The 127,232-nt window shown below is 52.3% G+C and overlaps 5 protein-coding genes and 1 long non-coding RNA gene across 10 annotated transcripts; 5 read left to right on the top strand and 1 right to left on the bottom strand.

The window, feature by feature from the left end:
* Positions 1-13,690: 13,690 nt before the first annotated feature.
* CDC42EP2 (CDC42 effector protein 2) lies at positions 13,691-19,805 on the top strand. Its single transcript, XM_060104114.1, has 2 exons — positions 13,691-13,782; positions 18,326-19,805. The coding sequence occupies exon 2, from the start codon at positions 18,658-18,660 to the stop codon at positions 19,300-19,302; it is 645 nt and encodes a 214-aa protein (XP_059960097.1). The 5' UTR covers positions 13,691-13,782; positions 18,326-18,657; the 3' UTR covers positions 19,303-19,805.
* Positions 19,806-29,678: 9,873 nt separating this feature from the next.
* On the top strand, positions 29,679-43,513 carry DPF2 (double PHD fingers 2). Of its 5 annotated transcripts, none has more exons than XM_060104040.1 (13): positions 29,721-29,786; positions 30,622-30,690; positions 34,272-34,432; positions 34,811-34,918; positions 35,245-35,408; positions 36,467-36,559; positions 36,736-36,814; positions 37,297-37,338; positions 38,356-38,493; positions 38,621-38,749; positions 38,902-39,014; positions 39,864-39,945; positions 42,221-43,513. In XM_060104040.1, the coding sequence occupies exons 2-13, from the start codon at positions 30,632-30,634 to the stop codon at positions 42,295-42,297; spliced, it is 1,245 nt and encodes a 414-aa protein (XP_059960023.1). In that variant the 5' UTR covers positions 29,721-29,786; positions 30,622-30,631; the 3' UTR covers positions 42,298-43,513. The 5 variants fall into 5 exon arrangements, with proteins under 5 accessions (XP_059960025.1, XP_059960028.1, XP_059960023.1 ...); XM_060104041.1 differs by having other exon boundaries at positions 29,743-29,786; positions 30,608-30,690; XM_060104042.1 differs by lacking the exon at positions 30,622-30,690 and having other exon boundaries at positions 29,679-29,786.
* Positions 43,514-45,435: 1,922 nt separating this feature from the next.
* Positions 45,436-48,158, top strand: TIGD3 (tigger transposable element derived 3). The gene is made up of 2 exons (XM_060104575.1): positions 45,436-45,543; positions 46,405-48,158. The coding sequence occupies exon 2, from the start codon at positions 46,421-46,423 to the stop codon at positions 47,834-47,836; it is 1,416 nt and encodes a 471-aa protein (XP_059960558.1). The 5' UTR covers positions 45,436-45,543; positions 46,405-46,420; the 3' UTR covers positions 47,837-48,158.
* Positions 48,159-58,753: 10,595 nt separating this feature from the next.
* SLC25A45 (solute carrier family 25 member 45) lies at positions 58,754-62,478 on the bottom strand. The gene is given in 6 exon segments (XM_060105310.1): positions 58,754-58,813; positions 58,815-59,023; positions 59,173-59,431; positions 61,697-61,882; positions 62,176-62,247; positions 62,437-62,478. Coding segments are annotated over 5 exon segments (741 nt in total). The 5' UTR covers positions 62,203-62,247; positions 62,437-62,478.
* Positions 62,479-71,418: 8,940 nt separating this feature from the next.
* On the top strand, positions 71,419-95,077 carry FRMD8 (FERM domain containing 8). The gene is made up of 11 exons (XM_060103470.1): positions 71,419-71,568; positions 71,873-71,957; positions 73,626-73,793; positions 76,452-76,553; positions 76,899-76,957; positions 77,087-77,253; positions 79,734-79,958; positions 82,353-82,476; positions 83,402-83,545; positions 90,254-90,458; positions 93,329-95,077. Exons 2-11 carry the CDS (start codon positions 71,873-71,875, stop codon positions 93,445-93,447), a joined length of 1,398 nt encoding a protein of 465 aa, XP_059959453.1. The 5' UTR covers positions 71,419-71,568; the 3' UTR covers positions 93,448-95,077.
* Positions 95,078-107,762: 12,685 nt separating this feature from the next.
* Positions 107,763-111,272, top strand: LOC132493573 (uncharacterized). The gene is made up of 2 exons (XR_009533005.1): positions 107,763-108,744; positions 108,963-111,272. It is a non-coding gene; the product is annotated as an uncharacterized LOC132493573 (long non-coding RNA).
* Positions 111,273-127,232: the final 15,960 nt, after the last annotated feature.

Here is a 127,232-nt window from a genome sequence, read left to right as displayed (position 1 = left end):
GCGACTGGACTACCAGCTGACTGCTCCTCGGCCCCTCTTCACCTGGGTCACCAGTTTCCTGAAGCCTCGTCCCACTTGCTCATGGGGGGATCTCTTCCCCCCTCCCCTCACTGGGGCTCAGGACTCTGAAATAAGGCTCTGGGAGGGGGCATTGGTGACGGGGGTGAAGGAAGTGGAGGAACCTGGCTGGGCCTGGACTCCTGGGATCCACCTCCTTCAGAATCCCCTTTGATGACATCTTCCCTCATCCTGGTCGTGCCCTGGGCCTTCAAGACACAAGCCCAAGGATGAAGCAGATGGTTCTGAAGAAGCAAAGTCCTGCCCTCTTACCACGTTTGCCTCCCAGGCCTCGATGCCCCAGCCCTGCCCAGCCCTGGCCTCGGTGTTTCCTTTCCCTTCACTCAGCGTCACCTAGCCCGGCTCAGCCCAGCCTTGTGGCTTCCCCTAGTGCTGGGCGTAGCCATTTGGGCTGATTTTTCTCTTCTCTATTTGATACATGCTTCCTTTCCCCCGATCCTGGGGCTCCTGGCTGAGCCACCTGAGAGCCAATTCTGGTTGGACACACGTGGCCTCTCCCTCCAGACGGCCCTCTAAGTAGATGTGAAAGGTCCTGACTGACTCGGGTGGGGGTGAGGTAGGGGTTGTTTTTTTTTTTTACATTAAAAAAAAATGTTACTGAGATATAATAATAACACGAATTTCACCTTTTTTTTTTTTTTTTTTTTTTTTTTGCCGGCGAGGTCTGTGGGATCTTAGTTCCCAGACCAGGGATTGAACCCGGGCCCCCAGCAGTGGAAATGCGGAGTCCTAAACACTGGACCGCCAGGAAATTCCCAAATTTCACCATTTTAATGTGTATAGATTGTTCAGTGGCTTTTAGTACATTCACAATGTTGTGCAAACATCACTATTTCTAGAATATTTTCATCACCTCAGAAACAAGCCCCATACCCACTGGCACTCAGTCACCATCTCCACCCCACTCCCAGCCCCTGTCAGACGCTAAACTACTTTCTGGCTCTATAGATTTACCTATTCTGGGCATATCGTATAAATGGAATCATACAGTACGTAGTCTTTTGTGTCTGGCTTCTTTCACTTAGCATAATGTTTTCAGGGTTTGCCCATGTTGTAGCATTGTCAGTGCTTCGTTCCTTTTTATGACTGAATACTATTCCACGGTACAGATAGACCATATTTTGTTTATCCATTCATCAGTTGATGGACATTAGTGTTGTTTCCACTTGGGGGCTATTGCGAGTAGTGCTGCTATAAACACTCTGTACAAGTTTCTGTGTGAACATGTTCTCAATGCTCTTGGGTATATTATATACCCAGGTATGGTAGGGGAAGGGGCTTTAGATTTATGGAAGAAGGGAATGCAAGGGAAGGGAGGGAGAAGAGAAGAAAGAAAAGAAGGAAAGAAAGAAGTGATGGGCCTGGAACTGTGCTTAGGAGCCAGATGACTCAAGGAGTCTAGACTGCCTTGCTAAGAAGTTTGGATCGATTCTTGTGCCTTGGGGAATCTTTGAAGGCTTCTGAGTAGTGGAAGGACAACATCCAATCTGTGTCTTAGGAAAGGGCTGGCAGTGCCACAAAGGGCAAAGTGAAGCTGGGAGAGGTGGGAGACGGGAGACACTTTCAGAGCCATCAGAGGACAGAGCCCCCCCCAGCAGTCTCTCCCTGTTCCTATGGAAACAGTACCCCAGTTCCCCTGTGGAGGAACTGCCTGTCCTCCCCCCACCTCCCTTGCCCAAACCAAACCGCACGTTGCAGTTCTCTGGCCTCAGTGATTGGCCAGGTATAGGCACAACCTAAGACATGCCAAACACAATGACTCTAAGGCTTCTGCTGGAGGTGGGAGAAAAGACACCATAACGGTGGAGCTGCTGCAGTCATCTTGCCACCATGAGGGGAAACGCCTCCTGAGTATGGATCAAACCAGAGGTCAGAGAGCCAGAAGCTGGGGAGAGAGGTCAGCACCAGGCTACAGTGTCCGAGCTCTGGCGAAGTGAGCCTCCTGCTCCCAAACCTAAAGCACAAATACCAACCCCCCTTTGCAACAATGTCTGTGAACCTAGAGAATATTACGCTTAGTGAAATAAGTCAGAGAAAGACAAATACGCTATGTTAGCACCTATATGTGGAATCTAAACAATAAAACAAATGTATATAGCAAAACAGAAACAGACTCAGATACTGAGAACAAACTAGTGCTTACCAGTGGGAGGAGGAAGGAGGAGAAGCAAGATAGGGGTATGGGATTAAGAGATGAAACTACTATATATACAATAGATAAGCAACAAGGATGTAGTGTGCAGCAAAGGGAAATGTAGCCATTGTTTTGTAACCACTTTAAATGGAGTATAATCTATAAAAGTACTGAATGACTATGTTGTACACTTGAAACTAATATTGTAAATCAACTATACTTCCATTTAGAAAACAAAAAGAGAAAGAGCAAATACCACCACCACCATCCGGGTTTTGTTTGTTTGTTTTGGCCATGCTGCCCGGCTTTCGCTTTCGGGATCTTAGTTCCCTGCCCAGGGATTTAACCTAGGCCACGTGGTGAAAGTGCCAAGTCCTAAGCCCTAACCACTGGACCACAAGGGAATTCCCCCCCACACCCCCTTTTTTTTTTCTTAAGTTTAAGTTGAGGAGGAGAAAACACAGCTTGGGTAGGAAGGAAAGGGAATTACCATTTCTGAGGACCCACTGTGTGTACTTTGACATAGAGATCACATCTAACCCTCTGGCAGGCTCTAAGAGGTTCAGGATCACCGGCTGAAGTAAGCAATGGGACTGGGATTTGAACTCCAATCCCTTGTCTCTCCTCTGTGCCATACTGACCAGCTTGGCCACCCAGCAAGGACAGACTTCAGAGGAGTCCCAGGGAGCAACCCAGGTGCCTGGGAGCATGTGGGAGGAGGGGGTGCCTGGGTCTGTTGGGGCAGGTTGGGATGAAGGGGGCACCCAGGTGGGCCCAGCCTCCCAGGACATCAGGGATGACAGATCCTGGCTCTGGTGAGGCGTGAGGATTGGAGGGGTTGATCCAGGGGTCGGCTCGCCTGCGTAGAACTCATTACGCTCAAGAGAACCCGGAGCACTGGGAGTCTGGCCGAGGAGAGGGGAGACCAGAGGGGGAGCTTACACGCCTGGCCTCAAAGTCCGGAGGTTGCTGGGGTGGGACTTAATCACCCGCGCTCAGGCATTTGGGCCCCTCTGTCACCCTGGCCTCATCATTCTAGATCTTCTTTCCCTGAGCGGCCAGGCCTATCTATCTCTGCTCCCTCTGGGTCTGCCCTGGAAATGCCAGGGCCCCATGGGCCTCAGGGCTGGTCTGCTCTAGGACCCACTGGGCCCACGGCCAGCTCCAGACTCCCCACCCAGACCCACCCTCCTTCTCCTGTCAGCACGGAGCCCGCCTAACAGCTGAGAGCCATGCAGCTGCCGGGGCCCAGGGCCCCTCGGGGGTCTCGGGGACAGCTGCTGGTCCGTGACCCTGCTGACCCCTGTCCCTGTGCACTGCTCCCTGAGAGCCTGGGCATCTGCCCCGAGCCTGGCGAGGCCCCGCAGAGCCCCATCTCTCCTGCTGGCTCCCGTGGCTCCCAGATCTTCCCAGGGTCTGAGCATTTCTCACTGAGAAAGAGAACTGAAGGCCTGCGGGGCCGAGTCAGCAGGCCCTACCCCCAGGAAAGGGAAGGGGAAGAGCAGGGCGGGAAGAGGCAGTCCCGTAGCAGCCCCTTCCGGCTTCGCTGCTCCAGGAGCTGGAGGAGCCCTGGGCCAGTGTCTGGAAGGCTCAGCCATGCCTGAGTCCTGGGAGGCTGCCCCCGAGGCCCACTTTCCCTTGAGATCTGGAGTCCTCTTCAAATGTTCTTCTTCTTAGCTTAACTTCCAAAATATACAAATAGCTCAAACAACTCAATAACAAAGAAACAAACAACCCAATCAAGAAATGGGCAGGGCCTCCCTGGTGGCGCAAGTGGTTGAGAGTCCGCCTGCCGATGCAGGGGATACGGGTTCGTGCCCCGGTCTGGGAGGATCCCATATGCCGCGGAGCGGCTGGGCCCGTGAGCCATGGCCGCTGAGCCTGCGCGTCCGGAGCCTGCGCGTCCGGAGCCTGTGCTCCGCAACGGGGGAGGCCACAACAGTGAGAGGCCCGCATACCGCAAAAAAAAAAAAAAAAAAAAGAAATGGGCAGAAGACCTAAATAGACATTTCTCCAAAGAAGACATACAGGTGGCCAACAGGCACATGAAAAGATGCTCCACATCGCTAATTATTAGAGTAATGCAAATCAAAACTACAATAAGGTATCACCTCACACAGGTCAGAATGGCCATCATTAAAAAGTCTACAAATAACACATGCTGGAGAGGGTGTGGAAAAAAGGAAACCCTCTTACACTGTTGGTGGGAATGTAAGTTGGTGCAGCCACTATGGAGAACAGTATGGAGGTTACTAAAAACAGAACTACCATATGACCCAGCAATCCCACTCCCGGGCATATATTTGGACAAAATGATAATTCAAAAAGATACATGCACCCTTATGTTCATAGCAGCACTATTTACAATAGCCAAGATATGGAAACAACCTAAAGGTCCATCGAAAGATGAATGGATGAAGAAGATGTGGTATATATGTGTATATATATATATATATATATATATATATATATATGATGGAATACTACTCAGCCATAAAAAAGAATGAAATAATGCCATTTGCAGCAACATGGATGGACCTAGAGATTATCACACTAAGTGAAGTAAGTCAGACAGAGAAAGATAAATACCATATGATATCACTTATATGTGGAATCTAAAACATGACGCAAATGAACTTATCTACGAAACAGAAACAGACTCACAGACAGTAGACTTGTGGTTGCCAAGGGGAAGGGAGGTGGGGGAGGGATGGATTAGGAGTTTGAGATTAGCAGATGCAAACCATTATATATATATATGTATAACTGAATTGCTTTGCTGTACACCAGAAAGTAACACAACATTGTAAATTAACTATACTTCAGTAAAATAAATTAAAAACAAAATAAATGAACAAAGAAACCCCAAATGTTCTGACCTTAGAATATTTCCAGTCACGGTGGTTTACCTCTGGGGATGGGTGTTGGAGAACCAGGGGTCAGGGCTCGGAGAATTATTTGTCGTGTCCATTCTCACATCCTGTTTGACATCTTTTGCCATGTGCATGGATTATTTTAAAAGAAAGAAAAAATGATGTGTGTGTGTGTGTGTGTGTGTGTGTGTATACGCACAACTCTCTTGCCCCTCTGCTCCGCAATGCTGCTCCCTGAGGGCAGGGACCCTGTCCCGTCCCTGTAGAGTGCCTGGCGCACAGTAGGCCCACAAGAGATACCTGCTGAAGGGATGCCTTGTCATGAAACATCCACCTGGGCCCCAGCCCATCAGTTCCCACGCCTGTTCCCACGCCTGCTCCTGTTCGCAGACACTTGCAGTGGTACCGGCTCTGTGTGGGGATCTCTTCTCAGCATCGGGATGCAGACGTGTACCACCAAATGGACAGAATTCCTGCTCCGCCTAGAGGGGGCGCCAGGGAAACACCGAGAGCCACTGTGCCTCCAACAGAGGTAGCCCACTCCAGGGTCTTTTTTTTTTTAGCTGCATTGGGTCTTTGTTGCTGCATGCAGGCTTTCTCTTGTTGCGGAGCACGGGCTCTAGGCGCACAGGCTTCAGTAGTTGCAACACGTGGGCTCAGTAGTTGTGGCTCTCGCTCTCTAGAGCGCAGGCTCAGTAGTTGTGGCGGCCGGGCTTAGTTGCTCCACGGCATGTGGGATCTTCCCAGACCAGGGTTGGAACCCTTGTCCCCTGCACTGGCAGGTGGATTCTTAATCACTGCACCACCAGGGAAGTCTCAACTCCAGGCTCTTTTACTTCCTAAACCCTCGTCTCCTATTTGCCCCCTGTTTGCTACCCATGGTACCCTGCCCTTCATTCATTCATTTGTTCATTCATTCACATTCATTGGCATCCACTCTGGGGAGGCAACAGTGGTTACAGTCCAGTGGGGGATGGACATGAATCAGATGACGATGGCTCAGAGAGGACCGTGGTCTGGAGTTTCTCTGAGTGAACTCGACATCGATTGGGGTCCGGAATGCTTCCCCGAGGGGAGATACCATGGCTGAGACCTGCAGGAATCACAGGAGGCGGCCAGTGAAGGGAAGAGCCGTGTAAGGAGCCCGTCCTGGAGGCTGAGTGTGCTCAAGGCCGGACAAGAGGGAGCCGAGAGGTGGCTTGAGGCTGGAGGCCAGCAGGGTCCCTGACCAGGGTTTGTGGCCACTGAAGCATGTGAGCAGGGGCATGTGGCCATCAGGTTGGTGTTTTGCATCAGTCACGATGTGGGGTGGAGAGTGAGCAGGGCCCCTGCTGGGATCCTCCATCTCCCTTGGTGGCCCCACTGTCCTCCCTTTCCTCCCTGCCCCCGCTCATCACCCAAGTCACCACGCTGGACCGGCCTGACCCCGGTCCTTCTTCCCTGGCCACTGTGGCCCATCTGTCACCAAATTCCAATCTTTCGACCTCATCATCTCCAGCGCCGTCTTTCACACCACAGCTCAGAGCCAAGTTCCGTCTCTCTCCTGATCCATCCACCCCAAAGCCTCCAATCAGGCTTCCCTCCACGTCCCCTTCTCTGAATCAACCCTCTTAAGCATAATTCTCTAATTCCTTTTCCAGTTCATGGAAAAGGAAATAGAAATGGCTCTGAAGCCTATGAAAAATGGTCAAACTCACTTATAAGAGAAACACAGATTAAAGCCACACTGAGGCTCCTTTGTCTTTAGTTAGTGTTTACCTACCAGAGAGACACAAATCAAAAAGGCTGAGAACCAGTTGCCAGTGAGGCTGAAGAGAAATGGGCCCTGTGGTCCCTACGGGGGCCTGGACCTGGCACATCACCTGAGAAAGACAAGTGGACAGAGCTGACCAAATGACAACAGCGAGTGTCCTGTGACCACCAAGTCCCTATGAACTTATTCTTCAGCTGTGCTCACACGAGTGTGAAACAGCATCTGTGCAAGATGACACATGGCAGTACTGCTTGTCACAGGAAAGGGCTGGGGTCAACCTAAACGTCCGTCAACTGAGGCCATGGGGGTGGCTGCTGGGCTGAAAGGCCCTTGTCCGGAACAGAGGGAGTGGAGAGGGGGCTTGAGGCTAGAGAGGCCATAATTTGCATAAATTATGGTACACCCCACGTGAAATACTACGCAGCTGTGAGAAAATGAAACTGACAATATACTCTAAACTGACGTGAAGTGGTCATAGATATAATGTCAACTGAAGAAAGGAAGGTGCCGGACAATGTGAATAGCAGAGGCTCAATAAAATGTGGCTTCCCATGGCTCCTGCAGAGTCACCCCCATCGCCCCCGGCAGGGGGGCCTGTCCTCCCCCCACTCCCACCAAGGTCTGCCGTACTTCATGGCTCTCTACTTGTCTAAATATTGCCATTTGTGTAAAAAAGATGGGTGGGGCTTTGCTTGCGTGTGCAAAGAGTATCTCTAGAAGTGTTTACAAGAAACATAACACTGGTTGTTTGTGGAGAGGAGAACTGGTGCCTGGGGAACAGGGTTAAGAGGGAGATGTTTTGTCTCTTGTGATTTCTTCTTTTATATTTTTATTTATTTATTTATTTATTTGGCAGCTTCGGGTCCTTAGTTGCAGCACACGGGATCTTCGTCGCAACACGCAGGATCTTTAGATGTGGCGCGCGGGCTCTTCGGCCTGCTGTGATTTCTAAATTGTGAACCACACGAAAGCATTACCATGTCAAAAAGATAATTTAAATGAAAAAAATGCAATTCCAGTCATGTCGCACTTCTGCACAGATCCTTGATTCCCTCCCACAGCATTCGGCAGCTATCGTGAGCTATTGTCTGCTTTTAATTATTCTTTAATGGGCAAGTAACAGAAACCCAATTCCAACAGGACTAAACAAAAATTGTAAGTTGTTGGTTCATATAATGGATGTCTGATTCAGGCATGGCTGGATCCAGAAGCACAAGCAATGTTATTGAGAGTCATTCTCTTGGCTCTGCTTTTCTCTGTGCTGGCTTTATTCTCGGACAAGCTCTTCCGTGAGTTGACAGCCCTGAGTTGACATCTTGGCATCTGTCACCCTAATAGTCAACGCAAGTTCCCAGGCTGAAGCCCACTGTTGACATGCCCATCCCTAAACCATCCCGATGACTCAGATTGGGTAGGCTGGGGCCTCAGACCCACTTTTAGAGCTTGGAGGCAAGGTCAATCATACTGGAGACTCTGGAAAATTGAGGGGTGGTAGGAAGAATAAGAGGAATGGGAGCTGGGCAAGGAAAATGGTGCTCGTCCACTACCCTCTTGGTCTTTCCCCCTCTCCTACGCCATGGTCTGCTGGACATATGTATCTTGTTTCCCGCTCACACCATGCATCTACTTGCACTCCTTCTGGGCTTTGCCTCTGCCTCTGCCTGCTCCCCCTGAAATATCCCTTCCTTTCTCTGCCTGGAAAATTCCTACTCATCCATTAATACCCTGCTCAAATATTACCTCCTCCTGAAGCCTTCCTAACTCTTCCATCTGTTTCCCCACCTCTAACAGAACAAATCCTTCTTACTGCTGTTCTTTTTGGTTCTTCACTCAATCCATAGTCGTTCATTGAGCCTCATCTGTGCTGCCTGGGATAGAAAGAGGAAAATCAGAATTGGCCTCTGCTTTCAAGGACCTTCATTATGGCACAGAATATGCTGTTTTAGAATTGGTTATTTGTTTTACTCAGGGTATCTGTTCTCTGAGGGCTGGGCCCAGCCTTGACCATCTGTGTCTTCTCCAGTCAGCACAGCTCTAGGCACAAGGTAGATGCAAATGAGTTTTCAAAATGAATAATGACAAGGTGCCTTGAAGGGGTGGGAAGTGTTGAAAACAATCCCTGCTAACTCTGTGTTCCCCAGGCCAAAAGACAGCCATGTGGCTTGGATGCTCCCAGAGGCCTCTGGGAGGAAATGCCTCAGTCCCTGCTAGGACAGGGCTGTCACCACTCTGGAAACCCCCATGGCCCTGGGCCTGGGGCCAAAAATCCAGACCCAAAGGAAAGTCCCCCAGTAAGGCCCTGCCACCCAACTACCAAGGAGGGGTCCAAGGCAGAGGCAGAAAAGCTGGGGGTAGCTTCCAAGGGACTCTCATCTCGAATCCCAGCCTCTGCCGGGTCAGAGTTCTATGAAGGCAAGTGAAAAGCGAGGAGGGCAGGGCTGGAGTTGGCAGGAGCCCAGGGGAGGAAGGAAACAAGAAACAATCAAGGAAAAATCCAAACCAGGCCTGGGGTTGGCTCAGGCCACGGAGCCCTGCAGGCTGATCTCAGGCTGGGGCGGAGGAGGCTTCCTAGGGGTGGACGGAGCTCCTGCCCTGCTCCCTGTCTCCCTGTGGCAGGGGATCGGGGTGGAGGGGGCTGAGGCCCTTCCAGAGACCTTGTCTCCTCGCACTGCCCCCTAGACGCCCCCAAGAGTATCACCACCCTTCCCTTGTGACTCCCTGCTCTCAGATCTGTCCCCAGACTCCTGGTCCCCCTCATCCCATCTGCCTCCCTAGGTCCCCGGGTGGGTGGGGCCGAGGAGAGCTGGCTCTGGCCTGGGAGTCCTACCCCTCCGACTCAGTTCCTCCGTTCTTCCAGGCTAACCTCGGAGAAGGGGGCCTTGGACTCTATCTCCCAGGGCCTTTGGGGGCTGGGGCTGTTGACGTGAGTGATTTTCAGGAAGAAGAGGCTGGGCGGGGAAGGAAGGGCTGAGTCAGTCCCTGTGTGGTGATTACAGGTCCTGTGTGGGGGGGGAGTAGCTGTGGGACTGGGGGGCAGAGGGGTGGGGACTAGGCCTATCTCAGGATCAAGGCGAGGCTCCAGGCTGAGAAGGAATTTGCATACCGCATTCGGGGCTTTTTAAAAAAAATTTTTGGCTGTGCCGCACAGCATGTGGGATCTTAGTTCCCCGACCAGGGATCGAACCCATGCTCCCTGCATTGCAGGCACAGAGTCTTAACCCCTGGACCTCCAGGGAAGCCCCTTGGGGCATTGCTCCACCCAGGCTTCCTTGCCTCTAACCTGTCCTGAATGTCCCTCAGGGTCCTACCCCCTCAGACACCAGGGTGTCCAGGAGTCCTTCCAGCAAGAATAGTCCAGGCCCTGGCTGGGGCAGCAGACCCTCAGTGAGGCTGGGCAGCGGGCACTTGGCCTGAGTGTCTACTGGGTCAGAAATGCAGGACACCCTGGCCCTCCCATGGTTCAGGATCCCAGCTTCACCGTCCATACTTGGGCCTTTACACACTGCCTGAGAAGTTGCATAAAAAAGCCAGTTTCAGTCAATGAAATCCTGTTTTATAAATGCTCATTAATTGCAGGGCTGCCATGGGAACACTGGGCGTATCTGCAAAGATCCTGTCCATTCAGCAGAGCTGAGAGCTGCCAGCAGCTGGATCCCCAGGGATTCCTCAGGCCCCAGCCAAGTGACATGACCGCATCTGTGAATGGGGGGAATGAACCACCTACCTGAGTGCTTGTAAAGCACAGAATCCAGTGCCCGGCACAAAGTGGGCCTTGAATGTAGCTTTGTGGGGGCCGGATCTCTGGCTGATGGCAGGAGAGCAGCACAGGGAGCCGGCACTGGGCGGAACCACGTCACAGCCAAGTGGGCTTAAAACAGTCCCCAGAGCGCGGTTCCTGTGGCTTTGGGTCCTGGTTGGGAGGATGGCTAGTCGCTGAGGGAGGGGCCCGGGGGTTGGGTCAGGCTTGGGGGCCAAACCTGCTGCTCTCTATCCATCCCCCAATGCTCCCCAACTGCACACACACACACACACACACACACACACACACCAGAACCTCTCCAAAGTGCTCTGGAGTTCGTTCCTGGCTTTGAGTGACCTTGGATGAGGGTCTTTGCCTCTGCAAGCTTTCATCCCTGTAACTTTGTTTTGCCACCAGCCCTGAATGGAGCTCCTGACCTTCCCCGAGCCCCTTCCTCCAATGGAGGACGCTCAGCTGATGGGCAGGGCTGCGCCTCAGCCTCACTCTTGCAGGCTCAAGGGAGTCATTATTAGAGTCATCTATGCATCATTAGACTCATTCCAGGTCAGGTGGCAAGGCCAGTTGCCACCCCCCAAAGCTCCTGTTATGTTTCCATGAAACTCCTGCCTGCGGGGACTGTGTGTTCCCATCAACAATACACGCGCAAGTCCCTTATCTTGCTTGGGACTCATGTAACTCCCATTTTACAGGCAAGAAGGTTCAGAAAGGGACTGTCCTTTCTTCGTCTGTGGCCACAGAGCAAGTCAGCAGCACAGCCAGCTCAGAACCTGGGTCTGTGGCTCAGAAGCAGTGCTCAGGGCCTGGCACCTAGCTGTCCCCCTACCTGGCTGTGTGTGGGAAGGAAGGCAGGGTGGGGGGGTGACAATGGCTGGGTGAGAAGACTGAGTGGGGACGAGGGCCCAGAGCCAGCATGTCTTGCCACTTTCAGGCTAAGTAGATCACTGTCACGGCCCGAGCTTCGGTTTCCATTTCTGTAAAGGGGGATAGTGATGCTGACTCTGCCCACCTTGCTGGGCTCTCAGAGGATTTGAGGAGCTCAGGGGCAAGAGGCACTTGGTAAAGGGCACAGGCAAGCCTGGGTGGGTGGATGCTTGGCAGAGCCTGGGTGGCAGGAAGGGAGAGAGGTACAATACTTATCCACTCACACGACAATTTGGCCCAGGGCCCCATTCCTCCACTGTCCAGGCCTCAGTTTTCCTCCGAGCCACCAGGCCAGTCCTGGCAGAATCCACCTGACTGATGCTCCCCCGGGAGTTAAAGGAGGGGCCTGGAAGGCTCAAGGTGAAAACCTGAAACTTCCCTGTATTAGTTTTCTATTGCTGCTGTAACAAATCACCACAAACTTGGGGGCTTAAAACAACACAAATTTATTAACTTACGGTTCTGTTGATTTGAAGTCCAACATGGGTCTAAAATCAAGCGGTCAGCTGGGCCATGTTCCTTCTGGAGGTTCTGGAGGAGAATCTGTTTCCTTGACTTTTCCAGCTTCTAGAGGCCACCCACATGTCTTGGTTTGTGGCCCCTTCCTCCATCTTCAAAAGCAGCAACACAGCATTTCTGTGTCATCACATCTCTTTCTCTGACTCTCCTGTCTCCCTCTTCCACTTTGTGTGTGTGTGTGTGTGTGTGTGTGTGTGTGTGTGTGTGTGTTACGCGGGCCTCTCACTGTTGTGGCCTCTCCCGTTGCGGAGCACAGGCTCCGGACGCACAGGCTCAGCGGCCATGCCTCATGGGCCCAACTGCTCCGCGGCATGTGGGATCCTCCCGGACCGGAGCACGAACCCGCGTCCCCTGCATCGGCAGGCGGACTCCCAACTAACCACTGTGCCACCAGGGAAGCCCCATCCCTCTTCCACTTTTAAGGACCATCATGATTACATTGGGCCCACCCAGATAATTCAGGATAATCTCTCTATTTTAAACTCAGTTGATTAGTAACTGTAATTCCATTGGCAACCTTAATTATTCTTTGCTGTGTAACAAAATATATTCACAGGTTCCAGAGCCTGGGACATGGACATCTTTAGGAAGGGGCCATTTGCCTACTCCACTCCCCTTCTCCCCATCTTTCCCTCCCTTCTGACTTGACTGATCCCCACCTCCACCCCCAGCATCCTTCCCTCCTTCAGGATGCCTTCCTGACCCCCTCTCCCTAAGAGTCCCTCCCACATTTACAGTATGGAAGTTTTCATCATCCTGGTCACATTGTACGGTCACAGCTGTCACCCTCCAGAAAGCAAGGTCCCCTCACCTCATTACCATCCCCCCTTCCTTCGCCCCACTCTTCTTAGCACTTTCTCCCTCAGAAGGGTATCACAGTCTACTTGGGGACTTGGGTTTCCTCCATTTCCCTTCATTGGACAGTAGGTCTCAGTCCGGAGGGGGCTGCATCCCCAGCGACAAGAACAGCTCCTGGCACCTATAGATGCGCAAGTATCTGCTGAATCACTGAAAGGAGCAAGGGCAGAGTTTCCTTCAGTCTATCTCCAGCTCCTGTGTAGGGTCTGCCCTTCAGTAAATGTTGCTCGTACTGAATGAATGAAAGAATGAATGAACCAACCAGCCAGCCAATCAACTAATGTTGGAATGAGTCTAAGTACGGGTCCCACCCCAGCCCCGGAAGCCACTTAGCCTGACAGCAAATACGGGCATGGCCCGGCCACTCCACCCGCACACACCCTCAATGCCCTCTTTTCTAAGGGGCGGCAAACTCCTGAAAGCTCTCGAAAGTCTGTAATATTTTAACATAGGCGCCTCTAAGGCCTCATTCATTTCCTTAGTAGTCACTGAATACACTTGTGCGGGCGCCTCCCCGGACCTGGCCCTCCTAGAACCGAGAGTTTTGGGTCCGACGGGCACAGCCAGAGTCCGCGGAGTCCAGCCCGGGCACCCGACGCCGCCTGGCCCGCAGCCGCCCGAGCTTGGACTGGACCCCCGGGCCAGCACGGCTGCTGGACCCCCGCGCTGCGCCTCCAAAGGGGGAGCCCAGGCGGCCCAGGGAGTAGGGCGAGGCTGTGGGCGGGGCCTGGTTGGGGCGGCCCCGGCATTGGCTCCGCGGCAGGGGGCGGGGCTTTAGGGGCCACTGTCAGCACTGTAAGTTCACAGCCCAGGTCTGTCCCATCGCCGCGCGGTCCAGCTCCTGAGCTTTCGGCGCCCGCCGGTCAGTCGCTTGAACGCGCTCAAGGTGAGTTCAGGCCGGGACTCTGCGGCCCGACCGCGGCTCCTAGGAAGGCCCATCCTTGAGGCGCCCCATCCCAGCTCGCGCCCCAGCCCCCGACTCACCTCCACGTAGATCCTTTCCCGGGTGCCTCGGGCTGCACCATGTTTCCCGCCCGCGCCTTGGTCCCGGCGGCCACGCCCGCTTCCCCCTCGGCCTGCGGGGCGCCGCGCATCCCGAACCTGAACTCCCGGTCCAGCCCTCCACACTGCGCCAGAGCCCCCGCCCCCCACCCCGGGACCCGGGAGTGCCCTCCCGCCGCCATCCCCGCCCGGGCTCAGGGTCGTATTTTTAGTCGATGGTGAGGTGTCCTCCTATCTTTAGCCGTGGCCGCGAGTGTCCTGAAACGGATCCGGACTGCGCTGGGCTGCACTCGGGCAGAGGGCTGGGAGGGGTCGGCGCCGGAACCCGAGCTGGGGCTGAGGAGCCGGACCCACGGGAGCCAGGGGCGGGGGCTGCACGCCAGAGCTCTGGCCCTGAGCCGAGCGGACACTCGGACATCGCCCAGGCCGGAAAGCACGGGGGAGGCTCCTCCCTGAGTTTGGATACCCGGGCAGGGTCCCGGATCTCTCCCTTTTCCCCGCTTTGTCGGGTTGTGAGACCAGAACCCCCCAAGAGAAGAAGATCCTGCAGACAATCCTCACCTGGTCCGTCAACGTGCGGCTCCTTGGGGGACGCTCGCCTGGAGCAGGAGACGCTCTGGAGACCCGGGTGCGCGCCGGGAACCTCTCCGGGACGAGGGGCAGTAGAGGGAGAGCGCGCGCCACCTAGTGGCCGCGGAGCCGAGCGCCGCTCCGCACAGCGACGCTGGGAGACCCCGCTGCCAGCGAGGGGGACTCTACGCAGGCAGGCTAAGTCCTGGCCGGCAGGCGGAGGCGGACCCCTCCGCTCGGGGGCTGTTCATTTTTGGTCTTGTTTGAAGCACTGTCCCCGGAGAACCAAAATGCTTGAGGAAGGCCCTACAGCTATTTGCTGAATAAATATCGGGGCTGACAGTGACCCGCTAACCCTGTCTTTGTACATCGGCGCTCTCTCTCACTTGCGGTATGGCAGTAGGGTCTCCAGTAGCCCCCTGGTAATGGCTTTATTGTCATCCCATTTCATAGACGAGGAAGGTGAGGCCCAGAGAGGAAAGGTGTCTTCCCAAGGTTAGGGTGAGTTCCAGGTAGAGATGGGTTCAAGGTCAGAGGCCTGCTTTTTGAACACTCCTGGTGGAGAGTGGCCTAGTATTCCTTGTGACAGGAGGGGTTCTGCATCCAGGAAGTCATTTTCTCTAAAGGAGGCCCCAGGCTCCTTCCAGAGCAAGCCCACAGAGCTGGGATGTCTCCCATCTGCTCCTCCCAAAGCTGCAGGAAGCCCCCTGTCCCAGGCCCCCAGAGCCCTGTCCTAATAGAGAACTCATTCTCATATGTCTGGACGCTTGCAAATTGAGAGAGGGGGCCAACCAAGAGGTAGGACTTAAATGGAGGAGGCCTGGGGACCCGGTGGCCCCAGCCCAGGTGGGAGCCTATTTCTCTCCTGCTCCCCAAGCAGTTCACAGAGGTTGACATGGTCCACTGCATCGGAGCCACTGGGACCCAGCTACGTACTAGTGCCCACTCTTCCTCTTACTAGCTGGGTGACCTCAGCAAAGTTGCTTAACGTCTCTGAGTTTCAGCTTCTGCCTCTGTAAAGGCCAGTAATGACACCCACCGTGCTGTGCCTGGGACGTTAAAATGGAAACCATGCAAGGGTAGCTGGAGCCTGGGGTCTTGTAGTTGCCAAATCTGAATACTTGGGGCTTGACGGTTGCAATTCCCAGCTCTCCCCTGGTGGTTGAGGCTGGCCCAACCCTTCCCCCCAGCCTCAGTTCTCCCCACATCTGGAATTGGGTGGGTACATCTGGCTCAGAGCAAGAGAGCTGTCAGGGACGCTGGATTTGTTGTGGAAACATTCAGGCTGTCTTGGCACCCCTGAATGATGGGAGGGAACTGGCCCAAGTTCTGGGCAGATCCCATCAGTTAGCCCCCCACTCCGTGAGTGAAAAAGAAGGAAAAGCTACCCCAAGACTTCTCCTGCCAAGGGGACAGATAGGATGTGTGTCAGCATGCCCCCAGGCCTGGCATGGTGGGCACAGATAAATGTTTGTTAGATAAAGGAGTGATGGGAGTCCAAGACTTCAACTTCAGAGCACTCCCTGCCTCCCTCTCCCTCTCTCCAGCTCCTTCCAAGCTTAGCTGGAATTCTGCCACGGGAGAGTCATTCCTTTGTTTCCTATTAAGCTGCAGGTGCTCTGGGAGGGGCAAGATGTCGGTCTCTGTGGCTCAGCTCGACTGACCCAGGGTGTCCGGTCCTGGGGTGGGGTTTCCTGAGTAAGGGCCTGGTCTGGGGGTGGGTGTGGCTGGGACTCAGCCTCTCCTGCATCCTCTTTCCTCCTTCCTGCTCCCTCCTGCCAGTTCCCTCACACTTCCCTCGCCCTGCCCGGCCTGGCCCTGGGTGAAGAATGGGGCAGAGGAACTGGCAGAGGCCTCCCTGCTGCTGCTCGGTGCTTCCCCAGTGATTTCCCACCTGCTCAGCCCCTGTTGGCCTGGGGAGAGTGGGCTCATCTAGTTACCTGCTGGGTGACCTTGGACAAGTTTCTTTGCCTTCCCTGCTCTGATTCTACACATCAGGCCAATCCCCCACTGTGGGAACTAGAGGAAGTGCTTGCTCCGCTTCCTTTTTCTGTCAAACCTGCACGACACCTTTCCAGAGTGTAGTTACTTTTTCCACATTTAAAAGATCTTTATTTTTTCTGACTACATGAATAATACGTGCTCATAAATAATACATGCTTCTTATTAAGAATTTGAGCTTATAGGGCTTCCCTGGTGGTGCAGTGGTTGAGAATCTGCCTGCCAATGCAGGGGACACCGGTTCGAGCCCTGGTCTGGGAAGTTCCCACATGCCGTGGAGCGGCTGGGCCCGTGAGCCATGGCCGATGAGCCTGCGCGTCTGGAGCCTGTGCTCCGCACCAAGAGGGGCCGTGATAGTGAGAAGCCCGCGCATCGCAGTGAAGAGTGGCCCCCACTTGCCTCAACTAGAGAAAGCCCTCGTGCAGAGAAACGAAGACCCAACACAGCCAAAAATAAATAAACAAACAAACAAACAAATAAATAAAGGAGTTCCTTTAAAAAAAAGAATTTGAGCTTATAAAAAGTATGAACAAGAAAGAGAGGGAAGTCACTTGAAATTCTACCACTTTGAGAGAACCACCATCAACATTTTGGTGACCTTCCTTTCATATTTGGCTTACATATATCGTTTCTTAGTAATGGGCCCCCGATATTAATTTTTTCTGAGGACAACTTTCCTCCCATGTCACAAGCCCCACACCCCATCCCTGCCCTCTACCCCAGTCTAGGTAGCCCATATGACAACCTAGTGCCAGCCTTCTATATTCTTCTCTGTTCCTATATCGAATATAATCCTATGCAGACCTGTATATGTAGGTACACATACATGCATGTTCAGGGAGTGGGGAGGAGAGCTGGTCAATGTTTTCACAAAATGGAATCTTCTAGACTGCATTTTTTCATTTTTCTTCTCTCTCTCTGCAATGCCTTATGGGAATCCCTCCAAAATGTCCGATAGCTCTAATTTTATTTATTTATTTATTTATTTGTTTGTTTATTTATTTATTTGGTGGCTTGTGGGATCTTAGTTCCCCGACCGGAGATTGAACCCCGGCCACAGCAGTGAAAGCGCCGAGTCCTAACCACTGAACTACCAGGGAGTTCCCTGATAGCTCTAATTTTAAAATGGGAATGATAGGAGGGTGGTTGTGATGATTAAATGAGATGTGTGTGCAAAGAACTCAACGAAATTCCAGGCACAGAGCAGAGCTGCCACCCCCTAAATATTTGTATCCCCCATTCCATCTTCCCCTTAGGCGCTGGGGCAGGGAGGAGGGGCAGAAACTACATTAAGCTTAGGCCCTGCCCATAAGGAACTCCTAACGGAGAGGAGGAGAAAACGAAAGCTCTGAGCAGGTGACCTCACTTCCAGTAGGATGTGATTGGGCCAAATGGGAGGTGTGGGTTGTTAGGCACTGTTGGCTGAACTCCTGCTGTGCCAGGCCTGGGAGGAGGAGACAGAGGTTACAAGATCTCAATCCTCCGTCAGGTCGGGAGCTGAGACAAATCTGTGAGACCCCCAGACAATTTGGCACTGGTCATGTCTTGGGCACAGTTGAGTGCAGACCACAGTAATGAGCAGAGCTGGGGATTCAGGGCAAGAGACCAGAGCCAGGGCTTCGTATGTGACTCCAGTCCTGTCGCTTCGGTTCCCCACTTATGGAGGGAGGGGCTTGGCGCTTCTGATCCAGGCCTTGAGGTGCAACAAGCCCGTGAGTGAACACAGGCTTCGGCCAGGAGGGCTCCCCACGGGAGTGCAGCCCCACGTGGGCTCCCAGGGCTGATGAAAGAGACCCAGAAACGAGACGGATGCCTCTGCCTTTGTCCGTCCCTGACTTGTACCCTTGATGTTTCAGCTCCTCAGCCCTGGACCAGAGAGAAGCTGGCGAGGACGAGCCCAGAGAGCACCACTGCCTACGAGCTCTGAGCCTTCCTGCTTCCAGTTTTCAGACGAGTTTTCAACCCTCTTGGGAGAAAGTGATTTTTGTTATCTCGATCCTCTGACTTCATTGATCGTTTATCTTTCTTTTCCAAATTCCTTGGGCCAACTTTGGTCACACCACACGCACTTGGCAAGTGTTTGGTGTCTGGAAACCTCCCTCTAGGTGTTTCTTGAGGGTGGTGAGAGGAGGCAGCGGAGGCCGCGGTCCTGCGAGCAGACTCTCCCGGCCTGGGTGGTGAGGTCGCGATGTCCACCAAGGTGCCCATCTATCTGAAGCGCGGCAGCCGCAAAGGCAAGAAGGAGAAGCTGCGGGACCTGCTGTCCGCAGACATGATCAGCCCGCCACTGGGGGACTTCCGCCACACCATTCACATCGGCAGTGGTGGCGGCAGTGACATGTTCGGTGACATCTCCTTCCTGCAAGGCAAGTTCCACCTCCTGCCGGGGACGGCGGTCGAGGAGGCCGAGGAGGATGGTGGCTTTGAGCTGCCCTTCCAGTTCACGCGCACGGCCACCCTGTATGGGCGGGAGCTCCCTGACGGGCCGTCCCCTCTGCTCAAGAACGCCATCTCCCTCCCGGTCATCGGCGGGCCCCAGGCGCTCACCTTGCCTGCCGCCCAAGCCCCACCCAAACCCCCTCGCCTGCACCTGGAGACCCCTCAGCCTTCCCCAGAGCCCTCCCCGCAGGAGGCAGGGAGTGTGGACATCTGGCGGATTCCAGAGGCTGCCTCGGCCCACAGTGGGCTGAGCCCCGAGTCTGGGGCTGAGGAGCCCTTCCTGTCCCACGCCAGCTCCCTGCTCTCCCTGCACGTAGACCTGGGGCCTTCCATCCTGGACGACGTTCTCCAGATCATGGACCAGGACCTGGGCCACCTGCAGATCCCCACATAGGACCCAAGAATGGCCAGGCTGGGGTGAATGCCAGAGGCAGTTGGTGGACACGGCCCTGATCTAGAAGTTGGGGTCCCAAGGTCCCACCTGCGTGGTTGCTGGCCAGTGATTTCTCACTTTGAGCCTTTGTCTCCCTCCCTCCCACCCTCTCCCCGTGGACAGAGTGGCCTCTTTGCTTTCCCCTAAGCCCCACGAGGATATGTGTAGACGTCAGCCCAAAGTGCCCTGTGCCTCTTGGGCCACCCGGACCCCCACCGCCAACGGCTCCTCAGACCCCTTGGACTAAGGCTCTGCTGAAATGGACTCTGCTTTTCACCTCCCTCTGCCTCAGCCCCATCAACGCCCTGCTAGGAGGCGGAGGGTGAGGGAAGACGTGGGGCACAGCCAGCTGGATCTTTGGCTCTGTGTCCTTAACTGGGAATATGGCATCAGTGACCCATGTCCCTCCATCCCACCCCTCCCACATGACCAGGGGATTCTGGTTGCAATAAAACTTGCTGCTGCTGGTACTTGTGCTTGCCGTAGGCTCCTCTTGAAGTCAGGCTAGGCTCTGGGAGCTGTGGGCTGACCTTGGGGGAGACCCCAGCCCCAGAGGGCCTTGAACAGGGCGGGGCCTGCCTTCTGGAAGATGGTACCTCATTCCTAGCCCATAGTGAGAATGAAGCAGGAACGAACCAAGTGCCAATTGGGGATATTCTGACATTAATTCGGGTGTTTGACAAGAGGCGGCCAAGCACCGGAGTAGGCCAGGAGCTGGCCCTGGGGGCTGGGCTTTGTCAGGGAGGCCCAAGAACCAAGGAATAACCACAGGCCTGGTGCAGTGGAACCAACAGCTTCTCAGGCGTCAGAGGACTGAGGGAGCACACAGGAGGGCGGGCTGGGCCTGGGGCTGAGAGGGATCAGCCTTGCTCATCAGCAGACCCATCTCATCAGCGCTGCTTATTGAGCACCTGCAGTGCATCAGACATGCTCCAAGTGCTGGGGCACCAGACAGATGCAACCTCTGCTCTCCCAGAGCTCACAGTCTAGTGGGGGGAAGGATATCAAATCTGTAAGCAAGTAAATTTCCAATAGTGTTGAACACTATGAAGAAAACACCAAGATCGGTAATGTCTGGGGCAAAGGTGCAGCGGTGTCGTGATTCTGAGCCAAACCTGAGGGCTGACGGACTTATGCTCATGCACAAGCAAAGGCACTGAGGCACCAGAGTGAATGACAGAGAGGATCTGACACGTGGCAAAAAGAGCAAAGGTCTCTGAGTCCAACCTAGCCTTGTGAGGCTCAGTTTCCCCGTCTCTAAAATGCAGTCAGTGATACCTACCTAACAGCCTTGCAGGGTTGTTAAGCAAATCAGGGATAACGTTTATTAGCTTGCACACGGAAGGTATTCAAACATGGTCATGGTGTGAGACATAAAGGAACCCGGGGCTCGGGAAAGGCAGGACTGTGAAGCTGGAAAACTGGGTCGGAGTCGGCTTAGAACAGTTCTGCTTGCAAGGCTGAAGCTGAGGCCATGGGAGCTGCTGAAAGAGTTAAAGCAGGAGAGACGTGGGGTCAGACCCAGGTTTTAGAAGGGTCACCAGCCAGGCTGAGTGGGAGACGGGCCAAAGATCAAAGAGGAAGGAGCCGTTGCAGGAAGAGGGCTGGCTCCGCGTGGGGACAGTGGGGACCGAGAGGAGGGGAAAGTGCTGGGGTGGGGCTTGGTGTCTGACTGGTACAGACCACGTGGGCAGCTGGAGGCCAATGCCGCCCTCGGTGATCCCCTCTTCCATTCTCTGCTGGTTCTTTTCCATCCTTTTGACCCTACAAATCTCAGACTCCCACCTCACCCCCCGCCTTTTCTACCTCTAGGCAGAGATTTCATACCAGAGGCAGAGGCAGAATTAGACCAGGAGGCATTTTTCTTGACTACACTGATTTTTTTTTTAAAAGGTGATGCGTTTTTTTTTATTCTGGTAAAACATATATAACACGAAATTTACCATTTTAAAAATTTATTTATTTATTTATTTATTTTTGGCTGTGTTGGGTCTCTGTTGCCACATGCAGGCTTTCTCTAGTTGCGGCGAAGCACGGGCTCTAGAGCGCACAGGCTTAGTTGCTCTGCAGCAGGTGGGATCTTCCCGATCAGGGCTCGAACCCATGTGCCCTGCATTGGCAGGCGGGTTCTTAACCACTGCGCCACCAGACAAGCCCCATTTCAACCATTTTTAAGCATATGGTTCAGTGGCATTAAGTACATTCACATTATTCTGCAACCATCACCACCATCCATTTCCAGAACTTTTTTCATCTTCCCGAAGTGAAACTCTGTACCCATTAAACACTAACTCCACATTTCCCCACACCCCCTGCCCCGGCCCCTGGCAACCACCCTTCTACTTTATGTGTCTATGCATTTGACTACTCTAGGGAACTGATACAAGTGGAATCATACGGTATTGAGTTTGGGGGTTTGTTTTATTCTTTTGCCTGAGCCTCACGGCTTATGGGAATTGACCAATCCCAGACCAGGAATTGAACCAGGGCAGTGAAAGCACCGAGTCCTGACCACTGGACCACAGGGAATTCCCTATTTGTCTTTTTGTGACTGCCTTATTTCACTTAGCGTGACGTCTTCAAGGTTTATCTGTGCTGTAGCATGTGTTGAAATTTCATTCTTTTTAAAAGCTGAGGACTTCCCTGGTGGCGCAGTGATTAAGCATCCACCTGCCAAAGCAGGGGACACGAGTTTGATCCCTGGTCGAAGATTCCACATGCTGCGGAGCAGCTAAGCCCGTGCGCCACAGCTACTGAGCCTGTGCTCTAGAGCCTGCAAGCCACAACTACTGAAGCCCACGCGCCTAGAGCCCGTGCTCCGCAACAAGAGAAGCCACTGCAATGAGAAGCCCACGCACCATAGCGAAGAGTAGCCCCCGCTCACCACACCTAGAGAAAGCCCGCGCACAGCAACAAAGACCCAACGCAGCCAAAAATAAATAAATAAAAAATATTTTTTAAAAAGCTGAATAATATTCCATTGTTTGTATATTCCACATTTTGTTTATCCATCCATCCATCAATGGACACCTGGGTTGCTTCTGTCTTTGGCAATTGTGAACAATGCTGCTCTGAACGTGGGTGTACCCATATCTGTTTGAGTCCCTGCTTTCATTTCTTTTGGGTGTGTACACTGAAGTGGGATTGCTGGATCACATGATCATTCTATATTTAATTTCTTAAGGAACTGCCGTTTTCCATAGGAGCTGCACCATTTTACGTTTCCACCAAAATTTTTGTTTTTAATCTGAAATTTTTGCCATCATTTAGAGATTTAGAACCCACTGTGAGACCCCAAAGCCTGTACTCAACTGCAACCCTCTCCCCCAACAGGGGTTCAGTTTCAGACCCTGGTAAAGTGTGAAGGCAAAGGGTGGGGAGCTGAAGGCCAGCACCGTCTTACCTGCAGGTTCCCCCTCAGTGCTTGAGTGGCTTGTCCCCATCTGCCCAGGAGGGGAAGACAAGAAAAAGGACACCTTCCTTATAGCTTCACCCAGCTGGAAGAAGGCACCTCAGCTTGGACCTGAGGTGAGGACAGAGTGGCCATGAAAGAGGGACATTCTTGTCCCGGGTCCCCTGAAAGTGCTCCCCACCTACCTTGCATCAGGCATCAGACCAAGGACCCTGGGAAACCACTCAGGGTTGCCATGTCTGGGTGGAGAAAGGGGACTAGATGGCGAAACTGAAGCATCAGACTAAACTCGGGATACCTGCTTCACCAAGGCAGCCAGAGGCGGAGTGAAGGACTTTCCCTCTTCAACTTGGATAGTGTTATACATATCCTACAGGTACCACCTCCCACAAATAGGAGGACAAGTTGTCGCTGGACAGCCAAAAAAACGACAAATATGCCACGGGAATTCCCTGGTGGTCCAGTGGTTAGGACTCTGCTCTTTCGCTGCTGTGGGCTCAGGTTCAATCTCTGGTCAGAGAACTAAGATCCCGCAAGCCTCACGGCACAGCCAAAAAAAAAAAAAAAAAAGACAAATATCCCTACAGTCCACTGTTTTAGATGTCCAACATCCAGTATTTACTCTTAAAAATATCATAGGTATTATTTTATATATATATATATATATATATATATATATATATATATATATATATATATATATATATATAATCCCTGGTATAATACATCTATGCCTCTTTCTGTCCAAAATACATTCACTCATTTCCCAAAGGGAGACAACTCACAATCTTGTCAATGATCACATCCACTTCCAAGTCCAGGATTTTGAGATGATGTCCATTCCCCCTGCAATTCCTTTACCAGCCCATCTCAATATTTTGCAAACTATAAACTACACTGTAAAGTTAATTACCACCAATATACCCTATACACAAGAGTGGAGAGAAAGAGAGAAGAATGGGAGAATTAAAATATATAAAAAATACACTTGACACAACAAGAAAAGAAATATATGTAGACTTTTCTACAACAAAGCTTTGTCTGGTATGAATAACCTCCCTTCTTCACTACCCAGTTCTTGATACCTTTGCCTTCAACCTGCATCTTGCCTGTTCAGGCTTCTTTACCAGGTGACATGTCCTAAACCTTCTTTTTTAAAGAATTTGAGTTCTTGGAGGATCTCCCTGTATAGACATTTCCCCAAAACTTTTTATTTTGGAGCATTTCCAACCCATAGAAGTATTAGAAGGATAGTACAGTGTACACCCGTACACCTTCATCTAGATCTGCCAGTTATTACCATTTTCCCTCATTTGCTCTATCTCTTTAATATAAAAACTTTTTTTCTGACCTTCTGAAAGTAAGTTGCAGACATCATGACACTTCAGTATTTATTTCCATTGTCTTTCTTTAGCTTGCTTGGGCTTTATTTGGCTTCTGCAACGTGTGAATTTGTGTATTTCATTATTTTTGGAAAATTATTGATCACTTTCTCTTTAAATATTGCCTCTACCCCCTTTCTTTCTCCTTACCCTCTGGGACTCCAATTAAATGTATCTTAGATCTCTCTATATATCCTCTATGTTTCTAGTCTAATTCTGTATTTTCTTTTCTTTTGTCTTCCATGCTGTATTAAGGACAAGACAATGTCTTCCTATGTATCCTGTAGTACACTCATTCTCTCTTCAGCAGTGCCTAATTCGCTTTTTCACCAATTTATTGTGTTCTTAATTTTGGTGTTGGTATTTTTCAGTTGGAGGAGTTCTATGTGGTTCTTTAAAAATTCTGTTGTGACACTTCTTAATGGAAATTTGTGGCCTGCAGATATTTTTACACTTGTCTTTATCTTCTTTAAACACAATAAGCAGTGTTATGTTATGGTTGGTATCAGATAATTCCAGCATCTTAAATCTGTGTGGGTCAATCTGTGCTTTATATTGTTTGCAGTTAGTTTTTTTTCTTTCTTAATTTTATTTATTTTTAGCTGTGTTGGGTCTTCGTTGCTGCGTGCGGGCTTTCTCTAGTTGCTGTTAACAGGGGCTACTCTTTGTTGCGGTGCGTGGGCTTCTCATTGTGGTGGCTTCTCTTGTTGCGGAGCCCGGGCTCTAGAGTGCAGGCTCAGTAGCTGTGGCACATGGGCTTATTTGCTCTGCCGCACGTGGGATCTTCCTGGACTGGGGTTCAAACCCGTGTCCCTTGCGTTGGCTGGCAGATTCTTAACCACTGCACTATCAGGGAAGGCCTGCAGTCAGTTCTTGTGCAAGGTTTCTTGTTTCTTTGTGTGCCTGATTATCTTTGACTAAGAGCTGGATATTGTATCTGAAAAAGTATTTTTAGAAATAATTTGAGGCCTTGGATGACAGTACATTCTTTCAGAAAGGATATTGCTTGGTCCCAAATATGCTTCTTTCTGCTAGGTGACTAGGGGCATTATAAGGATGGGTCCACTTAATCCAAGTTCAAGGCTTGAGCTTCCCTGGACCACCTGGATAATATGATTCTGGACCTACTAGTCCACAGAAGTTAGGATCCCATCTTAAAGTGTTAATGTATTGGTAGTAGGGTATCTGACTTCTACCTTGGGCAGGCTCTGGGTTTTGATTTTGACCTTCCCCACCAAAGACCACCAAACAACAGCTTAGCTTCACAGTTATATCTTCCAGATCAGTAAATGTCCCCAGGACAAAAATTGCCTTGAATTCTGGGCTTATAGCTCTGGGCTTCAACCTCTTAAATTTTAGCTCAGGAATTCGTCACTATATTACTAGTTTGTCAATGCTTTTAAGTTTTTTTTTCACTTCCTCTGTTTTTTTAGTTTGTATTCAGTGGGAAGGTTGGAATTAAATAACAAATCAGGTGGGCAAAAAAAAAAAAATCAGGTGAGCTTCCCTGGTGGTGCAGTGGTTAAGAATCCGCCTGCCAATGCGGGGACACAGGTTTGAGCCCTGGTCTGGGAAGACCCCACATGCCGCGGAGCAACTAAGTCCATGAACCACAGCTACTGAGGCTGTGCTCTACAGCCCCCGAGCCACAACTACTGAGCCCGTGAGCCACAACTACTGAAGCCCACGTGCCTAGAGCCCGCGCACCGCAACGAAGAGTAGTCCCCGCTCTCTGCAACTAGAGAAAGCCCGCGCGCAGCAACGAAGACCCAGCGCAGCCAAAAATAAAGAAAGAAAGAAAATAATTTTTTTTTTTTTTTTTTTTTTTTTTTTGCAGTCCGCTGGCCTCTCACTATTGTGGCCTCTCCCGTTGCGGAGCATAGGCTCCGGACGCGCAGGCTCAGCGGCCATGGCTCACGGGCCCAGCCGCTCCGCGGCATGTGGGATCCTCCTGGACCGGGGCACAAACATGTGTCCCCTGCATCGCCAGGCGGACTGTCAACAACTGCGCCACCAGGGAAGCCCCAGAAAATAATTTTTTGAAAAATACCCAATCAGGAGCCTGTCTCCCTGAATGTAATTTTTTTTTTTTTTTTTTTGCCACGCAGCTTGCAGGATCCTAGGGATCGAACCCGGGCCCTCACAGTGAAAGCGCCGAGTCCTAACCACTGGATCGTCAGGGTATTCCCATCCCTGAACATAATATTAAGCAGATCCCCTGGGTTTTGTTTATATTTCTCCATGCCCCCACTGGGTAACGGCAATCCTATTTACCCTAGAGAATTAAAATCAGTCACCCCAGACAACAATGGTACCCACTTTTTACTTTGCCCAGTGGCAGGTGGAACTCAAAATAGCCCACTGGCAGTCTCAGATCCTAATTCAGAGAAAACATTTTTGCGCCCCCTGGTGGAAGCATTCCTTCATTGGGTCCTAAAGGCTCTAGGTCAGCCAGAGCCCTGAGCGGCAGAAACAGAAAACAAACATTTTGCAAAAGAGTCATTAGTTGAGATTGCAAGAGGCTGCATCCCGACTTCCACTCCTTGGTTCCTGTCTGTAAGAGTAACACTATATGTATATCAGTCACTGGTTCAGAGCATAGGGAGTATCTGTTGTTCAGTGATGGAGTATTTCTTAAAAGAATCCTAAAAGAATCGAAAGCCATTTGTGCTGGGCTTATAAACTGCCTTTCCAATAATAGAGAACTAGCCTACTTATCATTTCTAATATTTTTTATTTAAAAATTTTTATTGAGACATACCTACAGAGAAGTGCACAAATCTTGTGTAGGTCAATGAATTTTTACAAAGTGAATAAACCTGTGTAACCCAGATGAAGAAAAGGAACATTACTAGCCACAGTGCCCCCCCCTCCTTGTTATTATCTTCCACAGGGAACCACTTTCCTGACTTCTATCCCCATAGGTTAGTGTGTCTGTTTACATAACTTGATATAAATGGAATCATACGATATGTCCTCTTTCAAAATTGGTTTCTTTTATTCAAATATTAAATTTTTTGAGATTCATTCGTGTTGTTGTGTAGCAATAGTTTGTTCTTTTCAATGTTGTTTAATACACTCTAGTGCTGTGGGCATTTGGGATGCTCCAGTTTGAGGTTATTACAATTAATGCGTTGTGAGCATTCTCATACAGGCTTTCCCATATATGTATCCACGGACAGAATTGCTCAGTCATGAGGTATGTGTGTGCTCAGCTTCAGGGCTCGCACACTGTCTTAGACAGTTCAGGCTGCTGTAACAAAGTACCACAGACAACAGACATTTACTTCTCACAGTTCTGGAGGCTGGGAAGTCCAAGATCAAGGTGTCAGCAGATTTGATTCCTGGTGGAAGTCCACTTCCTGGTTTGTAGACATCTGCCTTCTTGCTGTGTCCTTACATGGCCTTTCCTCATGGAGAGAGATATTTCTGGATTCCTTTTCTAATTAGGGCACTAATCTCATCATGAGGGCCCCACCCTCAGACCTCCTCTAAATCTAATAACCTCCCAAAGACCCCACCTCCAAATACTATCACACTGGGGGTAGGGCTTTAATATATGCATTTGGGGGTCACAAACATTCAGGCTGTAATGCATACTTTTGACTCCTGCTTTGGAGTCACCTGTGATACCCACAATCATTTGGGGGTACAAGAGTGCACCAGGATTGTTGCTGGGTGTCCTTCCAAGCCGCTGATGCCTGTTCTGCAAGTTTGGTGCAGGGTAGGCAATGAAAATACCTCTCAACTCTTATCTGCCAAACACCATTTTAAGGCACAGTGATGGTAAGATGTGTCCTAATTCTGAAATATTAAAATGGGGGCGGGGGGGCTTCCGTGGTGGCGCAGTGGTTGAGACTCCGCCTGCCGATGCAGGGGACATGGGTTCGAGCCCCGGTCTGGGAAGATCCCACATGCCGCGGAGTGGCTGGGCCCGTGAGCCATGGCCACTGAGCCTGCGCGTCCGGAGCCTGTGCTCCGCAATGGGAGAGGCCACTACAGTGAGAGGCCCGCATACCGCCAAAAAAAAAAAAAAAATGGGGGCGGGGTGGGGAATAGGTGCATCTTAGAATTGCTGAAATAAGATATATTACCAGGACCAAAGACCAAGCCCTGGGGGCTCTGACAGTTACAGGTGGAAGAGAGGATGGAGAGCCAGCAAAAGAGGCTGAAGGTGAGCCTCTGTGATAGGATAGGATAGCCTCTTTGTGAAGGTGTGCCCGTGTGATAGGGGGACAGCCAGAAGAGTGTGTGTCTCAGAGACCTGGAGAAGAGTTTGAAAAAGAAGGGAACGGTCACTGGTGTCATGGGGGTTGATAGGTTGATAAGGACAGAGAGGAAATCTCTAAATCTGTTGAAATGGAGGTCGTGGTGTCTTTGTTAGATGTTTCAATGAACTGGGGGAACAAAATCCCCATTAAACTGGGCAGAAGGAGACTTGGAAATAAGTCAACAGAGATATGGAGTATAAACAGAATATGTGTTTTTATAGGGTGAAAAGAAATGGGGTGACAATCAAAAGCAGAATGGGCTTAAGGAAGGGCTCTGATTTTTTTCAAAGATGATACTAAGCCATATTGGTTGATGAACCTGCGTGATTCAATAGTGAAGGAGAAATGAATCGTACAGAAGATAGTTGCAGGAGGGAAGTTCTTTTTTTAAAAAATAAATTTATTTATTTATTTTTGGCTGTGTTGGGTCTTCATTACTGTGCGAGGGCTTTCTCTAGCTGCTTCGAGCGGGGGCCACTCTTCATCGCAGTGTGCGGGCCTCTCACTATCGCGGCCTCTCTTGTTACAGAGCACAGGCTCCGGTCGTGCAGGCTCAGTAGCTGTGGCTCACGGGCCTAGTTGCTCCGCGGCATGTGGAACCTTCCCAGACCGGGGCTCAAACCCGTGTCCCCTGCACTGGCAGGCAGATTCTCAACCACTGCACCAACAGGGAAGCCCAGGAGGGAAGTTCTTCATGGAGGGAACGAGCTTGGAAGTAGGAAGCAAGGGAGAAGAGGCAGGCATCAATTAAGTTGGTGGCTTGATATGGTGGCAGGAAGGTGGGGGAACTTCTGTCAGACCCCCAATATTCAGGCCAAAGATCTGCCAGGTTCTGAGAGTTAAATTCGCCCTCCCTAAAATGGGCACATGTTTGGCAGCCCAAGTGGACTGTTCACTCCTCTTATCTTCGAGTACCCACCAACCCCTGGCCTGTAAGTGAGGGTAAAGGGTTAACCACGAGGTTAAAGAAAGGTCGGCGAGGTAGCAGGACGCATGAACTCTATCTAGGCCACCTCTGGGCCTGCCAGTTCTCACCAACCTCTCACCTTCTCATTTTTGGACGGGCCCAGACCCTCCCTCTCTCCTCCCACTCCACCAGGTGGAAGAGGGAGAGCTGGAACCGGAGTCTCGGGACGCGCGCCCGTTTCCGTCGCGCCTGCGCATTCGTCCCTCGTCTCCCTGGCCCGGGAGAACCCGCAAGCTGCTTGTTCTCCGTCGCTCGCTCTCGGGCGCGCGCGCCCGGGCGGCGCCTGCGCAGAAGGACGAGGAAACTGGTTCCCCGTGCGGCCCCTACGCCTGCGCGCTGCGGGCTCCGAGCCTCCAGGCCTGAGGGAGAGGAGCCGGGAAGATGGCGGCTGTGGTGGAAAATGTAGTGAAGCTGTGAGTGGCCGTTTCGATCTCTCCTAGGCCGGGAGGTCTTGTAAGGGGCCTGGGAGCAGGGGGCGGTATGGGAAGGGACGAGGCGGAGAGAGGGACGTGCCCGGGAAGGCATTGTTGCGACTCCTAGTGGGGAGGGCAACAGGAGACTCCAGAGAAGACGTTGCGCTTCTTTGGAAACTTGTGGAGGCCCTGAGGGTGGCCCACGGGAGCCCCTAACGGCCAGCCTCCCTGTGGGGCTATGCGGTCTGGGCGCTGCCTTCATGCTGAGGGTTTCCAGAGTATGGCGCCCCTGTTACGTACGAGAGACGGTCCCGGGTTCGCTCCCGAGGCGCCTCAGTCCGGGGGAGCCGGGCAGAGGGCGGACCCGGGAGTGGCCCGGCCGCCGACCCCTTCTCATCGGCTGCACGCAACCGGCCCTGGAGGAGCAGGCTCGGCAGCCCTGGCGCTGTTAAGCACTCTGGGCTGTTTTATTCTAAACAGCCCCGTGATGTTCCGGGGAGCGGGTGGTCCTTGAGTATCAGGTACCCGAGACCAAAAATATTCTTGGGAAGAATTTGTTGAGGAGCAGATACAGAGGGAAAGAACTTCAGGGAATAGGGCCTTTGCGCCGCCCAATCCCAGCCATCCAAAAGCGGGCATTGGACGGACGCGGTCCAGGCCGCCCTGCCGCCCAGAGGGGCCTCTAGGCCGGCCGTCTTCGCTCTGCAGTACTCTTGGGCTAGGCAGATTTCGAGCAAGGTTAAAGTTAATGGTTGTTGGGTAAATGGAGAATGGCCTGTTCGCTGTGAGTTAAAGATGCCTTGGGACTTGATGTAACCCAGCCTCCTCCCTGCAGAAGAATCTGAATGAATTTTGCAATGGGTTCCTGCCCCCCGTGGGCGAATACCGCAAGCTCCTTTAATGGGTAAGTTTGGCTGGCTGCAGAGGTAGGAAAATTGAGAGCTGTCTAGGTGTCTAGTTTTGGATTTTGACTGAATGACAAGGTAAAGGTTTGGGAACTCTTCTAAAGGACTCACAGCTTCTCATCTGTCTTTGTGGTGGGCTGAGCCCCACTCTTGCCAAGAGCCCTTTTTAAGGGTACATTTGCTTCTCTCCCTCCCCCTGCCTGGAGCCTTTTCTTTGAGAATGCTTTCCCACTTCCATTAAGCTAAGTGCCTTCTCCCTCTCCTCTTGTGGGTTGTTTTTTTTTTTTTTTAACTTGCTTTCAGCTCCATCCTGCCGCCTCTTTCAGCCACCCCTCCTCCCAGCACTATTATCTTTCTCTCTGATCTGCCCACTCCAGTTTCCCCAGCTCTCTCTTCAAGCTGACATTTCCCTCAATTTAGGAATGATGCTGTTGATCCTTATATAGTTATCCTTCCTGACTCAGATGTTCTTTCTTTGTTTCCCTACCTTTCTCTTTGTTGACTCCCCCCGTCCCATTGTAAGGGGAGGTTTCACACAGGTTTCATGCTTCTCGAAAAAGAATCAAAGCTTCTACCTTGGAAACCTTACTGTACTGGGGCAATGTCAGATTAGCCTAGGTTTAACAGTTACACGTAATGAGATTCTTTATGTTGGAAGACTTTCATCTGGGACATAGGGTTAGCAACCCTTTTGTGTGATGTTAGAAATGAGGGTTTGGCCATTTAAATAGAGCATGACTTCTTACTTCTCTTTAAAGAACTGTAGAGATCGTGAGGGTCACCAGCCACTGGTTCCTGAATACCAGTAATGAGAAACCAACTTTCTCCTCCTCAGTTCTAGTTGTAGAGAGCTGTGGACCACAGTTAATACGTTTCCCTACAGAACTTGCCCTTTAAGAAGGGACTTGCAGTCTTCCTGTACCATTCTCATCCTGGAAAGAGGAGCTTTTCTGGCGCTTCTCTTGGTGGTGGTGTGCCTAGTCCTCTGACACGTGAGGTTATACATCGAGGTCAGGACTACCAGCTCATCCTTTCTGACTTGCATCTTGTTCTGGGAGAAGAATTTCCCTGTTTATAAATTTTCTGTCCCTCCCAAATGCGGTGTCAGAATTGAAACAATCTTTAAGGGGTCTTACTAGGGCAAAATAATAGTATAAAATAGCTATGGTTGCTGACTGGTTTTGAAATCCTCTGAGTTAGGTAACGAGATCTGGAGAATGATGTTACCTTGAAATTTCTTGAAATAGGAGCCTTAGATTCTTAAGGATCTCCCTCCTTCCCTCTCGCTCTATCCTCATCAGATGCTTTCTTCCTCCAACCGGTGTTTCATTCTCAGCTCTCTTCCTCACGACACAGTTTGCCCCACCTTTCGAAATCCCACTTAACTCACAAGAGCTTTGATAGAACATCTCTCATCCATCCCCGCCAGCTGTTTCCAGCTTCCTTGTTCTGACTTTGCAACTCTCAGCCTGTCTAGCCCTTCCTTCCATTTGACTTACAGTGTCAGTGTCAATTCCCATCAGTGGAAACAAAGGAGCTGCTGCACTCAGCCTTGCTTATCCAGTTTTCCTCTGTTTAGTGAGGACATGGCTGCCTCCTAAAGGCGAGCAAATATGAGCCTGTTCCCTTCGCTCTACTCTTCAATACAGGATTCATGCCTACCTCAAATTACAGTCATTACGGTGCATTGAATCAAGCCAGGCTGTCTTGTGGTGTCACAAGATGTGTGTGCAGTGTGTGTCTTTTTCAGTTGCTGGGAATATGCTAAGCTGTGCCTAAGTGGTCTATTGTGGCTGCCTAGTGAAAGCCCCCCTCAGATTCCAGAGATGGGTTTGTTGCTGTAGCATGAGTTATGGACATAAACAGCAGAGGACCTCGGTTCAGCTTCTCTTGCTAGGAGTCTCCCTCTTGTAGAATATGTCAGAGCTTATCTAGTTCAGCCTCCCCAATCAATAGCATAGGAACCTGAGGTCCATGTAGGTTGATTAAATGTCCACGTTTATGTGGTGCCTTGCAGCCAAGCCAGGTCTTTTTACTCCTTAGTCAAGATGTTTCAGACACCATCGTGGGTACTGAGGATATTGTGGGAAAGAAATCATCTCTGCCCTCATTTTGTTTATTTTGAGATTGATTGGATATATAAATGTGAATATAGTTAAGGTTCCCATACTAAAGTACTTCTTAAACCCTGAAGCATGAGAACAAGATTGGTTCTATATACATGCTTCTTAATTTATTTACTTTTATTTTTGGCTGCATTGGATCTTCGTTGCTGTGCGCGGGCTTTTCTCTAGTTGCGGCAAGTGGGGGCTACTCTTTGTTGCAGTGCGCAGGCTTCTCATTGCGGTGGCTTCTCTTGTTGCAGAGCACGGGCTCTAGGTGCACGGGCTTCAGTAGTTGTGGCTCGCGGGCTCTAGAGTGCAGGCTCAGTAGTTGTGGCGCATGGGCTTAGTTGCTCTGCAGCATGTGGGATCTTCCCGGACCAGGGATCAAACCCATGTCCCCTGCATTGGCAGGTGGATTCTTAACCACTGCGCCACCAGGGAAGCCCATACATGCTTCTTAGAACCAGATAACTCCTGGCACTGTGCAGCTTTGCAGCTTTTTAAAGCACTTTAAAAAATCAGATTTCAAATTGAATCTTTTGAGTCCAGGAAGTTTCTTTCCTAAAAAATTTGGTGGTGTGAGAATGGAGAAGGGCCTAGGATAGGCCTTTGAGCAAACAGGTTTTGTATCAGTGTAATGGTACTCAGTAGAAAGTAGGCTTCGAGAGTGTTCAAGTATTTTCTGATGTTTTCCGTTGATTGTAAAATTAGTATATAGAATTAGTTAGTTGGCTAAACACCTAGTTTAAAATTCAGAAGATATAAAATGGCACATAGGAGAAAGTCCCCTAGTCACCTGGTTTTTCTCCTTGGAGGCCTACAGTTTCTTTTCCTCCAATTGGCTACATAAATGGTGGCATCCTATAACACTCCTCAGCCCTGTACTTTTTTTTTTTTTTTCTAGTTATCTTGGAGATTGTTTAATGTTAGTACACGAAGAGCTTCCTTCTTTTTTTTTTATGGCTAAGTAGAATTTCATTGTATAGATAGTTTGTATAGATAGAGTTTGTATAGAGTTTGCTAAATATAGTTTCATTAAGTCCCTCAGACCTTTTTGAATTCTTTTCTCATTTGTAAAAAGGAGCTAACCTCTGCTTCTCAGAATCCTGAGGGTTAAGAGAAATAGCATCCTAGCTAGCACAGGGTTATACTCTTGAGAGGCACAGAATGAACATTATTTTCTTCCCCTCTTTGTGGGTTAGACTTAGGTCCAATTAGACACATGATGAAATCCTGTGTTCCTGATGGTAATTTATTTGTAAAGTACCTTTCCTCATAATGGCTTAGTGAAGGGGCTTGGTGTCCCATGAGGCAGAAATGGTAGCAAATAAAAGCAGAGCGACACTCTCCAAGTCCCTTGAGCCTTCTAGAGAAGCAGATGGCAAGTGAAAGGGATAGCTCAGCACCAGCCCAACACATACACACACACACACACACACACACACACACACACCTGATCTTTGTCTTTCCTGCAGCCTTGGGGAGCAGTATTACAAAGATGCAATGGAGCAGTGCCACAATTACAACGCCCGCCTCTGTGCTGAGCGCAGCGTGCGCCTGCCTTTCTTGGACTCACAGACTGGAGTAGCACAGAGCAACTGTTATATCTGGATGGAAAAGCGACACCGGGGTCCAGGTGAGGGTCCACTCAGGAGCACAAGGAGGAAGAAGCTGGCTCATCTTAGGTGATGAGCCAGCTGAAAGGGTTTTCCTTACTGCTTTCCACCCATGGATGATTATAGTCTTCCCATGATTAGAAGCCCAGGGAGGATGAAGCATCTTTGTTTCCTGCCGGGCTGCACTGCTGAAGCTCTTGTTGGGCTTCTGGAGAGCTATGTGTTAGCCAAGGCCTCTGAGCTTACATCTGTTTTTCTTGTCCCCACCCTGTCCCCAGGCCCTCACTGTCCATATTCCTCCCTTGCTCTAGAACTCAGTCAGGGCCTACTCATGCAGAAAGTGTTTGGTATTATTTTCTAGGGTTAGGTCTTGACTTCTCTCTTTTTCCCTTCCACAGGATTGGCCTCTGGGCAGCTGTACTCCTACCCTGCCCGGCGCTGGCGGAAAAAGCGGCGAGCCCACCCTCCTGAGGATCCAAGACTTTCTTTCCCAACTATTAAACCAGGTAAAGCACACTCCTCCCTGAGCAGGGGCATAGCCTGCTGTGTAGTAGGAGGCCTGCCAATCACCTGTTATGTACCAGGCCCAATGCTAGATCCTAAAGATACTAAAATGAATGAGATGTGATTCCTTCTGTAAAGAACTCAGTCGAATAGAAGAGACAGGTAAACAGATAAGTTATGGTGCCAAGTGAACCACGGTATCTTGGTTCCTGGGCAGCTAGAGACCAGAAGACAGTGACTGGCTAGTGGCTGGTCTAGCACTGTATACACCCAGAGAGGTCTGCTTTCAGCCCTTCTGAGCCTCACCTCCTCCTGGCCTTGCCTGCAGACACAGACCAGACCCTGAAGAAGGAGGGGCTGATCTCTCAGGACGGCAGTAGTTTAGAGGCTCTGTTGCGCACCGACCCCCTGGAGAAGCGAGGTGCCCCAGATCCCCGAGTTGATGATGACAGCCTGGGCGAGTTTCCTGTGACGAACAGTCGAGCACGGAAGGTACAAGATTAACACTGTGGTTAAGGGAACTTTGATGGAAATCAGTCTCCTCTTCATCAGAGGCCACCCAGTAATCAGAATAGAAGTAGAAGCTGTGGGCCTGGAGGCAGCCACCTGGAGTTCTGTTCCTGCTCCATTCCTTAATGAGAACTTCACTGTTACCTTCCAGTCTTTCCTGCTCCTTTCCTTCTAACTACAGACTCTCATTCATCTTCTGTTGCCACCAAAGTTTTTTGGTGCCTGGGGTTACATGGGTGATGCAGACCTGGTCTCTGCCAACAAGGAAAATAAAACTACATAAAAATAATAAGAGCTAAAAAATAGGGCCTCCCTGGTGGCGCAGTGGTTGAGAGTCCGCCTGCCGATGCAGGGGATACGGGTTCGTGCCCCGGTCTGGGAGGATCCCATATGCCGCGGAGCGGCTGGGCCCGTGAGCCATGGCCGCTGAGCCTGCGCATCCGGAGCCTGTGCTCCGCAACGGGAGAGGCCACAACAGTGAGAGGCCCGCGTACGGCAAAAAAAAAAAAAAAAAAAAAAAAAATACCAGGCACTGTGCTAAGTGCTTTTCCATTATCATCTCCAGTCTCTACAACCTTACGAAATAGGTATTGTTGCCCATTTCACATATAGGGAAGCTGCAGCAGATCAGTGGGAAAAAAAAAAAACTTCCCACCAGGCCACCCACGTAAGCAGGAAGGCTCTAAGTTAAATCTGGGAAGTGAGGTGTCAGAAGGGAACCACCACTAACATGCACCTAAGGTGGCAGATCAGAGGCAGGAGAGGCCACAGCTACTTGGGGTATCAGGGAAAGTTTTATGAAAACATGGGGAGATGGCCACTTGGAGGTGATGGGAAAGGCATTCGAGGCTAGGGGAGCAACATGAAGAGAAGTGCAGAGGAAGGAGAGCCCAAAGCACTGAAAGAACAGCACTGAGGAGTGAGGCTGGAGTGGAGGGGCCAGGTCACAGGAGGTTCTGGGCGGCCTTGGCCAGTCCCATCACGGGGGAGCTTTTGGATGTTCCTTATTTCTGCCCATCCTAATCTTCCTGTCCACTCAGCGGATCCTAGAACCGGATGACTTCCTGGATGACCTCGATGATGAGGACTATGAAGAAGACACTCCCAAGCGTCGGGGCAAGGGGAAGTCCAAGGTGAGGGGCCTCGTGCTACCTGCAGCCTGGGGGCTCAGGTAACCTGCAGAGTCCCACTGTTTTATTGCTTGTTGCCATTTTCCCTCTTGAGTGAGATGAGCAGCCAGCTTCCAGGAGAGTCTAACTCCTCAGGCCTAGACACCTTATTAAGGGCATCTTTTTGCTCTTCTTCACAGGGTAAAGGTGTGGGCAGTGCCCGTAAGAAGCTGGACGCTTCCATCCTGGAGGATCGAGATAAACCCTATGCCTGTGACAGTGAGTGCCTCACGAGTGGGTGGGTAATCCTTGCCTTGGACCCAGCTCCTCAGGATATGAGAGGAGGGAAGGTTGTGTCCTTGTTCAAAGTGGTAAAACAAGCCTGGACTCTTGTCCTGCCTGCTGACTGGTTCCCCTCTGCTACACGTTGGGTGAGCCCTGCATGCTCTGGGGGAGATTGCTCTCCTCGGGGTGGGGGTACCCGTGAGGGGCACACACAGCAGGCAGGGTTGGCCTCAAATAGGTGGCATCCAGGTCTGCTGGCCCCAGTCAAGTCAGGGCCCCAGGAGTCCACCACCGATGTCCTCAATGTCTGTGCTCTCTCCGCCTTTTCCCTCTCTTGCCCCACTTCTGTCCCTCCACCCTGGGAGCACCATCACCGCTGGGGTTTCTCTCTCGTTTGCTCCGCTTTCCTGCTGCTGCTGCACCTGTCTCAAGTGTATCAAGGCCTTCTTCTCATGACTTTTCTTTCTGTCTTTCAGATAGTTTCAAACAAAAGCATACCTCGAAAGCGCCCCAGAGAGGTAGCTCTCTCAACTTTTCAGACTTTTGGTTTTCCTATCCCTTTTTCCCTCCTCCCTTGTTCCTGCCTTTCTCATCTGTGATGCTAGTTTTAAAGTCTCTGGAATGGCATGGGGACAGGAGCAATGGGCCTTCTATTGTGCTCCACTCCTCACGGTCCTGGAAGCTGCCTTTACCACTGCTTGTCTCCCACAAAGTTGCTCCTAGGGCGGCTCAGGCCCACTGCATGGGGTGGCTTCAAGAGCATTATAAGGAACCCGTTACAAACAGATCCCTCCGCTCCCCTTCCCCAAAACAGACACACAGTGGTCAGCTAACGTTCCCCACCATCCCGCCACCCGCTCCTCCCATCCCTTCCCTGTTCCTTTCCTGCTGCCCCTGCTCTTCTTGGTATCACTGCTCAAAACTGCGAGACGCCTCATGGGGATCTGTTTTCCTTGCTGGGTGGGGGGTGGGGGGTTGGGCAGGGCACTGATGTGGGAGTGTCTTTGAGTTTCTCTGGGAGACAGCCACCCCAGCAGGCTCAGTTGGTAGGTTACCCCCAAGAGATCCACCCCCTAGCTCCTTTATTTGGGCAGAGATGGGCTGTGTTATATATGGAGTAGCATAAGCCTCCTTCATTTACTGAGAGGTAAAAAAGTTTGGAGTCTCTGCTACCTTTCATCCTTCCTGCCATATTGCAAGACTATAGAGATTTCCTCTCCCTCCTGACCTGGAGCTCCCCAGACTATTCCCAGGGCAGGCGGTGATGGAGCAAGGGCTCAGCCTCCCAGACAGCCTACGCAGAGGAGTAGAGGTGGCCATGGGCTGGGGTTTAGTAGGGAAGAGCCATGGAAGCTGGAGAGCCCCAGGCCTGATGTTCCTGGCCATGGGGAGGCGGCTGTCACTAAAGGCCTGTCCCTGAGCAGAGCTGATGGGGGTGATTACCTCTGCCTCAGGTGGAGCCCACAGCTTAGAGGGGCAGGGATGGGGCACTCTGGGATCCTGACACCTTTCTCTGCAATCTTCTCCGCGCTTAGTTTGTGGAAAACGTTACAAGAACCGACCAGGCCTCAGTTACCACTATGCCCACTCCCACTTGGCTGAGGAGGAGGGCGAGGACAAGGAAGACTCGCAGCCACCCACCCCGGTTTCCCAGAGGTCCGAGGAGCAGAAATGTAAGCTGGTGTCAGAGGTGGGGCAAACAGGAGTTGGCCTGGTTATGAAAAGCCCTCCCTGCAGGGATGTTGAGAGACCCAGAGGCCCACATGGGTATCATGAAAGTTCTTCCCTTTCTCCCTGTAGCCAAGAAGGGTCCCGATGGATTGGCCCTGCCCAACAACTACTGTGACTTCTGCCTGGGGGACTCCAAGATCAACAAGAAGACAGGACAGCCCGAGGAGCTGGTGTCCTGTTCTGACTGTGGCCGCTCAGGTACCTCCAACCCCGGGCCGGGGCAGCCCTAGCCGGCACCCAGTCCCCGAGGGGCTCGTGGCTTGCCGGCATCCAGTGGCTGTCACGGTCAACCAGGTCACCTCGCTTCTCCCCGTTCTCCGGCCGCCTGTTTCACTCGCTCCCCCCCACAGGGCATCCGTCCTGCCTCCAGTTCACCCCCGTGATGATGGCAGCAGTGAAGACCTACCGCTGGCAGTGCATCGAGTGCAAGTGCTGCAACATCTGTGGCACCTCCGAGAACGATGTGCGTGTGTCGTCCCGTCCCCCCGCCCCGCCCCCAGCACGCTCCTGCTCAGCTTGTCCTGTACTTGCCACCCGTGGGAACTTTGATTTGTTTGGCAGGTGTTCACTGAGTACCGACTTGGTGTCAGACACTGTTTTAGGCAATAAGCACGCTAAAGACAAGCAAGGTCCCTGCTTTCACGGGGTTTACAGTCTTGCGGGAACAAGCAATAAGCAAGGAAGTGGGTGACGTTTTTATACTACTCCATGAAGAAAATGAAACCAGTAATGTGGAGAGAGTAACTGGATAACTGATTTAGATAGAGAGGCCTTTTCTGAGGAGGCGATGTTGGTGTTGAGGCTTGGATGATACAAAGAAGACAGTTCAAGAAGATTTGGAGAGAAAGTATTCCCAGGAAAGCGTAGCCAGCACAAGGCCTAAAGGTGGGCACACTGGGTGGACTGAGGCCACTGTGGCCGGCTGGAGCCCTCCTGCAGTGGGAGAGCAAGTAAAGGATGAGACTGGAAGGCAGGTGCCATCAGGTCAGAGTTTAATCAGGAGTGATGTGGTTTGTCTTACATTTTAAAAAGGTAGCTTTGGCTGCTCTGTGGAGAACAGATGGGGAGGGAACCATGTGGAGGCCATGAGATCCGTTAGGTGGCTGGTGGCGTCCAGGTGGGGTGACAGTAGTGACTGGGTGACTTTCTGTCCAGAGGGTCCCATGTCTGTTCTTACTGCCGTCTCTCCTGCCCCTCCTGGAATTAGCAGCCGTGTCTGCAGAAGCCCTCCTTCCTGCCTGTCCTCAGCGGCCCAACTGAGGCCCATTAGTCATTCACCTCCCCCCTTCCTCTTCCATCTTGCCTTCTCTAGGACCAGCTGCTCTTCTGTGATGACTGCGATCGTGGCTACCACATGTATTGTCTCACCCCGTCTATGTCTGAGCCTCCTGAAGGTAGGTTTCCCTGATCTCTTACTCAGAACAAGTATTTTATTAGTAACTTGGAAAATCACCTGTATGGTAAGTGAGTTCTCATATCAGTGATACATTCTTTCAGATTAGGGAGTAGGTGCATTGCCTTCACTCAGTTCAGAGTGCTTTCCTAGCATTGCAGCTTTGAGGCTTTAATGTTTGTACATTATCACCAGATAACATTTACAAACACAGAAAATCGACAGCCTGAGAGAAAACAGATGCTGAGCAGAGAATAATTACCAGAAGGAGAGATTTGTTTTCCTCCAACAAGTCTAAGAAACTCAGTGCGTAGTTTGTCTGACGCGAGACTAGTTTTAGCACTCCATTCTCGACAGATGTGAGCGTTTGTTTCTGCCAGTGTGGGGGAGGGAGTTGAACCTGGAGCCTGAGTGGGTCGCTCTGGCTCTCCAGCAGTGCTTAACGATGCTTCAGGTTTATGGAGGGTCTTCAACAAAACCAGGGATGACACCAAAAAGTGGCTGCCTCGCTGCAAGTCCTCTTCCAGCCAGGTGTCTGTGCCGAAGCCCCTCCTTTATAGAAATTCAGAAGCTGACTCAGGAGGACACAAATGCCTAGTAGCTGTTACTGTGACAAAGGATGTGGGCCAGCACTCCAGGCGAGAGAAAGTAGCTCACTGTGTGACGTGGGCTGACTTGTAGTGTAGGTCAGACCGCTGTCACCCCCTAGAGAAGGAGGCCACTAACAAAGTCTGAGGGTCCTTTAGCAGCTGCAGGGGAGCACTCAGCTTTTTCATCTGTCATACCGCGTTTATAAGTTTCACCTGTCATGCCATGTTTGAGGAGAAGCAGTGTGTTTTTTGGGGTTTTCTAACCATAAAATATCAGTTCACAGGCACAATTCTACATTAACTGTAGAAAGGCTTTCCTGTTGAAGTGCTCTCAGACACTGAGGTAGTGGAGAGTTGCAGGCAGCTCGCGGGGGGGCCCCGTAGAACCGTCAGATGGTCTAGGCTCTAGCTCAGGGGTTTGCAAACTATGACCCTCTGGCCAAACCTAGCTGCAGCTAGTATATATAGCTCACAAGCTAAAAACGACTTACATTTTTAAAGAGAGGTGGTTTTTTAAAAAAAAAAGATATGGCTGAGACTGTATGTGGCTCACAGAGCCTCAAGTAGTTAACGCTCTCCGGCTACTTGCAGAAAAGCTTATCAGCTGCTGCATATTTACCTTTGGGTCAGAAAGGATCTTACCTTTTTGAGAGTCACATGTCTCTGAAGAGCTGATAAAAGCTGTGGATTCTTTCCCCCAGAATAATGTTCGAATACACATATGTACAATTATGCTTATAACTTCAAGGCATTAAGGGCTAATTTTGTTTCTCAAAAAAAAAAAAGCATAGAAGAATCCAACCATAGCAAATATTAATAAACAAGGTATGCGCTAGTTATTTTTCTGTGTGTGTGTGTGTGTGTGTGTGTGTGTGTGTGCATGCATGTGGTACGTGGGCCTCTCACTGTTGTGGCCTCTCCCATTGCGGAGCACAGGCTCTGAACGCGCAGGCGGCCATGGCTCACGGGCCCAGCCACTCTGTGGCATGTGGGATCTTCCCAGACCGGGGCACGAACCCGTGGCCCCTGCATCGGCAGGCGGACTCTCAACCACTGAGCCACCAGGGAAGCCCTAGTTATTTTTCTTATAACGGACATTATTTCCTGTTTTTCTATGAAACCAGACTTGGGTCACAACAAGTTGGGTCATCATAGTTGGCCCCCTTTCCTCTGGGTCCTCAGCCTCTGCTCAGGCACCTAGTGATGGTGGGGAGCCCTTCTCATCTTTCCGTGGTCTTCACAGAAAGCTGTCTTACGTGGAATCAATATGGGTTTCTCTAGAGCCTCTATTCATGATCTTTATTCTAACCTTTGGGGCCATGAGAATGAAGTCTGGTTCTTCTGTAATCACAAGTTTAAAGCTTTTTAAAGCTTTAAAAAAGTTATATCTACCCAGGTCCTCTTTAGTGATTCTGATTTAATAGGCCAGGAGGGCCTGGGCGTCTGTATTCTGAAATAGGCGTCCAGGCGATTATTTCTTATATCTCCATTGAGAATTATCTTTCATGATATTTGAAGACCTAGAGTTCCTCCCTGCTCAGGATAACTGTGAAACTTTGCTACTGCAGAACATCTCCCGTCCCACCTGTAGCCAGTCCTGCTACTGGAGGTGAGGTGTGGGGAGTAGAAGAAGAGCAGATGAGGGTTGCGCGGGGCCCCTCCTAACCCCGTTACGCTTCTCTGCAGGAAGTTGGAGTTGCCACTTGTGTCTGGACCTGCTGAAGGAGAAAGCTTCCATCTACCAGAATCAGAACTCCTCTTGATGTGGCCACCCTTGATCCCCCATACATCTAGGGCTGTTCTCTCCTGTTTTTCATACCCACCTTCCCTTCCTAATCTCTTTCACAAGTCCAGAGAACCTCGGGGAGGTCGTGCCAACCTGCCTTTGGCAGCAGCAAGCTGAGGTGGCAGCTCTGACCGCCTCTGGCCCCAGGCCCTCAGGGAGAACGGAGCATCGCACTGCCCCAAGGCATACCTGTGGGCCCAGCTTCTCACTGTTCTCCATGAAGTGCATTCACTCTGTCTGCCTTGGGCCCCGGCCCTGGTGTTCACAGGGTTCAAACCGTGTCCTCCGAGAAGGAGTGGGAGAGCAGCTCACTTCTCTCAGCTCCGCCTCCACTATGGTCCCCAGGGTTTTCCCTTCCCCTGGAGGTGAGCCAGGCTGGGGCCTCTGCCAGAGCAGCTGGGAGTGAGAACTGAGCAAGCTTGCAAGAAGCTTCCGGTGCCCTCTGTGCTGCTTAGCCTCACAGCCTCCTTCCCCCAGAGTGGCTCTCTGCGGCTCTCTGTTCCTGCTACCCAGGATCCTTTGCCTGAGCCAGGATGTTCTTGGTCACCCTCCTGGCTCTATCCCATTCCCACCACCCCACCCAAGGGGGAGTAGCAGCTTCACCTAATTGTTCCTTGTGCTTGCCTGGCTCACGGTCACAGGCCCTGGTCTCTAGTGACTGAAGCATTCCCCACCCTTGTTATTTCCTGTCTTCTGCCTCCCCTCCTATTCCCTTTGGTTTTGTGGGGAGAGGGGCCAGGCCAACAGCTTGGGGGCCACAGGGAGATGTTGGATAATGTGCCTGTTTTTTAACTCGATGAAAAAGCCTACCTCCGAAACCCCTTTTTGTTCTTCCTGGACCTGGGCATTCAGCTCCTGCCCTTAACTGAATTGGGAGCCTCTGCCTCCTGCTCTGTGTATCCTGGCTCCTGGGTGGTGGGGAAGCCACATAGACATCCCTTTCTTCCCTGGCACACTCGCTAGCAGCTGGTAAGGTCTTCGCACCCTGATTCTTCAATTTTCTGCCTGGTGACACATTAAGTAGTGGGGCGGGGACAGTCCCTGCCAGGACACCCTGGAGTGTCCTTCCCCTTGGCTGTGGGCAGGCCCTAATTCACTGTCACTTTGGAGTTGAGGTGTCTTTTTTTTTTTTTTTTCTTTCTTTCTTTAGTTCCTGTATTCTAAGCATTAGTACAAATAAACATTTTTACACAGAGCCCTCTGCTGGATTGTTTATCTCCAGACTCCCTTCCCTGGTTAAAGCCACTTCATCCTAAAACTTTCTTCCTTAGGGCAGTGGCTTTTAAATGTTTTGAAGCATAGCTTTTACCCAAATTAAAATTTTTGCTTAAGCTCAATAGATTAAGTTGATATAAAGTTGGGTATTTGTTTAATTTCTTATGTAAATTAGGTTATAACAATTTTTTTTATAAAGAACAATGAAGTTTTGATTAATACAAAATTTGGGTTAAAAGATAACTTTAAAATCTTGTTTATTTCTGTATTTTTGTTGGTTTGGAGGAAATTCTGCTGGATTTGTATATGCAAGTGGTGACAGGTTTGTAACAGTTAACCTTGCGATTTCAGATACTTAAAAATAGGTCCAGAGGCTTGATCATAATGACAGGAAAATTAATGACATCACATTGAAACACATGAAACCTTTTTGCACGAGTAATGAACATGAGCAGAGAGACACCGCAGCCTTGCTTGCCTGACGTACTTTCATTGTATGCAGTGTGCATGAACTCGGCCCATAGCGCAGCGCTGCAGCCTTCCTGCAGGCATATATACGTGCACAAAAATGAGTATCCTTTTCCTGCAGCCGTTTTAAAGATGTGAATCAGTTATGAACCCCCTGAAGTATCTTTAAGGTTTTCTGGGACAGTCTGAAAGCCACTGTTTCCTACTGAAAGGTGTGGCCTGGGCCCTTGTGTTCAGTTAAGTAAGCAGGGTGCTCTAGTTTGGGAACTGTGTTAGGGACAGCACAGCCCCCATCCTCATGCCTTTACGTGGAAGTAGGCCTGGAGCAGAGGGAGGAAAGCAATGAAATGATCCTTGGTGGTTCAGTAGTCTAAGGCCGTAACAGATAAAAGAAAAATGTAAGAAATGAGAATGCTGATGAGAACACTAACAGGCGTAAGTGAGAGGAAATTTGGGAAGTTTGCAGGCGGTGGATTTAGGATGGCATCCAGAAGGATGGAAGAGGGATCAGGATTGGGATGGGAAGGGAAGCCTGTGAGAAAGCGGACTAATCTGTGGCCCCAACCTTCCAATCAGAGCTGTGAAGGGAGAGGAAAGCAGGCTAGATCTGAATGGGGAGCACTAGGCCCCAGGTTAGAAAGTCTATTTGATTGCAAAGAACTGAAGGCTACCAAGGAAGGGAATATTAAATCTTGAGTTTAGGAACTAGAATCTTGCCAACAGGTACCAAAACTAAATAAAAATTAGTCTTTGGGACTTCCCTAGCTGTCCAGTGGTTAAGACTCCACGCTTCCAATGCCGGGGCATGGGTTCAATTGTTGGTTGGGGAACTAAGATCCCGCATGCTGCGTGGCATGGCAAAAAAAAAAAAAAAAAAAAAAAGCCTTTTCTCACCCTAAACCAGAACTGGCCCCAAGCAAGTAGTTTATTGTAGCCGGGCTGATAGACGTGAGGCCCGTGCTGTCCATGGTAACATCTTTTGTGTAGCTTAAAACCTTCCATTTTTTAAAAAACCACTCGATGAGGGGTATTAGACCTGTTTGGCAGATGAGGAAGCTGCCTAGGGTCACGGCTAGGAAGACCTCTGGCGTTCACGCTGCCCAGAGTCTCGTTAGGACCCGAGGGCCGAGACGCCTGAGGCTGGCGGCGCCTCCAGGACTCCCGCCGCGTCCGGGATCCGCCTCGCCGTCCCTTAGCACTGGAAGCTCCGTCCCCCGGGGGACCCGGCGACCCGCCACTTTCGCGATGTCCAATGAGACTTAGCCAGGGGCGGGACGGGCGCCACCGAAGGCCAATCTAATTGGGCCAGGGCGGGGCTGAGGCGGTGGGAGCTGAACTGCGGACCGCGGTCTTCCCTGTCGGGAAAGGGCCCGGCGCGGGCGGCGCGCCCGGGGCCCTGCTGTGCGCGCGCCCGCCACCCGCGCAGCCCCTCGGTCCGGTCCGCTCCGCGCGTCCGTCCCCTGCTCTCCCGTAGCCGCCGGGATAGGGGCTCGGGAGCCGGGCCGGGGCCGGGGCGGGAGCCGCGGGACGAGTGCCTGAGGTGGGTGCGGAGCGGGAGGCGGGGAGGCGGGGAGGCCTGGAGGCACGGCGGGCGGATAACTGGGTCCGCCCTGCCGACGGACCCCGGGTCACCGTGGGGAGAGGCCGGCCGGGTTGCGGAGCCCGACTCCCGGCCTGCCTGGGTCCCGGACGCTCGTCCCCGCGCCGTGGTACCCCTCCCAGGCCACGACCCTCCCGGCTGAGGACACTCCTCCCCTCTCGCTGACCGCGGCCTCCTAACCCCTCTGGCCCTTTGTCGCCTGTGCACCTGCCCTTTCGGCCTTGTGCTCCTACTCCCCTTCCAGGCAGGACCCTGGCCCAGCCTTACCTGCTCAGGGCCCAGCACCAGATTAGACTTGCTCCTTCAGCCCCCAATCCGTCCCTCTTTGTCGTCTGTACACCTGTCACCTCAGTTCTGTTCATTCACTCCACCACCCTGCCCCGAACATGTTCATCTAAATCCAGCCTAGGCCATCATCCCCCTCCTCCTCCCCCTCTCGGGGATTCCTCCCCTCTGCACTGTCCCCTCGGCTGTATTCATCCTTCTCCCCAAACCCCAGCCCAGACTCCCTTCTCCCTCTGACTGGGGGGCCACTTCCTCTGGGCTCTGTTCTGTCATTTCTCCCCATCAGTGCCCGGCCCACTGCTCACTCAGCCTGGCCATTTCCCTTCCTTTGAGCCCAGCCTTCTCATCTCCTGCTCAGGGTACCCTCACCCTCTTCCAGCTGGTCCAGTCTTCCCTGGCCTCTCCCCCCACACCAGCCTATCTCCCAGCCTCATATATCTCTTTTCTTACTGACCTCCTCTCCCAACACGAGTGGCCTCCACCGTTGCCCCCGCTCACCGTTTCCTCCCCACACAGGTGCTGTGGAGACGCCATGGAGCTGTGCAGCAAGAAGAAACTTCACGCCCTGTCCCTGGCCGAGAAGATCCAGGTGCTGGAACTCCTGGATGAGTCCAAGATGTCCCAGTCGGAGGTGGCCCGGCGCTTCCAGGTCTCCCAGCCCCAGATCTCCCGCATCTGCAAGAATAAGGAGAAGCTGCTGGCGGACTGGTGCAGTGGCACGGCCAACCGGGAGCGCAAGCGCAAGCGGGAATCCAAGTACAGCGGGATCGATGAGGCTCTGCTCTGCTGGTACCACATTGCCCAGGCCAAGGCCTGGGACGTGACGGGGCCCATGCTGCTCCACAAAGCCAAGGAGCTGGCCGACATCATGGGCCAGGACTTTGTGCCCAGCATTGGCTGGCTGGTCCGCTGGAAACGCCGAAACAACGTGGGCTTCGGGGCCCGCCACGTAGTGGCGCCTCCGTTCACCCCTGAGCTGCCTCCCCCAGCTCCCAGGCCCCAGGCCCAGCTGCCCCTTTCTCTTAAAGATTTCTCCCCAGAGGACATTTTTGGGTGTGCTGAAGTGCCCTTGCTATATCGGGCAGTGCCCGGCAGAGTGGGTGTGTGTGATCGGGTACAGGTGCTGCTGTGTGCCAACAGCAGGGGCACAGAGAAACGGCGGGTGTTGGTCAGTGGGCTCCAGGCTGCCCCAAGATGCTTCTTTGGGGTCAGCAGTGAGGCCCTGCCCGCCTCCTACCACCCTGACCTGGCCATCCCCTGGTCAGAATGGTTGGCACAGTTTGATCGGGACATGGGGCGGCAGGGCCGACAGGTAGCCTTGCTGCTGGCTGCCCGAGTGGTGGAGGAGTTGGCAGGCCTGCCCAGGCTCGGCCACGTGAAGCTCTTGCCTCTGTCCGCTGCTAGCACCACGCCTTCCCTGCCCAGCTCCGTGGTCCAGGACTTTAAGGCCCATTACCGGCGCCGTCTGTTGGGCAAGCTGGCTGCCATCCAGAGCGAGAGGGCTGGCACATCGCTAGCTGAGGCCGGGGCAGGCATCACAGTGCTGGATGCTCTACACATGGCAGCAGCGGCCTGGGCCAAGGTGCCTCTCCAGCTCATCGTGAGCAGCTTTGTTCAGGAAGGGCTGGCTCCAGGCAAAACGGCCCTGGCCCCGCACAAGGCCTCGGAGATGCCACCCGTCCCCGGTGGGCTGAGCCTCGAGGAGTTTTCCCGCTTTGTGGACCTGGAGGGTGAGGAGCCTGTGTCTGGAGTGTGCAAAGAGGAGGTGGGCACCGAAGACCAGGAGGGGGACGGAGAGGACGGCTTGGAGCCCCTGCCCACCAAAGCCGACGCCCTCCGGGCTCTGGGCACGTTGAGGAGGTGGATTGAGTGCAAGGGCACCGGCCCTGAGCTTTTTGCAAATTTCTACGCCTGTGAGGAGGAGGTGGAGCGACTCTGCTGCCTGTGAAGGGCCCTTCCAGCCGGAGACCCTCCTCTCCTGTTTCCCATGGAAACGCCCTCTCTCAGAAGGCAGATTGGGGGCTGGTCTCTTTCCCATGGAAATGGAGCTTTTGTGAAAAGCATTGAAGGGAGACAAGTTGGGTGACTAAAAGTCTAAGCTCTGAGCGAAAGTTCTCCAAGCCCTGAGAAGAGGGTCTAAAGATGGGGTGTCAGGGAGTGAAGCTAGGCTGCATGGTTTCTGAACCTCTGTGGAGTCAGGGACTTGGGAAGGTGGAATTCGGGCTTTACAGACAGGCCGATCCCTTGAATTCTGTGTTAAAAACAGTTCTGCTTCTGGAAATAAAGTTTTTAATCAGAAAAGAGGCCAGGGTGTTATTTTCATGGGAGAAGGGTGAAAACTTTCACCTCAGATTTTTAAAATTGCCGAGGGTTGCTGCAACGCGGCTGTCCGAGCTGTGTGTGGATGACCAGTAGTGAAACCTCTTCTGGCAGGAGGGACTCCCAGGACGTGGGGACTCCTCATGGGCAAACAGGCAGATCCCAAGTATTGCCCAGGACATTCTGCTGCTCTGATTTCTCTCTCAGATTGCCATGGTAGGGGTGGTGTCTGAGAAAGGAGGGGACAGGCTAGGGACATTCTAGGGGAAAAAAAGGAGCCAGGGGAATTCCTTGGTGGTCCAGTGGTTAGGACTCTGCACTCTCACTGCTGAGAGGGCGAGGGTTGGGTTCGATCCCTGGTCACGGAACTAAGATCCTGCAAGCCGAGTGGCCAAAAAGAAGGAGCTAGGATTTGGAATAGCCATTCATTTTTTCTTTTCATTCATGTGATCATTTCACAACATCTCTTCAGCAAGGCCTCCTGCGTGACAAGGTTGCAAAGATGGTGTCCCTGCCAGGCAGGACCTTGCAGACAGTGACAGTGGAGTGTGATTAAGGGTCGTCCTAAAGGCGTGTGCACAGTGCTGTGGCCCTGGGGAGCCTGGGGAGCCTCGGGAGGAGGTGAGCTTTGAGCTACAGCAGAAGGACAGACAGAGGAGTGGGAAGGATAGTCCTGGCAAAAGGGCGGCAGGCGAGGACGCAGCAGTCCCGAGAGAGCGCGGGGAGGCCCGGAGAGCAGGAGGCGCCTGTAGCCCCCCAAGCCTGGTGGTGGGGCACCCCCAAAGGGTTTCACTCATGGTGGGGACAGGTCATTTGTGAGGTTCTAGAACACAGATGTGGAGGGTGGGTCAAAACATGAGACCTAGAGGCAGAGAAACTCCCACTGGTCCCAGTGACAGATGGGCAGGCCTGAGCCAGATCCCTTACGGGAGCAGGATGGAAAGAGGACGGCCCACCTGGAAAGGACCAGGACTTTGGACGCAGACAGACTCTGGCTGCTGAGGAGTGCAGCTCCAGGCCGAAATCCTACATGAGGGCTTTCAGGCCGACCGCAAGAATCACAAGCCAGGGCGGTGTGGTTTTCTGGGGAGCATCACAGTCAAGGACTCAGACCAGCCCAGGGACCTCCTTGTGCGGCCTCAGCTCAGGTGCTTTCTAGGGGCTTTGCCAACACCTCCTTACTGGGGACGTGGGCTGAGACCCTTCCTCCTCTTTTTTTTTTTTTTTTGCAGTACGCGGGCCTCTCACTGTTGTGGCCTCTCCCATCGCAGAGCACAGGCTCCGGACGCGCAGGCTCAGCGGCCATGGCTCACGGGCCCAGCCACTCCACGGCATGTGGGATCTTCCCGGACCAGGGCACGAACCCGTGTCCCCTGCATCGGCAGGCGGACTCTCAACCACTGCGCCACCAGGGAAGCCCCCTTCCTCCTCTTTGATGTAGTATCTTTCACTCCCAGCGCTTCTCTCCCTCCCTTCCCCCACTCCCCACCCCACTCCCACAGTCCATAAAGAGGCAGGAGACCGTGTCATCTGACCCTACCCAGTGCTGTTCCATTGGGGAAAATGGACCCCTGGGGACCTGATGCCTCTTTCTGCCTCTCGGACAGTAGCGGTCAGTGAATAAGACCGACTGTTCTTTCAGGGTGGCTCATCGTCCTCACTGACCACCTCAACACCTGGCAGCCCGACAGTGAGACGAAGGTGTGTCATTGTCCACTCACTTTTAAACAGTTCTGAAGCTGCCTGCTGGCTTTCCATTTCTGCCTAAGGTCCCAAATCATTCAGCCTTTACCCACAGATTCTGCTTTCCTACCTATATTCTTTTTCTTTCTTTCTTTTTTTTTTTTTTCGGCTGTGCTGGGTCTTCGTTGCAGGCTTCTTTAGTTGTGGTGCAAGGGCTGCAGAGCTCGCAGGCTCAGCAGTTGCAGTGTGTGGGCTTAGTTGCCCCGAGGGCTGTGGGATCTTAGTTCCCCGACCAGGGCTCAAACCTGCATCCCCTGCATTGGAAGGTAGATTCTTAACCACTGGACCATCAGGGAAGTCCCACCTGTATTCATTCAAATTGTCCTTTTTCTGAAGTCATTCTAGTTCTGACACATCTCTTTTTACATGTTGAAGCCAAAAGTTACATGATCTCTAAAGGCCTGACGAAAGCAACCGAGAGGCAGATAAGCAATCTGTTCTCAGATGTGTCATATTCCTGTTGGAGGAGCGGGATAGAGCACAGGTTTTTCTTGCTGACTTCTTTCCAGAGCTTGTTTTTTTAAAGCCACCAGTCCCCCCCAAAAAGGGAATTCCCTGGCAGTCCAATGGTTAGGACTCAGCGCTCTCACAGCTTGGGCCCCAGGTTTGATCACTGATCAGGGAACTAAGATCCCACAAGCCATGCAGCGCAGCCGTAAAGAAAAAGCCGCCAGTTATCTCTTCTTTTCTTGCACTGATATCGTGTATTGTACTTACCTTTTGGTGGGTGGCTCTATGGGACCATTCAAGCCGTATTCACTGAACGCTTTGCTTGTGGAGCAGGTCCTGTTCTGGGACCTGAAGCTAGTGCTGAACAAGACAGAGAGGATCCTCCTCGCTAAACCCTTCCTTTCTGGTAGAGGGGATAAAGAAAAGACAAGTAAAGAAATAAACACGGTGATTTTGGACAGCAATAAGTGCCAAGATGAAAATAAAACAACCATGTCCTAGAGAGTGACTGGGAGAGGGGAGTCAGGGAAATGTTGGGGGGAGTTGTGACTGATAAGAAGGGAACACCCATTCTTCCAAAGGAAGAGTGTTCTCTGCAAAGGGAACAGCAGGTACAAATATCTAAGGTTAGAAACCGCTTGACAGGTTTAAGAAACAGAAAATGAGAGAAGCCCAAGCAGAGGAGGAGGGCAGAGAAGTGGGCAGGGGCCTCTGAGCCGGCAGCCCTTACATTTCATTGGAAGTGAGACAGGAAGATTCTTTTTTTGGGTGGGGCGGTGGGGGAGAGTGGGGAAATTTAGGCAAAGGAGGAACATGATATGTTTTATGTTTGAAAAAATCTAATTCTAGTTGCTGCGTGAAGAATACATGGCAAGGTAGGGAGCCAAAGTAGAAACCGGAAAACCAAGTAAGTTAGGAAGCTACTGCGGTTGGTGGGACTTCCTCACGCACTGGGCATAAGGTGTAAGGAGCCAGAGAGGGCGAAGAGGACTTCGGCTACTCCCAGCAGACCTCATGTTTTTAATCAAGGTCAGGCAGTCCTATCCGATTGTGCAGGTGTTGCTGCATGCAAAATAGGGGACAAAGAAATTATGTGCATTATTTCAGTTTATTTATAAGTTTCTATGTTCAGAAGGCATTCAAGGCTCCAGGGCAGCAAAGGTGCATAAGACACAGTCCCTGTTCCAAAGAGGCAGAAATGATATGGGTCAGTCATGAGAATTAAACAAATTAATATTTATAAAATGTTTACTACTTGCCAGGTGCTATTTTAAGCACTATATATAGGTTAGATATTATTGTTGTTATTATTATTATATTCATCAGCAGCATCAGTCTTGAGAAGATGATGAACGGGATCCAGAGAGCCCCAAAGCAGAAAGACTGGTTCCCCATCTTTTTAAATCTCTGCATTGCACTCTAATTTCTCCCAGTCTACCTCCCAATTCTCTTCAGCTGTGACAATTCTTTTTCTTTTTCTTTTTTTTTAAATATACATAATCAGGGAGTTCCCTGGTGGTCCAGTGGTTAGGACTTGGTGCTTTCACTGCTGTGGCTTGGGTTTAATCCCTGGTTAGGGAACTAAGATCCCACAAGCTGTGCAGCACAGCCATATATATATATATATATATATATATATATATATATATATATATATAGTCATTTTTATACTGTCTTGTTTCTTCTCTTAATTCTTTTATATATTTAGATCTTTTGTGCACGGTTATTTTACATTCTGTATCTGATAAATCTAACATCTGAAGTCTTTGGGGGGATAAACCTGTTGCTTTTGTTTCTCCTGAATTCATGGTGACTCTTTTTTCTTTGTGGGTCTGGTCGCTTTTTTGTCGTGGGAATTTTTTTATTGGTTGCATTTAATTCCTGGAAAACCTGAAGATCCTGATTTGGGGGCGCTCCTTTAGAAAAGCCTGTAGTTACTCCTTCTAGACACAAGGTGGCGCTACATCATGATAAATTAATTTCTGGCGGGGGAGCTAAAGGACAGTGTGGTAGCAGGTGCCATGGTTCACCGGAGCCCGTCTTATTCTTAATTTTTCCCACCACAGGGAGAGGCAGTTTTCTTTGTAGGTTCCCTTTACTGGTGGGTGGAGATTTTCTGGTCTACTCTTTCACTAAAGGTATAGCCCATTCCAGGATCTTGACTTAATTTATCAATCTTGGGTTCAGCTACCTTAATGTCTGGGCCACAGTCTAGTCTTCTGCGTGTTTCTTTAATCTTCAAGGTTGCAGTGTTAGCATTTGCCCCAAGGGCTGCACAGTTCCAACACGCGGTTTACACTCACTTCCTTGTTTTGAAGGGGACTTTGGGAAGTTCCCTTACTTCTTGCAAAGTCAGCAATGGTTTTAAAATCATGTTATAATGGTTTGGAATCTAGTTGCTTTAGACACATGTAGCCCTCGTGTCACTATACATGTAAATTAGTCTCCTGCAATTTCTCCTACTGTGATCGGTGCTGTAAAAATAAGTATAACATTCGATGACACGAATCCAATGAGACGCTATTTAACATGTTTGCCCAAGTTATAAACCCTTTATGTGGGACTTCCCTGGTGGCGCAGTGGTTAAGAATCCGCCTGCCAACGCAGAGGACAGTGGGTCAAGCCCTGGTCCGGGAAGATCCCACATGCCGCGGAGCAACTAAGCCCATGTGCCACAACTACTGAGCCCGTGTGCCACAACTACTGAAGCCCGCGTGCCTAGAGCCTGTGCTCTGCAACAAAGAGTAGCCCCCGCTCACCGCACTAAAGTCCATGCACAGCAACAAAGACCCAACGCAGCCAATAAATAAATAAATTAATTAATTAATGTATTAAAAAAAAAAACCTTTACGTGTGACCCTCAGACACCACCCCCATTTTCAACCTCAAAGCAGGTTCATTTACTATTTCCTAGCTCTCAGGGACTCCTCTCTGAGTCTCAAATAATGATGACCTCTAATAACCTCTGTTAATTCCTTAAGGAATTTAACAGGCGTGTTCTGAGACCCTGCTGATGTAAAAACATCTGGCTTTTTAAAATATCTTCGGCCATTTCCTGCCTGATCTTTGTTTGTCTTTCAATCCTCCTTTCCAAGAGGAGTGAGTTGTTTTCTCACTAATCGTGCCACGCTTAACCCTCACCTCACTGCAGCACTGTTCTCCGGGCCCAACTAGCAGCCCTTGCCATAGGCCAGTGGAAGCAACTCAGACCTGGGACTGCATGGCCCGAGGGATGCCGGCCATTCTCTCTGGTTCTAATGAGGTGCATAAAGAAAAGGAGCTCCAGCCCCTGCACAGATGCCTCTGGACAGAACCAGAGAGAGGAGACAGAAACCCATGCCCAGCAGTGCAAAGGCAAGCTTACAGGCATCATTTCTGCCCCCCAAAGGATTTAATTAAAACAAAATCAAAAAAGTATTTTAAAATGTTATTCTCTTGCTAACTGGTAATGTGGTGAGAAATGACAAACTACAGAGGATCACTCTGACCTCCTGATCCCTCCTTGCCCCGTTTCTAAGAGCCACCTTCTGTTTCACATGCATACTGCTTTCTCCCTTTGAACCAGCCACCAACTCCCCTGAGATGCTCCAGTGACTGCTCCCCAGCACTGCTGTGTCCGGCCTAAAATCCCTGATACCGTGGTGGTCCTGGACTGGCCACTGGGGCCCAAAGATGGACCAGTTGGAAGGGATCTCAGAGGAAAATGGGGCACAGAAAGGGCAGTGACTGTCTCAGACAGACCCTGTTCTTTCACACCAGGAACGTAGGCTTCCTGGATCTGTGCAGGAGTGGAGGCCACCAGAACTGGAGTCTGAGTCAACTTCCATCAGACTCATAACTTCCTCAGCTAGAATGGGCAGTGTATTTCTTCTATTAGAAGCATCCAGGGACTTCCCTGGTGGTCCAGTGGGTAAGACTCCATGCTCCCAGTGGAGGGGGCCCGTGTTTGATCCCTGGTGGGAGAACTAGACCCTGCATGTGGCAACTAAGAGTCCACATCCGCAACTAAGAAGTTCGCATGTCTCAATGAAGCTCCCGCGTGCTGCAACTAAGACCCAGCACAGACAAAATAAATAAATAAAGTAAATAATAAATATTTTTTAAAAAGAAGCATCCAGAACACCATTTTTTTTAACATCTTTATTGGAGTATAATTGCTTTACAATGTTGTGTTAGTTTCTGCTTTATAACAAAGTGAATCAGCTATACGTATACATATATCCCCATATCTCCTCCCTCTTGCGTCTCCCTCCTACCCTCCCTATACCACCCCTCTAGGTGGTCACAAAGCACTGAGCTGATCTCCCTGTGCAATGCGGCTGCTTCCCACTAGCTATCTATTTCACATTTGGTAGTGTATATATGTCCATGCCACTCTCACTTCATCCCAGCTTACCCTTCCCCCTCCCCGTGTCTTCAAGTTCATTCTCTACATCTTTATTCTCTGAATCTTTATTCCTGTCCTGCCCCTAGGTTCTTCATAACCAATTTTTTTTTTTTAGATTCCATATATATGTGTTAGCGTACGGTAATTGTTTTTCTCTTTCTGACTTACTTCACTCTGCATGACAGACTCTAGGTCCATCCACCTCACTACAAATAACTCAATTTCGTTTCCTTTTATGGCTGGGTAATATTCCATTGTATATATGTGCCACATCTTCTTTTTTTTTTTTTTAAATAGATTTATTTATTTATTTATTTTTGGCTGTGTTGCGTCTTCATTGCTGCCCGCGGGCTTTCTCTAGTTGCAGTGAGCGGGGGCTGTTCTTCGTTGCGGTGCGCGGGCTTCTCATTGCGGTGGCCTCGCTTGTTGCGGAGCACGGGCTCTAGGCACGCGGACTGCAGTCGTTGCGGCGCGTGGGCTCAGTAGGTGTGGCTCATGGGCTCTAGAGTGCAGGCTAAGTAGTTGTGGCACACGGGCTTAGTTGCTCCGCGGCATGTGGGATGTTCCCGGACCAGGGCTCGAACCCGTGTCCCCTGCATCGGCAGGCGGACTCTCAACCACTGCGCCACCAGGGAAGCCCATGTGCCACATCTTCTTTATCCATTCATCCGATGATGGACACTTAGGTTGCTTCCATGTCCTGGCTATTGTAAATAGAGCTGCAATGAACATTGTGGTACATGACTCTTTTTGCATTATGGTTTTCTCAGGGTGTATGCCCAGTAGTGGGATTGCTGGGTCGTATGGTAGTTCTATTTGTAGTTTTTTAAGGAACCTCCATACTGTTCTCCATAGTGGCTGTATCAATCTACACTCCCACCCACAGTGCAAGAGGCTTCCCTTTTCTCCACACACTCTCCAGCATCTATTGTTTGTAGATTTTTTTCTTTCCTTTTTTTGGCTACGTTGGGTCTTTTTTGTTGCTGTGTGCAGGCTTTCTCTAGTTGCAGTGAGCAGGGGCTACTCTTTGTTGCGGTGCCTGGGCTTCTCATTGTGGTGGCTTCTCTTGTTGCGGAGTGCAGGCTCTAGGCATGCGGGCTTCAGTAGTTGTGGCACACGGGCTCAGTAGTTGTGGCTCACGGGCTTAGTTGCTCCGCAGCGTGTGGGATCTTCCCAGACCAGGGCCCGAACCCGTGTCCCCTGCGTTGGCAGGCGGATTCTTAACCACTGCACCACCAGGGAAGTCCTGTTTTTTGATGATGGCCATTCTGACTGGTGTGAGGTGATACCTCATTGTAGTTTTAATTTTCATCTCTCTAACGATTAGTGATGTTGAGCATTCTTTCATGTGTTTTTTGGCAAGTTGTATATCTTCTTTGGAGAAATGTCTATTTAGGACTTCTGCCCATTTTTGGATTGGGTTGTTTGGGTTTCTTTGATATTGAGCTACATTAGCTACTTGTAAATTTTGGAGATTAATCCTTTGTCGGTTGCTTCATTTGCAAATATTTTCTCCCATTCTGAGGGCTGTCTTTTCGTCTTGTTTATGGTTTCCTTTGCTGTGCAGAAGCTTTTAAGTTTCATTAGGTCCCATTTGTTTATTTTTGTTTTTATTTCCATTTCTCTAGGAGGTGGGTCAAAAAGGATCTTGCTGTGATTTATGTCATAGAGTGCAGAACACCATTTCTTTTTTTTTTTTTTTTTTTTTTGCGGTACGCGGGCCTCTCACCATTGTGACCTCTCCCATTGCGGAGCACAGGCTCCGGACACGCAGGATCAGCAGCCATGGCTCACGGGCCCAGCCGCTCTGTGGCATGTGGGACCTTCCCGGACTGGGGCACGAACCTGTGTCCCCTGCCTCGGCAGGCGGACTCTCAATCACTGCGCCACCAGGGAAGCCCAGAACACCATTTCTTAAACTTTAACGTGTGTAAAAGTCACAGGGAGAGCTTTGTACAATGCAGATTCCTGGGCCCCAACCTCAGAGATTCTGATTCTGTCAATCCAGGGTGGGGCCTGGGATTCTGCATTACTAACCCCCCAGGAAGTCCTCATGCTACTGCTCCATGGACCACGCTGGGATCACCCCTGACCTCGAAATGGGCAGACCCTTACCTACTGTGTTAGTTCGGGTGAAGGCTACAGAGACGTCAGAAGGCAACAGCCCAGGGTGGATAGTCAGCTGTGCTCCCAGAGTCCCTGGGTTCCAGGCGCCTCCTGTATCCTCAGCAGTGGCCCCCAGGGGTCACCATTTCCAGCCAACAGTCAGGAATCTCCTTTTAAGCAAGCGATGGGCAATTTGCAAGCGACAGTTTTGCTCACATTTCTCTAGCAAGAACCCAAGCACAGCTTCCCACTGAGGGGAACGTAGCCTCGCTCAGCAGCCACATGCCCTGCGGCCACGCTATGACCGTGGAAGCAGGGAAGAATGCCACCGTCTGTGACACACAATCCAGTAAACCAGAGCTCCGAGGAGCACGTGGGGAGGCTGATGCTGTACGTCGAGCCCGTGTGAAACTGAACTTAGGTGACTTGTGGGGGACTGTCACAAGCCCCAGGTAGAGCAGGGTAGCAGAGCACCGAGGCTCTGGAGGTGGAGGCTCAGATGCATCCAGGCGAGCTGTGTGACGTAACAGCCGTGCGACCTGGGGTGGGTTACATACTGTCCCTGAGCCAAGGCTGCTTCCTGTGTGAACTGTGATGGTAACATCGTGATGCTTGGAGTCCCAGTGAATGGCAGGCATTCCAGACGTTCAGGTCACCACGAGGGGGCCCCGGTTTGATCTCAGACCACATCAGGACATGAGTGGGTACAAACTCTGCCCCCTTTATTGCCAATTAAGTGAACAATTTCAGCCAGTTTTTAATTCCCATTAAGCAGTTAAGATGGGTAAAGAAAACAAGTGCCATTGATGGGCAAGGCAGACACTACTGTACTGGAGACCCCGAGAGGGGCCCGGACAGGCAAACCTCTCAGTGGAGATGGGGGTGTGGTGATTGGATTCGGGGCCAGAGGTCGGGAGTGCACTTCATTTAACAAGCACTTACTGGGCTGCTTCGAGCACTGGGCTCCGTGCTGGGAAACGATCAGAAGTATGACCCCTGACCTCAGGGAGCACCCAGTCTAACTGGGAAGCTGAGAAGTAAACCCACAACCATAATAAAGCATAGGCGAGGGCTATGATCAAGGCATGGGGGTGAGCAGAGAGGTCTTTAAAGCCCAGAGTCAGATCTGGGCAGGAGGAGGTGAGCAGAGGAAGGGCTCCGGGAGACAGTGCTCAGCCTGGGTTGGAGCCACTCAGCCCCAGGGATGCGGGAGTCACCCTGCAGGCACCGCCCACTGCTGTCCCAGAGGGAACGGACCTTCTAGGTGGGAGGCAAGGGCACAGCTTGTTCAGGGACCTCAAGCAGGACTGGGCTGCCTGAGAACAGAGGGAGAAGCAAGCTGGGGGGAAGGGTAGGCCAGGAGGAGAGGGAGTTTGGGCTTTTTCCCGAGGGTGACGGAGCCACTGAAGGATTCTGGACTAGAGGAGACCGGGCTACCCTCAAATCATGCGGGGAGAGGTCTGAAAGGAAGTGAAGGGGGAGGCAGGTGAGGATGTGTCACCGGAATCCAGGGAGCTAGGCGGTCAGTACCAGGCAGCCAAGCAGAAGCTCTGCGAGTGTGCGGGCTGGAATGTCACCAGCGCCCCTGGCTGTGAGTTTACTTCACAGACTGAGGAAGCAAAGGAATCAAGGCACGTGCTGCTGGGAGGCCCACGCCAGCTTTGGAATCTGGGTGGAGTCCAGGTCCCCAGGCCTCCTGCTCCCCGAGGCGACTCCCCGGCCCCCTCTGCGTGCTGGAGGTGCCTTGATAAAGAGGGGCGCAGCCTCTCGCATCAGAATCACAAGCTGGTGCTTTCACTTGGCCTCCAATCTGGGCAGGTGGGCGGTGGTCTCACTGGGGAGCTAGTCACCCAGCCAGGCTCATCCCCGGGAGTGGAGGAGGTACTCGTAGCTGAGGAAGGTGACTGCGTTGACGGGGAACGGCACGGGCACTGTTGATGCTGAGCCCCTGGAAGAAGACCCCCAGCCCTTCCCGCCGGGCGCTGCTCACCATGCAGTCCAGCAGCCCCCAGTGCACCCTCTGCCTCAGCCCCGCCATCTGCATCCGGGACTTGATCACGTCTAAGGGGGTGGCTGTGACCCAGGAGGTGACGCCGGTAAAGCCCCCTGCCACCAGCACTGTGCCCGAGCCTGGGGTAGAGGAACTGGGGGTGAGGGGGGTCAGACTGAGGAACGAGGCACCCTCCTGCGTCCGCAGGCTCCCTCCCCATCCTCCAGGGCTCAGTCCAGCCCCCCCCCACTCCTCTCTGTCCTCCACCCTCTCATGCCCCTTCGCTTACTGGGGTTCTGGCCATCCGGCGTGAATTGGCGACACAGCCATTCGTAGGTGACAAAATAGATTCCCAGGGTGGGGTTGTCCCGCAGCGTCAGGGCCCAGGCTCCCCGGAACAGCTCCCGGGGCCCCTCGGCCTAGAAGATGGAGGCCGCGCAGTGCACAGGCCCCTGGTACTGGGGTGGGGGGCTCCCTGACTTCCCCTTGGGCTCTGTCTGGTTTTGTAGCCAGACTTTGATCAGGTCAAAAGGGGCCAAGCAGTAGGCCTGTAGGGAAAGAAGCATGAAGGGCCTGGGTGGAGCTTTGGACGGGAACAGTCCCTCCCTCTGATCTTAACCGGGTGGGGTGGGGGGAGGCAGTGGACAGACAGGGCAGCATCTTCCTTCAGAATCTCGCCCGCTCTCAGCCTCTCCCACGCGCAGTGGGGGATGGGCCAGAGCCCCCTCCCTTAGCACCAGGCCCCTGACAGCAAGGGACACTGCCCCTCCCCTCGGCCGAACTTGCTGGCATGCACGCGGTGCTTAAGAAAGGGAGTTCCCTGGCAGTCCAGTGGTTAGGACTCGGCGCTTTCATTGCAGTGGCTCAGGTTCAAAAAAAAAAAAAAAAAAAAGGATTCAGTCTTTCAGTCTGTGCCCATGAAACAGCAGGGGACAGACCTCTCCCCAGGGGGAAGGAGGGCACCTCACCTTCATAGATTCCCCCTTCCCCACCTCCTGCAGGACACCTCTCAGAGGCCCCTGGGTGGAGAAGCGCCTCTCGCAAACCCCCAAGCACTAGTGTCCCAGCAGAAGGTGGGTGACAGGGTGGGATCTGCGGGTCCTTGAACTTTATCACCTGGCTGGGGCAGACAGGACACAGATTCGGGGTAATGTTGGTGCTGGGGACGTGGAGGGAGGTTGTGGGGAGGGGCCGAGGTGTGGGTCAGGGATGCAACCAGGTCAAGATCAGCTGTGAAAGTTCAGGTGAGAATTGAGGTCCAAGCTGAGGTTAGCATATCATTTATGGACTTATGTGGTTTTTCTCTTTTCTCTTTCGTGGAAGGTACACAAGCTCAGTTCCTCAGCCCTGGAGATGGCTGATAGCGGTGGAGGCTGGCGGTTGGCTCTGGTGATCTTTAGAGGGTGGCAGTTTGCTTATTTCCTCCCCTTCAGGAGGGGCAGTGGGCTGGGGTCCCCCCCCCCGAGATGGCGCCCTGATGGCACCCTCCCAGCAGAGCCTGCGGGCAGTGCTGAGCTGAGGGCTGCTCCAGGGGCGTAACTCCTGGGGGTGAGAAAATGGCTGGGCGGGCTACGGCCCCTCCCCTTCCCATCCTGTGCCCACAGGGGCAGTGGGGACAGCAGACGTTGTTGCTCTGTACAACGGTGTCAGCCTTAGCCGTGTCAGAAGCAACTTTTGTACACAGAAGGGGTTGTCATTCCCTGCCCCGTGCTACAGAGTCTTCCTCGCCACCTCCACGTGAAAATACATTTTCCGTTCCAAGACCCTGTTAACCAGAGCCATGCGCTTGGTGGCAAACGGAGCTCCAGCTGGTCCCTGGACCCCATCCCCATCAGTGACCCGACAGGGCCCAGTTCTGCCATCTGTTCTGCTTTCCAAGGAGCCAGAGGGGAGGAGGACGGAGGAGCTGGGCCCGGCTGAGCCTGACTCAGGCCACTTAGCCTGGGGGCTCCTTCTCTTCGTTGTTTTTGTGGGGTGCAGGTCTCAGGGCTTGGGAAATATGCAGGCATGAGCCCCACACAAGGGCAGAAGCCAAGCCAGGGCCTTTTGGGTCTCATGAATGATTAATTCATTTAGTGAGCTCCTAATTCTGTCCTTTGTCCTTGCTCTGTGCCTTGGGACGTGTACAGGGGCTTCAGGGCAGGTGTCGAGTAGAGGGTGACCTAGGGCACTGGCTGGATTGTGGGATGCAGCCAGGCGCACGCCCTCTGCCTCTGAGCTCAGGCCCTCACTTAGCTGGGGATCCCCCTGGTGCCTGGAGGCCCCTCTTCCCTCCACCCCACCCCTTGAAAGCCCAGTTTTTAAGCGCTGAGAACAAAGACCAGAACCAAATGATTAGAGTCACTTAATGATTATAACACCCTGAGCCTCTCCCAGGGGGATTTGTGGACAGGCCCCGGGTGAGGCTCACAGATGGAAGCAGACCCCTCCAGAGGTGGGCGAGCCCTGCCAGCCTCAGAGGGCGGCATCAACTGCTTCTCCATCATGTCCTCTTGTCACTGTCTCCCCCCCACCCCAGCTCTCTCTACCTTTTTTGCCCCCTCTGTTCTCCATGACCCTCCCCTCCAGACCTGCAACCTGGAAGGCCACAGCTCAGCCAGTCAGGGTCTCGGGGAACAGCCAGGAGCAGGCCATTCTCCCACAGCAACTCGTATTCCCCTTGGGAAGGCCTGGGGTCTGTAGCCGTGGGTCGCCAGAGGGGGCTGGGAGGGAAAGGAGTGAATTGGCCATCACTGTGCCTGTGCCTGTGTATGTGACCACGAATGCGTGCGCTTGCCCCAGTGTGTGCACATGCCCCCATGCCGCCCCCTCACCTGCAGGAAGCCCCCTGTGCAGCTGGCAATGAAGACGTGCGTATAGCTGGGTGGCTGGGCCCGCCGCTCCTGGTGGGAGTCGGCTGTCAGTGCCAGCAGGGCGGTGCTGTAGACCCCAAACAGGACAGAGTTGACCACAGCTATGCTGGCGATGGGGAAGCTCATTCCCTTGAGGAAGCCCAGGAGCTGCAGAGAGACACGGGATGCTAGCTGGGTCGGTGCTGTGGGAGCCTCACCCTTGCCCTTTCTGGGCCTGGCAGGGCCTCCTCTGGCTGGAAACTGCTCCTGGGCCTGGCCACAGGGAGGTGGAAGGAGGCTAAGGCTGGGGGTGGCCTCAGCTCCACTTTGGGGGCATTAAGCTACTGCTCAGCTCCCCAGTGGCCCCAGATTTGGGTGAGCAGAGTTCTGTGGGTGGGGAGGGGAGAAGGACTGCCCACAGGTCTCCCGCCCCAAAGCCCCCCAAAAAGCCAGCCACCCACCGACTTGTGGCGGTAAGTCTTGACCATACAATCAATGATGCCCCGGTATGTGGTCTGGGTCTGCAGCCGCACCTGGACAGGGAGGACAGAGCAGGTGGGCAGGCTGGGCATCCTGCCCAGCTCATCCCTCGGCCCCTCTGAGCGGGATGCCAGCAGGGCAGGAGAAGCGGGAGAGAGCCTCCGTCAGCCAGGCCCTGCTCTCTCCCTGATGTCTGGTTCAGGCGACGTCTTTCATTCCTTGGGTGCCTCCCCTAGACTCACATTTACAGTGTCAAAGGGGTGTCCCAGGACCAAGCCCAGAGCTCCTGTGGTGACAAGAAGGTGCTATGAGTGAGGACCCTCAGGCCAGGCCGAGGAAGCAAGTTTGTATCCAGAGGGGAGCGGGATTCAGGCAGGAGGAAGCAGGGCAGGGCTTGCCTGCTAGACTCCAAAGAAACGTCAGCTGCCCCTTGCACCCTCTCCACTCCAGGCACTGGGTTAGGAAGGTGTGGGGACAGGGGACAGTGGAGAGAACCCTGGCCCTGCCTGGAGGGCGCGCAGGCAGAGGGGAGGAGCCAACCCCAGACGCCCAGTGTCCTCGCCCAGACCTGACGCCGGAGCATCCTGCTGACTTATCTGACTGGGGGACTCCGGGGCTCCCGCCTCGCTGCCAGCTCTGCTCCCTCCTTCTGCTGTCCAGGGCAGGGCCCTGATGCAGGACCGGCCCTCGCAGCGCTCTGCCCTGTAGCTGGCAGTGCAGGGCTGGGAGCCCTTAGAGGAGTCTTTCATTTTTTTAAATTTATTTTTTTTAATTAATTAATTATTTTTGGCTGTGTTGGGTCTTTGTTGCTGCACGTGGGCTTTCTCTAGTTGCGGCGAGTGGGGGCTACTCTTCCTTGCAGTGCACGGGTTTCTCACTGTGGTGGCTTCTCTTGCTGCGGAGCACGGGCTCTACACGTGTGGGCTTCAGTAGTTGTGGTGCATGGGCTCAGTAGTTGTGGCCCGCAGGCTCTAGAGCGCAGGCTCAGCAGTTGCAGCACACGGGCTTAGTTGCTCTGCGGCATGTGGGATATTCCCGGACCAGGGCTCGAACCCGCGTCCCCTGCATTGGCAGGTGGATTCTCAACCACTGCGCCACCAGGGAGGCCCCCTTAGAAGAGTCTTACTGGCACCAGGGGAGGAGGGCCCAGCCCCCAGTGTCTCCCCACCTCCTGGTCCTGCCCTACATAGCAGACGCTGGTCCCCGAGCTTTCGGTGAGGTCACAGCCCCGGGAGGCAGGTTCGGATGTCTCTTTCTCCAGAGAGAAATGTCACCCGGATGCTGGACTGGGTCCACAGCACAGCTGGCCTCAGGGCACGTTGCCAGGTAGGGCAGAGGCCCAAAGGGGAATGCAGGACAGCAGGTGAGGTCAAAGGTGAATTTCCTTTCTGAGCCCTGGAAAGTGGCTCCGGCGGTGCAGGTGAGTCTGGGAGAGCGCTCAGCACGGCACCTGGGCACTTGGCAGGTATCCAGGTTGTTGGGGGGCAGCCTGGGGACTGGGCAGCAGCACCCACCTCTCCTCTCCTCTCCAGCAACTCCCAGGAGGCTCCAGGACAGCTGGCTCTGGGTGTTCCAAGGCCACCAGGATTTTGGCTTCAGCTCCTCCTATGTCACCCACCTTCCCCAGGAAATGACCCGTAATTGGGGTTACTATGACAGAAGGAAGAAAACTGTCTCACCAGAGACCAGCCAGCCACAAACTCCTCCACGGGCCTTGTCTGGCAGGGACGGGCACTGGTGGCTCCAGCAGAGGGGACGCTGGTGAAAGTGTAATTCCACCCTCTCCCTGACCCTGGACTGATAATCTGCTAGTAATGTTTAACCCTGGTGAGGGCCCAGTGCCAAGACCAGTACGGGAAGGGAGCCAACGCAGGCGGCCTGGTGGCCTGGAGCTGTACGGAGCGTGAAACCTCACAGGGCAGGGAGGATGGCCCACGGTGGCCTGACCCCCCTTGCCGGCCAGCAATGGCCTCGCAGTGTGACTAGGCCTGGCAGCTGGGCTCAGGCCCTGGTGGGACCCCTCCAGGGCTGCCTCAGTCAGCCAGGGTTTAAGGAGCCAGCCCGGCCCGGCCCAAGCGAGACCTGCGGCGGTGGGGCCTGGCCACGGGGAGGCAGGCCCAGCAGAGAGGAGTGACTCACTGGGGCCCAAAGCCGCCTTCTCCAGGGGTTGTTTACGACTGACTCCCCCGCGTGTGTCAGAAACAGCCTCCCTCGCCTTCCCCTCCCCATGCCTTTTCCTGGGGGGAGGCTGGGGACTCGGTGTACAAAGGGTGGTGTATCTGTCTGCCTGGCAGTGACCGGGCTATGACTTCCCACTTCTCTTCGGACAACAACCCAAACTGACAGGACAGGGACCTGAATCCCTCCCTTCCTCTCTGCTTCCTTAGACCAACTTCCTCTGTCACCAGTTCATTAAACAAGTGCTATAGCATGAATGATTTTTTTTTAAATAAATTTATTTATTTATTTTTGGCTGCGTTGGATCTTCGTTGCTGCACACGGGCTTTCTCTAGTTGTGGTGAGCGGGAGCTACTGTTCATTGCAGTGCGCGGGCTTCTCATTGCGGTGGCTTCTCTTGTTGCAGAGCATGGGCTCTAGGCGCACAGGCTTCAGTAGTTGTGGCACGCGGGCTCAGTAGTCGTGGCTTGTGGGCTCTAGAGCACAGGCTCAGTAGTTGTGGTGCATGGGCTTAGTTGCTCTGCGGCATGTGGGATCTTCCTGGACCAGGGCTCGAACCCATGTCCCCTGCACTGGCAGGTGGATTCTTAACCACTGTGCCACCAGGGAAGCCCCAGCATGAATGATTATTCCACTCACCCTCTTGCTCTGTTATGAGCTGAGTTTGGTTAAATACAGTTACTCTTTGTTTTGAAAATGCTATTTTGTATCATTCAAACATTTGTTGCCACTTTGCTGTACACCAGAAACTAACACAACATTGTAAATCAACTATACTTCAATTAAGAAAAAATTTGTTGCCTCCTTTTATAAATCAGATGATTGCTCACCTGTTGTGCCTTCTGGTAAGTGTCTGGTACTTTTATTTTTTCTACTCTGTCACCTTTCTCTGCCCCAGAAGGGTGGCAGTGTACATGGAGTGGAAGCAGCACAGGCTTTGGCATCTTCTAAACCGGGTTCCAGGCTCAGCAGCCCCGGGCAGCCGGGTGATCTGTGGCCAGGCACACACTTTGAGCTTCTCTGCTCCCATGTCATTTGGGAGGCTTGGGAGGTCATCAAAGGGGGTTTCCAGGTGTTGTCGAGAAAAATAATCAATACACAATCTATAACAGGAACTGAAAAGGTTTTATTTGAGCCAAACTGAGGACTATAGCCCGGAAGACAGCCTCTCAGATAACTCTGAGGGACTGCTCGGGAGAAGCATGGTTTTCAGCACAGTTTTATGCCTTGTCAGAACAAAAAACATCAAACAAGTCAGGGATACATTCCTTCATGGTTTCAAAAAAACAGATCAGCACGTACACAGAGAGTCAGTATGGCCTTGGCGCCTGGGAAGTGAGACTTATCATTGAAGGAGCACCAGCATTGGCGTCCCAGGAAGAGAAGCACTTAATCTTCTTTTTATTTATTTATCTATCTATCTATCTATCTATTTATTTATTTGGCCATGCTAGGTCTTAGTTACAGCCTGCAGGATTTTTAGTTGCGGCATGTGAACTCTTAACTGCAGCATGCGAGATTTAGTTCCCTGACCAGGGATCAAACCCGGGCCCCCTACATGGGGAGCGTGGAGTCTTAACCACTGGACCACCAGGGAAGTCCCTAATCTTTTTTTTTTTTTTTAAAGGAATTTTGCCTTTTTTTTTTTTTTAAATTTATGGCTGTGTTGGGTCTTCATTTCTGTGCAAGGGCTTTCTCTAGTTGCGGCAAGTGGGGGCCACTCCTCATCGCGGTGCGCGGGCCTCTCACCGTCGCGGCCTCTCCCGTTGAGGAGCACAGGCTCCAGATGCGCAGGGTCAGTAGTTGTGGCTCACGGGGCTAGTTGCTCCGCGGCATGTGGGATCTTCCCAGACCAGGGCTCGAACCCGTGTCCCTTACATTAGCAGGCAGATTCTCAACCACTGCGCCACCAGGGAAGCCCTAAGGTGGGCATTCTTTACTTCTGGTCAATGTACCCTTTTCTCTAATAATTAAAGCAGACGTACAGTGTCTGTTTGATAGGCCACTGGAACAGGCTGTTCCAGTTAGCATCAAATTCAAGTTAACTCAGGTATAAGCCAGCATGACTTCCCCACACCTCAGTATGTGAGCATTTCTTTTGTTAGTGTCCACGTTCAGGACACCATCCAGGGCCATGTTTCTGACTTTCTGTGGCAACCTCACATCGATTCCTATGACGTAAGGCCCGGGAGACAGCAGTGATGGGGATGTGGTGGCCGGGTGGGATGCACACGTGCTACCGGGACATGGGGCCGGACAAGGGGGCCGACCCGTGGAGGCAGGCAAGGTGCTGACTGCACGTTTGGCTGCAAACGCGGAGAGAATGGTGGCGTACAGATGTAACGCGTTCTTCACGTCAACAGCCATAAAATATTCCGTCAGATTTCTATTCTCAGGAATGCTGGGAAGCTGGGGCCTGGGGTGGGGTTGAGGAGGAGGGGGTCTTCTCTCAAGGGCACGGAGATCCAGGGCTCGGGCACCACTGCCCAGAGAAAGCTGTGAAGTCCCCAAACGTGTCACCAACCCCTGGAGTTGCCTTGACCCCTCCCTTTCTCTCAACCTCACCACCATTCCGTGAGGAAACTGCGTTCATACTACCTTCCAAACAGATCCCGAGTCCAACCCCTCCTCACCTCCTCCACTGCTACTGCCCTGGCCCACAGCCACCATCACCTCCACCTGGATTCCTGTCCACAGCTGGCCTCCCTGCCCCCACCCTGTCCCTCCCACCCACCCACTTCCCCTTCCAGTCTGTCCTCCACAGCAGTCAGATGACACAGTTGAAACTGAAGTAGACTGTGTCTCTACCCTGCTCCACACCCTGCAATGGCCCCATCCTGTTCAGATTCAAAACCAAAGCCTTCCAGGGACTTCCCTGGAGGTCCAGTGGTTAAGACTTGGCGCTTCCACTGCAGGGGGCATGGGTTCCATCCCCACTAGAGGAACTAAGATCCCGCAAGCCACGCGTCGCCATCAAAAAACCCCCAAGAGGGCTTCCCTGGTGGCGCAGTGGTTGAGAGTCCGCCTGCCGATGCCGGGGACGCGGGTTCGTGCCCCGGTCCAGGGGGATCCCACGTGCCGCGGAGCGGCTGGGCCCGTGGGCCATGGCCGCTGGGCCTGCGCGTCCGGAGCCTGTGCTCCGCAGCGGGAGAGGCCACGGCAGTGGGAGACCCGCGTACCGCAAAAAAAAAAAAAAACCCAAGAAACAAAAAACCAAAGCTTTCCTAGATTCCAGGTGGCCTCGAGGTGCCACCCCTACTCTCTGACTTCCTCCGGCCACCCTGGCTTCCTTCTCTTCTTCCAACAGGCTCCCGCCCCCAGGCCTTCACACTGGCTGCTCCCTCCTCCGGCCGGCCTCCTCTTGCCTGGGCTCAGACATCGCCTGCGCAGTGAGCCCGCCCTAACTGGCTCGCTGAATACTGCCATCTGCCCCACCTGCCCAGCATTCCAGGTGTCCCTTCCCTGGTCCAACCTTTTCTTTCACTCATCACCTTCTGACACACTATGCAATTAACTTGTTGTCTGTCTGAGCAGGGATCTCTGGCTGTTTTGTCCACTAATGTTATCTTAAAGGCTTAGAACTATGTGTGTGTGGCACAGCGTAGGCAATGAAGGAGAAATGAACGAGTGGACAAGTGAGGGAACAGCATTAGTGAGCTGCCCTGCAGCCAGCCCCATCTCCAATGGGCCCCAAAGAATGTGAAGTCCTCCAAATGCCCCCAACCTGCCCCTCCAGATCTCTTACAGCTCTTAGTTTCCCATCAAATGCCCAAGGACCAGTCCTGCTGATGCTTCTCCTCTCCCGCTGCTGCCCAAGCAGAACATGTCCACCCCCACCACATTCTCGCGGGTGGACAGGTTCTAGGAAGCAGGGTTCCATCTCTGACCCCCCTCCCCCTAGAGCTGCCCAGGGCCCCTAGGGCTGCCCCCAAACACCTTCCCGAGTACTGGTCTCTCGCGGAGGGCTGGGCTGTTATCCTAGCTCTGCAGCTCATTCTCTCTCAAGTGATGCTGGGCAATCCCTCTGTGGCCCTTTACTGTTTGCAAAAGTAAAGGACCAGCCCAGCAGACTGCTGAGTCTAAGGCCTCTTGGCTCTGAAGGCCTTCAGGCTGCCCTGTCACTTCAGAATGGGTCCCACTCTCCTCTCTAATCCCACCACACCTCCCCAGTTCAAGGGAGACCCATTGCCACTGCCCAGAGGCTGGCAGAAGGGCAGCCCCACCCCTGACTAGCTCTTCTCCAATCCTCCAGCAAGGTCCACCAGCTTGACCCTCTGTCTGCCGGAGAAGAGCCCTGATCTTGACATTCTGTAGCTCACGACCTCCAAAATGGCCTGTCTGCTAAACCCACCACAGCCCTACCTCTGGTGTTCATGCCCGCCCCCCCTCCAGGTGCAACCCCACCTTCCCACCTGCTGTGCTCTGATGGCCCAGGGCTTCCCTGGTGTCCTAACCATGCTCCCACACCTCCCGCTACCTGGAATGCCTTCAGGAATCTCTTCCAGCGCCGCTCCTCACTGGATCTGGGTTCCAGTCTCCTCACCACCACCACGCTTCAAAATGCATTGAGACTGGTACATCCATCTGCGGTGGGTCGAATAAGGTCTCCCCACAAAGATGTCCACGTCCTAGTGCCCAGAACGTGTGACTGTTACCTTGTATGGCAACATGGACTTTACAGATATGATTAAGTTAAGGAACTTGATATGGGAAGATTATCCTGGATTATCTGGTGGGCCCAATGAAATCACAAGGGTCCTTAGACAGGGAGGTGGAAAATCAGAGCAGTAGGATCCAGGAAATGGGATCGACAGGTTAGATGATGCAAGGAAGGGGCCAGATGCCAAGAGATGCGGGTGGCCTCTAGGAGCTGAAAACGGCAAGGAAACTTTGTTACTGAACCTTTCTGATCCTGTTTTCTCATAAAATGGAAATATAATACTCACCTCTCAGTGTGTTATAAAGACTAAAGCACTTAGAAAAGGGTCCAGCACATTGTATATGCTCCGCAAACGGCAGCTACTATTTTTTTTATTAAAAAAAAAAATTTTTTTTAATTTTATTTTTGGCTGCGTGGGTCCCCGTTGCTGCATGCAGGCTCTCTCCAGCTGCAGAGAGCGGGGGCCACTCCCCGCTGTGGAGCACGGGCCTCTCACTGCAGTGGCCTCTCTTGCGGCGGAGCACGGGCTCTAGGCGAGTGGACTCACTAGTTGTGGCTCGCGGGCTCTAGAGCACAGGCTCTGTAGTTGTGGCGCACGGGCTCAGTTGCTCCGCGGCATGTGGGATCCTCCCAGACCAGGGCTTGAACCTGTGACCCCTGCACCGGCAGGCGGACTCTCAACCACTTCGCCACCAGGGAAGTCCCATGGCAGCTACTATTGTTCTCATCTCCACTCCCAAGGTCCATGAGGATGACATGAGGAAACACACAGGAAAGGGCCCAGCATACAGCAGGTGCTCAGGAACTGAGGATGCTGCTCTTCCTGCTTGTGACATTTTATAGCTCTTAAGGCAATTCTGTCATCTTATGTAGCTTTCAACATGCATCTCTCGGGGCTTCCCTGGTGGTCCAGTGCTTAAGACTCCACGCTCCCAATGCAGGGGGCCCTCGTTCCATCCCTGGTCAAGGAACTAGATCCCGCATGCCTCACGGCAAAGCCAAATAAATAAATATTTGATTAAATAAATAAACATGCATCTCTCCTGGGCTCCTTTCCCTCTCCTCTCTCCCTGCACTCCCCAGTGAAACCCCTGACGGCAGGGGCCACGTCTCACCCAGGCCTCCATCCCCTGCCCCAGCCCAGGCCACACACCCAGTAAGCACTCAGCACACTGAACTGTGTTCACACTTCAGTCCAGCTGGTTTAGGGAGGCCACCAAGCCACCGTGGCCTGTCCCAGAGCTGAGAACCTGGAGGGAGATGCCAATTCCCACTGCTCACGTCTGAGCTTCCTTGAGTCCTCAGGTCATGCTGGGAAGGAAGACATGATGTAATGGGCCAACTGGGGGGCAGTGTGGGTCCCGCAGGTCAGGCAAAGAGCTGTTTCAAATACTGAGGAAACTTGGACTGGGTTAGGAGCTGGAGCTGCCTTCCAATGCGCTGGAATCAGGGCAGGGCGAGCCCTCTACCTCCCCCCCACCCCCCACCCTCCTGATCCCCCAGCCCACTGTTGTCACTTAGAACAACCTCTGGCTACTCTGGCTTAGGAAGGCGCCGTATGGACCTGTTTTTCTCTCTGAGGCACCTCTACACCTCAGGCACACACATACTGGCTTTGCCAGGACATACATCTTAGTGACATGACCCTGGGGATAAGTGGTTTCACACCTGCTTCTTCGGGGCCCCAATGCCTCTCCCAGCCTGCGAGTGACGCAAGGTGTCCCAGGCTGTGTGTCCAAGATAGTGAAGGCTCATGTGACTGCTCCCTGGAATAACAGGTGTGCCCAGCCTGGATTTCTGACATGTAATTTGAGGATCTCTGGAGGTCATCAAGTACAACCTCTTCATTTTACAGAGGAGGGAACTGAGGCCCGGAGGCGAAGGGGCTTGTCCAGGATGAGCCGGGACAAGGACCCTGTCCCCTGACCACCGCGGAGAGCCTATCACCACCCCTCACGGCCTCGAGGCGCTGCAGTACAGGCGGCGGCTTGTGTCACCTTTACCCAACGCCCAGCACAGTGTGGCTCCATGATACGCACCCACGAAGCATCTCCCTTTTACAGGTGAGGGGACCGGCCCAAAGTCACACGCGTTTGAGCACCAGAGCTCGCGGCCCCATTCCCGATTTCCTTGAACCTTGGCCACACCCTGTTACCGGCCAACAGACGGGACCCTTGTTTGTGTGGGCCACTGGCGCCCCAGTCACTCGAGTAGGTGGCCAGCTAGTTTCGCAACGCAGCCACAAGAAGCTGGAGGCGTGAGGCCGGGATAGGCGCGAGCGGCCGAGAGGCGGGAGCGCGTGGGCGGCAGGCAGGGCGCGTGCGCGGCGGCCCCGAGCTCCGATTGGCTCCTGCGGGCCGGAGAGGCGGGGCTGTGTGCGGCGCTTCCTCCGCCTCTGCTTCCGCGTAGCAGCCCCGGGAGCTGGAGCCGAAGTGGGATTCAAAGTGCCGGCGGGCGGTGAGGCCGGGGCTGCAGCTGGCGGCCGGGGTCAGGGCAGGAACCTGGACTGAGGCGGCGGGCGCTGCGTCCCTGCGAGGTGAGAGAGCGGCGACGCCCTGCACGGGCCCCCGCCCCGGACAGGGGTGCTCCGTGCCGTGCCTGGGCACCCCGGCGAACCGAACTTGACCCGTCTTCTGACCACCACGGCTCCGACCCCTTCCACCTGCCCCGGCCTCCAGTTGGCTGGGGACTCCCACCCCTCACCCCGCTAGTCAGCACACCAGTGCCTCCAGCCCTGGTTGTTCACCTTCGTAGATCAGTTCGGGACCCCTTCCTTACTCAGTGAGAGCTTGAAGGGCTCCGGACTCTCCAGTAGCTGCGTTTTCTCTTTCCCTCCGCAGATGGACGGGACAGAAGGCAATGCTGGGCAACCCGGCCCCGCTGATCGGTCCCATCGAAGCAGTGTGTCCTCCGTGGGAGCGCGAGGTGGGTCCCTGTCCCCAGTCTTCTCCCCGCTGTACCCTCCTAGGGCCCCAGCCCTGAGGAAGTGGCCCTGACTTGTCATCTCTTTCAGTGAAGAGAATCTTATTTTTTAATTAACAAATAAGGTCTGTTGAGGTGTGGAAAAGTGACAAGTCAGTCCGGGGACCTGGGCTCTGTCACTAGGCTACTGGCTGAGTTGGGTACCCTTCTTGAATATTTCCTCACTTGTAAAATCTTAGATAGCCATGAAATTCAAACGAAATCTCATGAATGAAAAATGACATATTCACTTTCTTTGTTTGATAAATAGCCTTTTGAAAGCAGAGATCATTATCTACATTTTATAGGAAGGAAATTGGGCCCTAGAGAGGTTAAGTGACAGGATACTGGAGCCTTCACTGTCCCAGATTTCCCTTTGAATTTCAGCCTCCTGGACATTATTATTATTATTTTTTTTTTTTCTTTTTGCGGTATGTGGGCCTCTCACTGTTGTGGCCTTTCCCGTTGCGGAGCACAGGCTCTGGATGCGCAGGCCCAGCGGCCATGGCTCACAGGCCCAGCCGCTCCGCGGCATATGGGATCCTCCCAGACCGGGGCACGAACCCGTATCCCCTGCATCGGCAGGCGGACTCTTAACCACTGCGCCACCAGGGAGGCCCGACATTATTTTATGATCTCTCAAGGGAGTAGCTGTTAGAGCAGGACAGACTGGGGATCCAAAAAGCACCTTCATTTGTGTTAGTAATAAACTGTACCTTTGCATTTCACAGGCTTCATCTTATTTGATTCACAGAAGCTGTGTGTGGGGGGGGGAGGGATGGTATTAGCTGTACTTTGCACCTGAGGCATTTGACACACTGACTTACTGAAATCAGTCAACTAGCCAGAGGCCAGGCAGGATTGGAACCCGAGTATATTGGCCTCGAAGCTGAGTGCTTCTTCATGGTACCTGTGGTTCCAGTGATGGAGATTTGAATCTGGCTGCTCTTTCAAGGGTCTCCTTTTGGCTCCAGGCTCCAAATAGGCATCCCACAGGCTGTCACAAGGGAACACTCAACTTTTTGGATTGTACTTCTGTTTAACACTGAAAGGCCATCGTGTTGAGTCCTGAGTCTTAAAGGGTCCTAAGGAAGCTGAGCCCTGGAACTGGCTTTACCCTGGGGTGGCCTTGAGAATCCTCTGTCCCCACGTTAGCTCGGGCCAGAGGGAGATAGTGATTTGCTTAAGGATAATAGCTCTCTCCCTCCCTGCTTGATTTACTAACTACGGTAACCTCAGGATGGGTTCAATCTATCTCTGCCTCAGTCCCACCTGTAGAATGTTCTCCTTCGGGGGAGAAGCACACCAGAGTCCTTGGGGCTGCCAGGGGAGTGTGTGTGGGTGCAGCAGCCAGCCCTAATTTGAACTTTTGGGGGTTAGGGTGGGTCTAGGCTGGTCCCTGGGCTGGAATTGCTGGGTTTCTGGGTGGTTTGAGGGTCTTCAGTAAGTCCTAACAGACAGCACTCTTCACGGGGTCCTTAGGGGATGCTGGGGCTCTGCCCCTGGAATGTAGCCTTGGTCACCCCAAGGGGTGCAGGGTGGGGGCTGCAGCCCCAGAGCGGGGAGTGGAGGGTGCCTGGTTGGCATGCCTGGGCAGTGGGCCCATCTGACACTGCCTGGCCTCCATTGCAGCAGCCGACGTGCTGGTGTACCTGGCGGATGACACAATGGTGCCCCTGGCCGTGGAGAACCTGCCCTCCGTCACTGCCCACGAGCTGCATCAGGCCGTCCGTGAGGTCCTGCAGCTCCCGGATGTTGCCCTGGATGCCTTTGCGCTCTGGCTTGTCTCCCCTCTGCTAGGTAAGACTTGGCAGTGAGAAGCCCAGGGGGAAGGGCTGGAAGGGCGCTGACCAGTGGGGAAGGAAGGGGCAGCTTCTGGAACCTCTGGCCGCTGTACATCAGGGGAAGGTGGGACTTGTTTGTGTCCTGGAGCTGGCCATGGCTTTCAGGACCCAGAGCCCTGAGAGGTGGCCTGGCTCCTCTGCCCCCGCCTCTCCTTTCTTTGTGCTGGAGGCAGAGGAGGGGCCAAGCCTACCCCTCAGCCTCAGTGCTGCTGGAGCCTGCACATCAGGAGGAGTGGGGGCGGCGGACAGGGAGGGAGGGGGGCGCGTGTTCACCGAGCACGTGGTCTGTGCCACAGCCTGAGCTGGCATTTTGCAAGCAGAGTTTTACCTTATCCTCATGGCCCAGCCTGGTCACGCAGATGAAGAATTGAGGTTTGGAGCCGTGGGACCAGTGAGTGGTGGGACCAAGATCAGAATGGAAGCCTGGGTGGCCCCCAGCCAGCCTCCTTGAGCTACATCCTGCTCCGTGGAGGCAGGGAGGAAGGTGGGACCCGGCCCAGGAAGCAGCGACCCCTGAGGATGGGACGTTTCCTGAGGGTGGGGAGGATGAGTGGGAACCCAGCTTCTCTGCAGGGGGCCTCCAGCCCTGACTGGTTGCTGGCCCATGATCACCCTGTCCTGCCCTTTCAGGCTGAGATCCCAAGGCGGGCGGGTGGAGTGGGAGTGAGGGCAGTGGGAGCCCTCCAGCCTGCAGGCCTGGGGGACATGAGGTGGGGGAACGGGGAGCTCCCTGGGGCCCCAGAATAGGGCTGCTAGCCTGCTGGCTTGGTCAGGAGAGGGGCCAGGAGAGGATGCCCCAGCTGGTGCCGGGACCAGGCATGTTTTCTGCACTCATTCTCCTCCCTTGTAGAGGGACAGGGGCAAGAAGGGTGTGCCTGGTCCCTGGGCCCCTAGGAGTTTGTGCCTGTGCCCTGGAGGGAGGGTATGCCCGCTTGGTAGGAGAGGGAGTGCCTGTCTCCCCACCCCCACCCTCTAGTGGGAGCTTCCTGCCCAGCTGCTGCTCTCGCCCACCCTCTTCCTGCTGGTCGGTCTCTTTCCGCCGCTCCCCACCCAGCTCAGCTGCCCCTCCTTCACCCTTCTGGCTGTTAGTCAGGACCGCGGGCCCCTTGGCTTGTGTCTCTGGAAAGCTGGGGGTGGTTTCATGGGGCCCCTGCCCTGCCTCGGGCTCCCTGTGCCTGCAGTGGGGAAGCTTATTTCCTCCCCCACTCCCTCGTCATCGCATTCCTGCTCCCCCCTTCACCAGAACATGAATGGGCTGCCTGTGTGGCCCGTGGGTCACCCTGGGGCACCGCCCCATCCCAGAGGCCCCAGCACGGAGTCAGCGCCCACTTTGTTCCCAGGCTGGGTTCAGGAAGGCTGAAAGGCCACTTCAGCTTTGACTCTGGCCCTCAGAGCTCTTGGTCCCCCGCCACGCCCAGAGTGGGTGACATATGCCCCAGGGACGGGGTGCCGTCTGCCGGAGCCGCCCTTCAAGCTGGATGTTTGGGAGGGTTTGACCTTCTCCATGCCATTGTCACTCTGCATGGAACAGGGCTCCAGGGACTGTCAGTCTTGTTGGGGTGACAGCCTCCAGGCAGGAAGGCCCCATCTGGAAGCGTGGGACGGCAGGGTCAGCGCAGTCCTCTTCTGATAATGGGAGTCCTCTGAGCTGCTGGGGCTCATGGGGTGAAGCTGGCTGGGGACCGTGGACAGTGTCCCGGGGTCCCAGCTAGCTAGTTACCTCATTCGTCTCGCAAGTATGTGCAGAGCAACCCGCCCACAATCTCGTGCTGGGCGGAGAGCTAGATGCTAGGGGTCCCGTGGGGAACAGGAGTGAAAGTGTCCCTGCCCTCAGGGGACTCACGGTCTAAAGTGTGCTGGGAAGGCTTGCCAGGAGCAAGTTGCCAGGAGTGCTTCCTGGTGGGGCCACTGATTCTGGCGGCAGCTGGGTGGCATGGCGTTGAGGCAGGGAGCTTGCAGGATGGAAGATCAGCTGGAGCCCGGAGCCCCTGGGGGGAGTTGCTGGGGTGGAGGCTGGCCGGGGAGAGGCCCAGGCAGGGCCGGGAGCAGGGGAGAACAACGCCTTGGGCCTTTGGGCCTCAGTTACCAGCTTTGGGCTCTGCTTCCTCACGGCCCCAGCACCTTCCGTCTGCCACAGCCTCTCGGCTCCAGCCCATCCTGGCCACCGTAGGGAACAGTCAGAGACTGACTCTGCCTGGAACCTGACCCCCTCTCACTTGCTGTGTGGCTTGTTTTTTTGCTTGTTTGGGTTTGTGTTTGTTTGTTTCTTTGGCTGAGCCGTGCGGCATGCGGGATCTTAATTCCCAGACCAGGGATCTAACCCGCGCCCCCTGCAGTGGAAGCGCGGAGTCTTAACCGCTGGACTGCCAGGGAAGTCCCTGTTGTGTGACTTTGGACAAGCACCTTAACTTCTCTGAGCCTCATTTTCATTGGATGAAATGCGGGGAGGGTTATTGCAGGGCAGTTGCCTTTAACCACTTGGAATGGTTCTGGACACTTTGTACCTACTTCAGTTAATATTGGTCATGACTGCGTCATTGGTGCATTGTTGTTGTTAGTGGGTGGCAGTCGCGCTGGTCAGGGCTTCATGGCCGCTTCCCCTCTCATCCTGCAGAGGTGCAGCTGAAGCCCAAGCACCAGCCCTACAAGCTAGGCCGCCAGTGGCAGGAACTGCTGCTGCGATTCACCGATGCTCCGGACGATGACGTGGCCATGGGTCAGTGCTGCTGCCTGTGCATCTCTGTCTCAGGCCCACTGGGGTCTGGAGCATGGACCCCGGGCCCAGCCAGGCCTCCACTGGCAGGTGGAGCTGCCCTGGCTGAGAGGCAGGGCCGGCATCTCCCCCAGAGGAGGGAGGGATCCCTAAGAGGAGCCCAGGAGGGGTGGGCTGGGGGGACAGTGAGCAGCTTGAAATAAGCCACGCCCCCTATCTCTGGACAGCCCCGGGGGTTTTCTGAGTGGTGGTGGACGAGGCTTGGGGACTGGAGACTGGGCCAGTCGGGGAGAGGGCAGAGCTGGCTGCATGGGGCGGCCGGCCGGTGACCCCTTCCTCTCTCCCCAGATGAGCCTTCCCTGCAGTTCCGGAGGAACGTGTTCTTCCCCAAACGGCGGGAGCTCCAGGTGAGGCAGGGATTCCCAGGCGGTACCACCCAGGTCTGGCGTCCTGTGTCCAGCCTCCCCTTGTCCTAACCCCTGGACACTGGTGCCCCTCCCAGCTGAGCCACCCTTCCCTGCCACACCGGCCTGCAGATCCATGACAAGGAGGTCCTGCGGCTGCTCTACGAGGAGGCCAAGGGCAACGTGCTGGCCGCTCGGTACCCATGCGATGTGGAGGACTGCGAGGCCCTGGGCGCCCTGGTGTGCCGCGTGCAGCTCGGGCCCTACCAGCCTGGCCAGCCCACTGCCTGTGCCCTGAGGTGAGGGCCAGCGTGACCTGAGGCAAGGCCCCGAGGTGGGGAGGGTGACCTCGGAATCCTGGTTACAAGTGGTCTTGCCAGGTCCTGGAGTCAGGAGGCCCTGATGCTGTGTGACCTTGGGTGAGTCACCCCACCTCTCCGAACCTCCTTTTCCTGGTCTGCTCTGGGCTGAGGGGCCTGGGCAGTGGGAGACGGGGTAAGTGACGTCCGTGAGAGGACCCCTAGGGGTGTGTGAGTGTGGAGCCCGGCCTCCGTGTGAGGTCAGGGGGAGTTGGGCTTGTTCTTTTTGGGGGTCGCAGCCAGGGAGTGGCCAAATACTGGGTCCCAGTTGTCAGTGACAGTCTCACTTAGTCTCGAACTGCAAGGACGAGGCCCCATTTCCTGGATGCTCCAGTATGCCGGCTCTGTGCTTCCTACCTGTCTCTCTAGAAGCAGTGCTCTTTGCTGTGTGAATTGGCAGGGCCTGGGGTCGTGACGATTGAGTCACCTGGAAGCAGACCAGGCTGTCTCTGACCTCCGGACAATGATCTTGAGGTTTAGAGATATTTCCAAAGAAGATGAACTTTTTTTTTTTTTATTAAAACTGGTAACAGTTATGTAGTCTTTTTTTTTTAATTTTTAAAAAATTTTTATTTATTTTATTTATTTTTGGCTACATTGGGTCTTCGTTGCTGCGCGCAGGCTTTCTCTACTTGCGGCAAGCGGGGGCTACTCTTCCTTGCGGTGCACGAGCTTCTCATTGTGGTGGCTTCTCTTGCTGCGGAGCGCTGGCTATAAGGCGCGCGGGCTTCAGTAGTTGTGGCGCACGGGCTCAGTAGTTGTGGCTCGTGGGCTCTAGAGCGCAGGCTCAGTAGTTGTGGCGCACGGGCTCAGCTGCTCCGCGGCATGTGGGGTCTTCCCGGACCAGGGCTCGAACCCGTGTCCCCTGCATTGGCAGGTGGATTCTTAACCACTGCACCACCAGGGAAGCCTTGAAGATGAACTTTGAACACAGCCTCTCCTAGACCCAGGGCTCTAACCCACACCAGCCCTTCAGGGTACAGTTGTGTTGAGGGGCGAGGATGCACAGGCCCTGTGTCGGGGCCCAGCAGGGGCCACCCTGGGCTCAGTGGAGCCTGAGTGATCCAAGCTGAGCTGGCTGGAGGCTGGCAGCCTTAGAAATATTGGCTCTCGTGATGGGCATGTCTGGTCCTGTTGCAAGTGACAGCGAATCCAGCTGACTATTTGGACTTGAGGGACTTTGTCAAGAAATGGACGGGTCTGGGGTGACTGAGGTGCAGGGGCTCCGGTTGGGTACCCCCAACCCCAGACCCTGTCCTCACTCTCCTCGCCCAGCCCTGTGTCCTCTGGGCCAGCTCTCAGTCAGACAGGCTCTTGCCTCGTGGTGCCTAGGTGGCCACAATAGTTGCACGTTGGCAAGGAGAGACCTCGTCCCTCATGTGACCAGAGTCCTAAGACTCATCTGGTGACTGGGCCCAGGTCCACCCAAAGGAGACAGAGTGGCCAGAGTGCTGATTGGCTGAGGCCCAGATCCTCCCTTAGGACCTGCCATGAGCCTGCACAGACGCTGTGGACTGAGAGTGGGAAGGCGGGATTTCCAATGATGAGTGGGCGCTGTGGCTGGAAGCAGGGATGTTGGGGGACAGATGATGAAGGTGCCTACGGCAGCCCTGAGAAGTGGGGGCAGCCCCCTGGATGCCCCTCCTCATGCCGCCCTGCAGTTGGGCCTCTCTGGGCATCAGGGTCCTTCCTTGTGTCAGCCCTGCTGCAGGGCCAGCCATCCTTTCCCATGGCCTGGGGTGTTGGTCCTCCAGAAGCCCCTGCGGGGACCCCTCCCCTCTTCGGTGACAGTGACAACCTCGGCCATATTTGTTTGGCACCCACCACCTGCCAAGCACATGCCGGTGCCCGTCCATGTGAGTAGGGATCCGTGTCCTTATTTAAACGTGGAGACGTAGGCTTGGAGCAGGTGCTCACTGCTCGTAGGCTGGGCCCCGGCTGCAGTCCACCTGGAAGGGCCAGTGCCTGGCCAGAGTCGGGGCTGCCTGAGGGGGAGGAAGAGTGCGGTCATGCCAGGATGCTTCCCGACTCTGTGTGTGTGATTGAAAATGCCCTTTCCTTCGTGAACCTGTGCTGATGAGTTGTAGGTTGGTGGTCTTTTTTACCTCCCTATTTGGCAGAACAGAACATTCATAGCTCTAGGTCACTTGGACCTTTCTTGGTTGTAAAATCACCAGTTTAGAAATCGAAACCTTCCTCTGGCCACAGTCTGCTTCTGGGGTAGGCCTGGTTTCAGCTCTCATCCCGGTCTCCTGACTTCTTCAGGCCTCTCATGCTGCAGGGATCTCGGCACTGGGCTCTCTGGGGGTCCGTGTGCAGGGCGCCCCCTGCCCTCCCCACGCCCTGGGAACCTCGGCGCCTCCCCAGCCCGCAGGCATGGAGCCGTCCTCATGCTGGGCCCCGTTTTCCTTCCTCCACAGGGAGAAGCTGGACTCCTTCCTCCCTGCCCACCTCTGTAAGCGGGGCCACGGGCTCTTCGCTGCCCTCCGGGGCCTTGGGACCAAGGCTGGAACTGGCGAGCAGGGCCTGCTGAACGCCTACCGCAGGGTGAAGGAGGTGGCCGGCAGCGAGAGCGGGCACGAGGCCTCCCTCAGCCCCCACTACCGTGCCTACCTCCTCAAGTGCCACGAGCTGCCCTTCTACGGGTGAGCGGCTCCCTGGCCGCGGCCACAGCCCCAGGCCCACTGTCCCTCCCTCGCGGCCCGTGAGCCCATCTCCGTTCCCGCTGAGCTCTGTCTTCACGCGAGGTGTGTCTGGATACCAGCACCTTGGGCCCCGCGGGTCCCAGGCTGGACACTCGTCCTCCCCCTTCCCCATCACGGGCTAGGACACCGGACAGGTCCTCTCCTTCCTCCTGCCGCAGCCACGTGGTCCATGGACCTGCCCACCTCCCCCTCAGCCGGCTCTCATTCATGCAGGCACGTTTAGCCAATAGCTCTTGTGTGCCTGCTGTGCGCCAGCACCCTCTAGGCGCTGGAGACACCTTAGTAAACAAAAGAGACCGCCGTCCCTGCCCGTGAAGAGGCCGTGCTAGTGGCGAGAGAGACAGCGAGCAGTAGAAGCAGAGAACAGACTACAGGGGGCAAGGGAGCAGCGGGACGGCCCGTGAGGACAGTGACCATACTCCACAGGGTACTGTGGCTCAGGCCGCATGGTGGTACCGCAGGAGGGGAGACACGGCCAGATTCCAGAGACCTTGAGGGTGGAGTTGAAGGAACTTGCAAGATGTGCAGTACAGGAGGTGAAGGAGAGCAGGCAGAGAGGACTCCGGGTTTCTGCCTGAGCAGCTGCAGGGTGGCGTTGTCATCAGCTGAGACAGGATGGTGTGTGGCGGGGGGCAGGTCAGGGAAGGTTGGGGGCTTGTCATTGGATGTGTTGATTTTGAGACGCTCTCCAGCGACCCAGGTGGCGATCCTAGCGGGCATTTGGGTTTCTGAGTCTAGACTTGGGTAATGGGTGAGTCATCAGCATGCAGGTGCTGTTTGAAACCAGGAACCCCAGGAAGTGAGTGTGGACCAGGCAGAGAAGGAGCCCGGCCAGCAAGGCGGGAGGGTCTACACCAGCTCCGCGAAAGGAGATGTTGAGGAGGAGGGAGTGACCGAGCCTCAAGTGCTGCTGCTTCAAGGTCAAGTTCAACAGGTCTCCAGTGGCTGAGAGTTGACCTTGGCTCCAGCATCTTGGGGGAAGCAGTGGGTGGAGGACAATGAGAAAAAGAATCAGTGAGTGTAACCAGCTCCTCAGGAGCTGTGCTGTGAGGTGGGCCCAGAGGCGGAGCAGCAGTGTGGGCGTGGGGCGGCAAAAGGTCTTTAGCTTTTATGGTGAGCGAGATGCATGTGTGCTGATAGGGAGGATCGAATAGAGAGTGAAAAATTGAGGTGAGGGTGGGCAAGTGGCCGCTCTTTGGGTTGCTTCAGTTTCCTCAGCAGATTAGGAGTCCCAGCCCTGAACCGAGCCTGTGGGAGTCTTCCTGGAGTGGGAGCACCAGGCCGTGCTCGGGGCTGCTCTTGGAACTGAAGGTAGAGCGTACTTGTCTCCAGTCCTGTCCTCGGGGCTGCAGGATTTTTTTTTAATAAATTTATTTTTTTTTTAATTATTTTTGGCTGGGTTGGGTCTTCGTTGCTGTGTGCAGGCTTTCTCTAGTTGCAGTGAGTGTGGGCTGCTCTTCGTTGCGGTGCGCGGGCTTCTCATTGCAGTGGTTTCTCTTGTCGCGGAGCACGGGCTCTAGGCACGTGGGCTTCAATAGTTGCAGCACGCGGCCTCAGTAGTTGTGGCTCGCGGGCTCTAGAGCGCAGGCTCAGTAGTTGCGGCGCACGGGCTTTGTTGCTCGGTGGCATGTGGGATCTTCCTGGACCAGGGCTCGAACCCGTGTCCCCTGCATTGGCAGGCGGATTCTTAACCACTGCGCCACCAGAGAAGCCCAGGGCTGCAGAATTTAACTGGGGCTCTGGCCTAGCCAGGGGTGAGGGGGCGTGTGGGCGAAGGCCCAGGGCAGCCAGAGGAGAGGAAGAGGCCGTGGCAGGGCAGGGTGGAGGGGGGACAGCTCAGTGGGTGGGTGTCCTAAGGCTGATGCACCCTTTCCCTTTCTCGGTGTCGAGTCCTGAAGCTGCTTCCCTGCCTGGGCAGCCCCTGGGGGACGGTGGGCAGCAGGGCTCTCCCAACCTCCAGCAACCACAGCCCCCAGACCCTGAGCCCTTGGGCTCCTGGCTGTTCCCTGAACGTAACTTGCTCTGTCCCACACCCGGGTTCATGCTCTCCCCTCTGCCTGCAGTGCCCACCCTTTGCTGTGCCACCCAGTTCCTCCTCCTGCCTGATCAGCTCAGATGCCACCACCTCCGCGAAGCCTCCCTCTTGCCGCCCCCTCAGTTTCTCCCTCCCCTGGGGTGGGTTTCCATTTAACCTTCCGTCACCCAAACAGCTTAAGCTTCTTAGGTGCCTAGGACAGGGCCTGGCCAGAGCATTCCCTGGTGGGTGAACCCAGACCCTGGGCCATCTGTTCTCACTGCTGGAGGGGACAGCCTAACACCACTTTCCCTCCCCAGGTCTGCCTTCTTCCATGGCGAGATTGACAAGCCAGCGCAGGGCTTTTTGCACCGGGGTGGGCAAAAGCCAGTGTCTGTGGCCATCAGTCTGGAGGGCGTGCATGTCATTGACAGCAGAGAGAAGGTACCTGCTGCTCCTCAGGGTGGGACCTGGGGTGGGGGCCTCATTGGAGAGGAAGGGAGTGGGCTCATTACCCAGGCCTTCCTGGTTCCCTTGGGCTTCTGGTTGGCCTGGGAGCAGGCTGGGCGGCCTGTCTGGCCTCCTTCCCTCAGATGTCCCTGGGGCTTCCACTGTCATCCTGGGGGCTCTCCTGGGTCTGCTGTGGGTCAGCTTTTCTGCCCAGCCTGCTAGGCAGGCGGTGGCCGGGACAGGGGGAGGCTGCAGCTGGAGACAGGTGGAGAGAGTCTGGTAGGGCCTGGCTGCTCTGCCGGGCCAGTGGCTGGAGACTAGCTGGTGGTTTTCCAAAGAAGCCCTGCGACTGGGAGCCCTCCTAGCTGGCTGCATCCTGCCCCGCCTCCCGCATTTGGTGCTGGTTGTCTCGGCTGCCTGCATAGGAGGTGGTGTTGGCAGCCTGCCCTGTGGGCCTCTCTGCACCTGGGCAGGGGTCCCTGCTAAGCCAGCAGAGGAGTTTGGGGGAGACTTCTGGTTGTCCACAGAGAGGGATCCCAGCCCTTCCTGGGCATCTGTGCCCCAATATGCCAGGCCCAGATCCGGCCTCCTGCTGAGATGCTAACCAGCTGATCGCAGGGGCAAGGCCTCCCCTCCCCACCTTCCTTCCCCCGAGTCACTGCCCCAGCTGTCAGGAGCTTGACCCGCTGATGAGAAGTGCGTGGTTTAGGGGGTCTTACCCTCCCTGGACCACAGCCTCCTTTGAGGGTCTGATGGAAGCGGGGCTTCTCCTGAGAGAAACTGACACCTGAATTTAGGCTCAGCCTTGGAGGTAAATAGCCTGGCCAGGTGTATCCTCCTGGTGATGCCCGCGTGGGACGGGGCAGGGGAGCAGGCCTCTGCCCAGAGGAGTCCAAGCTGTGTGTCTCCCGCTGGCCAGCATGTCCTGCTGGGCCTGCGCTTCCAGGAGCTGTCATGGGACCACACCTCTCCCGAGGAGGAGGAGTCTGTCCTGTGGCTGGAGTTCGACGGGGACAATGAGGGCACGCCGGTCAATAAGCTCCTCAAGATCTACTCCAAGCAGGTAGTGGTGGGTGTTGCCTGCACCGGGGGTGGGGGTGGGGGTCGGGGAGGACGGGCTCAGGGGGTCCCAGACTATTGGAGGCTCCAGGCTGGGTGGCAGGGAGGTGAGAGGGCTGCTGAGGGCCTGGGGACCAGGGGGCCGGCTCCTGCTGACCGGGAGCCACCCTTGCGGGTTCGGAAGGCCTGGCCAGGTGGTGGGGCAGTGGTTGGTGGAGGGCTGCCCTGTGCTGTGTGACCAGCCCACGCGGGCTCCCTCGGTCCTTGCCACAGCCAGGCTTCTCCCGCTGCTCCCTCTGCGCCTGCCTTCCCACCGCTGCCCCCACTGCTCCAACCCCAGCAGCCTCTGCCCTGCCACACCCGCTGCCGGGTGCCTGCTCTCGCTCCTGCAGGCTCCTCTCCTGGGCCCTGCAGTCCCCTCCCGCCTCCTGCCCTTCTCCCCCAGTCTCCCCTGCTGGGCCCCCTTTCCAGGTCCTCGCAAGGGGCTTCTCTCCCTGTCCTAGCTCTTCCCTCTCTCGTCTTTGAACACTCAGCCATCCCAACCTTTATGCTGATGACATCATATTTTCTACATCACTCTTAGTTCCCCGATCAGGGATCAAACCCATGCCCCCTGCAGTGGAAGCGCGGAGTCCTAACCACTGGACTGCCAAGGAATTCCGTAGACTTCTTTTTTAAGTAAACATTTTATTGAATTATAATATACATGCAGAAAAGTGCCCAGCTCTTCTTATTTTTAATATATAAATCTATTTATTTATTTTTGGCTGCGTTGGGTCCTGGTTGCTGTGCGCAGGCTTTCTTTAGATGCAGCAAGAGGGGGCTACTCTTCGTTGCCGTGCGCGGGCTTCTCATTGCGGTGGCTTCTCTTGTTGAGCACGGGCTCTAGGCGCGCGGGCTTCAGTAGTTGTGGCACATGGGCTCAGTAGTTGTGGCTCGTGGGCTCTAGAGCACAGGCTCAGTAGTTGTGGCGCACGGGCTTAGTTGCTCCTCGGCGTGTGGGATCTTCCCGGACCAGGGCTCGAACCTGTGTCCCCTGCATTGGCAGGCGGATTCTTAACCACTGCGCCACTAGGGAAGCCCCCCAACTCTTTTTTTTTTTATTTATTTAATAGTAATCTTATTTATTTATTTATTTATTTATTTATATTTATTTTTGGCTGTGTTGGGTCTTCATTTCTGTGTGAGGGCTTTCTCCAGTTGTGGCAAGCGGGGGCCACTACTCATTGCGGTGCGCGGGCCTCCTCACTATCGCGGCCTCTCTTGTTGCGGAGCACAGGCTCCAGACGCACAGGCTCAGTAATTGTGGCTCACGGGCCTAGTTGCTCCACGGCGTGTGGGATCCTCCCAGACCAGGGCTCGAAACCGCGTCCCCTGCATTAGCAGGCAGATTCTCAACCACTGCGCCACCAGGGAAGCCCCCCCCAACTCTTAATCTCAACAAATTTCCCCAAAGAAACCAATGTAACACCTTTCAGATTAAGAAAGACCCCTTGAGGCCCCTCTCAGCCTTGCCCCCCACCAAGGGACCTCCGCATCCTGACTTGTGTCACCCCAGAGTCGTTCTGCCTGGTTTTGAGCCTTAGGGCAGTGGGTTCCCACAGTGTGTTCTGTTCTTCCCGGTGTCTCGCGCTCAGCCCTGTGTCTGTGACCTCCGTCCTCGTCCCCACTGCAGGTGGCAGTGCTTTGGTCTTTCATGCGGCTCTCGGGTGTTCCTACATGTGAATTTGTTACTGTTGACTTTTCCATACCATAGCGGATGGGCACTTGGGTCTCCAGTTCGGGACTGTTGCAGACAGTGCTGCGTGGCCGGTGTTGCACATGTCCTCTACGTGCACACCCAGGTACGCGCCCAGGAGCTGACAGGCCGGGTCGTAGGCAGGCGCTGTGCTCGGCGCTCACCCGCGGTGGCTGGCTGCTGGCTGCTCCACTAGTCAGTATTGTCATCTTGAACGTTCAGCCAGTCTGGTGGGTGAGGAGGGGTATCTCCTTGTGTTTTTTTCCTTTATTATTTAGTCAACTTTATTGAGGTATAATTTACAGTAAGAGTGAGTTTTAACACGTTCACACACGCTTGTAACCACTGCCACCACAGGCAAGCTATGGAGCTGCTTATTTGTCGTCCTTGTATCTTCCTAGAGGGGAAATGTCTATTCACATCTTTTGCCCATTTTTTAATTGGCGTTATTTCCGTCACCCCCAAATCTTCTTGTGGTTTTAATTGGCAACACACACACACACACTAATGAGGTTGAGCATCTTTTATGTGTGTATTCACCATCTGGATATCCTGTTTGTTGAGGTCTTTTGCCAATTTTTCTTTGGGGTTGTGCTTTTTTTAATTTAAATTGTTTTGTACATTTCGCTTCTGATTTAAGACTCATCTCTTCACCTGCTACTTGACAGCTTCCCTTAGCTATCCCTAGAGTTTAGCTTTCTCCAGAATGTCATATAAACACATGGATCATACTTACCCAGGAGAAATGGAGATATATGTCCACACAAGACTTATACTGAGATATTCATGCAGCTTTGTTTGTCATAACCAAAGAATTGGAAACAACATAAATGTCTGTCAACTGGTAGATAGATAAACAAATAGTGGTCCAACCCTACAGTATATATACTGTATGCAGCCTTTTGACCCTGGCCTCTTTCACTAAGCTTCATGCTCCTGAGATTCATCCACATTTCATGGTATAACAGCTGACACTACAGGTCAGCTCTTCACCCACTTGTTTGGGTTGCTTCCAGTTTGGGGCTTTTGTGAATAAAGCTGCTCTAAACATTTGAGTACAGGCTATTGTGTGGGCATATGCCTTCATTTCTCTTGCATAAATACCTAGGAGTGGGATTACTGGATTGTATGATAAACATATGATCAGCTTTACTAGAAACTACCAAACAGTTTTCCAAAGTGACTGTACCATTTTGTCATCCCACCAGCAATGTCTGAGAGTTCCAGTAGCTCCACATCCTTGCCCAGCACTTGGTGTTGTCAGTTTTTGTTTCCCATTCTAATAACTGTATGGTAGTGATAAGTCATTGTGGTTTTAATTTGCATTTTCATAATGACATGATGTTGATCATCCATCCATGTGTTCATTTGCTATCCATAGGTCTTCTTTGATGGAATGTCTGTTCAAATCATTTGTCCTTTTTTTTTTTTTACTTTTTTTTTTAACATCTTTGTTGGAGTATAATTGCTTCACAATGGTGTGCCAGTTTCTGCTCTACAACAAAGTGAATCAGCTATACATACACATATATCCCCATATCTCCTCCCTCTTGTGTCTCGCTCCCACCCTCCCTATCCCACCCCTCTAGGTGGTCACAAAGCACCGAGCTGATCTCCCTGTGCTATGCGGCTGATTCCCACTAGCTATCTATTTTACATTTGGTAGTGTATATATGTCCATTACACTCTCTCACTTCGTCCCAGCTTACCCTTCCCCTCCCCGTGTCCTCAAGTCCATTCTTTACGTCTGCATCTTTATTCCTGTCCTGCCTCTAGGTTCTTCATAACCAATTTTTTGTTGTTGTTTTTAGATTCCATATATATGTGTTAGCATATGGTAATTGTTTTTCTCTTTCTGACTTACTTCACTCTGTATGACAGACTCTAGGTCCATCCACTTCACTACAAATAACTCAATTTCGTTTCTTTTTATGGCTGAGTAATATTCCATTGTATATATTTGCCACATCTTCTTTATCCATTCACCTGTTGATGGACACTTAGGTTGCTTCCATGTCCTGGCTACTGTAAATAGAGCTGCAGTGAACATTGTGGTACATGACTCTTTTTGCATTATGGTTTTCTCGGGGTATATGCCCAGTCGTGGGATTGCTGGGTCGTATGGTAGTTCTATTTGTAGTTTTTTAAGGAGCCTCCATACTGTTCTCCATAGTGGCTGTATCAATTTACATTCCCACCAACAGTGCAAGAGGATTCCCTTTGTCCATTTCTTTTTCCTTTGTCCATTTTTAAAATTGGGTTATTTGTTTTCTTACTGAGCTGTAAGAGTTCATTATATATTCTGCCTACCAGTCCCTTATCTGATATATATTTTGCAAATGTCTTCTTTCAGTCTATAACTTGATTTTTTTCCTAAAAAAATGTCTTTTAAAAAGATGTTCTTAAATCTTCCAGTCCATTTATTTTATATCTCCATTTATTTGTCTTTGATTTCTTTCACTAACATTTTATGGGGTTTTTTTTTTGTGTGTGTGGTACGCGGGCCTCTCATTGTTGTGGCCTCTCCCGTTGTGGAACACAGGCTCCGTATGCGCAGGCTCAGTGGCCATGGCTCACGGGCCCAGCCTCTCCATGGCATGTGGGATCTTCCTGGACTGGGGCACGAACCTGTGTCCCCTGCATCGGCAGGTGGACTCTCAACCACTGCGCCACCAGGGAAGCCCCATTTTATGGTTTTCAGCATACAAGTCTTGTGCATCTTTTATTAGATGTATCTCCCCCTCCCCCTTTTTTGGTGCTACCAGAGATGGTACTATTTTTAATTTCAATTTCCAGTTATTCATTGTGGTGTATAGAAATGCAGCTGATTCTGTTACCATATATCCTTTTATCCTATAACCCTGTTAAACTCATTCACTATTTCTAGTATCTTTTTTGCAGATTCTTTGTGGTTTTCTGTGTGGACAGTTGCATTGTCTATGAACAGGGACAGTTGTATTCTTTTTTTTTTTAAATAAATTTATTTTATTAATTTATTTTTGGCTGCATTGGGTCTCTGCTGCTGCACGGGCTTTCTCTAGTTGTGGCGAGTGGGGTCTACTCTTGGTTGCAGCACATGGGCTTCTCATTGTGGTGGCTTCCCCTGCTGCGGAGCATGGGCTCTAGGCCCGTGGGCTTCAGTAGTTATGGCACATGGGCTCAGTAGTTGTGGCTCTCAGGCTCTAGAGCGCAGACTCAGTAGTTGTGGCGCACGGGCTCAGCCGCTCCACAGCATATGGGATCTTCCCAGGCCAGGGCTCGAACCCATGTCCCCTGTGTTGGCAGGCAGGTTCTCAACCACTGCGCCACCAGGGAAGCCCGGGACAGTTGTATTCTAACTTTCCAGTCTGTATGCCTCTCAATTGTCTTGGCTGATGGCACTGCCTCGGACCTCCGTTATGGTGGTGAGTAGGTGTGAGCAGACATCCTTGACTTGAGGGGAAAGCATTCAGTCTTTTTTTTTTTTTTTTTAAATAAATTTATTTATTTATTTTTGGCTGTGTTGGGTCTTTGTTGCTGTGCGCGGGCTTTCTCTAGTTGTGGTGAGCGGGGGTTACTCTTCGTTGTGGTGTGCAGGCTTCTCATTGCGGTGGCTTCTCTTGTTGCGGAGCACGGGCTTCAAGCGTGCGGGCTTAAGTAGTTGTGGCACACGGGTTCAGCAGCTGTGACGCACAAGCTCTAGAGCACAGGCTCAGCAGTTGTGGTGCATGGGCTTCAATAGTTGTGGTTCGCGAGCTCTAGAGCGCAGGCTCAGTAGTTGTGGCGCACGGGCTTAGTTGCTCCGCGGCATGTGGGATCTTCCCGGACCAGGGCTCGAACCCGTGTCCCCTGCATTGGCAGGCGGATTCTTAACCGCTGCGCCACCAGGGAAGCCCGATCATTCAGTCTTGCTCTGAGTAGGTGTGGTGGTAGCTGTGTGTTTTTCATAGACGCCTGTCATCAGATTAAGGAAGTTCCCGTCCATTTCTAATTCACTGAGTTTTATCCCGAGTGGATATTTCATTCTGTTGATGTGTCTGAGGTATAATGGCAGCGTCCCCGAACCTCAGGAGCATCAAGCGGTGTTAGAGAAACTCAGAGGGCTCAGGACCTGTCCCCACTGGCTGACTGCCCGCTGCCCAGCGCCCCTCTCAGCTCAGCGCAGTTCCCTCAGGGAGGAGAGGAGGCCCGTGTGGAGCCCGGACCCGCCTGTGCACGGTTCCCTGCCCTGCTCCCCCTGCGCAGGGCGGCTTGTGTGGCTCTGGGGAGGCCTTGGACCACCCCATCGGGCAGCTGGACACCTGCTGCCCCCTTGGCCTCTGACCCTGCTCCCCAGCGGGTTCTCTTCTTAGGACACGCGGCAGGCATGTGTCCACCTCAGTCCCTGCTGTGTCCTGCCACCTGCAGCGGGGTGACACTTCATAAACACATGCTGCCTAAGCTTAGACACCACCTGCTGGCAGCTTTCTGTCTGTGGGTCTGCGATGCCCTGCCATCCCTGCCATATGGTGCCCAGACCGTGCCCGCTGACATCTGGTCACATCACCTTTTATGTCAACATGCGTAACGTTTCCAGTCTGTTGAGAAGACGTCACTTTAGAAGAACATGCCCAGAGGGAGCCGCCTTCCCCACCCGGTGACCTCACCACCGCCTTCTCCTTGGCTGCGGGTTCTTCTCTCAGCAAACGCACATGCCCAGAGAGCCCTGCCCCCTCCTCCCTCCCGACCTGCGCCTCCTAACTAGAGGGTTCCTTCTTTCCCACCCCATCTCTGACCCCTGAAGTCCCCCCACACGGGAGGCCTCCCCTGCCCCTGGCCCACAGAGCACACCCCCCTTCCTTCCTTGCGTAAAGGGTGTTGGTTTCCTCGTTGCCTCCCCCACCAGAGGGCAGGGGGCTGTGGGTTCGGTTCATCTGGCTCTGCAGCAGGTAGGGAGAGGTGGGCCTGGGCCAGGGCTCCCCCCGAGGCCTCACGCCAGCCCCCTCTCCTCCCCAGGCAGAGCTGATGAGCAGCCTCATCGAGTACTGCATCGAGCTGAGCCAGGCCCTGGAGCCCGCTATCCCCCAGGAGAGCGCGGCCGGCCCCGCCCCGGCCCCTGGCTCCTCACCACCCCCCACTCAATGCCCCCAGCTGCGGAGGCAGGGCAGCGTGGTGTGCAGCCGGATCCAGCATCTCTCCACCATCGACTACGTGGAGGAGGGTGAGTGACCCCCTCGCGGTGTACACGTGTACCTACACGCGTGCACACGCACGCCACGGGGGGCTCTGGAGGGCAGGGAGGTGGGGAGCAATTCCAGACCCAGTGAGTTAGCCTCCAGCGGCAGGACCTGGCTTGGGGCGTGGCGGGCAGGCTGGGCACAGGTGTCCTATCGTCTGAGCTCTGCGACAGGGAATCTGAGGCCTCCGGGGCTCCGGCAGTAAGAGCCCTTCTCCGTCCCTTCTCACTGCTGCGTCCGCAGACGTGTCCAGATGTGAAAAACGAGAAACTACTGGTGTTTGTTATTAAAGGTGTGGGCACAGGAACGATGGGCCCACACCCTGTGGGATCAGTGCAGCTGGTAAAGAGGCCATACGTACCCTAGTGCACTGTGGTGTCTTGGATCGAGTCCCAGAACAGACAGCGGACATTGTGGAAGAACAGATGAAATCCACAGGTTTACAGCTCCGTTAATAAAGCTGTACCAGTGTTCTTAGCTGTGACACGGACCGTGGTAACAGACGGACCGTGCTAACACAGGAGAGGCTTATGAGGATATGCAAGAACTATGTATTATCTTTGCAACTTTTCTGTAAGTCTAGAATTATTCCAAAATAAAAAGGGTTTTTTTGGGTTTTTTTGGTTTTCAAATGGCAAGATGTTCACAAAATAGCACTGAGTAGAAAAAATCAGGTACTAGGAGGAAATCAGGTACGAGTACTAGGTACTAGGTGCTCATTAGCATGCGAGACAGCGTCCACGTGCACAGGGAGGGAGAGACCCCTCTGCCTCCATCAGCTGCTGTAACTTTCCTTTTTTTCTTCGTGCTTCTTTCTGGCATTTAAATTTTGACAAGCATGTCATTTTTATCATCAGAAAAAGCAAAATAATTTATAATTTTTCTCTGACACGCTTGTTAACACAGTTGCCGTCTTCCTCTCCTAGTGAGCTCAGCCCCTCTCCCCCATCCCCTGTTGTTGGACATCATAGTTACAGTTGACCCTTGAACAACACCAGTTTGCGCTGCGCGGATCCACTTACACGCGGGTCTTTTTCAGTAGTAAATACTGTAGTACTGCACGGTCCATGGTCGGTTGAATCGGTGGATAAGGAGGAACCACGGGTACGTGAAGGGCCAACTGTAAGTTATACTCAGATTTTCAACTGCGCAGAGGGTTGGCACTGTCCGAGGGCTGACTGCATTTCTAGTTCTCAGCTGCTACAAACAACAGACCTGTAGCCAGATCCTTACCTGGAACCTGAACTGTTTCCTCAGGATAAATCGCTAGAAATGGGGTTGCTGGGTCAAAGTGTGTGCCCACTGTACCCGTCCCAGGAGGAAAGGAGGCACCTGCCTTCCCCACCCTCACCCACGATGGGTGTTATCGTCTTGAGGGGCAGAGAACTCATTGGAGTTGGGGTTTGGATGCTGGTGAAGTGGGATCATTTTTACATGCTTGATCACGTACAGTTTCTTCATGCGTTACTGTTCATTTCTGTTGCCTGTTTTTCTTTTGTTGCTTGATTTTTAAAATTAACGTCTTATGTTAATATGGTGTATTTGTTAGAATTAATGAACCGATATGATGCAGTATTATTAACTAAAGTCCTTAGTTTTAACCTAACGTCCTTTTTCAGTCCCAGGGTCCCATCCAGGACACCACACTACATTTGGTTATCATGTCTCCTTAGGCTCCTCTTGGCTGTGACAAGTTACTCAGGCTTTCCTTGTTTTTTGATGACCTTGACCGTCTTGAGGCGTACTTGTCGGGGATATCGTAGGATGCCCCTTTATTGGAATTTCTCTTATGATTTTCTCATTACTAGATGGGGTTATGGGTTTTGGGGAGGAAGATCACAGAGGTAACATGCCATTTTTACTACATCATATCAAAGGTACCTTATCAACGTGATTTATGACTGTTGATACTAACCTTGATCACCTGGCTTAAAATTTTTAACTTTTTTTTTTTTTTTTTTCGGTACGCGGGCCTCTCACTGCTGTGGCCTCTCCCGTTGTGGAGCACAGGCTCCGGACACGCAGGCTCAGCGGCCATGGCTCACGGGCCCAGCCGCTCCGCGGCATGTGGGATCTTCCCGGACCGGGGCACAAACCCGTGTCCCCTGCATCATCAGGCGGACTCTCAACCACTGCACCACCAGGGAAGCCCGAAATTTTTAACTTTTAAGAAGTCTTTTTAGGGACTCACCTGGCAGTCCAGTGGTTAGGACTCCAGGCTTCCACTGCCGGGGCCCTGGTCAGCTAATTAAGATCCTGCAAGCCTCGCAGTGAGGCCAAAGAAAAAGAAGTCTTTTTATCTCATTGAGGGTTACCTTCAGCCAGTAGTATATGTTATAGGTATTTTGTGGTTTTGGTCTGTTCTTTTTTTCTCCTTCTTTTATTTTTGTAATTGAATTATAGTTGACATACAATATATTATATATTGTGATATATACAGTGATTTTGACAAACATAGTGATTTAGTATTTTTATATGTTACAAACTGATCATACGTCTAGTTACCATCTGTCACCATACAGAGTTATTACAATATTATTGGCCATATTCCATATGCTGTATATTACATCCCTGTGACTTACAGCTGGAAGTTTGTACACCTCTCTGGTCTCTTCTTGAACAGGTTTAGACAGCACAGCAGGCCCAGCATCAAATGCAAACCCTGGTGGCCTCTGATTTGGAGGCTAGCCACCCACCCCACGTGTCCTGTTGCTGGTGGGAGAGCTGGGGTGGGGCTGAGGCTCACAAAGCCGGCAGGAGTGAAGAGGAGAGCTCATCCTGAACAGGCTCCAGAAGGGGCTCCCCTGGGGCTAGGCCCCCCTCCCCTCAGTGTGTCCCTCTTGCTCCCTGACAGGTGAGCAGATCAAGCGGGTGAAACCGAAGCGCAGCACATCCTTCTTCAGCCGGCAACTCTCCCTGGGCCAGGGGAGCTACAGCGTGGTGCAGCCCACCGAGAGCGTGGAGCAGGGCTGAGGGCCGCAGTGCCTGGTAGGAGGGTGCGGGGGCAGCCCCCGGGCCTGGCCCAGCATCATGCTACCTGAGGGGGAGCACTGGGAGAAGGGCAGCCTCAGCGTGTGGACAAGTCACTTCTGTACCCGGGACGCTGCCCAGGCTGCGCTGTGCAGAGCCAGCTGGGGGCTTCCTCAGGGTCCCTCCTACAGCCTGCCTGCCCTCCCTCCGGACACCGGGCCCTGCTGCAGTCTCAGGACCAATCTGACCAGGCCCCGGCCGCCCCCTCCCACCCAGGGACTCGCCTTTGTGCCCCTCTCAAAACGGACAGTATCCCCTGCCCTGAAGTCCCCGCTGGAGGCAGGTGTCCCCACTGGAGGAGGAATACGACTCAGGACACTTGGGCGTACTGTGTGTCTTTGGTCTTTCCCCTGGACTTTGGTGACCACATCCCCACATTCCTTCTGCTGTATTCCAGCCCACACCACCAGGCTGGGACGTGGCCCTGCGGGGAGAGGGCAGGGGGCCTCCCTGGATTGAAACACAGCAGGAACAGAGAAGGTGAGGCCCCCACCAAGCCCTCCCCAGCTGGATGGAACTGGACGGCCCCTGCGCCCCTCACTCAGGCCTCTTTTGCGGGCAGGAGACACTCTGACCAGAAGGAGAGTGTGCTTGCTCATCTTTGGTGATGTCACTGAGCTGGGAGCTGGCTGTCCTGTGGACCAACAAGTCCACTGGACCCACACTACACACCCGGAGGAGTTCCCAAACCCCCTTGGGCTGCAGGTTTTAGTTTTGATCTTTCTTTGTCTGCTTTGGTTCCATGAAGCCTGTGAACTTGGGCAACTCACAAGGATGCTGCTGCCGGCCTCAGAGCTGCTGGCGCTCCTTCCAGGATGGCGCTGTGGTTTCACCCAGCCTGAGCCAGGGGGCTGGCCCACGCACGGGAAACCCCAGGACGGGAGCGGTCTCCTCCTTCCCGAGGACCTTGTAGGTAGACTGGATGTGGCCTAGGCATGGCTCTTCCCACACCCGCCTGCCTTCCCCCAGATGAGCTGGCCTCGGGGAGGGCCTCCCAGCCCTCGGGCTCCTCCGTGGTAGGTCCCTGGCTTTCCTGAGTGCTTCCTGGCACTTGAGGTACTCCCAGCTCAGCACAGGCTTGGCTTTGTCTTCCCTTCCCAGGGGAGAATGTGGGAGAGGAAATGTGAACCTCTTGTCTCCGGATTTCCAGTCACTTCCTTCTCCCTTTGGTGACTCTTGAACACTCCAGATGTTTTGAGGTGGCTTGCCTTTCAGCAGTAGGGACTGTTATCTGTCAATACATAGGCGTCTCCAGTCTTTTGGAATGTCCTAGCCAAAGGACACCTCATCTCTCTTCCTGGAGTCCCTCCCTGGCCCCCAGCCCTTTGGTTATCTCATCCCACTCACTGTTCTGATGCCAGGTGAATTCTTATCTGATGGGTTGAGGGGCCTGGGCAGGTGTGTACACACAAACTACTTGTTTTGACTCTTCAGCCTCTTTTTCCTATTTTCTTAGCATCCATGTGCCTTAACTTTTTCTGCCTGCCCTTTCGGACAAAGCAGTATTTTACTAAGTGTCCTTCTAATATTCTTACCCTTTCGTATCATGTGACTTATGAATAATAAAATCAATTTCCAGCAAATTTTGGGGTGGTTTATGATGTGAAATAACGAGAGTGTGTTAATTACAGCCTAGGAGTTAATGATAGGCTGTGTATTTGCTTTTCATCAAATATGCATGAAGGGATGCAGCCCGCTGGGCTTGCCAAGCTAGACACAGGTGGAGAACCCAGAGTAAAGCTTTTTAGTCTCAGCGGTTGATGAGGGACTCCCAGGGTGGGAAGGTCCAAGGGGGCTTTTGGGATTCATGGTGGGAACCAAGGTGACAGCTCCGCAGGGAGCAGGGGAACAAGGAGCTGGCGGTGGGCAGGCAGACGCTTTGTCCCTGTCCAGTGAGCCTAACTGGCCCGGCCTGCTGGACGCTGCGCCATCAGCTCGCACCTCACACTCTGGGCTTGGGACCCAGGGCCCAGTCTGGATGCCAGTGCCTCAGGGGAGAGGCCAGGAGGTCTGGGGGTTTCTCCCGCCAGCCCTGAGGTCTCCTCGTGCCCCGGGCTTGGCCAGGAGGCAGTCTCTTTCCCACAGGTGCTGTTGGCGGGTGGGCACGGGACAGCACGAGACCCACACACCAGAGCTCTGGGAGCCCCGCAGGAGGCAGCAGTGATAACTGTGGGCTTTGGCCCTGGAGGGTGGGCACTGTTTGGGGGCTTGGGGTTCACACTGAACATTTCAGGAGCTGGAAGGAGCAAGCCACGTGTCCCAGTAATTGTGCGGTTCCAGGACTAGGGCCCCTCCCCTTGGGCGTCTGTGACAGTGGGGTCCTCTGCGTGGCATGGGCAGCAGGACACCATGGTTGTGGGCACTTACATGAGGCATCTTGAGCCCCTTCTTGATGGGAATGATAATAGTACCCACCTCATAGGGTTATTGGGGTGCTTCAGGGTCTGGTGTTGACAGGCACTCGATAGGCATTAGCTATTTTCATCATCTCTAAAAGTCCTGTATCTGGAAAGCTGGGTGGGAGAACGGGATCCACCTGAGAGGCCAGGCCCTGCCGATGGCACACCACCACCCACCCCCCCGCTGTGGTGGGGAAGGGAGCGCCAACAGCCTGGGATCTGGCAGGCCTGGAGCCCTTGCTCTCACCCAGGCCCCTCTGCCCTCGCCACCTGTGCTAGTTTCCTAGGGCTGCTGTAGCAAATGACCACGACCTTTTATTTTAATTTTTTGGCCGCTTGCGGGATCTTAGTTCCCTGACCAGGGATTGAACTTGGGTCCACAGCAGTGAAAGCTCCGAGTCCTAACCACTGGACCGCCAGGGAATTCCCAACCATGGTCTTTTAAAACAACGCACAGTGGGGACTTCCCTGGCAGTCTAGTGGTTGAGACTTCCCCTTCCAATGCAGGGGGTGTGGGTTTGATCCCTGGTTGGGGAGCTGGGATCCCACATGCCTCGCGGCTGGGAAGCCAAAACATAAAACAGAGGCAATGTTGTAGTAACTTCAATAAAGACTTTTTAAATGGTCCACATCAAATAAATAAATAAATAAGTCTTTCAAAAATAAGTAAAACAACACACTGGGAATTCCCTGGTGGTCCAGTGATTAGGACTCCATGCTTTCACTGACCGGGGCTGGGGTTCTGTCCCTGGTCGGGGAAGTAAGGTCCCACAAGCCGTGTGCTGTGGCCAAAAAAGTAAATAGATAAATAAAAATAAAACAACCCACATTCAGGATCTCACAGTTCTGGACGTCATAGTCTGAAATGAGTCTCCCTGGGCTGAGATCAAGGTGTCGGCAGGGCTGTATTCCTTCTGGAGGCTGCGGGGAGAATCCATTTCCTTTGCTCGTGGCCCCTTCCTCCATCTTCAAAGCCAGTCATGTAACCTAACGTTCGTAGGCTCTGGGGTTAGGACGCAGACATCTTGGGGGGCCTTTTTCTGTCCACCACACCACCTTCTCTGCCCCAGGGACCCAGGGCCCAGTCTGGATGCCAGTGCCTCAGGGGAGAGGCCAGAGAACCCAGGAGGTCTGGGGGTTTCTCCTGCCAGCTGGGCCCCCCTGCTTTGTGCTCCAGGCAGCGATGCTTGCCTCTTCTCTGCCCGGCTCTGACAAGGCCTCCCTGCGCTGTGGCCTGGTTGTCAGGTGAGCAGGAGTGGCTGCCGGTCTGTGCGAAGGCTCAGCAGACTCAGGGACCCCCTCCCAGGGCCATGGAGGAGCTTCTGCTCCAGGCTGGCCTATCTGTGGCTAGCTCCGCCCAGGCCTCCTCTCCAGGACCACCGCCCAGCCTCCCCCTAGTTGTACAGGTGTTCCATGGGCATAAATTCAGAACGTGTCTCTCCCACCGCACAGGTGCGCACCATTTCAGTCACCAGCGGGCTCTCCTCCACAGAAGGGCCTTTGTGCTCTCCTGTGCCCACCAGGCTGGCAGAAGGAGAGAAGGAGGGCACTGCCCACCCAGACCACCTCACTGTGCTTGTCGTTCCCCTGCCCCGCCCCCTTCTCCTAGGCTCAGTTCAGCCTTCACTGCTCGTGGCGTGCCGGCCACGGCCACTGTTCCAGGTGCAGCTGGAGAGAGACCGGCCGACCCCTGGAGACCCCACCTTGTGTCCTGGAGGGGGACGTGCACACGCGAACTTGGAGAGGCCTCTTGGTTCTCTGAGGGCCAGGAGCCCAGGATCCCAATTCCATGCACCTGTGAGATGGCCAGAGGGGACAGGGGAGGGAGCCCTGCTGGGAACCAGATCCTGGTAGGTAAACTGGCTCTGCGTGGCCGGCAGGGCAGGTCCTGCAAGGTCCCCTGGGAGTCAGCTTCCTGGTCTGTGACGCGCTCTGGCCCCCTCCCTTCCATGCAGGTGGGGTGTTTTCCCACTGCCTCCCCTTGGGCACCCCAAGGTCGGGCCCTGGTTTGCCCATCCCCCCGAGGCTGCGCTGGCCCACACCCAGTCTCCGTCGGCGCTCAGCAACGTGGCCCGAGCAGTGAGGGCAGCAGCGTCAACTCCGGCCTCCCTCCCCCACCCCCTGCACACGGACACTGGGCCTGCCTGGGGCTGAGTCACCTGGACTGAGTGAAGTTCAAGCTTCAGGGCCTTTCTTTGGCAGGAGTCTCTTCCGAGTCCCTGGGAGGGCCTAGCAGTGTGTTCTATGGTTTTGTAAAATTTTTGAAAAAGTAGGATTTAAATAATTTTTTTTTTTTTTGGCCACGCCGCGTGGCTCGTGGGATCTTAGTTCCTTGACCAGGGATTGAATCCGAGCGCCTGGCAGTGAAAGCGCTGAGTCCTAACCACTGGACTGCCAGGGAATTCCCTAAATAATGATTTTTTTTTAAAGGGGGCCCCTAAAATTATTTAAGCTTCAGGCCATACAAGTCCTGGATTGGTCCCTACCCACCAGACACACTGGCTCCACTTGTTTCTAGAACACGCCCTGCAATCTCCCTGCTCTGGGCCTTTGCTCTCCAACTGCCTCCCCATCTTGGCTTCTCAGCACACACAGCCCATTCCCTTCACCCTGGCTTGTGAGACTGGACGGCTGTCCTCCCCTGGGAACAGACTGGTCACTCAGTCACCCTATTTATTGTTGTCTCCTCCATCCCTGCTGTGCAGCCTTCGGCGAGTTACATCACATTTCTGGGCCTCCATTCCCTCATCTCTATACCGGGGTGACACTACCTACTTCTTCAGGCTAGTGGCGGAGGTATGACGCCTGTCTAATGGTTTCTTCTCCCACCCCCCAAAGGCAGAGTGTGGTGCTCTCACACATCTGCAAATGAGATGCAGGTACCTGGTTTCCAGAGGCGGGGGAAGTGGTCCGCAGGGTCAGCAGCCCCTCCCACCGTGTGGGGCCACAGGTCAGCTCTCTGACCTCAGTTTCTTCATCTGTGAAATGGAGACAATCACCCGCTTTCCAAGGTTGTGGGCGACATTGGGTGACAGACGTGAAAGCATCTGTGGCCTGCATGGCTGCCTCTGTGTGTGATCATGTCAAGTTCATTCAGTCACCGATCTCTTAAGACCCACCTCGCGCCAGGGCTCATTTTATGCACCCTTCGTTCCCTCCTGGAAGAGTTTCCTGGAGCTGCCATGACAAAGCACCTCAAACTGGGGGCTGAAAACAAGACATTTATTGTCTCAGGTTCTGGAGGCTACAAGTGCAAAACAAAGGTGTTGGTTGGCAGGGCCACGCTCCTTCTGAAAGCTGTAGGAGAATCCTTCCTTGTTCCTTCCAAGCTTCTGGCGCTTTGCTGGCAATCTTTGGCCTTCCTTGGCTTGCAGCTGCATAAATCCAATCTCTGCCTTCATCATCACATGGCTCCTCCCTGTGTGTCCATCTTCACGCGGGGTATGTCTGTCTTTTGGGGGTTGGGGGGTATCGTATTAGTTTGCTGGGCTGCTGTAATAAAGCACCACAGACCGCGTGAACAGAAATCTCTTTTCTGTCTTTGGGGCTAGAAGTCCGAGATCAAGGTGTTGGCAGGGTTGATTCCTTCTGAGGCCTCTCTCCTTGGCTTGCAGATGGCCGTCTTCTCCCTGTGTCATCACGTGGTCTTCCCTCTGTGTGTGTCTGTGTCGTAATCTCCTCTTCTTATAAGGATGCCAGTCGTGTTGGATCGGGGCCCACCTTACTCCACTTTGTCTTAACTAATTACATCTGCAAGGACCCTATTTCCAACTCAGGTCATAGTCTGAGGTCCTGAGGGTTAGGACTTCAACTTTTTTTTTTTTTTGGTGGGGAGGATACAATTCAAAATACCACCCTAATGGTTTATTGTCTTGGTCTTCTTTGGGACTTTTCAGAAGCAGTAGTGCCCTACCCCAGCCAGCCTGGCACATACAGCCTGGCTCAGCCAGCACCTGGCTCCAGTGGCCCCCCAGACCAGAAGAGGCCCAGCCGAGGCCACCCATGGAGGTCGGGGCAGTGGGACAGGGTCTTCCTGGCCCCCAGACACCCCCTAACTTTTCAGGTAGCAGAGATCGCTAGGACAGTCAACACAGGCAATCCTGTTGTCCCTTCTGAGGCTGGGGCATTTCTGGGTCATCCTCCACCACTTACAGCCTCTGGGACACTCCTGTAGGCCTTCCCATTTGTGGCCTCTCTGGGCCAGCTGGGCACAAGCAGCCCTGGCCACACTGCAGCTCACCAGGAGGCCAGCTCAGATCCACCCACAGGAGGAGGGCTTCCTGCTTTGAGCTGCAGTGGCCCAGCAGCGTGCTGACACATGGAGAGATCTACAGGAGGCCGGAGGCCCCACTGGATTCAGAAAGGCTACAGCTGGGCAGCCAAGGAAGCTTACACGCTCAATTTGAAAAGATAAAGGCTCAAGAGACAAGATCATATAAAGCTGGGAAGGAGTGGGCTGGAGTGACCGTGCCAGGGAAGTCTGACATGTGTTAGTGGGTGACAAGGATTCTACATGCCCCTGCACAGGGAGTTGCAGAATTAATGACCAAGTTGCCCAAGAGGATGTCAGCTCAGAGTTCAGTCAGCTTTTCAGGGGACACTGGGGATGGGAACACAAAGGACCAGGAAATCAAGCCACTTTGCACATACATGATAGCCCTGATAGATGAGTGGGCCACACCCAACACAGGACAAAGGGGAACAGACAACAGATGGGGTGGCAGTCAGTGATCAGGGAAGGCTTCCTGGAGGAGGGGGCCTGAAAGTTTCAGTAAGATAGAGACAAGTGGAGCAAAGTGAGAGGGTAAGGGGGCAGGGCAGTGGAGCCAAGCAAAGCCTGGCTGTGACCTTGATGCTGACGGACACTGAAAGCTCTGAGCCAAGAGAGGACAGATTCTCACTGCTCCTCCTTCTTCCAGGCCAGAAGGATGCCTTAGAGCCACCTGGCCCTTTCTCCCTGCCCAAATCAGCCCATTTCAGAGAAGGCAGGCAGGCTACCCAACATCACCCAGAACTGGGGTGTTGGGGCCGGGCCTGGGTCAGAACTTCAGTTTTAGGCAGTAAGTCTGGTGCCCCGTGGTCCCCTGCTTTTCTGGCCCCCACCAGTTGACAATTCCTGGCAGAGGGTTGGGGGTGGTGTTTGGAGGAGAGTTGGCCACGGTCACTGTCTGTAGGCTGCTGGTCCGGCTGTGGCCGGCAGGGGGCAGTTGAGCCCGCCCTTTCCTCCTCCAGCTCAGCTGCAGAGGTGGAGCCGGCACTTCCTGTCCGGATCTACACAGCCTGGAACCCAGGGCAGAATCTGGGGTCCTTAGGTCTGGCGCTGTATGCCCATCCCCTCTCAGAGTGGGACCCCTGGCTCCTGACTGCTGCCACCTTCCTCTGGTCCATGATCGGGGGTCCTGGACCTCCAAGAGCACCAGAAAGAGGGTTTTCCCCCTGTGGTCCCCAGTTGGTGAGGGGACCCACATTTTCCAAAGATCAGGATGCATGTCCCAAAAACATTCTGCTTTGGAATTTTTTTTTTGTTTTTTTGTGAAATGAAAATCGAGTCAAAATATTTAAAACAAGGGCTATATGGGGGAATCCGGGAAGTGGGGTGGGCACACCCTGGGGCTAGTCATCTCCCTCTGGCTCCACAGCTTGCCCACAGGAGCTGACTGTCCCAAGCCCCTGCCCGCCAGGCGCCCCCCTTCCCAGCAGTCCCACCCCTCTCTCAGCACCTCCTCCCCCCCGCCATACTGAGTTCTTCAGCTGTTTTATTTTATTTAAAATTATTTATTTATTTATTTTTGGCTGCACGCGCGTGGGCTTCCTCTAGTTGCGCAAGCGGGGGCTACTCCTCGTTGCGGTGCGCGGGCTTCTCATTGAGGTGGCCTCTCTTGCGGAGCACGGGCTCTAGGTGCGTGGGCTTCAGTAGTTGCAGCACGCGGGCTCAGTAGTTGTGGCTCACGGGCTCTAGAGCTCAGGCTCAGTAGTCATGGCGCATGGGCTTAGTTGCTCCGTGACATGTGGGATCTTCCCAGACCAGGACTCGAACCCATGTCCCCTGCATTGGCAGACGGATTCTCAACCACTGCGCCACCAGGGAAATCCTCTTCTGCTATTTTAAACTACTTGTCAAAGGTATAATTTGCAAGTGGGAGAATAATAATAGTCCCAGCTCTTCCCAGGACTTCTGTGTCCCCTGCCCATTTGACCTTTGCATTTGGGGGGTGGGCCATGACTGCTGACTCTCTGGGTCAGTAAGAGCACAGGCCTCCCTCAGAACATTAAGGTCAGCAGCCTCCAGGGGCAGATGGACCACTCGGAGGGGTTCGCTCTGCCCACAGAAGCCACGGCACCACACATCCATCTCTCGCGGATGCCACTCAGGCAGGCCAAGGGGAGTCAGAACAGAAAAGTCTCCTTCAGAGGTTCGAGGACAGTCTGAACAACCAGCGCTCCAGTGGGGTCACGTGGAGGAGAAACAGGCTCGGGCGTGAAGACTTTTCCATCCACGGGGATGGAGCTGAAGCGGGCCCCGGCAGCGGGGGAGGCAGGCAGGCCCAGGAGATGGAGAGTGTTTCCTGGGGGGCTGTGCAGCCCTAGGCGTGGGAGGTGGCGCGTGTCAGCACCACCGGGCTCCTGAGCCAGCGGGGTTGTTGCCAGGATTCCTGATGGGTAGGGCTTGGGGCGAGGCTGGCAAGATGGACACAGGCCAAAGGGTGGGGCCTACAAAAGCTGGGACTTGCTTAGTCTGCAACAGGAAGGCTGGCCGAGGAGGTCTGGGGGCCACTGGTGGGGCAACAATTGTGGGACCAGCTCCCTCATTCCACAGGCCTTCCCAGGGCTGGGGGCGGGGGGCTGGGGAGTGAAGACACAAGCGCTCGGCATCGGGTGGGGGAGGGGGACAAGTGGGTCCGGGGCGCACTTATGGGCAGGGGCTTCAGGACACAGGGAGGTGACCATGAGACAGCGAAGGTGCTGGCAAGAGAAGGGCAGTGTGAGCTCCAGGCAAGAGGCCAGCTGGGGCAAGGCTCAGGGACAAGGCGGGTGGGTAGGAGGGCTGAGGCACCAAGGGCCTGATGCCCTTGCACGGGGCAGGGAGTCCCAAAGATCAGATGCAGGAGGCCGACACCATCAAAGTGATTTCCTGGAGGCGAGGCCCGAAGCCCGAGGCCCGAGGCCTGGCCCTAAGCACAGGGGGCTCGCAGTTGGAGCTGCAGCAGTGGCTAGGTAAGGGCTTCAGGAACCCAGAGCCCACAGGCACTGCGACCCCCAGAGGAGGCATGGGTCACATATGTGAGAAGCCCTCTCCTAACTTAGGATACCCTTGCTGCTTCTCCCCTTTTTTTTTTTTTTTTTTTTTTTTTGCCGTACTTGGGCCTCTCACTGTTGTGGCCTCTCCCGTTGCGGAGCACAGGCTCCGGACGCGCAGGGTCAGCGGCCATGGCTCATGGGCCCAGCCGCTCCGCGGCACGTGGGATCTTCCCGGACCGGGGCACGAACCCGTGTCCCCTGCATCGGCAGGCGGACTCTCAACCACTGCGCCACCAGGGAAGCCCTCCCCTCTCCTTCTGACACATATGGGCCCCAAAAATGAGAGCATGAAATGCAGGTGGGCTGGCCCACTTCCTCCTCTGCTTTATAAACCAGGGCCTGGGGAGTATCCACCCCCACGCCCTCTCCCTCGAATGCCTCCTGCCAGCGTTGGCCGAGAGGGGAGCCCTGGTTCTTTAGCTGCGCCAGCCCCTTCAGTGTGAGCTGCTGGGCCCAGGCCACAGGGAGCAGCGCCTCCCCTTTCTCCTCCTCTCCAGACCTGGGAGTCCAGGGCTGGACAGGCCCCCAGATCTGGGCCTGTCATGGAGTTTGTGGGCCTGCTGCTGACCTGAGAACTCATTTCCTTCCTTCAATCAGTCCAGAAACATCACAAATATTTACTGAGAGCCTCACAGCGGACAGTGACCTTTACTGTAACACTGATGATTGTTTGGTCAGCACACTGATGGAGGTCTGCTCCATGCCAGGGCCATTTCACGGACCTGCTGGACACAGAGATCCGGGGGAGGACAAAACAGACACAAACCCCTCACTTGAGGGGCCTCAGTGAGAAGGTGACCTCTGAGCAGAGGCCGGAAGGAGCTGAGGGAGGGCTGGGCCAGGAGGCCACTGGGTGAAGCGCCTTCAGGCAGAACAGTATTCCTCAGAATTATGAAGTGAGAACAACAAGGAAAGCACGCTGGGGGAGGTTAAGGGCCTGCCAGGGTCATGCTGCAAGGTGGTGGGGGGGGGACCGGGCCAGAGCCCAGGCTGAGGCCCTGCTTCCTGACAAGGCAGGAGAGGCCAGTGGGCGCTGGGCGGGGAGTTCCTGTTTGTTGTTCCTGCTGGGCTGCTGTGAGGCGAGCCAGGGCAGGAAGGGCTCTCAGCCAGCACGCGGTGACTGTGCAGTTCCTCACCCAGGCTCACCCGGGCCCTGAAACCAGGGGCCTCAGGGCTCAGAAGGAAAAGGCCCCAGACAAGAGTCTCCTGTGAGTGGAGAACCCAAGGTGATCCAGGAGGCCACGGTTCTGGAACCGGACCTGTGGCACATTCTCTAGTGGCAGCAGCAATACTGTCATCCTTCTATCCATCTTGAACCTCAAGTATCACCTCTTTCTCACGCTTCCTGGTTTTTTTTTTTTTTTTTTTCCTTTGGTTGTGCTGTGCAGCTTATGGGATCTTGGTTTCCTGACTATGGACTGAACCCGTGCCCCGTTCTGTGGAAGTACAGAGTCCTAACCACTGGACCGCCAGGGAAGTCCCTCACCCCTCTTCTTCTGTCTCCTGGGTCCTTTCTCAGGCTGATGTGTGTTCAGAAACAACAGAGCTGAGCTAGCTTCAGAACAAGAATGGGAGGTGACCACGGCTGTGAGAAAAGGCTTGGAGCCTGGGTCCTGGCCCTGAAATCTGGATGTCGCCCAAGGGGTCCTTCCTCTCCTCCTTACCCCTGCAACCCTGAGCCCCTAAGTGGGCTGCCCAGGAACCAGCAGGCTTCTGCCACCCACCTGGGTGGGGCAGACCTATCACCACCCAGCCCCACCCAGGGAACCAAGGTCCTCTTGTTTACTGCTGTTTACTGGAACAGCTTGTTTTGATCTAGAAAAATCTGCTGACGCACTGGCTGCCCTGCCCTTCCCCTCTGTCAGGGTGGAAGTATTTTTAGCCCCATTTGCAGAGAAAGAGGGAGAACCCAAGCCCCACATTTATCCACCTTACTGTGAGTACTGCCTTGTTCCCTTCAGGCAGGACAGAGAGGTTCCTGTGTGGTTTTCTACCCTCATCTCTCCTCAAACACATTCCATCTCCAAAGAACTCCGAGGCCAGGAGAAACTGAAACCAGGACCCACTGAAACTGTGCCATTTTGTCCTTGAAAATGGAGTCGGCCCCTCCAGACACAAGGGCACAAAGCAAGGCCTTAGTTCCTTTTGCGTTGGGACTCCTAAGCTTTGTAGTATCCTAATGCTTTGTGTGTTGCTAATTCCACTTACTCCTGCTCTAAATCTAAGATAGTTTGTTTCTGGAATTTGGGAATAATATGTGTAAATGAGGAAGGTTATTAGACCAGGTAGAGAACAGCAAGCTAAGACATCAAGTTGGGGCTGGGAAGCTGACACACAGCAATGACCACCTCCTCTCAGGCGCCGCCGTGTAGATAAATAAAGGGCTGAGCCCACAGTCTGGCAGCACAGTGACACAGCAGAGAAGGCACTTGCTTGATATTACACACACACCTCCCGGCCTTTCTAGAACACTCTGACAGGCAATTCCCTCTTCCCACACTGTTCTTTCAGGCCAAGTCTTCCCAACCCACCCCTAGCAATGTTGCCAGTACAAGACGGGTGAGGCAGATCTTGGGGAAAAGTGAGCTGCCAGAATCTTTCCCTGGCAGGAGAGGGCAGCTGAGCAGCCCTGTGAATAATCCTGGGCTTGCCACGTACTCAACGTTCTGTGGCGAGGGTCACAGGAGAGTCACCAGTTTCCCAAGGACTCAGGGAGGGTGCCCCAGCTGGGCCCGGCCCCTCCTGCAGATGCCATCTCGTAGAGGCAGGGGAAAAAACCTGCCCCAGTTTCCCCCTTGCTGCCAAGGGAGCCTGTTGTCACAGGCGGGTTTGTTTGGGGTGTGGGTGGTTATCCCGGGAGGAGACAAGCCCTTCTCAGTTGTTTCGCACCACTGTCCTTCCCGCTGTGCGCAGGGGGCAGGGCTGAGAGGAGGCCCCGGGTGGTGGTGGGGCGCTAGGGCTGGGGCTCCTCCTCCCTCTGGTCCCACACTGGCAAGGGAGATGCCAGCGACCCATTTCAAAATGGGTCACCTTGGTGGAGGGGACAAGAGCTCACCAGTTTGCTTTTGCCTCCGCTTTGGGAGACCCAGGTTGGGGGCCTGCTCCACGTGGGCAGCCAGCGAACAGTGCCCCCAGCAGCCACCAGACGGGCTCCCTGAGGACCATCACGGGCTGTAAACTGACCTGGATAAATTAGTTTTTCCCCCCAAATCTCCTTTTTCCCCACCTCCCAATCCAAAAGGAAAGCGGGTTGAACCTATACTCTTTTGGTCTTGTTGCCACGCGATTACAGGTATTGTTTTCTGCACAAACAAGATCTTGCTTTTCACTACCTTGCATCTGCCTTTTCCCATTTAATACATAATGAAAAATCATCAAGTATTCTTACCCAGCAAGGACAACTTTTCTAAGGAAATACTTCAAGCCTCCAAGCCCCTGGTGACAGAGAGTAACAAAGCCACGACACACGCCCCTCAAGCTACCAAGCAGCAACGCGGTGGCTTAACTCTTTTTTTAAATTTATTTTTGGATGCGTTGGGTCTTGGTTGCTGCACACGGGCTTTCTCTAGTTGCTGCGAGCAGGGTCTACTGCTGCAGTGCGCAGGCTTCTCATTGCGGTGGCTTCTCTTGTTGCAGAACAAAGGCCCTAGGCGCGCGGGCTTCAGTAGTTGTGGCTCACGGACTTAGTTGCTCCGGGGCATGTGGGATCTTCCTGGACCAGGGATCGAACCCGTGTCACCTGCATTGGCAGGCGGATTCTTAACCACTGCGCCACCAGGGAAGCCTGGGGCTTAACTTTTTAATGAACTTTTAAAATTAAAAATCACAGCAGGGTTTCTTAACCAGAGACACTAAGCACAGCTATGGGTGCGGCTCCCCGTAGGAATGTCCCTGGATCCAGCCTCGCGGAGCTCGGGCCGCCCTACCCCCACCGCACCCCACCACAACCACAACCGGCGCGCCTCTGCACTGACATCACAGGCGATCACGAGGCCCAGCCGACGCCCGAGGAGTCACGCGCCTCCGCCCCACCCCCACCCCCACCCCGCCGCGGGGAGTGATGCGCCCTCTGCAGAGATCCCTCCGCCGCAGCCTGGAATTTTCCAGACGCTCTGCCGGCCCTTCTTTTGGGCTTCTTTTGGGCAGGGTGACCTGAGACGACCCCTGAAGTTCCCTTCGACTCGAGAGAGCAGCCCCAGCCCGCCTCCGCCATCTAGCCCCCCCTCTCCAGGACCGGGATGCCTCCCCACCCCTGGCACCATCACCGGCCGAAAAGAGGGCTTACCCCCCCCGTTGGAATCCGCCTCCCCAAGTGACCTTGAGATCTGTCGTCGATCTCAGGAAGCACTTGCTAAGGAGAGTGGGGGATAATTGGGGAATCCGAGAAGGTGGACACCCCGGAAGAGCGGGAGCCACCCCGAATCGTCTCCTTGGCCAGGGTCGGGGAGGGACTTTTTTCCGGTGGCAGTGGAGGAGTCGGCCCGTTGAGCAATGCCCCGGGTAAAGCGGCCCAGGCCTATAAAAGCAAAAGTTGTGACCCGTCCGGCAGGAGTTAGCGACAGGGAGGGCAGGGGCCCTGGGTTTAGTTTTCGGGGAGGAGGTGGCCAGTTTAGGGTCTCAGGGGACAGGTGGAGCTGGGCTTAGTTTTCGGGGAGGAAGTGGCCAGTTTTGGGTCTCAGGGGACAGGTGGGGGAGATGGCAGAGTTAGATGGGACTGTGGGGGTGGGGGGTGCCAGGAGAAGGAAGGTTGAAGGGGACACTAGATGTTGGGGGAACTGTGCTGGGAAGAGGTGCGTCGGAAGTGCCCACAATAACTCAGGGGGCTTAGAACACCCTAGGCCAGGCTGTCGCAGCTGCTTGCTGGAGAAGGGGAGCCTGACCTCTTGGAGGGCGCCGCTCCTGTGTAGGCGGAGCGGCCCCCAGTGCCCTGGTTTGTATGGAAGGAGGAAGGCAGAGAGACAGGAGGAGGAGGCTGATGGTCTCGCGGCCCTTGCTGGAGGCACACTTGGGCAGTGGACGCCCTGAAAATGAGCAGGAAGGAAGGCAGTGGGGTACAGGGACGCAGATGGGCAGGGAGGGCAGAACTTGAACTTGTCAATACCAGCAGCCCCGTTTTTTTCCAGACAGAGGGTTGTGAACCCGCCTGGGGATGAGGCCTGGTGTTGGGGAAACTGAACTTAGCTTCGCGGGGCTGACAGTTCTGGCCCAGGGTGGTATGTGATTCTGGCTCGGCCTGGGACAGGGTCCAGCCAGGCCCAGCTGGGTGGAACCCAGGTCTGGGTGTGAGGGGGGTCTAGGGAGTGATGGAGGTCAGGTGCCACCCTGAGCGGTTACTGGTATGGCGCCTCGTGTATCTGACAGGCGGGAACTGTAGGCAGACAGAATTGACGCCCACTTTGTTTTCCAGGTGGCAGTGCACCCCCTTTGGACTTTTCCTCTAGGTTCCATGCTTACTTCTTCTGTGACTTCACTCTGACCCTCCTCCTCCCTCTAACTCTCTCGAGGTTACCCCCTCACTTAAAACGTTGCTTCTGGTAATCTGGTAAGCCGGGAAAGTTGCTGGAGTCCCTGCCGGAGTCGGTATTGTCGGTAATCCCGAAGGAGGAGAGGCGTCCCCAGCGGAGACTCTGGGTGGGCGGGTTGGTCTTGCTTGCCGGTGGAGAGGGTGGGGATTGAAGGTGCACCCTTGGGTGGGCCCACAGCGATGGTACCAGCTGAAAGCTACAAAAATGCTTCATAGACCGTGGTTTGTTACTATAGTGTTCATCATGGCAAGCTGATGGCACCAGGAGAAATGGAGCCCCTGGCCAGTGTGAGTCGTAGCAGTGCAGGAGGGGAGACCCTGGAGGAGGAGAGAGCCCGCCTAAGTTGATGTCTACAGATTGAATTTCCAGAGGCTTAGGAGGAGGAGTTCTCCAATGTCCTGTTTCCAGGCCTTGCTCAGGAAGCCCTGTATTCATTCAGGAGACCATCCTTTAAGGTTTTCAGATGAGCTTATGAGGGGGCAATCTTTAAAAGTCCAAAGCAGATGCATCCGGGGCCTTCAGCAGATGTGTTTCTTTGAGTGTGTAATCCGGGAGCAGCGATCTCTGGGCACGTGAATGCCAGCAGGCACCTCTCCTGTTCTGGGGTGGAGGTTTCCAGATGCTGCATCTTCTAAATTCAGCCTCCTGTTGTACTAGTTCTGTGCTACGAACCTTGCTTCCAGAGGACTCTTAAGCTGTAGAACATTTTAACGCGATGCCACAACACAGAGTGCTGCCTTGTAGATGGAGCTTTGCAGATGGATCCCAGTGACCCTCTCATCTACCCGCCTGCCTTCCTGTGCATTGGTCGGAGGAATTCTTAGTGTGATGATATAATCTGTGTGTTGGAAAAGTGTTCAGTATTGAAATGCCTTAGGTAAATACTTAAATGAGCCAACTGGCAAATTGAGGGGGGTCATTGTACTGTGCTGGAGGTACGAGTTGGTCATGCCCAAATTGTGATAGAAATGGCAGGTCTAGTTTGGGCATTCCTACTAAGAAGGGAGTGGTCAGGGTACCGATAGTGATCTTTGATTCATCTTGCTCTATGTGTGTTTTAACTTCAGTTTTACTTGATCAGATTTCAGAGTAATCTTAGTGTTCAAATGGGAGGACCCTGAGGTGAGGGGTGGTAGGGAGGGAAAAGCCTGCCGCAGGTGCTGGGAGGGGTGGGCGTGAAGAAAGGGAGAAGGGGGGAGGAGGGTTGCGGTTAGGTGTGGGTTGTAGAGGGTGGGAGTGGTAGGGAATGTGGGTTGAAGGGAATTCTCTGGAGAAAAGATCAGTAGGCAGAGCTCTGGGGAATTATATAGAGCTCATGGGCGAAGAAAACACTAGTTAATAGTAAATTGTTAATGCTAGTTAAATTATCGCTTTGAAGCACAAAAAACAGTTGCTTGGAAACTTTCTAAAATGCTTAGAACTCTGCTAAGTGCTGGGGAAAAAGCAAAATTGTTTTGCTTTGCTGCAAGATGGGGAAGACTGAAAAGGTAACTGAAGACCTGGTTATCGGTGGCTTGAAAGATTGGTGTCAGAAACTTGCATCAGCAGGTTAACATCCTTCACTGCTTTCAAGCTTCTTACGTGGTTTATCTGGAGATGTGTGGTATTTGGGAGAGGTCTTCGAAAAGACTTTAAATACCCATATTGTGGGCTTTTAAAGTAAGCTTGAGATTTTGGAGTGCACTTAAGATGGTGAGATGTAGTCTTCTGGGTTTGCAACATATTTTTTCACTGAGGTTTTGCAGTTGAAAACTTCAGCCAAGTGAAAATGCAATGATTTCTAAAGGAATTTTGTGTTACTTCCTGCCTTATAAGCACATCTCTTCTTTGTGATGAGTATTAGAAACAGCAAGAGTTTTTACTTTTCGTCGTCATTGTAACAAGGAGAACCTAATGACTTTTTGTGATCGCTGTAAAATTACTGTAATATTTGGCAGCAAACAATCCACGGAGGCGCACTAAGGTTACAGCTAGTAATCCACTGTATCTTCAGTTTGAATGTTTGTGTTTTTTAAGTGATAACCGTACTGGAGGGGAAACTATCAGCCAAAATCAGTTTGGGAAATAAGCAGAACTGGGGATGGGGAGGTGCTTTATTGCTAGATTATGGTCTGTTTGTAAAAATTCAGGGAAAGATCTGAATCCTTTGTGATAAAGTAATACCAGTGGCTTCTTTATCATGTCCCTCTTCCCATTGAATTTCACTTTGAAAATTTTAAATCCCAATATTTATACACTTAGGATCTTTCTAGGTTCTCTTTTTAATGTTTAAAAATATGTTGACATGATAGTTCAGTTCTTAACCCGTGATTTGGGCATGATACAGTAACTGTCTGGAATTTAAAGAATACTAGTCATGCATGTATGGGGAAACGTGTTCCGGTAAGCTGTTGTGAAATTGAAACTGTAAAAGTGGGAGGAAAAAGCACTTTTATGTTGCTCTGTATGGGAAGAACCAGTTTTGTTACACCATGTATGTGACTACTAATCATTTTTCTTCCCCTTTACAGCATGAATAAAGGTTTGAGTTCTAAACTCATTAGAATTGTTTGTATTGCTATGTCATATTTTTTCAACCCTGATCTTGTCTGTATATCAAGTTGCCTTCATAAAGAGACTGTGGAGTTAGGTGCCCACCAGCAAGCTGCCTGTGCGGGGCTCACGGCCCTGCCAAGAGTGGGCACCGCTGATCTTGTCTGTGTATCAAGTTGCCTTCATAATGAAGTTGAATGTACCTTCATATTGTAGATTTAGGCCTAGATTCACTAAAGTAGCTCCATATTGAGGGCGTTGAGTGGAGTGTGGTAACCTGAAACAACTGGTACATCCTGAATGGCCTGCAGTCTGGTGGGTGGGGAGGGGCTCTGCTCACTGGGAGTGTGTGATGGTTGCGCAAAATGTGATGTCAAACCACCAGGCCAGTGAAGGTCGGTGTCAAGGTTGGGGAGTACTTCGTAACATCCTGGGATTTTACCTGGTTCTATTTCCAAATGGTACTGTCAAAAAGGGGACCGCTTTATTCCTGTTTGCTTGGAGGAAACAAGCTAAATAGAACGGACATGTAATATGTATTTGATGTATTTCTGGTCTTTGGGAGGCTGGAATGTATCTGGGATTTGGGTTTAAGGCACATAATTTTCATTTTACTAAAGAATTTGACGTTGGCTTAAATTTTTTCCTTTTGGTGAGTGATAAAAGAATTTGGGCTAAGTTGTGCCTAAGTGCTGTGCTAAGCAGGCCAGGACTACGCCCAGGGCGTGAGTAGAGCGTTTGGAATCCAGAGTATGTGTTGTGATTCTAAGTTGATCCTGTGTCCTGGGTGGGGAAGGCGCAACAGCAATGCATCCTGGGAGCTCATTCTTGTACCGCTGTTCTGTGTTCATTCTTTGGGGCCATAAGGTTTTGCTTCCCAGGAGACAAACTTTGGGCTTGGAATAGAAACCACTGCCAGCCTCTGCTGAGGCTATTGTTTCCAAGGGAGTGGAAAGGGGAATGGGACAGGCTGTGCTGTGACCAAAACAAAGGCCTGGGAGAGCAGCTGTTGTCCTCACTGGTGCCTCCTGTTTGCCCGCCTCCTCTGTCCACGTGAACCCTCACGTGTTTGCTCCTGAGACACTGTGGAGTTAGGTGCCCACCAGCAAGCTGCCTGTCCGGGGCTCACAGCCCTGCCAAGAGTGGGCACTGCTGTGCAGCTTCGAGGATCCTTCCCCTGCTCGCCACCCCGCTCCTCAATTTCCCCAAAACAGTCTAGGCTTCCTTTCCTACTTTACCCTTCTTGCTTTTTACCCCGTCCTCCTCCGCCTGCCTTGCCCTCTTTTCAGAACTTGTTTCTCCTCTTGTTTTTATATGGTGATTACTAAACTCTTGCTTCCAGACTTGAGGGTAATTGCTACCAACGCCTCTGGGTACTGTTTCTTAGCGACTGTGGTGGGCTGATAAAGAATTTCTCCACAGGGGTATAAATGTTTGTCATTGGAAGGGGTTGTAAAGTGGGGCCTGGTAGTACAGGCGCACAGCAGGCAGCTGAAGGCTATGCCCATGCCCTCCTGGCCTCTGCTCTGTCTGGGGCCCCTGAGCCTGTTCTTTACCCTTCATTATCCTCAGGTAGGGTGGGATAGGTCGCAGGTGTTGATGGCAGTGTTGGTGATCTTTGCTAATCAGCTTGCATCCTCGTATGTAGATCTGACCTCAGCCTTCCCTCTGAACTCTCAGAGGTGATGGATCGTACAATGAAATTCAGTGAGTGGGCTTGTGGAAGTTAGGTAGAGAATGGTGATCTGATGCAAATTAAAAGTGACGGGGTATAAGAATAGCAAGAGTTGAATTTGGAAGTTCTTTCAAAAAGGAATAGCCTGAGAGGAAGTGTTGGTTGAGGCTCCTCTATGGGCCCAGGTTGGACACACTAACTGCGGAAATGGCCTGTGTTACCAAAGGGGTTGGATGGTAACTGCCCTTCCCCACCCCACCACCTCACCCCGTTGTCTGCCCTTGGTTTGTCTTACGTCCGTGAAGGGACTCCTAGGACCTCTTAGGCATGCCAGGGCTAACCTCTCTGACTGTACTGTAGTTTCTGGAGGAAATGTTGACCTCTGACCTTGAGCAGTACTTGTTATTGTGCCATGCTGACAGTAAATGAAATGCCAAAACAGGCTTTAGGTATTTTTGGTATATTTTAAATGTTCATATTTAACACAGAAATACACTGATGCAGTCTGGAAATGGCAAGAGGAAGATAGCAAAAATAAGAAAGATGTGAAGATTTGTGTCCCAGGGAGCGTGGCCTTGACCTTCCTCTGGGTGAGGGCAGCCCCCTCTACCACCTTGTCTTCTGCGTAGGACACTGCCTGCTGGAGGCCTCTACCCTCCAGGGCCCCTCAGTGCTGCACCGACTTCCCTCTCTTTTCTTTTAAATAACTCTTAGTTGAGTTTTCCTGTTGTAAAAAGGTTTATTATTGTAAAGTTTACAAATAAGAAAATTGATATAAACAAAATCCTCAGTAATCTATTGACAATTGTTATTGGCATCTTTGCTTCTAGAGGTTTTTTCCCCTATGCATAGGATATATGCCTTTTTATACAGAAGTGGAATTATACTGTAAATTCTGTTGTGCAACTCTTTTCACTTAATATACAATGAACATCTTTTCCAGGCACTGGAAGCATCTTTCGTAGTGACATAATGTCTATTGTATGCCTCTATCAATTTTATCTCATTTAGATGACATAGGAGTTATTTTCCAGTTTTTCTTCTCTTAGGAAGTAATGGTGTGATGACCCCTGTAGCTCAAACTTTTATCACATCTGATATTTCTTTGGGATACATGAATACATTTCTACACGTGAATTGCCTATGTCAGACTTCTTAAGACTTCAGGTTCCTATTGCTAAATTGCCCTCCAGGGAGGGATTTTGTAAATTAGCATTCTCACTCTTGAGGTAAACCGAGCTGTCTCCCCTTTTTCTCAGAGTGGTTAGTGTCATCCTAAAAACCTTTGCTTCCTGGGTGGATCCAGGCTGCTTTACCAGTGGGTGTGAGCACTGTTAGTGACACTGAATATCTGTGTGTTGATTAGCCATCTGCAGTGTTGTTATGTGCATGCATGTGTGACTTTACACTTCTTAATGGTTCATTTTTCTATTGATTGTTTTGTAAAAGCACTTACATATTAATAATGCCTCGTATGTTTGATGCAAATATTTTTCCCAGTTTGTAGGTTGCCTTCTCATTTGTTTATTGTTTCAAACATACAAAAGTTACAGTTTTTCTGAGGTTGTCAATCTTTATGGTTTCTGTACTCGTGTTATGCTTAGATCTCTCCTACCCCAAGAGTATATACATATTAATCTGTATTATTTTGTGACAGTTGTATGGTTTCATTTTTTACATTTAAACATACAATCCAACCGGAGTTTACTGTGCAGTCTGTTGTGTGTGTGTAGTAGGGGAGGCTTGCTCCCTCCCAGTGCCCACCTCCCTGTGGCCAGATGATGGAGTGGCGGAGAGCGCCCTCAGCTGGGAGGCTTGTTGTCGCAACGGGACGGTTCACCGGAGACCTGAGGGGCAGGTGGCTGCTGTGTTAACTGCGCCCAGCAGGCAACCCTGGGTGGGGGCGGGGTGCTCAAAAGCAGGTGCAGACAGACAGATGTGGTTCTACTCCTGACTTGGGAGCCTTATGACTGGGAGCACATTACTTCGCCGGGCCTGTTTTCCTCACCTGTGAAATGGGGGAAATGGACGTGTATATTTCAGCCACTCCTCACTGAGCACGTACCGTGATTCCTTCTTGTCCTTCATTGCCCAGCCTCAGATCCATCTGCTTCCTTCTGGTTCCCTCTCCTCGTCCTCTAGTTGCCCACCTTGCTCTGGGCCTTTTATGTAGTGTAATCTGTGTGCATGTTCTGGACTGTTCTGGTATTACACTTAATTTTGTTTGCATCCACATTTCTGTATATCAGCAGAGTCCACAAACTCATTGGAAGTGGTTTTTTTCTCAGGATTGTTAAATTCTCCCACAGGAATTCCATGGAGGGCTTCTAGAGGTCTGTGAGTGCTCTGAAACTGTATGTGCATTTTTCTATGGAAAGCATAAGCTTGCTGAAGGGGACCATGACCTAAAAAAACATCATTCAGTTGCATTATTTTATCCTATTGTGCTTATGCTCTAGGATGTTGAGCTGGTCTCTTAAGTTGTAAACAGTGTTTTGACTATTTTCGATTGTGCTGCTATGAGCATCTCTAAGTTTTGTGAAAATATGTAAATGTGTATTGGTACAAGTATATGCATACACTTCTGTTCTCTAGGGTGGCATTGCCTGGTCACTGAGTATGCATGGTTTTCTAACTCTTGCCACAGACTCTCAGATACTCTCCAGAAACCTTACACTTCTCTTGTGAGTTTATCCACTTCCCTTCATAATCGCTAACATCAGGTTTTTCTATTTTATTTATTGCTACTTTCTTAAAAAATGTGTGGTAAAATATGCATAATATGAATTTCACCATCTTAACCATTCTACTGTACAGTTCAGTAATGTTAAGTATATTCATATTGTTGTGAATATAACCAATCTCCAGAACTTTCTCACCTTGCAAAATTGAAGCTCTATACCCATTAAACTCCTCATTCATTCCCTTTGCCCCTGGCAACCACCATTCTACTTCTCTGTTTCTATGAGTTTGACACTGGGTACCTCATATTAAGTGGAATCATACAGTATGTGTCTTTTTGTGACTGGCTTATTTTACTCAACATAATGTTCTCTAGGTTCATCTATGTTGTAGCACGTGTCAAGATTTTTTTTCCTTTCTAAAAGAGTACTCCATTGTATGTATGTACCACATCTTGTTTATCCATTCATCCATGAACATTTGGGTTGCTTCTACTTCTAAGTTATTGTGAATAATGCTGTTATGAACAAGGGTGTACAGATACCTTTTTGAGACACTGCTTTCAGTTTTTTTGGATACGCACCTAGAAGTAGTATTGCTGCATCATAGGGTATTTCTATTTCTAATTTTGGGGGGAACTGCCATACTATTTTCTGTAGCAGCTGCACCATTTTACACTCCTACGGACAGTTTACAAGGTTCCACATCCTCACCAGTACTTGTTTCTTTAGTAGCAGCCATCCTAATGGGTGTGAAATGATATTTCACCGTGGTTCTAACTTGCACCTCCCTAATGATTAGTGGTGTTGAGCATCTTTTCATGTTATTTGGCCATTTGTATATCTTTGGAGAAGTGTCTTTTCAAGTCCTTTGCCCACTTAAAAAAATGTTTTTTTTTTGTTGCCATTGATTTATGGGAGTTATTTATATATTTTGGATATTAACCCTTTATCAGATATGTGGTTTACAAATACGTTTCTCTATTCCATAGGTTGCCTTTTCACTGTTGTGTCCTTTGTGCAGAAGTTTCTGATTTTGATGTAATTCAATTTATCTATTTTTACTTTTGTTACCTGTGCTTTTGGAGTCACGTCCAAGAAATTGTTGCTAAATCCAATGTTATGAAGTATTTATTGTTACTTTAAAAAGTAGTTTAGTAGTCAATCTGTACTTCTGTAATTACTGTCTATTTTACCACTTGATTTACCATCTGCATTCTTCCTCTGACCATTTACCATATAAAATTTCTATATTGATTTTTATAAAGATCATGAAGCTTTTGCCAGTTGTTGTCAAACTTAATCTCATTTTTTCCTTTTGTATTTGTGCTCAAAAAGTATCTGTTATACAAAAACTTTTTTTAAATTGTTGTAACAAGTCTAATAATAGCAACAAATGAGATGTTGGGTTTGTTTCTGATTACTTTTTCTTTAGTAGCTAAACATGTATGTACTGCCACATTACAATAAATGCTTTTCTCCATTTAAGGAGTTATGAATCCAGCCTATAAAGTGTATCTAAATTAATTACACTGATAAAGTTGAACTATCAAGACTTTTACTGAGTAAATCTGTCATTGCTCTTTTGTTCCAGGTCTGTCAATATCAGCTTCTTGTAATTATCTGCTTGAATCTGCTGCTCAAATTTTTAGTCTCTAGTTTTTGTTGTTTCTAATCAAATGCAATGAATTTTAATGACTGCTACTATTCATTATGTTATAAAATCTAATAAGTGGAAGCTATGATACTCCTCTCAAGGCAAGAATATTCCCACTCCTTGTTGGAACTTGAGCACACAGAACTGGGTTAATCTTTTGTTCAAGACATAATATGGCTCTCTTTTATTTGGTTCCTTGACGTTTTTAATAATGTGGCAAGCATTTTTCAATCTTCTGTTCAGTGTATAAACAGGACTTTAGACAGTAACTTCCTCTGCTTGTGTGGTCCTGGTCATCTCCCGCATCTCCCTCCCTGCCTCCCTCTAGGCCAAAGTAATCATCCTCCTCAATACTAGGTTTCTCTTTTACTTGCTTTCTTCTGATATAACTTTGCAAAAAGAAAAAACTTACCTAAATGTGTTTTTTAAACTATAATTTTCATTTCAGTTGTTTTTAACTTTATAGAAAAGGTATTATGTTGTATATAAGCTTACGGAATTATTCTCATTTAATGATTTTAAGATTCATCCTTTACCTTGTGTGTAGTTCATTTGGAGTCTCTATGTGACTATAACACAATTAATCGATTTTTCCCATTGCTTCTTTTACTCTGGTCAGTGTAACTGGATAAGTGGTAGGTGGATGCTCTCATGTTATACAGAATTAAAGCCTGACTGACCGGGGCGGCACTACCAATATGCACTGCTGCCCTCCCCCTGCCTGCTGCGTTTCCTGCCAGACCTTCTTCTGTATGTTTTTATCCACATCTAATATTCAAAGAACATAGGTTATAAGTGGGAACATACTGTTTTATACTGTATATCATTATTGACTTGCTTTTTTCACTTAGCAGTAGGGAGAGTCACATGAGTACATGTAGAACTGCCATCATCGTATTAAGCTGCTGTGTAGTCTTCCTTCACTTGGACGTTCCACGGGTTATTTAGCCATTCCGCTACGGGTGGATATTTACACTCTTTCCAGTCCTTTCGGTTGCTGTGTGATCATCATCATGCGCGCCCCGTGTGCCCGCACATAAGTGCCCACACGTGAGAGTAGGTATCAAAAAGTGGAATTGCTGGGTCAGACATTTTGCTCAATTCTGCCCTGTCGTCCTCCGGAGTAGGCGTGCCTAAGTATGAAAGTATCTGTTTGTCCATATCCTCTTGCACACTCTGTATGGCAAGCTTTTAAATTTCTGCCAGTTGCCTTCTTTGATCCGTCATGTACTCACAGTGACCCACTGAGTCTTTGATGGGTACAGTGGACTCTTGGCATCTGTGGACTTAACATTTGTGGGCTTGATGCTGATAGGGGTGCCAGAGTCCAAGGCACATAATCATTTGTGATTTTCTTGAGGTATAATTTTTTAAATTACTCATGTCATGAGCATCCCCAGCCAAACGGTCTGTTCCATGTCACACTATGACTTTGTTCTCCACTTGTCTCTGCATTGCAGCAACTCTCGAAGGGACCAAAACTTTGCAGATTTGGGTAAGTTCATGGCTCATGTTACTATACTATGTACTGTAGTAATGGATGGGACTGTGAAGTGTATGTTTGTGGCAGAATTTATTTTAATCCCTTCATAAATTACTAACCTTGCATTTAAATTTTAAACACTATGGGAAAACAATGTAGAAGATAAGAGTTTCTCTATAGTTCTTCTCCCAAGAATAATTAGTAATGGTAACTTCATTTATATTCCTTCAGATATTTTCCCTCCATGGACATACAACAGTTTATCCTATTATTATTATGTGCTCTAAAATGGAAACATACAATATGTACTGTTCTGTAACTACTTTATTATTTTCATGACTCTGTAATATTTAATCTTGCACCTGTTGGTATAGTCACTTTAACCATTTTCCTGTTGATGGGCTTTTAAGGTTATCTCTAGGGTTTTCTGGCCATAGCAAACAGTGCTGCAGTGAGCGTCTTATAAATACTTCTTTGTGCACATGCTATGCAAGCCCTCAGATCGTGATGCCTGCAGGAAACATGAGCTCCAGACATGCACACCTCCTCCGCACAGCCCTGCGCTGCAGCTCTCCCACCCTGGTGCTTTCGGGGTCTGGGGCGCTCAGTCTTGTGAGGTGGGTTGCGAGTTTCTGCTGCCAAAGTAGAATAATGTTGGCCTTCTCCTAATGTGTTGGGGAATTCAGTTGAAACTGCTTGTCTATACCAGATTTTAGCTTAAGATGGTGTCTGACTTACTTAGCACAAAACAAAAAGACCTAACAAACCTCACAGTCCACTTCCCAGTGTTCTTCCCCTAAGCAGGTTGAAAAACAAACTCTTCTAGGAAAGCAGTTGTGACATTTGCAAAAAGTAGCATTTAATTATGTTATTGTTTGTTTGTTTGGTCTCTTGAAGTCGTTTCACCTGGCATCTGTCTATAGGCGTTTTTGGTCCTCGGGAAAGCAGTGCGTTCAGGTGGGGCACGGGCTGCTCCCTCCTGCCTTTTCAGCACAGGCTTGGCTGCTGTCTGATTTAAGTACATGCTCCCTCTCTAAGAGGCCACCACGTGCCAGGAGCACAGGTGTGAACCCGCTCTGTCTGTCACTCACCTCTTAGGATCACGAGGGAACTAGAGGGCGCAAGATCTATCCCAGCAGCCTTATTCTCTCCCCTCAGCTTCTGGGGTGATCCATGCACTGTCCCCCATACTCTTCTGTCGATGAGACAACTGTGTGACCCGCCCTCTGTATGTCAAATCAAGGCCCTGACTCTGCCCTGAGCTGACCCCAAGGGCAAAGGCTCTTTTAATTTGTTTAACTTAAAGGTGTAAAGAATGCTCAAAGTAATACCTGCACATGTTAAAATTCAAACCCTGTAGAAGATACTGTGACATCTTTCTCTAACCCCTGGACTTCCTTCCCACAGAGGCAGATATAGTGGCCAGTTAGTTGCTGGAGTTTCCTTCCAGAGAATTCTTGTACCTGTTTTGCTGTGAGGTCCTGGTATACCACATGCCCTGTCTTGCACTTTGGGTGGTTCAGTTAACAGTACGTCGATGACCTCACTGTGTATCTGTCTCCGTGGTCTGCCTTCGCTCTTCAGTATCTGTGTGGTAGTGCGTGTTTGAATTATCCATTCCCCTTGTGAGGAACAATTAAGATTGTTTCTAGCAATTTTTGCTGTATATAATGTCTATCCTGAGTATCTTTCTCCGTGTGTTTTTATGTACATGGCAACTATGTCTGTGGGGAACGTTTCCTTTGAGGGGAATTCTGGGCCACAGCCCGTGTACTTTTCCAAACATGAGGGAGCTACCAGCTTACACTCTAGGGAGGCTGTTCAGGTTGACGGTTCCCTACACCTTGTGTTCTTGAACTAGATTATTTGTGTATATGAAAAGTATATGAAAATAGTATTTCATTGTAGTTTGATTTGCATTTCTATTGGGATGTGTACTTAGGGATTTTTAAGAGCTCTTTACATATTAAAGAAGTTAACCCTTTGTCATTTGTGCTGCAAATACTCTTTGTCATTGACCTTTAAATTTTATGCTTTAAAATATTTTGCTGTTCAAGAGTTTTAAACATATTTATACTTACTTATGTTTTCTTTCATGGCTTCTGGATTTTATGAGTAGTTCAGAAAGACTAACCCAGCTCAAGATTATTTTTTGTTAAACCTCGTGTTTTGCCTAGTTCTTTTAAGGTTTTATTTTTATTTGAATCTTAGCTCTAGCTGGACTTAATTTTGTCATAATGAGTGACTTAGGGATAGTCAGTCTATTGTCCCTACACCATTTACTGATCAGTACACCTGTTCACCATTTAGCCATCTGTTCTTGTGCCAGCGCCAGTTTTAAATACTGTAGTTCTGCGCTTTACTATATGGTAAGGATAGTCCTACCTCATTATTTCACTTTCTTGAATTTTCCCGGCTATTCTTGCATGTTTACTTTTCCTTCCTTACGATGTCTTCATGCTGTTGTCTTCCTGTGCAAGAATAAGGATTGTCCTCCCATTTACTCACGTGTGTTTAATTTGGCTTCATGGGATGTGGAATGCTGTGGTCAGTTAGGCTGATCTTAGTCTTTCTGCCATTACTTTATTGTTTTCATGGCTCCATAATACACTTGCACATGATCATATAGTTATTTTAACCATATTCCTATTAACGTGTGTCTGGGTGTCCTAACCTGCCTCCTGAGAGCCCCTGACACCCATTCTAATGACCACCCCCATCATAGCACTTCCATGTCTTTTTGCTGTGCCTAATGGTTACTTGTTGCTGTTGAAGTGATAACGTCTAGTTCCGTGGACTTTACAGATGAAATGCTCCAAAATGCACTGCTAAAAATGCCAATACATTTATGCAAACCCAGTGTGGAAAATGAATTGGGCATATTCTAAGAGGTCACGTTCTACGAGGGGAGTTTGCATTCTAAACCTCTGCACCCGTGTGGCTGAGTCCTGTCACTGGGACGGTCTGTGTATGTGGAATGTCTAAGTGGAATCCTGTTCTAGTAACAAGCACCTGACCCCGAACTGCCATTTTCTCCTGTCCACACCTGATGGACTGTTTACAAAATGTCTCGCTTGCTTTCCTGCCTTGTCAGAGAGATTACACAGACCAGAATTTGCCTTTTCTTTGGTGTCTCAAGGCCACCATCCACATAACGTCGTCCAGTCCGGCACACAGCAGTTGCTTCAGGGGCTGCTGAGGTGGCCTCTTTGTCCCCTCACTGACCATCCTCCCCAGCCCAGCCCTTCCTCGGGGTCAGCCCATCCCTCCTGTACTCGGCTTGCGGTGTCTGTACTAGAGGCGAACCGAAGGTACCTGGAGGTGAGACAACAAAGCCTTCCCTTCAGTTATTTTACTGTTTCACCCGTGTGTCAGTGGTGGCCTGCGTCTCTTCAGAGATGATCCGTATGGGCTTGTTTTTCAACCAAACACAATTCTGTTTTCCAACTATGATATTTTCTGATTTACTGTTGAACTTCACTAGGATGCTTTTTCTCTGTTTTCTAAGACTAATTTTTTCCTTAAGGGAATTTCTTAACAGTGACATTACTGGCTCAGAGGACATGGCCAGTGTGAAGGCTTTTGAGTCACGTCGCTAAGTGCCTTCCTCAAAGACCAGCACAGCTCAGCCTGGCCCTGCCCTGTTTGTTTTTATCTTGGCTGACCGGAAGTTTAAGCAGGGTCTCGGTGTTTTAATGTGCACATTTTGACTCTGTAAAGCTGAATGGGCACTCTTCGTGTTTGTTAGCTGACCTGTGCATCTGCTTTGTGCTTCACTTTTATTTTCATTGCTTCCTGCGAACTCCTTTTTATGTGGAGGACATTTACCCACAGATACTACGAAATGTTTTTCAAGTTTGTAGTTTACCTTTTAAATTTACATCTTGGATCTTGCTGATGGTTTCTTGCCGATGGTTTAAAATTTTGTAGCCAAATCTGTCTAATTTTATTATTAGAGTTATGTACTTTGGTGTCATGTCTGGTTCTTTTGTGGTTTCATTTTTGACATTTAACTTTTTACTCCATCTAGAAGTTGTTTTGGTCTACAGTATGAGGTAAGAATCTAATTTAGTTCTTTCAAAATGTAAACAAATTTTCCCACACTTTTACTGAATAATTCTACTTTCTCTACTGATTTGAAATGCTGCTTGTTAATTATGGGCTAAATACTTGAACTGAGTCTGCTTCTAAACTTTTCAGTCTGTTCCACTGGTCTGTCTTTCCTCGTGCCAACCCAGTGTTTTAAGTATTTTAGCTTTATAATATCTGCTTTTAATAATATGGTAATACAGGCCACTGCCATTCTTTTTAAAAGTATTTGGATTTTTATTGGGATTGAATTACATTTATAGATATGTTACTGAGACTGCCCATTTAGGAACTGGTCTCCCTATTCATTCAGGATAGAATGATTTTCATGTCCCTCAGGAATTTTAGACCTCAAACAATTAAAGCACATTTACAAAGCTTCTTCCTGGAAATGTTCTGTTCTATATTGTGGTTGAATCAGTTTTTCTATTAAAATTTCTGATTATGGTAGCCTATGGTAAGACTCGTTTTACATATGTATTTTATAAATAAATATGCTGTATGTACTTCATTACCAGAGTCGGTTGAGGGGCAGTAATTGTCTCTTGGCTAAAAGTGTAGTCTTTCGAGTCAGATGACCCTGATTTCATGCTGGACCTGCCTCATTTCTGTGTGACCATCTCTCTGCCTCAGTTTACCCATCTATAAGAGGGGACAATCTTATTATCTACTAAGAAGTGGGTTGAGGAGTTCTCTGGCAGTCCAATGGTTAGGACTCGGTGCTTTTACTGCTGTGGCCCCGGGTTCAGTCCCTGGTCTGGGAATTAAGATCCTGCAAGCTGAGTGGTGCGGCGCCCCCCCCCAAAAAAAAAAGAAAGAAAGAAAAGAAAAGTGGGTGGGATAAGGGTTAATGAAGCAATGTAAGCATTGTACTTGGTGCTCTCCAGACATGGAGTGAGCACTGTTCTCTTGGGGTTTCCAAGTAACTAACATCAAATTTTTTTAAATTTAATTTATTATTTATTTTTGGCTGCATTGGGTCTTCGTTGCTGCATGTGGGCTTTCTCCACTTGCCGCGAGCGGGGGCTACTCTTTGTTGTGGTGCACGAGCCTCTCACTGCAGTGGCTTCTCTTGTTGTGGAGCACGGGCTCTAGGCACGCAGGCTTCAGTAGGTGTGGAACACGGGCTTCAGTAGTTGTGGCTCGTGGGCTCTAGAGCGCAGGCTCAGTCGTTGTGGCTCAAGGGCTTAGTTGCTCCACAGCATGTGGGATCTTCCCGGACCAGGGCTCGAACCCGTGTCCCCTGCATTGGCAGGCGGATTCTTAACCACTGCATCACCAGGAAAGTCCCAATGATTCTACTTTCCTGATATTGTCCTTTGAAATAAAATAAATTTATATTTTAAAAGTGAGTTGATTTAAGGAAAAAAATAGGACTGCTGAACTCAAAAGTGGCAAAAAAAAAATTCTCAAGATGTTGTGTGAATTAAGGTTTGGGAGAGTGTCTTCTGTGAACCACAGTTGTTTGGAGGCAGAGAAAAGAGTGCAAACCTTAAATAAGAAGCGGATGAGGAGTGCTGTCCCTTTGTGTGTGATGTCAGCTGGCATCACTGCCAGACACACTGGGATCCTTTGTTATTAGATTGTGAGGAAGTTTCTGTTTTATTTTTTAAATCAGTAATAGATATAGATTTATTAAAATGTCTCTCCTGAATCTTTGGAGATGAGCGTCACGTTTTTCTCCTTTCATCGTCTAATGATTAGTTGGGCTGATGGAATATTAAGCCCCCTGTGACTTCTGAAACAAACCTTTCCGGGACTGGAGCTCTATTTTTTCGACAGAGAAATGAACCAGAGGGTCCTCTTTGACTCAGGGCCTTGCCAGGCAGGCAGGTGTCAGGATCTCAGGAGAGGCGGACGCAGTCCAGGGCAGCAGCTCTGACCGCTGGTCCCTGTTCCCTGCTCTGCTGCTCATCAGCACATGCCTTTGGCCAAATGCCTTAAATTCTTTTTTTTTTTTCTTTTTTTTTTTTTGCGGTATGCGGGCCTCTCACTGTTGTGGCCTCTCCCATTGCGGAGCACAGGCTCCGGACGCGCAGGCTCAGCGGCCATGGCTCACGGGCCCAGCCGCTCCGCGGCATGTAGGATCTTCCCGGACCGGGGCACGAACCCGTGTCCCCTGCATCGGCAGGTGGACTGTCAACCACTGCGCCACCAGGAAGCCCTAAATTCCTTAAATTCTTGAAGCCAGTTTCCTCTGCGGTAAAATGGGGACAAAAACACAGCTAGAACATCTCTCTTGATCTGTGTGAAGCTGAAGTGTGGTGGCGCAGGCACTGGGAGTGAGCGGACCTCCACTGTTCCTGCCCCTGTTACGACAGGAACATGTTATGTTTCTGATGGGGCTGGCGGGACCACCGTGGGAATTCACGATGGGACCCCCAGGGCACCTGAAGGCCTCCTGGCTGTATTTGGGAAAGAGCTTATTGTCCTTATTTGCTATGTGCTTTGTGGTTTCAGTTCTGATGTATAATTTGACCATAGTTATTTAAGAGTATGCTTTAAAATGTCAAAAAAAACTACTTAAAAAAGCAAAAACTGCTGCTTTTTTGAATCAATCTCTCCCTTTCTTCATTGCTTGAAGTGTGATGATTTTCATAAACGTTCCATGGCAGTCGAGAAGGTATTCTCTGATATGTTCCACATTCTGGATCAGTCCCTCCGTGTGGTTTTTGGTCCAGCCCAAATCCACTATATCCTTTTGTAGGTGAGAAGTGTGATTACATTCTCACCACCACTTCTGGTTCTCTCCCCTTCCCCCAAGATGGCTTATCTGTTCTGTTTTATGTTTCGCAGCAGCATTATTGGAACATTGAGATTCCGCCTGTGTGGACTGCTTTCTGCTTGGCATTCACTTTGTCTGATGTAGGCAGGGCAGACCTGCACCTGCACCCCACCCCACCGCCAGCCTGGCCGTGTCTTGTTTGCACTTGACTGAAGTACCTGTCGAGAGTTATTTTCAACTGAAATTTGAAACTGTCTACTTTTACATCTTTCTGCCCATGTATGTGTGTTTATTTTACACGGTTGTGATCGGTAGTTACTTTGCTTTTTCCACCTCAGGTTGTGTTTTGGGCATGGTTACCCTGCTGAAATCATCCACCCGTTCTGGTTGAGGCCCTCTCTGGGGTATTCCAGGGTGTGAGCCTGTCACTGCTGCCCTGCAGGCTGAAGCGGCTGGGTCCGGCATACTTTGTGATGATGAATGACACAGTCACAAACGTCTTGGGGCAAATCCCCTTGTATACCTCGTGGCTGCTTCTGGTTTGCATTCCCTGCTGGCCAATGGGAAGGGGCAGTTGCTTAGTCCTCCTTGCTCACTGCCCTGTGCCCTCCAGATGGCTCTAAGAAGCCAGCGACACACTTATCTTTGCTCATTGACTATGAGTGTGTGGTGGTTTCTTGAAGCCATTTAATTTTTACTCTTTTAGCCAGTGCATATTTCCCTGTGTAGATAACTCTCTGGGTTTCCCAAGGTAAAAATTGCGAGGGCCTCGTCACTCACATGCTGAAGTGTTAATGCTTTGCTCATCTTACAGAGCGTGTTTTGACTACCCTCACTTCTGAGGCCTTTTAAGGTCAGAGCTTTGTTGCTTCATCGTCAGGTTGGGACTTAGATGGTCGTGCACATCCCTCTCTCCTGCTGCAGTAAGTAAGTGCCCGCCCTTTGTGGTGTGTTTGGGGGACGAAGCTGAAGGGAGGCTGTGAGGGGAGATGGGCTAGAAAGAGGGACAGGGACATGAGGGGGATGGGCTGAGGGGGACGGGGGCCGGGCCCATGGGCCTGGCTCTGAGCCCACCTGATGGACCCCAGACCTTGGGGTCGGGGTGTGTGTGGGAACGGGGCTCTGCTCACATTCCTCAGCATGGCCTGATTGTTCTGTGTGACCCTGAACAGGTGTCAGCCCTCTCTGGGCCTCAGCCTCTCACCTGGACCTTGCTGGGAAGAGGCTTCTGAACTCCTCAGGGCTGGCAGGAGGGGTGCAGGAGCACTCCCCCTGTGAGAGGCCGGGACAGGACTCCTGGACGAGAACTACAGAGCTGGGGGCACGGAGGAGGGTAGTGCACCCACTGGACCCGCCGTGGGCCCAGGGGAGGCAGAGCCCAGCCTGGAAGCAGTGGGTACCGCGGGCCGTGGGCTGGGAGGGAGGCCTGGGGGCAGGTCCGGGGTGAGCTCCTCTGTAACCTCTCGGGGCCCCGGGGACTGCGACCTGCCCTCCCCGGAACTTCAGACTCCCGCAGAGTCGGTGAGAGGAGAGAAGCTGGCGGGGGCGTTCCGGCCTCGTTTTCAAATAATGGCAGTTCCCAGGAGGGGTCCACAGCTGACGGGGACGGAGAGATGGGGGGCAGCAGGTGTGGCAGGTGGGCACGTCTGCGTGACCCCACGTG

The sequence above is a fragment of the Mesoplodon densirostris genome, chromosome 7 (assembly GCF_025265405.1).
Source record: "Mesoplodon densirostris isolate mMesDen1 chromosome 7, mMesDen1 primary haplotype, whole genome shotgun sequence".
In the NCBI taxonomy this organism is placed as follows: Eukaryota; Metazoa; Chordata; class Mammalia; order Artiodactyla; family Ziphiidae; genus Mesoplodon; species Mesoplodon densirostris.
This window is presented reverse-complemented; position numbering and strand designations above follow the sequence as displayed.

Bases quoted from the DNA above. Each gene is read 5' to 3' on its own strand.
- DPF2 (XM_060104040.1), top strand. From the start codon at position 30,632: ATGAATTTTGCAATGGGTTCCTGCCCCCCGTGGGCGAATACCGCAAGC. The intron at 30,691-34,271 runs GTAAGTTTGGCT...TCTTTCCTGCAG, and splicing joins ACCGCAAGCTCCTTTAATGG to CCTTGGGGAGCAGTATTACA. The intron at 36,815-37,296 runs GTGAGTGCCTCA...TCTGTCTTTCAG, and splicing joins TAAACCCTATGCCTGTGACA to ATAGTTTCAAACAAAAGCAT.
- TIGD3 (XM_060104575.1), top strand. From the start codon at position 46,421: ATGGAGCTGTGCAGCAAGAAGAAACTTCACGCCCTGTCCCTGGCCGAG.
- FRMD8 (XM_060103470.1), top strand. From the start codon at position 71,873: ATGGACGGGACAGAAGGCAATGCTGGGCAACCCGGCCCCGCTGATCGG. The intron at 76,554-76,898 runs GTCAGTGCTGCT...CTCTCTCCCCAG, and splicing joins GGACGATGACGTGGCCATGG to ATGAGCCTTCCCTGCAGTTC. The intron at 90,459-93,328 runs GTGAGTGACCCC...GCTCCCTGACAG, and splicing joins CATCGACTACGTGGAGGAGG to GTGAGCAGATCAAGCGGGTG.
- CDC42EP2 (XM_060104114.1), top strand. From the start codon at position 18,658: ATGTCCACCAAGGTGCCCATCTATCTGAAGCGCGGCAGCCGCAAAGGC.